We start from the raw sequence: 123577 nt of genomic DNA on the forward strand, positions 1-123577 counted from the left end.
CCATTACCTGCCTTGGGTTTAGCCAGAAAAGGGATTTTCGGTGGCAATCCATAGCTAGCAAGCCACGCCTCACGTGACACAAAGCCCATCCAAATGAGCATCCTTGAGGGAAGTCAGACCAGAGGCCCAAGAAGCTGAACACGTGCTAGTACTGCCCATGCACGTGCAGTAGGTATTTGGGTGTGCAAGCCTATACAATAAGCGACGTTCACTACCAAGCGTAAAATATATATTTTCTAACAACGCAGATGGGAGAATTGTGGACGCTAAAACCTAGACGGGATTCAGTCTGAAGGTGGAGGCAGGGATAGGGATTTGTCCAAGTCAATGGGTAGCAAAATTCAGACTATATTCTAGAGCCACAAACTGCATTGCAGGCTCCCTAACAAAAGCAGCTTTGCCGTTTTACAATAGACTGTTCAACACAGAGCAAATTCCGCCTCAGCAAATTGGCCTGGAGACAGAGAACCAGCCTCTCTTTTTTCCTAATATTTATTGTACGGAGATAATACGTAACGATTGCTAACGTTAGTACTTGCATTAGAACAGCACCCCAAGCCCTCTCAGGACTGCCCCCCAAGACGCTAGGAGCTACCAGCAAAATCCCGGGGGCTACGAAGTGGGCATCAGCTCCGCTTTGGAAAAAAATCACATCTTACAATCCAATCTGAACCTGCAGACCTATAATGTTCTCCAGGCAGAAACTGGATTGGAGCCTCTTTCACAAGATGTCCTCTGCCAAGTGCCACAAAATCCTGAAGCAATTTCTGAGCGTTGCATTTAGGGCCGGACTTTTCTCGACAACAGGCAAGCACTGCCGTTGCTTTTTTCTGGAGCAGCAAAAGATTTCAGAGATCTCCGGCTTCCCAATCCTTCCCCCGTCGTCCGTGTGCCCTGACACCGCACACGGAGACTCGTCCTCCAGCAGAGAACGGCGGGGCGTGCTCCGGGAATGTCACCTGAAGCAGCCCACAGGGGAAGGGGAGAAAGCACATTCCCCTGGTCACTGAGCTGGCCTGGACCGAAGGGAGAGGCCTTCACATTTTACCAGGCACCGCGGTGGGCTTTAAACGTTGCTAGGAGGAAACAGTGACCTGAGCCCTCTTCACAAAGAAACATCTGACATCCGACTGAAGACCAAGGTCCAGGCTGAGCCGGGGAGGTGATTCTCCCTCAGCAGACCGCGTTACGGTCTCCACGTGAAGGAGGCCTCGTGCTCTGTGCCGGCCCTGTGACAGGATGTAACATCCACGGCGGGCAGAGGGATATTCTTTTCTCATCTCTTAAAATGACGCACTAGGAAAAACAGGATCGTGGAAGTTCTCTCGTTGACTCCCCAACTCTTTTGGTCCGCACAATCCTGATTTCGTTCTCCCCCACAAACCAGGCCAGAGGCTACCTCATTAAAGGAAGCCTTGCTTTTTTGACTGAATGCCCTCGAGTCTCTCAAAGCCAGAGCAGGCGTGAGGCTTCAGTCTGGTGGCTCCTGTAGGCAGACAATGAGTATCTGCTCTCAGCGACTGTCTGCGGCGTCGCACTTTTGGAGCCTTCTCCAAAGAGCACCTTGGCTCGCTGTGAAGCGGGGCGCGAAAGGGGCCGTGGAAAACAGATTGGCCAGTGCCCCCACACACCAGCACAAAGGAGACGCTCCTTTTACCAAATGTTTGAGACAGCTGAAGCTGATTTCAGAGTGAAGCCCTACCTCATTTTAGTATTCTTCAATGAGGCCCTGCCATTTTATTAACTAGCGAGATACCTTGTGAGATCCTTACAGTCTTACGTGGAGAATAAAGGTCTTCTGGCAACCCTAACACCTCTGAATGTTTCCTTTTTATCAGCCTCATGGTCTAGCCTCGTGACTCTGCTCCTTCCAGCCAAAGAGAACCAGGCAAGGCTTTTCTGAAACGTGCTAAAACTCCTCCTTCGTTGACCCGAGGCCGCATCGAGAGCCTCTTCTCCTCCCCACTCTCCAAGCGGTCTGCGATAGCAAGGCCAGGTCCGCAGTAGAAATACACAACTCTCGAGCTCTTGGTTCAGAGATGAGACCTTTTATGAGACCAGCAGAGAAACTGCAAAAAATATATAATTTTTTATTGCAGTTTTTCACTTGGTCTAATAAAAGGTCTCATCTCTGAGCCAAGAGTTCTAGGTTTTTGCATTTCTTTTTGTCTCGGACCAACACGGCTACCACATACATCCCTGGAACATGGAAGGCCCTAGGTAGTTTAGTTCACTTAGTAAGATGCCACAGGATGAAAGTCTCACTCGGGTCTCTCACATGGCAATGAAGGCCACTGCCGCTAGGTTGGCTCCTGCTGAGTGGAATCTCCTTCATGAAGGTGGCCCTGCCATTTAACCTGGCACCACGGCAGATTAGGAAACCTGGGATAGATTAGACTACTGAAAACAGGAGTAGAGTCTCCCTCCTCAAAGAGGCTCTTGCCAACTGTGTGATGGCAAATATGGACTGAATTGTTGGCATGGAAACGGGACTAAAGTCTCTCTCTCTCCCTCTCTCTCACACACACACTCACACACTCGCACACACACGCACGCACAGCAGAGTTCTTATCATTATCCCCGGCCCCCTTAACCAGGCTACAAACATGGACTGGATTCATACTGTAGGAACTGGAGAGAGTTTCTGTAATAAAGCACGAACTACTGCTTGCAAACAGGAATAAAAATGCTGAGCAGAAAGGTTCAGACTTGGGAATAAGGATGCTCTTCCATTTTACTGAGCTGCACAAGCTACTGCGAGAGTAGATTGGACCCAAGAAGAGACCAATCTATTATAATTCATAGAGCACATTGCAAAATATGGACTGGAGCCATGGAGGCTTAGCTGCAGTACATGACAGTATCTATGGAGTTGCTGAGCACTTTCTACCTCCCCCTCCCAAAAAAAGTTTTCTGTAAATCTGATGTGCGTTGGCGCCTAACGCTCCACTATTTTCAATACTCTCACGCTTAGGAGAAGCAGTTCATATTGCTCCTTTGTAGAAGCTAAACATTAAGATTATTTCTGAATTATTTATTTGCTGAGTGTATTTCATCTACCGCTCACTGTACAAGGCAATGCTTATTTGAAAGTAATATCGAGGTCTGGTGTTACTCCCTCCCAAGCACTGCCACAATGGCAAAGGGGCACACAGTAAGAGATCTCCACAGTGAAAACTGAAGTGGAGTTTGAGCTAAGGTAACTCTGTCAGTTTACTGAACATACATAGCTGCAAAGTTCAAAGGCTGGAGTGGATTTTAAACTGGATTTGCTATTTCTTCAAAACCAAGCGAGAATATAGGTACCGTACTAAACTAAGGTTTCCAACACACTTGGAAAATCTAACATTAACGTTTAAGTAACATTTGACAGTGAGCTGAAAAACTTTGGGATGCATATTGAGAGAGGAAAGTGGACTCAACTCTGACTCAAGGAAATCCATTATTTTAGCAGCCCTCACCAGGAGCTGTAAAATCTGGACTGGAGCTTTTGGCGTGGAGTGGAACCGAGCCTTGCAACACACTCAGCAGATCTTTTCCGTGCCATGTACCTCTCAACCTGCTGGGTCTCGAAAACGGAAGGAAAGTACAAAGTGGAACAGATCATAGCTTTAAGCAACATGGGATTCATTTATTTAATGAAAACAACCCCTTCCGTGCCCTCTCTTTCAGTACGACTCTCTTTTGAATGGCCCAAGCGAGATAATGGCAACTTTTTGTACGCCTGGACGTTGGAGAGAGACTCATTTCAGTCTAAAACAAGGGTTAATCGAGAGGGGTGGCTGTGTCTGAATTCAACGTTAAGAGTAAAATCGAGCCGAATTGCGAATGTGTCCTTCTAGCCCAGAGAAGCTGGAGCAAAATCTAGAAAGCAAGGAATAATGAGAGGCGAGCAAGGGACAAGTGCAGCTATTTAATGCACACTTATGTGCATGCAAACAAACTGAGACCACAGATACCAGTCTTGCTGATGCTGAGTATTCTTTTAGAGAAGGAAGAGAGAATCTATTAAAAACAAAAAAAAACATGGACTGGAGTTGTCGAAAACCACCGCACTGGATCAGGAACAGAAATGTCTCATCCGTGCTGAGCTCCACTGGAGGGTTGGAGCCCCCCTAGTTGACATGCACAGAAAATGTAATGCACTAAAAACCCACTCTCGGAGCAAAAAATTCCTTTTGAAACAGCAACAGGGAGAAACATGCTCTGGGCCTGGGTTTTCCTATTTAAGCAAAACTCTTGCTGGATTGCAAGTACTTAGAACTGGGATTTCTGCCTCCCCAACAACGAGGAGATCACAAATGAGTTAGCCTTGGTACAGAAAGCTACTGACTATGCACAAGTCTGCTCTGTGTTTCTTCCACCCTGGCTGATGTCCTCCTTTTTCAGTGGGGTGGAAAAAACATTAACCCCAGTGACATTTGCTACTTCCAAAGTGTGTTTTAAGGTAAGTTCGAGTTTGAGACTCATGATGGGAGCAGGGGATTTGCCAGAAGGAGAGGCAGGCACTCAGAAAGAGGGTTTTTCACCCTTTCATACAGCTCTAGCACTGCCATTTTACTGAGATAGGGAGGGAGAGAAGAGGGAGAGAGCGACAGACAGCGCTTGCTATGAAGTTTCTCACGGCAATTCTGGAATGGATCTGGAATGGAGCCTTTTGTTTAAAGGCAAGTTTGTTAAGACACAGAAAGCAAAAAGAGTTGAGAAAGGAAAAGGAGGGAAGAAAGCTGATAGCTGATAGCAGCTGCAGATTATATTGGACTGAAATGACTAAAACTCAAGAGTTTTGCCCAATCCCCTGCACTTCCTAGACCATTTATAGAAAAAAGTTAGTGTGTGTAGCCTCAGGCACAAATCCCTTATTAAGCACATGAGCATGAGAGACTCAAGGAAAAACATTAGCATACAGGAAGTGGAATTTTCCCAGGGGTTCACATCCTTTCGTGTGCTACTTGCCAAGCCTCTACCCACTTGCCCAGAGAAGAGTGCCTCCTGCAGACACCTGAAAAAGTGGCCTCAAAAAGAAAAGCGAGAACAAGCTGTAGCAGATTGATCCTCCCCAGCCTCACGAGCTCAGCCTCACGAGGCAACATGTCACCCACAAAACACTACAGCAAGATCTAGCACGTCCCCAAACGATCACTTCATTTCCTGAAATGTAATATGAAGATTCAGATTCAGATGCGCAGGGGGTTGGGCTGCCCTGATTCCCTTCTCCCGAGGTAGTTGGAAGCACTGTGCACAGAATAAGTGGTCATGGCTCCACCCTTTGCATGTGATAAAGAAAAGGAGACAATGGGGGGAGAGGAAATCACACACACACACTTAATGGTCATGCACAGGACATACCCATACCATTTACTGTGATCACATAAACATTTACTACTGCATCCCAATAAATAGCCAATTCTTCAGGCAGGCACACTTTTTGCAGGCACATTTAGACACTACGACAGTAAAACTTATCTTAATAAACCCTCAAAAGGCTGAAAAATATCACTGGGGGGGGGGGCGGGGGATCCATTAAAAGTAGAGCACAACTGTACTCAGTTTATGATGGAAGCCTTAGGGGCCAAGCAGGAAATTGCCTAGTAAGGGTGGTCTTTCACCGACTTTTCACTCTATAAATTGATCATTTCAGTGCTATGTCACTTGAACCAAAGAGAAATAAGAGATTTTCTAGGCTTTCGGCTAATACCGGTGGAAACAATTGGCCTGGTTTGAGACAAAAGTAATAAGACTAATGTATGAAATGATCTGGATTGCCACACTGACAGTAAGCGCAACAAGAAACCACGTGGGGCATCCGAGTTAAGGATTTAAACCTGCTTTTCCATTCTGGCCATCAGAAGCTGAAAGCCCTGGGAGGGAGGGAATGCTTTGTAGTGCTCAGAAGCGACCTCTCTGGCAGTTTCAGGAGTGAAGCCCAAAGTCCTGAACTGAAGGGGCAGGGCAGATGCTGCACTACAAAGGCTTCTAGGTCGGGTAATACAAAGCAGAAGTGCCAGGAGAAAAATCATGAAAGAAATGCGATTGGCCATTGAGAATTATTCTGAGCTGTGTAATTAGGAGTCACACCTACACGGTTTGGAACTTGTGATAAAATGGCTATTTTAACGTGTGCATAATCATAAGGAGACTCTGCAGGGTGTACAATTACAGTGTCATATGCAGGGTTTTCAGATGCTGGAGACATCTAGCGCCAGATTTTCAAAAGACCACACTGCCCAACACGCTGAGTGAGTTCTTCGGAGAAAATCTGATTACTTCTTTTGGTGTGTAGATGGAAACAGCTCTCTTGGAAATCTGTCCCCAGACTTCAACCTTACAATCATATTGAGGCATGTATGCTGATGATGCCTCTGCTCACAAATTGTGAACTGTACTGATACAACCATACAATCCTTTTCAAATATATGTTATAATCTACTTCAGTTTATCTAAAAACTACAAATGAGCATTAAGCATTACTAAAATGACTGGAGTTAAGGGGTGTAGGTTGTAGCCATGTTGGTCTAAGGACATAGGCAGACAAAGTACTTTGGGTAAATCTGATTTGTTTTATTAGACCAACTCAAATAGATGGAAAAATTCTTCTTAGCAAGCTTTTTGAGCAAGGGGAGCATTCAATAACTACAATTAAGTCCCATCCTTTCATTTAGGCTATTTAATAGAATTGTGTTACTGTTGGGGACCTTTAGCAAGGCCTCTTTCAAGTTTGACAGGAAGATGTCTCAGGGTGTCATTTAGGGATTTTCATTCTCTGTCACTGTTTTATGTTTGCAAGACTGTTGTTATTGTGAGATTACTATCTTGACTGCTCATACCCCCCTCCCCACCCCTGCCAGAAAAAAGCCTCTTTTTCCTCACATTTAGTTCTTCTGCTTTAAAACAGTAAGTTATGTTCCATTTCTGACATCACGCATGTCAGGACAAGGACAGATGTGATGTCAAAAGACAAAACTTATGAGTTGTTGACATGCCCAGGAAAAGAGCCTTAGAGCTTGCACACATTAACTAACATGTCAGTTCAAATGAAAGGATTATTGCATTTTATTGTTGCTCCTGTTGTTTAAAAATCGTTTCCACTTTAGGGATAAACACACATACAGAAGCCTGTCTGCAGGAGAGGCTTTTTCTTCTTCTTCTTCTTCTTCTTTTTTTTTTTTAAACAGAGCCCAGATGCTGGTCAGGATTAAGGTTACACCAAACACATTCTACATTGCCATTTTCCAAACAGAATAAAGCAGATGGAAAATATGGACATGGAGCATCAGGACTGGAGTATTATTGAGACCTGCAAACCCTGCATCAGCGCTCCAGGAAGGAGAGCTTGGATTGAAGGAGACACAGAAATAAACCAGGCACATCAACTTTACATATCAAATTCCCTGTATTTATGGTATTATATTTTTTTAAATCCTACTTTCAAAAGGTATGAGATTGCTGAATTGTTGGGGCTGATTGTCATAGGGTTCAATCCTGAAAGGTCCCTAAACCAACAAAACATTGAAGTACAAGCTTAATTTTAAACATGAGAATTCTCGGGGATTGTATCTGCACTCTGAATGCTTAAATTAGGCACTGGCTTTGTTGGTCTGGGGTCAACACACTCAGCACTTTGCATAATACATGTAAATTCCCAGTTTGGAGAATTAAAATCTATGCATTCATTCACAGACAGAAATATAGTGTGATCGAGCGAGCCAGAGGGAGAGAAAAAGTCACTAAATGGAGGTTAATTATATCCACAGTTAGAATTTGTACACTGCAAAAAAACAACTTGGCACTTTCATTCCAGTATCCTATACATGATTCCACTATATTCATGTCCATTTAGAGCAGAATGCTCAGTAACAACAAATTCATTGCAGCCTCTGCACTATGAAAAGTGCTTAAAATATGGCTTTAGAAAGCAGGGTGTTTGTTTGCTTTTTTAAAAGGTAATTCCAAAATACTTCCTAAAAAAAGAAGAACACACTAAAGTAAACCTAAATACCTATAATTGAGTCACCTGTCAGACATCTCTGTAGATAATGTTTCTTGCTTCCAAGAGAAAATGGAAGGAACAAACATTGTTCAACAGTTTAATACAAAAAAGTTGAGATTTGATGTATGCCAAAACAGTACAACCAAAGGCATAGATCAGCCTTGGACAACAGTCAACAAAAAGGAACCTGATAGGGAGCCTGCTTTCCCCACAGTAATGTTTACAATTTAAACATTTTTTTATGCATCCATACAGAAGTATTTACAAATCTTGATCCTATCGTTTAATCCACATGGGTGGACTCTTATATCTCACTGAAGTTATAGGGACTCTGCATGGGAACAAGGGTCCATATGCAGGGATCTCATGGTAGCACACGGTGCTTAAAAATAAGGCCAGCTTCAAAGTTAGGCCCTTAACTTCATAGTTAGGTACCTAAAAAATGCTTGATTCTCAAAAAAATGCCAAACACCTTGAGCTCCAGCTGACTTTGCTGGGACTCCTGGAGGTCAGCATGGTTGAAGATGAGCCCTTTCTTGACAAGGTATCTAAACACAAATTTTAGAAGCATAACTACAAACACTTGGCAGAATTGCTTCCCTGAAGGTACTGACAATATTGCAGACACTTGCAGCAAAACAATGATAGGAGTCAGAAATGTTAGTTTTTCAGGAAAAGCAGAACCCCGTGCTTTGAATGTATTAAATAAATAGATTAAAGAATTGACTAAAATATGAAATGTTTCTATCATTGTTGTGCCTGCTCCTAGAATACTTCTATATGATCCCTAAAATTCAAGGTTGTCACATCGGCCTTATTATAGTCAGCAGAAATCCTCCTCATACCTAGTATTATCCTGAGCTGTACAAATGATAAAGAATGCTTTGGCCATTTGGTTTTGTTTTTTTAATTCCAGGGGGCTGAGCCATTGCAAATGGAATGATTATGCCAAATCAAAATATGATGTATTCTGTGTTGAAAAGCAAGAGTGTGATATTTATATTCATGTTCTGGGGATTTCAGAGTTAGAGGCCTACAAAGGATCCAGAAACTACACCTACTTTCTTCCCATACTCCTTTTCTTTCTCTTAATATGCAATCACATTGTTCTTGAGACATAGGCAGACTTCATTTTTCCTTTCTGAGGCGTGTGATCACCCTTTCCTTCCAAGGCCACAACATCTCTCTCTTTTTTGAAAGAAAGGTGAGAGTAATTAGTAAGTCAATCCTATAATGGTTTTGGCACAAACAATTCAGAATCCTTTCCCAAATATCCTCAAACACAGAAAGCATTTATTTGCCCCCCAGATTTCTCCAAGGCAATTCACTGCTACAATCCCTGTAAGCCATTTTTATATATGGGGTCAGTGTTAAAGACACCACACAGCAGCATGTTTTCCACTGGAGTCTTGCAACAGCTGTGTCTGAGATGACCCCATTCAGACACCAGCAACTCAGAAAGCATGAGTCAGTACATTTACTTAAGATAAACTCAAGCATTTACACGCGCACACTGTACATGCATAACCCATTTATACATATATACAGTTTTAACATTTAAATGGTGTATATTTTGATAAAATTACAATCACATAGATTTCAACCCCCCTAATATTTTTAAATCAGTTCTGTTTTTGTTTCTTACTTGCTAAGACCAATATTAATGATTCTTGCTTTCCACCAGCATAGTTAACGCCATCACTGAGAGTATCAATTAATATCAATCTGGTCTTCCCTATTCCCTCCCTTCTTATTGACTATATTTGCTTGTTATACTCTGTTTATTCTTAGGCTGAATTCTTCAGGACAGAGACATACCATACCATACCATATCTGATATATTCTGGAAAGTATCTTGCATACTTTAGATGCTGTATAGACAAACAAGTAATAGCAGCAAATAATGAGGAAAACATCTCCTTAGATGTCAGTGAGCACCTGTTGCACAGTGTCGTAGTGATGAACAGTTAGCTATCAACAGTCACAGAAAATAACAAAACCCTGAATTCATCTGTTGTCACGTAAAAGGCTTTCCAGTAAATCCTTGCAAAAGAGGACTTCATAGCGGATCAAAATTGAACAACGCCGTTTGCTTTTTGTAGAAATCTTTTTCGCAGATAGCTTTGATAATTAACTAATAGGGTCCAAACATGTTTGTAAAACGTGCAGAGTTAAGAGATCTGAGTTATGATAAACAGAGAGAGTTCCTCCTTCTCTAATAACTACAACAGGGCAAAAACCATTCTGGAGCCAGAGGCAGGAATAATCTCATGGTTACAGCACAGGTGCTAGTCACACACATACATGTCAGACACCAGAGACCTGACTTGCAGAAGTACTGAAGTCTCAAAACTGCAATGGAAATCAACAGGAATTGTATTATGTCACATACAATTGCATTAATTTGCTCCATGGTCTGAAAAAATTAGTCTTTACACTTTTCAAATTAGGCACCACAAGGGGAAAAAAATAGACATTTGTTAATTTTCCACTTAACTGTTTCAGTTCCCACCTTTAAAATGGGAATATAAAGCCTCACAGACATGTTGTGCAGTCAAATCATTGATATTAGAAAAGTAGTCAGATGCTGGAGTAATGAGCACCAAAGAACAGTTCAGGGGGAAATCAATAATTCTGTAGTCACTGCAGATTTTGAATGACACACAATTCATAGCATCTGACAAAATAGGCTGTTGCTTGCAGAAGTCTATGAGTTTTAACACAAGTTAGTGTCTAATAAGGTGTCACCCTGCCTTACCTGCTTCCTAACAAATACAATGTGACCCAACACTGAATAAGGCAGATAATATTAGCTGTTTAATAACTATCCATTGTTTGAATGAGGAAGGGTCCTACGAAGAAATGACATAGCTTTTAATTATGTATTGCATATCCAAAAAAGGGACTGAATGAAGATTGTTAGGGCCAAGACTGAAAATTCCTCATTCAAGTAAGCAGAGTGCCCTGCTCAATTCCCTGCTAACTTCATCCAGGTCACAAGAGTGTAAGGAAGCATGAAATATGGAGAGTGAATAGGTTGTAGGCTGACCTGGCTCTAGAATACCGGCAAGCTCAGCAAATTCTGTGTCATACAGTACTTGGAGAATTGAGCAGCAATTCTTGGTCCAAACCCCTGCACGCATGCAGTGTCATGGCAGCAGCCTGCACTGCCATAGAGAACTGCTGGAAGAAGAAGCTGGTTCTTGGGTCAGGTTTTCCAAACCATCTCATAGCAAGCAAAATATTAGGACTCCTCAAGATGATCATATAGATACGTGATAGTGAAGATTGTTGATAATAAAGATTCATGCCATCATATGTTGAACTTGGGTCCAACAGGATACACAGGGTTGGGAGGGAGGAAGAAGATCAATCTAGTTTAAAGAGCAAACTTTTCATCAGGACAACCTTCTCAGTAGGTCTTTTTCACTTAATGTTCAGAACTGTTTCTTAAATATTTAAAGTGACCATTTTTGATTTAGAGACAATCAAGTAAGAAAAAAAGTATATCGTTGTTGTGTTACATACCCTTCTCCAGTGAAAAAGAGTCGAATGTCCTCAAGAACCCATTTCTCTCATGTTAAGAAACACTAGAGGAAACCATCACGTGCAGATGCAGGCTGCAGAATGAGATTTCCATAGAGATGAGACCAGGAGAAGAGTAAAGAACTGGTTGCTATCAAAATAAAGACATAAACCAGTGCATGAACAGGATAAAAAAGCAGGCAGCACCCCTGTTCTTAGCTCTCAGTGAAGGGATTTGAGCTGATGTGAACTGTCCGTGTTCATGCACCAAGGTCCCCATTCAGTTAGTTTGCAACCCAGAGCAAGCAGCCCACAGGCTCTTACCCTGCTAGCTATAGTAGGATCCCAAATCAAAATACAAGTTCACCCAGGGCGCCATGTTCCCTAAGGCCAGCTCTAATTTGGGAAGTAGCAATTACCTATTATACTAATTAATGACTTGGAGAAACAAAAAAAAGAGTTTACATTTGCATATTCTGTATTTAAACACTGTTCTTCCTGTAGACATTATCAGAATTCCTAGTTTTTCGGAATTTCACTTTTATCCACATCATCTACTCAAGAAAATCTGTCTGCTGTCACTTCACTGTCTTCAGACCTTTCCTTCTTGTTCTACCTGCTACTTCCAAATACCAACTGCCATCTCGATTCTTTCTCGTTTTTAAAGGGTATCAGCAAAATCATTCTGTTCAAAGTTTGAACAGCAATAGACAGGGAAAAATGATCACTTTTGTTGCTAAGCTCTTAAAACGCTTACACCATGTCTCCATTTTCTCCCAGCTGCAAGGAAAAACTTCACCCCTATTTAATATTAATACTTTTACAAAATGCAGAAATTCTTGAACTAGACATGAATCACTGCTTTTTACAAAGGTGGCCAAAATTCCTAATCCTCCGAGTCGCAAACCAAAATCTTGTCATGAGTAAGGGCTGCTGAACGCAACTTTGGAGATGCACATGCATCAATGATCTCTGTACAGAACTCGGCTCAAATCATAACTTGCAGACTGACTTGGAATAAATAAAAAATGAACAAAAATTAAAAAATAGAAAACAACAAACAAGCAAAGAGAAAGCAACAGAACATTTTAATTTAACTATTTCTCTTTCTTCACATTTCAATTGCCAGGGAGCCATGGTTTGGTCATCAAGGGCATACTGCAACCTCCATCTCTTACTAAAAATCACTGTTAGTTGCCAGTTTCTCCCCTGCATCCTCTTCCAAAGGTTCTTACACCCATTTGGAGGTTTTCCAAATGTAACGTATTTGTGATCTCCACAGAGCCACTTCTTCTTTTCCAAACATGGCATTTTCAGTAGAGCTCCTAGAAGCCAAGAGTCCAAACACCAGTTCTATTTAAAATCCCTCTTTTGGTTTGCTTTGTGCTTGAGAGTCCAAATGACAACTCTAGTTCTGCTGTTTCTCCCAATATTCCAGCAAACCTTTTCAACAAGTTCTTGTGCAGCCTTCATTCAGTGCTCTAACGCATCCTGTGTTTTAGAGTTTGATTGCTTGATTTCCATATGAAAACTGTTTCCCATTTGCTTGCCAATTCTCATGCATCCTTACTGCTAATACTAGCCTGGAAGGATGAAATGGAGTCAGACTAGGCTTTCATTTCCCAATATTGAGTTCCCTTTGCCTTTCCTACATGTTCTTCAAGTGCTAAATGAGATCAGCAACCTTTATCCCAGTTTGTTTAAATCCTGTGAAACTTTTTAACTATAGCATGATTCTGCAAGACAGTGAGAATCATGTTTCTCAATCCCTGTCATTTTTTCTGTTTACGAGTTCTTAGTATTCTCAAATTAATCTTAATCATATTAATCTTGTTTTTCTTCAGTAGTATGTACATAACTCAATGGCTGCAGTTCGTTCATGTTGTTCTACATTTTTCCCAGTCTAACTTTACATTTATTTTACAGATTTTCTCAATGGACAGCTAAGCAGTTACTTCTGCTTGGCCCTACATTTGTTTCTGAAAATTTCTTGCGGTTCTTTATGCCCTCCTTTAAGTCCCTTTCCGTATCTTTTTGAAGTTGCAATTGTTACTCCTTACGTATTTTTATCTTCTCCTCAGCATTACTGAACACTTATTCTCTCAACATTAAACTATACCTACAAGAGATCTGCCTCCATATAATTTCTCTGGTAAACTAGACTAGTGTTCTTAACAGGAAACAATTATATCTTTTTGCCAGCTTCAATCATCTACTGCTCAGACATGTAACGTTTCTTTCCATCTGTTTCAATTCATCCCTAAATTATCCTATCTGCTTGTACCAGATTACCTTGCATTTTCACTGTGATGATAATCTATCTGTACATTTGTCTAGCCCATATTAACTAGTTGAGGACTAAGACCTATATGCTATTATCCCATCCTGCCAAATATACCAAGGCATAACTAAACAACGATGACATGGAAACCTTTATTGCAGCTATAGCGCAGGCCCAAATCTATTCTTGCTCCAAACCATTGTCATGAAAGTCAGATTTTTTTCAGGGGAAAAAAATTAATTGTTATATTTAAACAAAAGATCGGGAAGCAATTAATGTAGCAATAAATCATTCACTTTTTAAAATGGATTTCACAATTCTTTTTCTTTTTCTGCTCTTTCTTTCTCTTTGATTTCTTTGGTTGGTTTCTTCTTCTTTCCCAGCTTTATCCCAAATCCTTTTAAGTTGCCTTTATTGCCTGCTCCCTGCCCCTCTCCTGAGAGAAAGTCTGCTATTGCTTCTATTGTTTCCACAATAGCAACCTCCCAGCCACCACAGTACTTTCTAGTCCCAACCATTCTGTCCCTCTACCCATTAAAAAGATAATACCCAAAACTTTCCCAGTTGTGTGAGTAGAAACAGTGGGACACATCATATCCTTACATATATCTTCAAGTATATTGCATATATACACAACTTTCTTTTAATATGAATTGCTGGAAGTCTTAGGTCACAATAAGTAATCCTCCTGGAAGCAGGAGCAATTCCCTTTTGTAGCAAGTTTGTTTGCTTTAAGGCTTGTGTGGATACCTGCCTTACTATTCATCTGTCTGCCCATTACAAACTGCATTGCTTCATATCAGAATCAACCAGTCTCCATACTGTGAGCCTACAACAGATATGCTATAGCAGCCCCCACCCCCGTACTTCTATGTGGACATCTAAACAGCCTAAATAGAGTTGATGATCCTCCTTACAGAGCTGTATGTTCACTCCTACATGAAGAACAGTCACTAAGGTGCAGTCATCTACAATAGGGGTGCCCAACCCTCAGCTCAAGTGCCACAAGTGAAACCATGGGTGTGCGACACATGGCAAATTGGGGAGGGGACAGACATCATGGCAGGAAATAGGGCAGGAAGCAGCAAGAGGAGCAGGCGGGGGATGGAGCTGCAGAGCACATTTGTAGTGTTCCTAACAAATAGGTTGCCCCCACTGATCTACAAGATACTGTCAGGAAAAAAAACATAAGGCAAGGGGGCACTTCTACTACAGAGCCAAGCAAAAGAGCTTCAGAGGAAATACATGAAGAGAAGGGACCAGGACAGAACCACCAGCCATACTCTGAGGAGCCATACTGCAGTTTTGCACATAAAGCCCACCACTGAACCATAGAATGAGATGCTGGACAACTGCCCACCAAGCGTTTCAGACAGCGAGGGCCCAGGACCCATCCAAAGCTACCTTGAACCATGCATATACCATGTAAATTCACAATCAACATCAGGAGAGCCAAAACCCATATTACACAAGAACCCAATATAGAAAGTCATACTGAAACCACTGTAGAGAAGAGCTCCACCAGCAGCCAACCTGACAATGCTGTGGGAGGGTGCTCTACCAGTTTTCTTCTCTTTATTACAATCAAAGTGCACAGGAGGATTTAAACTACTTCTTCCAGGTATTGACTATCTGCCTCCCTGTTGGGTAGACTTAAAAACCTCTTTCCAACTGACTAGCATTTAACCCCTACACTTCCTAAGCACAGTCAAAGTAATATCTCCACTGGAAAAATGCAAAGCTTTGAAGTAATATTTTTCTGTTGTATAAAATCTTACACCCAGGTCATATTTGCCACTTCGGTACCTCCATGTTAAGATCCTGCATACTCTCCCTTGCCATCCACTCATTAGAGCCCCACTCATCCTCCTGCTCAAAACGTTACCCCGTGCAAGCTCAAGAATCAATTGTTTGGCAAGCATATATAAAATGGGAGTGACTGGCTAGATAGTATTACTGCAGAAAACAAGATCTGGGGATTATATTGGACCACTACTTGGATACAAGTCAACAATGTGATGCTACTGGAAAAAAGGTAAATCTCATTCTAGGCTATATTAACAGCAGGTAATTATTCCACTCCACTTGGTGATCGTGAGGTCTCAGCTGGAGAAGTGTGTCCAGTTCTGGGCATTTAAAAAAGATATAGGCAAACCAAAGAGCATGCAGAGGTAAGCAAAAGGAAGCCTAGAAAACACGATCTGTAGGAAAAGGCTGAAGGAATGGGGTTGTTTAGTTCAGAAAAGGGAAGAGTAAGGGGGTACAAAATGTTTCACAAGGTTGTTATAAGACAACGGCAGGTTATTTTGCATGTCCACCGAGGATAGCACAAGTAGTAATTGAGTTAATTTGGAGCAAAAAAAAAGATTGACGTTAGATATCAGGAAAGTTTTCTAATTATACTGTTGGGCTTTGGACCAGGCTACTTAGGAAGGTATGTGGCATTCTCTTCATAGGCCATTTTTAAGAACAGGTTAGATAAACACCTATCAGGGACAAGCCAGTTGTAGTTATTCTGCCTCAGATTAAATGACTTCTTGGGGTCCTGTCCAGCCCTATATTTCTATGGTTTATGTTGTTATTGTTACAGCAGATTTAAAAAAAGAGAGATCACTGCAAAGATACATGGACTTGCAGTTTAATTTATGCACACAGCTTCTAGTAAAGTTGAGATTTAATTCGATAAATGATTCAAGTCAGGTTACAAAACACATTTCATACTGCACAGAGATTTTAAAGGATGATAAGGCATTCAACTTTAGAACAATTATCGTGGGATCCTAACAGTTGCACAGTGTATTTATGCTGATCTCAAGGTGTCCTGAAAAAATGACTTAAGGCCAGGACAGTGGTCGACTTGGGTGCACACATTCAAATCAAAGCAGTTCCCCTAGTTCTGTTCATATTGCTAACATTTCCCCTCCACTCCAGGGCTCGGTGGGGAAACACCATTCTAATACTATCCTAGTTTGCCCATTGTCTTATTGAAGAAGGGTTTTTTTCATATCTCATGAGGACTCACCACAGGTTACATCTTGAAACATAAAGGACAGCCTGCAAGGGCACACATGCAATTACTAGCCTGGTGACACCTGCCTTCCACCCACCTAAAACCAGTCCAATTACCCAGAGTGTAGTATAGGCTGCAGAGGGGCTATACTAGAGGGAAGTAATCTGGAAAACACTGTATTCTCTTGAAAGGAATGGGCAGAGAAAATGGGACTGCCATTCTGCAAGTGTGAGCAAGGGAGAAATCCGCGCTTGCATCAGACTGTTTACATCAACTGACATGACCATGGTGCTCAGCAGTTTGTCTTCCACGATGCCAGACAGCAGTCTGAACAGGGCGTTGGCAAAATTAAAGTGTGCCAGGAGAGAAATCACAGATGTCTGTTACTTCGACCCACAGTCTCAAAATTCCAGCAATGCACCATGAAAATCATAGAGCATAAAGCCGAGCAGCATAACATTGCTCCATGAAATATCTACTGAAAGCTTAAAAGAGAACACAGAAAGAAAGAAGAGAGAACAGCTGAGGGAGGTTAGGCTAGTGGAGAGAGAAAGACCTCAAGTGTTCGGGATAGCTGACAGACTGAGAACAGTGTGCAACATAAAGTGGATACAGAATGAATGGAGAAAGCCAGAAAATAGAGTCAAGGATAAAGGAATATCAGAGAGTACAAACTGCAAGACTAAAAGTGCTCATATTGATGCAAGTAGTAATCAGGTAGGTGCATGTGTTAGTGAGGCGACTATAGCCTAAACCCAATTCAGCTAAGAAACTGAACCTAGACAAAGACAAAAAAAAAAAAGACGTTTTAACACTAAGGCAAGCAACTTGGGCAGCAAAAATGGAGGAACTAGAACCACTGTTGCAGGATATGAAACTAGATATTATAAGGATTAGAGAGACATGGTAAACAGCAATCATGACTAGAACACAGGTATTAAAGGGTATGAGCTATTCAGGCTAGGTAGAAATGAAGTAAAGGAGCAGTATTGTATGTTAATGATGCAGCGGACCATAAAGAAATCAAATGTGATAAAACAGATAAAGTAGAATCAGTTTGGGTCAAAATTATTTTGGAGAAGTGTTGTAATAGAAGTTCTAGCAGAGCAGTGCCAAGAGTGTGCTATTGACCCTTACACTTGCATATGAATATAGGGATCTCTTTAATATTAGAGAAAGAAATATTGCTGGGAACCCTGTAAAAATCATGCAAAATATTATCTTTCCAGATAGTGATTAGGGAAAATATTTTGAAAATAATAATCATAGGCCCCAAATATTCCTAAATATGAGAACCAACAAATTCCATCATCAGTCACTGAACCAACAAGAGGTGATGGTAATTCAGACTTCATCATGGTAAGCAGTGAGGACATTATAGAAGAGTAGTTGTAAAAAAAAAAAAACAACCTTAGACTGATTTGTTTAAATTAAATAGAAGGATAAACCAAAACAGGTAGTTAACTAGGACGTTCAGTTCTGAAAAGGTAAATATTTAGAAACTAAGGGAACTAGTTAATGAAGTCAACTTAACTGAAGAGTTTGAGAACTTAAATATGCAGGAGCTTTGATTTTTTTTCAGTAAAAGGTACAAAAAATATCTGGAATTTGTATCCCAAGCAAGGAGATAGAAACTGTACAAAACTGCACCAGACTGAGTGGTATGAACTCAAAAAGGATGTTAGCCATAAGCAAAGAAACACTGGAGTATGGAAACAGGTATTGTTCAAAAAAACCTAAATCCTGGAAATCCGAAAAGACAGGGATAAATTGAGACTTGCTAAAAATCAAACTGAGTCACACCTTGCAAAAGAAATGATCACACTCAGTAAAAGGCTCTTAAGCCATATATGTAGGAGTACAAGAAGAGAAGTGGAGTTGCTGCACAGTAAGGATGGGGTTGTGACAAAAGCCAGCCTAGTCCCAAAACCTAAGTGAATACTTCTCCTTCATTTTCAATAAGAATGGTAGCGTACAACACTCAGGCAAAGGCAGGATAGCTAATAGGTTTGAGTGCATGGAATGGGAGTCTGAAGAGCCTAAGGTGTACTGCTTAAATGGAGGAGACCAACTATACAGACACAGCCCTGCTTTATAGCTTCAAAACTCTTTCAGCAAAAGCTAATGCCTTAAATTAGGGGTGGGTAGCGTATGGCCCTTGGGCCAGATCTGTACTGCCCATCCCTTCTGCAGCCTTCCCTGTTGCTTTCTTGTGCCTGAACTTACCCTCACTGCAGAATCTGCCCCTCTCCATTGTCACTGGGGACCAGATTCAGCAGCAAGAGTTAGCAAAGAGCCCCGGTGTTCTCGGGGCGGGGGTGGGAGCGGGGGTGGCCACAGCAGGTGCTGGATTGGAACCAGGGGCCTGCAGCAGCAAAAGGTTACCAAGCCCTGCCCTAAACAAAAGAATAGGGGAGAGAAGGATGAGGAAAAGGAATTGCCAGAGATGTTCCCCTTCCTCATTTTTATCCAGGTGCCGTCCCTTTGTTGGCAAATTTGAGTTTCTGTACTAAGATATTCAAATTGTGGACCTTCAGAATACTTGAACTACACTAACAGAACAATTAACTTATTATAAAATTATGTTGAATATAAAATAATTAACTTACATAACATTATATGCAAATAAATAACTTACATTTCCCTCCCTTTCATTCTTGCTTCTCCTTTCATTTCCATAGCTTCACTTTTTTGTTCCATCATACATCAAAGGCAGATATCACCTTCCGTTGGCTTTTTCGTGACCTGGATTTGTTCTATCTAAATTCTCTGTATGGTCCTTAATAATGATTCCCATTCCAACTAGTGGGTGTTCCATCTCCTTCCCTTGTTCCCTTTCATTCTCCTCTCCCCCTTTCCTCACTTCCACATGGTCATTTACATTTTTCCTTTCCACTGTGTTCTCAAATTCACCTTTTTCTCTGTTTACACTTTTTCAGTTATTTGTCTCACCCTCTTCAGTCTGTTCATTATTTGCACAATCCCAATGAAGGGTCAATTGGAAAAAGTAGTTGTACCCTCTATAATTCCCTCATAAACCACAACCTATCCCATTGAAAAGAGAGAGGGACTCCATTCACTGTAGATCTTCAAAACATGATTGCCATTCTTATGTCTAGCAAGTTTTGTTAACTCTTTCACTGTTGATCAATATTGACATTTAATTTGTTGTTTGACTTCAGAGATAACTTCTTGAGATTAATAGTAGTTCATAACTCTCTCAAAACCTACTGTTTCAGGCTCTGTGCCAACATCACTTATTCCCCTAGGCCAGTGGTCTCCAAACTTTTTTGATCGCGCACCCCTATCACAGTAAAAAAATTTTGAGCATGCACTCCCAATATATGTATATATATTTATTTATAAATTATATACATGTACTACTCGCATACCGTATGTGACACGTGACCGTCTGACATACAGATCAAGTGAGGGCACCAGTGTCAATCCGTATATTAAGTATTAGTAAAGCTTAATTTTTTTCTTATTTTTTTAGATTAAAAATAAATATAAATAGAAGTTCTAATATTTTCTTCCCACACCCCAATGGATCATCTTGCGCACCCCCTAGGGTGTGTGCACCCCACTTTGGAGACCACTGCCCTAGGACACACCTTTAAGATGATTTGACCATTATAAGGGTTAGAGGCTCAATTTTAAATTTTAAACCAAAGGTGAGATTCTGGAGTGCAAAACCCCTAAACCTGGTTTGTTAAATTGCAGTGAATTGGCTCAGCTACATTCCTGGGTCCCAACCATTCACTTCCACTCCACATGAACATAAATTCATCTGATCTGCCCCAACTAGATCTTCCCAGCCAAAGCTTTGTCTAGCCAGGTCTTAAAGACTTCCGAAGATGGAGATTGCATCAGCTTTCTAGTTAACCTGTTCCAGTGTTTTACTACCCTTCTAGTGAGAAAATTTCAGCTCATATTCAGCTTATTGTCTACTGTCTCCTCCAGGTCCTTTTCTGCAGAGCTGCTTCCCAGCCAGTCAGCCCCAGCCTGTCCCAGCCCATGGGATTGTTCTGTCCTAAGTGCAGGACTTTCCACTTGTCCTTGTTCAACCTCATGAGATTCCTTTTGGCCCAATCCTCCAATTTGTCTAGGTCACTCTGAATCCTAGCCCTGTCCTCCAGTACATCTACTACTCCTCTCAGCTTCGTGTCATCTGCAAACTTGCTGAGGGTGCACTCTATGCCAGTTTCCAGTTCATTACTGAAGACATTGAACAAAACCGGTCTCAGGACTGACCCCTGGGGCTCTCCACTTGATACTGGCTGCCAACTAGACGTCAACCCATTGATTACTACCCTCTGAGCCTGATGCTCCTGCCAGTTTTCTATCCACCTTACAGTCCTTTCATCCAGCCCATACTTCCTTAGCTTGCCTGGGATAATGTTGTGGGAGACCGTATCAAAACCCTTACTAAAATCAAGGTACACAACACCCACTGGTCTCCCCACATCCACAGAGCCAGTCGCCTTGTCATAGAAGGCAATCAGGTTGGTCAGGCATGACTTGCCCCTGGTGAATCCATGCTGACTGTTCCCAATCACCTTCTTCTCCTCCAAGTGCTTAGAAATGGATTCCTTGAGGCTCTGCTCCATGATTTCTCCAGGGACTAATGCGAGGCTGGATGGTCTGTAGTTCCCTGGATCCTCCTTCTTCCCTTTCTTAAATATGGGCACTATGTTTTCCCTTTTCCAATCATCTGGGACCTCTCCTGATCGCCATGAGTTTTCAAAGATGATAGCCACATCAGCCAGCTCCCTCTCCCAGCACCCATGGGTGCATCCCATCCGGCCCCATGGACTTAAACATGTCCAGTTCCCTCCCTTATACAATTCCCAGTTTTCCTCTCATATCAACATACATTTGGTATCTGATGACTTCTTCCATTTATCTGATATCAAATCTATTTTCATGATGGAGAAACACTAAGGTTTCTAGAGTCTAAAGGGCAATCACTTTAACTTTAATCCTCAGCCTGTACCCCACTGGATTTGTGCAGGCCTCATGAGTGCTTTATAGAGTACTAACTCTGGCGGCACTAGAGTCTTTGGTTCAATGTCTCTCTCTCCTCATAAAGGATGGAATAGGTCAGATAAGAGAGAATCTCCTCTCTGAACAAAAGGAAATTAAGTCTAGGACTTGACAGCTGAATTTACAATGGTATTTTTGATACAACCAGGTCAGGCCAAGCTGATTACCCCATTCATTGTACAGAATCAGGTAGGATTGATAGGTAAAGTGGAACAAAAAGTGGTTTAGTAACCTAAACTAAGCTAATAAGAGATAATATGCATTTTCCTAGAAGGCAAGTGATAGAAGTAGCAACTAATGCCCATATCAGCAAGAAGGTTCAAAATAGTTGTTGGGCCTAGGACTCTGTTCATAACCTTGGGGTGAGAGACTGTAAGACAATGCTTCCGACAAAGTTCAGAGTTCACCCAAAGGCAAACTTTTGCAATAATGGAGATCCATGCAGGTAATGCATAAGAACCTTAACTTCTGTGCTATTGTTTTTTGTTATTTTAATAAAATACTTAGGCAACCTTTATGATGAAAGGCACTGTATATCATTTTTATTATAGAAAAAAGTGTCACAGCGTAGGGACCTGATCCACCAGAGTTGTGTACCCTTGATGTCTCTTCAACCTGGTGAATTCTAGTCCAAGCCTTACTTGCAAAAATTACTCTTCATGAGATTTCTAAATTGGAGGAAGGGCCATAAACAGAGCTCTTCAAATGCTGTCACTGTAGCATTTTAAGAACTCTGTTTATGGTCCTTCCCCCTCTCTTGAAGAGTTAAGACTTGTTAAGTATTAAAATCATTAAGTCACCCAAGTCCATTCACAATTAATAATGGTAAATCCATCTAACTCCAGATGAAAAAAGGTTTTTCTTTTCTTTTTCCAGGACCTGTCATTTGAATGATTAAATCTCAAAGCAGGTATGAAAGTAGAAAGGCTAGTAAAGATGGGAGAGGAACCACACACACACACACACACACTCTCTCTCTCTCTCTCTCTCTCTCTCTCTCTCCTTAGCTTTGATTCTGAAATCACAGTATCATTTGCCCTAAACAGCTTTCACAACATATATATAGTCCTAGTTTATACAGCGGGAGAGAGAGAAAAAACCAAAACAGAAAGAGATTTCAAATTGACAAATCTTTTTAAGAAATGGAAATAAAGGAAATTGAAAAAAAAAAGGTTTTTACTTTCGCGCTCCCTTTCTCCCTCCCATCATGGATGACCTAAATTTCTAGCTGAAGTATTCATCAGCCCCCATGCTTAGAAAAAGAACATTAGACTGCAGAAAGGCAATCAAAAGAAAGGGAAATAAATACAAAGAGAAAGAAATCCACAAACATTGCCAAATGTAGAAGACATTGAAGAAATACTTTCTATGGATAGTCAAAGAGGCTGTATTTCTAGAAAAAGAACTAAAGGCGGCAGGTAGGTGAGATGTAAGCATAAGCAACTGACCATATTGCTGGGAAATGTCCCGTTGCATTAATTATTTATATAAAAATAAGTCATGGAAAGAACAAGCCCCCCCCCCAACAAAACAAAACAACATTCCCATTACACATTAAAACCTGAAAATTTACCCCCCACAAAATTCTGATCGGAGTTAAACAGAAGCAAAGGGGTAGGAATCCATGGTCCACTTTCAAGTCTGTAGGAGCTCCACTTAAGAACTAGGAAGTAAGTTTTTCTGTCGCTTGAAAATACATTAAAGCTCATTATCTAAAAAAATGAGTAATTACTTACGAATACACTTAATTCATTTCTTTGCCTTGACCAATTCCAGCTCAAACCATATCAACATAACTGAACTTAAAGTCATAGCCTTTTTAATTCTATTCAGCAGATGTTCATAGGCAGACTACATGACATCAAATTTCAGTTCCCTGAAAGAATATTGAACCAAAATATTTTTACAAATGGTGGAACAATTCCTATTTTTTTCCTCTTTTAATTTAAAAAAGTCTCAAACAGATCCTCTTACCCAAAACACCCTCTTATTACAAAGCTTTTCTTTAACATAAAACTTGTTTATCACTTCCATTTCCTATAGTATACCTTTCCAATAATGAACACAAAGAATATGGAGTCTATAAGAAAACTTCCCTTTACCTCTTAAATTATATTTCCCCAACATCCGGACACCATCTTAGTAAACAAACTCCATCCTCTCTATAAAGATGAACAAATCTTAGAGATACTAATAAATACTTGATCAATATACTGAAAGAGGATTCAACATTTGAATAAGAAACTTACAGAAAAGTAGGTGTTGGGAGAAGCGGAGGCATAAAACCTTCGGTCCTCTTGATTAGAATGATCATTAGAGTATTTCCTGTTGGGGACTAGACAGTTTCTTCAATAAGTAAGTTATAAAGTCATTTATACTATTTAGGCATTCCTAAGTCAATTTTTGCTTTGATACTCAGCACTACACAAAATAAAGAAATCTGAAGAGGCATAACAAAAATGGTTCACTTCTATGGAAGTGGGGTGTATACAGTGAAGGAGTTTTATTTTTGTTTAATTATTAGCATCCAGTTCCTGGGGTTTTCTTAAAAAGGCGGGTCTTACATGTAGGCCTAAATACAGTCAGGCTGGGCTTTGATCTTATCTCTTCTGGCAACAGGATCCCCAGGCAGAAAGTTCCTAAACTAGGATGTTTCCACAAATACTCTGCCCCCAGCACAGGCAAATCTGCAAAATAAAACAGATGAGGGTGGTGGTGGGGGAGATCAAAACTGTTGAAAATAAAGCTTAACAAATATGAAGTCTCGCAACACGCTTCCAGTGGGGAGGGGGAAAAAAAATCCTTGATAAACTTGCAGGTACTCTGAATACGATAACACATGAAATGAGTAAGCATCCACCTGCGATGCAATTACACGAGTCTCCTGCTGCAGCATTCAACACTCACATCTCCGCTTTCCAAGTTTGTGGTATGTGGAAGGAACAGCAGAGCTGGTTAAAGATTCTCTCTTGCTTCACATACCCTGCGAGTCTCGTATTAACTCCTACATGACTTTAATCAGCTCCAAAGCGCTCTTCTTCCTCAACGTGCGTGATTGTCTGGTTTAATGACCACACTGACCAAAAAACCACTCCATCAAACAGCGGCACAGCCATGACTTAAAAAATGCAGCTTCCTCCTAAAACGAGGAATGGTTTCAAAATAGAAGGGGTTAAACTGACCTTCACTGATCCAGGGGAAAAAGTGAGGGGAGAACTTTAAGGCCAAAACGGGCGCGTGTCTAGGACTTCTTAAGGGCTGGATAGTATTTTATACAGCCAAATATTGTTTTGAAACCTTTAAAGCACAACCCTACATATATATAGATATAGCTATAGCTATAGCTATAGATATAGATATAGATATGAAAACAACCTAGCAAGCTTTTGTTGTGAATAAGAAAATGTGGGGAATTGTCAGTTTTCCTTTCAGGGCTTAGGAGGGGGCATGAAGGCAAGGCCGTGAGTGGGGCTGGCACTTCGGCAGGGCTCTGGAGCTGGGGAGCGGCTGGTGGAGGGGAAGAAACAGTCAGCCTGAGAAAAACCCATCAGAGCTCCTGTCCTCCCCTTTCAGTGTTCATGGGAGGGATGCTCGTGCATGGGAGCTGCAGTGGGGGATGGGGCCGGGAGAGGGGGTGGGGAGAAGCACAGCAAGGCCCACAAGCACCAGCGGCTCTCGTCCTCCTCTCTCCCAGCCTTCGCGGGAGGATGCGAGGCTTGTGTCGCTGGCAATGGGCTGGAGGAAGCTAGAGCCAGAGCAGAGTTTAGCTTTTGTCCTCTCTCCACAGGGTTAATGGGAGGACATACAGCCGGACTGGGGGCAGGGGAGCGATGGAAAGCCTGAGCAGGAACAGGGCTCGGGGTCACTTGCCTTGTTGCCCTCCTCTCCCTGCAGGGGCAAGGGGAGGGTGGGAAACCCATCCAGAGGGGTGGCTGGGGTGAAAGCAGGCGCAGGCCCGCTGGCAAACTTCCACCAGACCCGCGGCTGGGGGGCCAGGCGTGCACACGCCAGTGCGGTGGGCTTGGGGGGGTGTTCTCACTTCGGGGGGCAGGTTGGGGGGGTGTTAGTCCCTTCACGGGGTGGCACAGGGCAGGCCTGCACTGAAGGCTTCCCTCACAACGGACACGAGTTCGGGGGTGCATTTAATTCCCCCCACAGGGTGACAAGGGAGGTTTTGGGGTGCTTTCCATCCCCTCCATGGGGTGACCCGGGGCTCCCCTCCCAGCTGGGCGGGCTTGGAGGTGTTTTCCATTCCCTTCACGGGGTGGCGCGGAGGGAGGTTTCGGGGTGCTTCCTCTTCCCTCCGCGGGCCGAGCGCTGCCCCGGGCCGGGCTCCCCCTGGCGGCGAGCGCCGCTCCCGGCTCCGCGCCGCGTTTTGCCGCTCGCCCCGCGCCGTGCGTCCCCGGCGGAGCGCTCCCACCGCCTCGCCCCGCGGACCCGTCCGCCGCCGCCGGGACTCCTTCGCGCGCGGCCTCGCCTCCCCTCCCCTCCCCCACCTGCGGGCCGCCCGGCGGAGGCGCTGTCCGCGCCGCGGCGCCCGGGCCCGTCCCCGCAGCGGGCGCACGGGGGGGAAGGACACGAGCTGGGGGAGGGCGGGCGGAGGCGCGGACTATTTGTCGAGGCCCGGCGGAGGGGGAGGCGCGCGGTGCAGTGAAACCGTTCAGCGCTTCCTGGAAACTCCCGCTCAGGAGGGGGCGGGGCGGCCCCGTCGTGCGGGGGCAGCACTCCAGTGGGCAGCGCCCCCCAGCCTGATCTTGGGGCAGCCTGACGTGAAGTTCCCCCCCAGGACCCTTCTGGTCGGGGGGGGGGGCAGGCTGAAGTGAAGCCCCCCGTGACCTTTACGATTGGGGGACCCCTCATGACCCTTGGCCGTGGGGGGCAGGCTGAGGTGAAACTCCCTGCCCTATGACCTTTGTGATTGGGGGGCCCCTGTCATTGGGGCAACCCCCCCTTGGCCACGGGGGGGGGGGGGGGCAGGCTGTGGTGGAGCTCCCTCATGATGATTGACATGGGAGGGGGGCAGCTACCAAGAGAGGGTCTCGGTGACCCCCCAAACTGCCGTGCTGCATGAGGGTGCAGCGTGGGGAAGCCAAGCCGGAGGGTGCCCCGGCCCCTTCCTTCCCTGCCTTGCTGGGGAGCCCCACGCGCCTCCTGGCAGAGCCGCCTCCACCCCCGTGCGGTATGGGAGGTGGAAGGAGCTTCATACCAGGCTGCAGCAGCCGCGGCAGAGAGTTAATGTTAGAGCGGGGGGAGGGGAGGCAGAGTTTGTAAATGGAAACACTGGTACATGAGCGTTTCGCACAATCCGGCTGAAAGCTCGACTGCTGCGGGCTGAAAACAAAATCTCTCCCTTTGCTGCCCCCTGGCCGCCAATGTTGGCCATTATTCTCCAGGAGAAAAAGAAAGGATGAGGGGCATAAACTCTTCGCAAACTGCATCTTTCCCGTGACTTACAGTTTTGTGTCGATTGCAGGCCAGGGTTGGCACCCGGTTGTGGGAAGACTGGACTGGAAAGGCCACCTGCGTCATTTTAAGTCCAGTCCCTGTTGTCTGCAGGCAACCATTGACTCAAGGACGCCGCTTCAAGATTGCCACTTCAAACCCTCGCGTACAACTGCAAGGCGCACAATCAGAAGTGCGAGGAAGATCCTCAACATGCCATAGGTAAAAGCCAGGGAGACAATGCCGTTGCCAGAATGAGCATTGATGCTAGGCCTAGATACCTAGAAATGTAATATTATTCTCTTGAACTTCAGCAAGTCTCCCGTGTGCTCCTGGATCTCCCCGATACAGATGTTAAAAAATAACCCCCGATGCTCATATCTTTCCTTCAGTGAAGGATGGTAAATAATAGTGCTACGCCTGACACGCGCATGTTTCTTTGCTCGCTTTAAATACAGTGGGTTCCTCATCCACACGCACGTCAATTCCTCCTTACACCTGCAGCTCCCAAACAATAAACACGTTCTTCTCACCGGGCTAAAACACATTAGGATACGATTTTGTGGAAGGCTTTCTGCAGACTGCAGGTACTCTGTGAACAGACACAGAGGTTTTATTCACAGCCAAAGGAAGGCACAGAAACTTGAATCACTATTAGGAACAGGACTCTGTCCCCGTTATTAGGCTTGTACTGCAAGTTTCACTAAACTCAACGTAGTATGCGCCATCCTGGAAGACAAGCAGAACTTACAGCGTGAATATTAAATGAGAATTCAGAAGTGCCAGGACTTTTTAGGTTAATTCTATTTTGGATAGCTTCCATTACCTTGGTATCCAAGCACTTTATAATTTTTAGCATGTTTAAGCCTACCATCTCTTTGTGCTGGAAAGAAATGGAGTAATTTTATAGGTGGGGACTGAGACACAGACTTTACAAAGGTCTCACAGGGAATGCCATCAATGCATAAACCCAAAAGTGGAGCTCCTGAGCCCTTGGCTGGCACACTAAGCACTGGACCAGACTTCCTCTCAAGTATTAATTGTGAATGATGCATCATTTCATTTCCTTTCTTTAAATTGCTTTTATTTTTTTTTTAAAAGCACATTTCCAGAGGAGAAGACGACTGAAAAGTCAGAGCTAACAACACTGGAAAAATAAAGCATAAAATAGGAAGGGAGGGAAAGCCTACTGATAGAGATACAGAGATGCACGCTCCAGGTAATCTCACTGACAGTAATTCTCAATTTTGTATTGCAGTGCTGTGCATTGAATATGAAGATTAGTTATTCTGCTCAACAGTCCAAAAATAAAGACCTTATATTCTCAGTCCCCAGCTTGTTGCCTTTTATAAGCCACTCTCTCCAGACACGTCAATTCCCATAGTCCACTACACCACTCCTGTAAGAGTAAAGCTGTTGGTTTTTTCTACTGTTGCAATGCTATTTTCTTAGCGATCAAATAAACCTTTTCTCTGCTAAATGCAAGAGTTTCAGTGATTTGGGGCTTGCACCCAATAAAAATAGGCAACATATAATGGAATTACCTGGAAAAGTAAGATTAATTCTAGCAAGCAGATCCTTCCAAATCCTATTAGGGAACAAGCATTTCCACGGAAATTGTTGTATGACGGAGTTCTCCTAGACGCTCAACATCTTCAGCAAGCATCCATTGCCTTTGGGCCAAAGGGTGTGTATTCTAATAGAGACCCACTATAATCTACATGTAAATGTTGTTGTCCAAGCTGATGATGAAGGCTAGACAAGATCCTGGGCTATGTCCAGTAGACAATTTAGGTAACTATATGTTAGGCACTAAAACAGTAGCTTTTAGGTGCCTGGTCCCCAGAGTGGAATTGAAAACAGAGTTGGGTGGTAGGTACATTGAATGCAGAAAGAGGCTTCCCAGAAGAGTGATCCAAAAAACATATAGAAGGAGTAAGGAGCCATCTCAAGTTAGTAGGAAATACTAGGCACAAGAGTGTGCCTGAGCTCCTACTCCTCTCCAGAGCTTAGGTACCAGAGCCAGGGGCACAAGTTTAAACCCATGTGTGCTCACCCTCCAGAGCCCCTCTGGAGGTTAGATGCCTAAATCTGCTGTTGGTAAGTATTGAGCAGGTCTCACTCTTCTCTTTTAAAATACAGGCAGAGAAGCTATGACCCACCTTTCGTAGTAGCTTAGTGGTTACAGCATTCATAAGGAGGTGGAAGACGTGGGTTTTAGGCCTTCCTCACCCTGTGGGAGGTCAGACCCCAATGGCCTGGCTATCTGCTAAGTTGGGTGGGGGAGCATTCTCCATCCCTGCTCTTCAATCTGTGCTGCTGAAAAGAAAAGAGTGCAAGGTTAAGCCCAGCTGAATATCCTAACAATTAGTCATAAATTAATAACTTCTGTCAACAATGTTCTACCTACTATGCCATAAACAAATCGGCCAAACAAAGGATGATGATGTGTACCAGTGTGTTTTAGGAAATGTTTAACGTGCGGATTGTTTAGTCTGTCGACTGGGAGCTCCCATCCATTCAATCGATGGCAGCAGTGGCATCAAATAGCTTAAATGAATGCACATAGATTCAGAAAAGCACAGAATTTCAGGTACTTCCCAATTCTGCATGATTAAAAACCTTTGTGAGCTTTAATGACTAGAGTTCATTGCTATTTCCAGTATCTGTTTTTCTGTCAGAGAAATATTTCATGTCTTTAGAACAATATTATTAGTTATACTACAGTAGCACTCAAAGACAACTGTATAATTCCAAAATACTTAAGAAGGACAGGAAGTGCACAGAAGACAAGCTTGGCTAAACAGCGAGATCTTCAATGAGCTGAATCTCAAAAAGGAATCTTAACGAGAAGTGAAAATTTGGCTGTATTACTCAGGAGGAGTATAAAAGTATTGCACAGGGAAACTGGGAGAAAACCAGGAAGGCCCAGGGTTACTTTTAGAGTACTGAAAGAATTAGCTGAGATCATTTCAGAGTGATTAGCTATTTTCTGTGAGAACACCTTGACAGCATTTGGTGAAATCTGACCTGCTGTGGCCTTGCTCTTCTTGCTTCTGGGATGAAGTAAACACAACGTTCATTTTTAAGAAAGAGAAGAAAGACGATAGAGGGAATTACAGGCAGTCCATCTGTCCTTGATGTCTGTCAAGATCATGGAGCAAGTCATCAAGGAATCTGATTTGAAGTACCTGTGGGAGAACAAGATGATTGGGAATAGCCAACATGGATCCAAGAGCCAGCCACGGCTGACCAACCTGGTTTCCTTCTATGACAGACTGACAGTCTCTGGCTGGAGGGAGAGCAGTGGATGTGATGAACCTTGATTTTACTGAGCCTTTTGACCCTGTCTTCCATTACATTTATATTAATGAGATAAAGAAATGCAGTCTGAAGTGCTATAAGGTGGATATGTAACTGGTTAAGAAAAGAAATAGCTTTTTAAATAAAACAGTGTTTGAAATGTTTCAGTGTTTCCTGTGTAACTGATATCACATGCCACTTTTCAGTTCAGTGAGCATTTTTACAGCCAAGTTACATTATCCAGAAAATAAAGGGAATGATAACTGAATTGCTGAAAGAACCTCATTGGTAGGCACAAAAAGCATCATTATAATCACACATCATTAGAATCATCACAGCCTTATTTGGATCTATCCTGGTGTTTCCTAGCCCCCTTGACATGCAAATTCTTGCTGAAGTTCTTAGCTAATTTCTCTCCTTCTTTGTTGCACTTAAATAACTTTAGTTTCCAGTCCGTTATTAATGCAAAACATCTTGTATCTCAATTTTTTTTACTTGACAAGCCTTTTGCTGCTTTCTTTCTGCCATGAAAGTATTAAAAGCTAAAAGTTTATCAGCTACATGTCAATATTTTACCCATAAATGTCTTTCTTTGGTGCAAGTATAACCAGCCTGTCCAAAAAAATTGAGATTAAGAAACCTAATTTGATTATGTCAGGTCTTGTCTTCACAGTCCTATAAGCCAATTCAGGAGGAAGAAAGTTACCAAGCTGCCAAGAATTCATCACATCCTGGCACTGGTTCTTTTGTAATAAATGTAATTTTGTTGTTTAAATAATAAGAGAAGGGAAAATAATATCATTTTATCTGCATGCTCCATGACAACCATTCTTCTTGAATGATCTCAGGATTAAATTCTTCAAGGGGATAAGATGTCTACCAGTGAGGAATTTATAGCACATCCTTATCCTGGGTGGAATCCTTTCCACTGCCAGCTGAACAGTTTACACTAACAGCAAGATGTCCCATTGCATGAGGGGGTTTACAAGGTTAAAAGATAAAGTACAGCCAAATAAAGAATGTAAATCCAAAAACACTGAAAGTGTAAGCAGAAGAGAAGAGAGATAAGGCAGTGGCTCCCTGATGTCATTGATTAAAATTTGGTTAGATATTGTGATTTGAAATGAATGGCAGGAAACTCAAGGGTACAGTTCTTAGAATAAACCATTTTAAACTTTTTTTAGTTACTTAAGTCAGAACAGGTCACTGTGCTTCCAAACATTAGATGTGCAAGCTAAGAATGAGTTATTTTTACATAGGTGTGTTTTTGCTATAACTGTACATGAGGGAAGAAAATTAAACAAAGCTAAGGTCATCAGCCTAGAGTATCTGAAAGTTAGTATTTCATAGATGTGCATGATTTAGGTGCTAGCTCTGTACAGGTATCCACTCAAAACTCTCACACTACAAAAGAAGCTGCTGTTTATCTTCCAGACCTAATACTAGACTGTGAGAGTTTCCACAACAAGGAAGACATGGAAATGAAATGGACCTGTTTGCAAGTCTGCAGGTGAAGAAGATTCATCCTCAGAGGGAATTGCCATTATCAATGAAAAAGAAACTTCTATGTCTTGACTCTGTGATAGCTCTGGAATGGTGTGTCCCTATGATCTAAGTGTAGTGCTCAGACTGCAAAAACTGATGACACAGAAATTGTTCTTTGCTGTGAGTTAGTGCTAACAACTATGTCCAAGGAGCTTTACTTTAATGTGCCAGAAGGACTTTTAAAATGTCAGGAAATCCTGCTTGTGCAAACAGACATACAGTGGATCCACAGTTGCAGCACATGAAAGGGCAAATATCGTGGCGTGTACATGTACTCAATATTAGCAATATGGAGCCTGGAAGTCACAACTTCTTTAAATATATCAGATGGGTGGATCCAATGGAAGGTGTCTTGGTCAATTTCACTTGCCTTGAACCTAGTCTGCCTTATCTAGATGGTGTCAGTTTCTTCAGCAAAAGAGAATTCAAAATGCTTACAACCTTGTTCTTGATGGAAGAAAGTTCATCTGTATAATGGGGAGAGATGCTAAAGTAACTGGGGGCAGGAGTGGTTAATCTTGACCAGTAGTATCTTTTCAAGGGACATCAGGTTGCCCCCTTTTATAGGTTTCTCTGACTCCCTGCAATCAGCAGCTTCAGGATAACGTTTAAGATGACTGTTAATCAGGAAGTTCAGTTGTTGGAAGGTGAAAGCAATGGTGAACAGAATGAAAAAAGAAACCAAGCCAGGGTTTGCCTGGTGAAAAAGATAGTGCATGGATGTGTTACTGTGCGATTTAGTATACAAGCGTGGGAGAGTGCACGAGACTTGGGTCTAGACTGCTCCTATGTGTAGGGAGAAAGCATGCGGAAGAAGTCAAAGGCACGCTTGTTTTTCCACACGCATACCAGGCAGCTTATGATAATGCATTTATATTTGCTGAGAGCATAATTATTAGGGACAGCATGTATACGTTATAAAACAAGTATGGTTGCAAGCCTGACACCGAGAAGGAGAAAAATGTCTGCTCAGGGGCACGTGGGTGTGTCGGTTTAGGTCACCGATTGCTTCATAGGTGCAAAATAGCAAATGCAGCGCAGGGAAAGACAGAGAGAACCTGCTAAGTTTTATGCTGCAAACGTGGGGTTTTATAGCCTGCCCGCATGTCAGATCCCCCAACAGGCTAGGCTGTAGGAGATAAAAGTTCTGGCCTTACACAGCTCTCAGGGTATAGGAGTTAAAGAGAAATGTAAATGCCCTTGCAGCAAATGCAAGGTAAATTTTCATTCACACACTCTCTTTCTGGTTCCATTTTTCTTTTCATGCTTTAATCGTTTTGACACCAAGCCGTACAAAAGTAATTTAAAATTAACATGACTGACACTTGGTAGATAGCACAACCCAAGACAGAGCTCCACCTCCTCGTCGAGAGTGCCGAAAGGGCTCTTTGGATTGGCTGCAGGACCTGAGGCAGCTGAGAAGGGCCTAAGAAAAACATGGCAAACAATTAATTTGCTAATTTAGTTTTCAGTTTAATTTGAAACCAGAAAATTGTCAGCCACCCATCAGCCCACCAGCCTAGCTGCCCAGCCTGGTGGCAGCGGTCGCAGCGCTCGCTAGCCAAGAGGGGACATTCATTGTAATGCTGGGCACTTTCCCGCTGAAGCATCGATGGCAGTGGAGAGGTCTGGGATGGGGTTTTACCACTTGAGATCCATAGCACTGAGTTTTGTCACCTCTGTTCCATACACCTGTGTCAGCACCTCATCGCCTGTCTTCCTGGAAATGTCACACACACAAATGCACTGTCCTTGGACAACTGCTCCGGAAGTTTCCCAGTCTAGGCTAAAACGTGCTTGCTCGGCCTTAGCATGAAAAAAAGCATGATTTAGTCATAACCGATTTGCCTCGGCCAATCGGCATTTGCACAAGGCCGCCCTGCACGCAGTAGTTAGAAGGTCTGCAAGGCGTAATAGCTCTCGCAGTCCTGTAGTATGTCAGGGCTAATGCCCTTTGATGGAATAAGAAATGCTGTAATTTGATTTCCCCTTTTTCAGCTGTGAAGGAGAGCATGTAATTTTGAATCTAGTTGGGGGAGGCCTTCTCAAATTTGTAAACACTCTGTGCAGAAACCTGTACATACTTTGGAGGTAATAAACTAAATTGTAACAATATTTACACTTGTGTCTAATTTGTGGTTTATGGGTTGTTTTTTTTTATCTTGATGCACCTGCACACAGAAAGAAAAACTGCATTTGTATTCCAACTGTGAAGCCGCCACTACCCTAATATAAATTCATTTAATCTCAGATTGTAGCTTTGGTGCAGCACATTCATGAGGATCTGATTTCCAGGATCTGATTTTGCTTAGGGAAAAAAACAAAAAAACCAAACACATTTAGTGCCTGGCTGCCAGGATGATTTAAGAGCAGGTTTGGGGTTTGTTGTTGGGGTGGCAGAAACACGAAAGGATTAGCTTCTCGAGCTATTTCGTATCACCAGAGTCTAAAACGAAGGGAGGGTTGCAGCTGAGGAACAGTATCTTATTGCACAGATAGATTTGCAAGCAATTGCTCGGGAAACCCACGCAGAGCAGCTCATGGGCAGATCTCATCTTCCCTTCAAGAACAAATGACTTTCCAGTTCTTACACGGGGCCTCCTTTTATAGAGCTAAGCCTAGTAGATGAGAGTGTAATTCTTAATATTGGTGCCTTTGTATGGGATCATGACACCAATCAGCCATTCACTTTCCTTGTGCCTAAGGTCAGCCTTGCCTGGAGGCAAATCAGCAATTAAGGGCCTAATCCTGTACCCCTGAAATCAACAGGCATTTTGCTGTTGTCTTCAAGAGCCCCAAAACTGGGCCTAGTAGCGGGATAACAATTGTACTGCCGATAAGGAGTCTCTAACTACACAGCAGGGGAGGAGCTCATCTGATTTAAAACCAGAGTCAGTCCAAGGTGCATGAAAAGCACTCTAAATTCTTGAATCATTCATGCATCCCCAAGCTTTCAGATGACATTATCGAGAGGGTGTCATCACCCACATAGTCACTGACCTTTCCACTCGGATTCAGAGAGGTTATTGTGCCTTGCTCTATAACAGGTTACAACCATCCCAAACGCAGAGCTATTAGGCCTGTCATTCGCTTTGCCATTGTTTCTCTGTCTTAGCGACTTGGAAGCTCTTTTCCTGGTCGGCCGGCCTGCCGAGAGCTGTCTGGGTGCCCTGTCTCCAGTTGGGATTCTATTAGAGGGGAAAGTCAAGCCAATTAAATCAAGCAGCATTGAATCTCTAATTGACACAAATGAAACAGAAAGACAGCTGGAAGGGTGGGGGAGGGAGAGGGAGCAGGTGTCCTGGGTGAGGAAGAGATGGAAAGCCATCCGAACAGTGCTGCCGCTCCCTTTATTCTCTATAGTGATACTGGTTAGAAACATTAAAAAAGATATTTTAAAATATCCTTGCTACCACTGGTAATATCACTAATGAGTGTAACTAATGTATGGATGAGCGTTCTACAGATTATTGGGATATTACCAAAAAAAGAAGAAAAAAGTTCCATCTCAGCATATTTATGGTCTCTCTAACCTTTTTATACACACTCATGAATAAAAATGATCAGACAAATCTCCCCCTGCCCCCAATAATTATTTTGAAGAGGATAGGGAACTGCTGTTCAACAGTTACAACTGAAACATAAATGTGTGTCCTTCATGGTACTCAGTTTCCATAAGTTTTTCCCCCCCCCCCCCCATATACAATTAGAAAATATTCTTTTAAACATATATGCTTTTAAAGATCAATTTGTATTAAAAAACAATACTTTTTCAAAAGTCAGAGCTCTTCAAGCACTGGGCACAGGGAAAAATGACTTCACCAAGGTTACAAAAAAAATCAAGGCAGGTCTTAAAACAGGTATAAGCACCAAGTCCAATTCTGGTATCTGGAAAACCCCGGCTCAGTGGCTGCATGAATCTTGCATTCCTGTTTGCCTGGCAACACAGCTTCAGCGGGACAGTGACTCCGCTCAGCGTAGCCAGTAGTCTGGTGAATATGGTCCTTTCTCGGGAAGTAGGAAACGTGGGTGAAGAAAGGTAGAGCCCAGGCGTCCCTCTATCTTTCAAGTGCTCTAACCACTAGGCATGTATACAAAGGTGGTCATCTTTTCTTTTCATTGCATTTTAGAAGAGACCAGAGAGCCCACTCAGTTCCTTCTATCGATGGATGTAATACCTGTCCTTGGAGGATTTCCAGACCAGGATCCCAAGTGGATGGAGGGTCCCTTGCACTGAAGGAGCAGCCAAGGTCTCTAATTCTGGGATCTGGATTCGATTTCCAGACTAACCACATGAAAGTTGTGCATTGCAGTTCCTGACCACAACGTCCACACTAAGCCCTTTACTCGACACAGCTCGTAGTCAGCAACAGAGCCAGTACCGGTACCTGACTTGCCAGACTCCCCGCTGTGGTTCTTGCCCAGTAGAGGTTTCTGCCTTACACCTGATGTCGCTTTAATGGAAAGAAATGATATCTCTAGTTTTCTGGGAAAGAGAAATGCTTTTCTTTCTGCAAGTCTCAGCTGAAGGAGCTTCAGAGAGGGTCCATAAATGCCAGGACAAAGTTCTTCAGGTAACAGCTCCATACAACAGCAGACAGTGACAGAGTCAGATTCTGCTTTGGAGCACAAGTGGATCTGATGTTACACCAGTTGAGTCAACGCCATGACTGGAGCTGTGCTGTTGTGCTTGTGCTGAGAACCTGCATCTCCATCTGGAAACACTGTGACTAGTGATGCAGTCACACCTACATATTTCTCTTACACCTCTGACCTCTAGAATCTCTCTTCCAACATTTTTTGACAATTTTCCCTCAACATTTTCCCATCCGAGAGATGGATCTTTGGGAATTACTTTAGTAATTAGAAATACATCCAGCACAAACACCACTGAGTGTTTCAAACCTGCTGCCTGGAGCTAGGAAGCAGGTTTGTTTAAATCTGCGTGCTGCCACAAGGCTCTGTTTGAACCTCAGAAGAGCTCCTGGCCCCTTCCTGGGACAGCATTGGATATTTTTTACTTGACTTTGGCAGTGTCTGTTCACTATACAGTCCAAACTTTGACTGGACAGAAGGTGGGGGGCATGGATGGCAAACGGCTTGGACCTAGTAATAAGTAGTGAATCCAATTCAGAACATCAAATATCTAGTGGTGGCACCTATGAACATTTAAGCAAAGTAACATTCAAATGCTCCCTCAAACCTGCAGGCTGGGATGTCTAAACAGAAGGACTACAAGTGACGCCCCAGTTGCACCTCTGCCCATCTGGATTCACTTTGCTCAGTTCTGCAGGGTTACGTTGGTGGAAAACCACTGTGCGGACAGATCTAGACTTGATGATTGCGCACATCCCTTGTAGGAAAACTGCTTCTGATGTGGGGTTGCTACAGACATGCAGGAGGAATTATGTACAACCATCCAGGCATCACCATGAGAATATAACCACTTTAGAGTCCACCGCGAGGCAACTTTCTTTAAGTTGTTATTGTTACTGAAAAGGAAAAAAAAAAGGTAAAATCTGAACATAATTCTCCCAAATGGAAGAAAATACATGCATGTTCCTGGAACAGTGTTAGGAAATGTTTATATGACCGCTGCATCCAAAGGTCCCAGTCAGATGTGGGGTCCTATTTTGCTGGACGCTGCACAAACATAGAGAAATGAGCATTGCCATGAAAGGCTTTATAATCGAATCATTACATTTGCAGGAAGACAATGTGCATGTGACCTATAAAGCCTTTCCCCCACCCTCTTCCTGCTCTGAAACCATAAAACCATTTTGTTTCCAAGCTTAATGTCTTCCTTTAAGAAGCCCTTTTACAGAACAAACGCCATCGTTACGTACTGTCCAGCTGCATTAACTCTCACTGAAGCACGAAGCCATCCAGCATGGATTAATTCACTGTGCAGATACTTGACAAACAAAACATTTGGCTCAAATCTTTCCACTGTTGATGGTGAAGAGTCTGTTTCTGGGAGGCTGGATGGCTCAGGCGACTGGTAATTTGATACAGAGGCTTTCACCTTTAGGTTGCCACTTTCAATCCACATTGCAAAATCCATCATTACAACAGGCCTCCCTACGGGCTCAGAGAAGCCAAACATTGAACAGGCCGAAGAGGTTGCAGTAGGCAGAAGTGGTTTTTGCAAGTCTGATTTGAGGTACATTAATGGGAAAGCAGGAGAAAGCTTGCCTGTGCCAGACCTGATCTCTAAACAAGCAGAGACTTTGCTCTCCAGGCCTGTCAAGCCAGCACCTTTCATCAGTTGCTTGTGGAAAAAGTATCAGTTATTTATCCACCTCTTCCCTTTGGGTTGTGTTTGCAAGCTTCTCTGAATGGACTGGAGTTAATCAATAATCTGACTTTTCCTACTACATAAGACAGTAGGAGTCATGGTTGTCACTGGGTATCAAACGTGGCTCAGGTCTTAACGTAGACGTGGCCAGAGGTTGTGTCTATGCTACAAATGCAACAACCCTAGGTCATGAAGAGAGCTCCTGGGCCAGAGCATCTTCTGCGTTTACAGGCAACCATTTATCCAAAAGTCCTAGAAATGTGAGCCTTCCCACCTCTGGTAAAAGCACCTTATGAAAACAAAAATCACTGCACAAATGACATTGGTAAAAAGCAAGGGAGACAAGCACAACACGGTTGTCCTCTGCCCGACGCATTGAAAATACCAGTTCTCTATCGTGGGACGGAGATAGCCTCTCAACTTGGAGAGCAGACTAAAATGGTTTTGGGTGGGCAGTGGTGAAATTTCACTTTGCACGTGTTGGCTTTAAACATCTGCAATATTGATAAAGCCCTGCTAACTGAGGTTTCTCTAAGGGAAACCCTCACAAAGCCCTACCTGTAATTACATCATCCGAACTGGTTCAAGAAATTTTGAGTCACAAAGATGAGTGGAGGAATTTTGGCTTGAATCTAAATGATGAAGTAATTAAATATGTAGAACGTACTTTGAGGATGTAAAGCGCTATCATCGAGTTCAGAAAAACATGAGATGACTGACTGAAGGGTGCCAGAGAATTTCGAAGCGTGCGAGGAAACACCGCGATCGATTTCTCCCGTCCTATCGCTTTTCCAGAGAACTAGAATAGAAAGCAGCTGCCAAGGGAATGGGAGCAAACCTGCCCAAAAGTGCTTTCTTGCATCTTAACGGATGTGGCTTAAACTTGTTTTCTGCCCCCTTCCTCCTGTTGCAAATATCCAAGAAGATGACCAGCTTGCTGTTCACCTGGAGGAAAAAAAACACCCCTGGGGAAAAGAGGAATTTCTGTTACTTCTGGTCTCTTGTATTAAGCTGAAGAGGTTGCACCTGTTGTAGGTTTGCTGCACCATCTGCTGTTTAAACAACAAGATGGCATTTGAGCAACCCAGCACACAGAGTTTAGGCTTGTTGATAAGTTATCAGTGACATCAGCTGATGTAGAAAGGCACATGTATAATTAGCACTCCCCCTCACTTTTGTTCTTTTCAGTGCTTAAACTATATTTAAACTTGGCCTTGCTAGTGGGAAGGGCTGTGTAGTTGCTTTCACTGAGTTGCCTAGAAAATCTGATGGCCAGGTATGAAAAATGGAAGATACGATAGGAGCTCTTAAGAATATTCTGATGGCCCAAGCTGTATCCCAAGACGAGGATTTTGGCTTGTATTCTCAAGTAATCCTTCAAGGTGAGAAAACCTACTCCGTTTGGCTTTTTCCCCTTCACCAGCTACTTTCTTGGTACCGTAGCAAAGTCCAAGCAAACTTGATGCAAAAGGGTGTTCTTGGAGGAGAGCAATATATTCCTTGGAGTATGACTGACTTATAAATGAATACCGCCGCTCTAAACACTGACTTGGAATGAATATGTTAATTGAGCTATTTCCCTTCCCATCCCTGCTGTGCAAATTTATTATTTACATCATCCAAATGCTGACAGGATTAGGAGGGTTAGCATGCGAGGCACCATGCAAAAACGCAGGATGAAGTTTCTGCTCCGAAAAGCCGACAGGATACGTGTCCTGGGGTTTCCAGTAGAAGCCGCACAAGTGCTTCCACGACAGTCTAATTGGAGGAGGTAAGTCAGCAAGGAGGTTGCATAACCTGATTTCGGGGGAACTGCACATCGGGCCCCAAGACACACACACTGCAGTTCATCTTTTATGGTGGCAGCATAAGTGTGTGCAAGAGCTGGGCAGGTCCCCTTTTGATAGAGGGAAGGACCGAGAAAGTGGATGGCCTATAAGTAGGGGTAGTGACAGGTTGACTTGTTTGTCAGACCTGAGCTTGGGGTTCTCCCTCAAGGTACGTCACCTGCTCCCAAGCTAGTCACATCTCTCAGGGAACTGCCACACACCAAATTTTTAGCTGTGTAGGCCAGTCAGACAGCAAACAGCCAGACTCATCACACCCTCTGGCGGACACAACTGCAAATTACTGTAGGTTGCAGTGAGATGAACTCATCAAACCTAGCCCTCACAGGCTAGCTGCTTGTTGTGGCCTCACTCTTCTGCTGAAGGGGTGGGTAGCTCCCTGGAAATTCAAATCTGTACATATGGCATCTATTCCTGCTCTGGGTTGCTGTAGGAGATGGACAGGCAGCACCAGGACTGGAGCCACAGTATTTATAGCACACCTGTGGCCGGAGCTGATTTCCAGTGAGAAGACTGGTGGGGCAGGAGTAGTTCAAGAGAAAGTTCAAAAAAGCAAACTTGTCTTCCTGAAACTCTGCATGCCGTGAGCTGCCGAGAGCTGTTCTGGGAAGTCTCACAGAACTGCAGGGAGCTCCACACTGTGTGTCTGGAAAATTAGCCAGAGTTCATACTTGTAAGAGTTATTCCTTCTCTGCCATCCCATCTCATCACCTTTCTCAGCTGGCTGACCTTGCAACTCCAGCTTTCAAGTCACAGAAAAGTTGGAAGGGAAGGGACCTCCAGAAGCCATCTAGTCTATCCCCTCACATGAAGCAAGATCATCCCTTGTCAAACCATCCCATGCAAATCCACCGTCTAATCTCTTAGCAAAAATACACAGCCAACCCTGACACAACCACAAGGCATAACACCCCTGGCACAGGTGAAGCGGGGGGATCTCAGTGGCTGATGTCCTGCTGTGGTAAGGTTTGTAGATTCATGGGTCCATAGATGTTAGGGGCTGGAAATGATCTCTCGAGATTATCAGGTCTAGCCCCCCTACACTTGGGTAGGAAAGACCGCTGGGGTCAGATGACCCCAGCAAGGGGAGCGTCCAGATGTTTTTTGAAGATATCCCGAGTAGGTGACTGGACCACCCCTGGGGAGAGTCTATTCCACACCCTGGACATTCGAGGTGTTAAAACACGCTTGAGCGATCTTGGTTAGCTAAAGAGAAGAGGTATGATAGTGTAGGGAGGAGAGGTCTATGGTAGCTAAAAGGATTGATTCCTTTCTAAAGTCCACATAAAACAATATTTTGAGTATAAAAGCATTGGCATGATAGACGCATAGAAAAGTAAGGCTGGAAGGGACCTCAAGAACACAGCCTGAGGCCAGAAACAACTCTACATTGTTAGGCCTAAGATGGGGATATTGGCCTTCTCTCCTGCCCTGACCCAGATGATAAAAAGCATGAAAATAAAACTTTACAAGAAAAATTGAAGTCTGGTTTCCAGGGACTCCAGCTACATGCTCTCCCCCCTCCCTCCCTGCCAAGGACCTGCCCCTTCTGCCCCTCACCCCCCCACACAGTGTTCAAGTCTGAAAACAAGCAGTGAAAGGGAGACAGCTCATCTGTCCCTAGCACACAACCCTCTCTGCCCAGAATTACTTCTCCCACTTCCCACTGCAAAATTTATAATGACAAAAAAGTCAGCATCTCTTCAGTTATACATGATCAGCTGCTGACACCAGCGCTGCACCTGCTCTATGAAACTGAGCTTCTTCCATGTCTGTGTATTTTCCCCAGGTCTCTAGACCAGCCTGTTAGTCAAAGGAAGGCTCTTCACAGAATGAAGTTGGTGCAAGCGTGGCTATTTTCCAGAAGAACAACGCAACAAGTTAGCTAAGCTCTAGGACCACAACATCATAATATTTTAATAACCAGAGCAGGAAATGGTCTTGGCAACAGGCTTCCAGCTTCTGAAGGGTGAAGGGAGGTTTTTGTTGAGAATTTACTGAAACAAAAAAATTAAGAGGAAGAGAGAAAAATCTGAAAAGTAAGGTGCTTTTATAAAAGGAAAGGATCAAGCTGCTGAATCTCACAGGTCAGCAGTAGTGTCAAACAAAGCCTCTTCTCCTCGAACTTGAAGCAGGTTCATCCAGTGATTCTCAACTAGGGCACACGGCAGAGTTATGGAGGGGTGCCGCGAGTCCAAAAAAGGCTGAGAACTACCGTCATCCTCTAAAAGGATGGTAAAGGCTGGCTGTTTCGGCCGCTAGAGGGTGATGATACACACAAAAGACAGGAACTTACCATTCCCCAAAAAGTGCGTGCAGGTACCAGGGTGGAGAGAGGAAACAGAGAAACGAACGCATCCATCTTTAAAAGCATCTCGGAGGACAGAGAACTAGAGGGTCAGCTGTGCAAACACAAAACAGGCAAGAGCTTCAACTGCACAAGCCCTCCTGCAGCCGAGATGACTCAGTGAGGGTGTGCATACCCCTCACATTTAGGAAACTTACTGTTCGCCTGGGACCAGCATCAGATCCTGAAGAAGCTGGCATGAGCAACATGCTGTAGAGCAGTTTCAAAATAATCCACAGAATATAAATAACAATTTCTCCCCAACCGTGGACAGCTTGCCAACCAGGCGTGCCCTGAAGCACAGGTCTTCCTCTCTCCCTTGCTGGCTGAGCAAAGCAAAGTCTTGTGCTCAGCGTGACAGAGCGTATATAAACAGTTTAATTGCAGAGGGTCGTAGATATAAAGAAGCAGCCAGAAGAAAGTTAACAAGGCAGCTAGAGAGTCAAAATTAGTATTGAGGATTTCAATGCCCAGCATGGCAGACAATGGCTAGCAACACTGCCGGGGCACGCTATGGCAGGCTCCTTGCATCTCTCTCCATGCTTTAGGCTCTTACCCCAACATTTGGTTTCTAGAGTGACGCGAACCTCCCATATTGTTCTGGGCTCACGGCCTGGTGAATAAGAGCAGCACTTCACAACACAGCCAGCCTGGTTAGCACCTAATAGTTCAACTCCAAATCAGAAGGAAGCATCGCTGCATTCCAAAATAATTGTGATTGGCTCCCTGAGGGCAAAAATATCGTACAGGCCGCAGATAATTTGAGAGAGACATCAAGAGCGCAGGGGGGACAGTCCCTGGCTTCAGGACATTTGAATTGACACCAAAGTTTCTGCAAGTTGTTGTAAACATAAGGCAGCCTCCTTAGCTTGGAGCCTGGCAGATAGTGTGCACCAGAGCTGGAGCAAAAGACAGTTTAAAGCATCCATTACATACAAGGGAGTAGGTCAAGGCCAAAGAGAGACCTGTAAGTGGTCATAACTCCAGGGACTTCAGGACCTCAGTTTCTGCTGTCCCAAGAGAGTCACCAAACTCTGTCCCCAGGAGGAAACCGATGAGTATTATAATTATCCCGTCACAACCTGGCGTGGACGCTATTCTGGAAAAAAAATCATTTCTTCCAGATTAAAACTCCTTGCTTCCAGATTTTGATACAGGGCCCAGTTAAACAATAGTGAATCATTGCTCTGCTATAACTGCTAGTCGGTTTTCTGGAGGGAGGCAGGTCTTCACCGACACATTTGCTGACAACCATAAGGAGAAATCTGCTCAGCAGCTAAGCTTCATACCAGGCTGTGGTGGGGCCATGGACACCAAGAGGAACTGCACAACTTAAGGCAAATCCGTCACTGTGGAAAGTGCACTCCATGTTTCCTCAAAGCAGACATATTCAACCTTTTTAGACCCCAGGCCCCCTTGGAAAATGCCAGCTCCTGTCACTTGTTTTGTGACTATGAAAAAATAATAGAGCGACTCTTCTGTTGCAAAAACCTCAGAAAGGCATCCAAAGGGCTGAGGTCTATTTGAAATCTCTGGGTTTACCTTCTGAATCCTGTGGAGGTGTTTGCATAATTAACAGTGCTGACATTTTGCAAGCCCCCTAAAAGGATCTCATGGCACCCCACTGCCATGGCTTCCTGGTTGAGAATCATTGCTATAAAGGGAAGAGAGACTGGGGATCAGGGAAATGCAGCTGTTTTCACCATTTAATTCAAGTATCTCAGGTTTTAACTAGCTGAAAACAATAGTAAGTGATGGAGGAATCAAGAAGGGAGAAGAAAATTGCCGTGGTGTACTTCTCCAAGGGAATTTAAAAATCTGGAGGGATCTGTTAAAGTCTACTGGGACAAACTGAAGTAAGACGTTTCCTTCTTTTCATGGGAGCCGCCAGGATACCCGATAATCGCTCACTAGGAGAGACTTGCTCCCTTTTTGATAGTGGCCACATCCTTGGACATCTGCTGTTTCAAGACTTCCCTTCTACCCTCATTGGAGAGGAGCTGGCTGCTGGGATCCCAGACACATTTCTTATTTGTATTGGAACGTCTCAGAGGTTCAAATGAACAAAGCTAGGAATCCTTGCCGAGGGCTCATTTCAATCAGGCTTGTGATCTGATTTGTAAATAAGGCCATATTCCATCACCTTTTGTGTGGCTCAGTCCTAATTTTTTTGGTTGCAGAGGAAGGTGGCAGAAGCAGTGTTGTGAGCAGAAATGTATTGTTATCTCGTCACAGAGAGATCGATGGAGAGGAGATGCACTTCCAGAGATGAAAAGCTTTGTCTAAGTTTCACAAGGCAGGGGAAGACCCCTCTTACATGGGGATACTGGGGAAGGGGCTAGTCTTGTTCATTCCTTTAGTGACAGAATAAGTTAATGTTTAATCAGCAAAATAAACTTCAACTGAATTACAAGTTTATTGTACAGTTCAGAAAGAAACCCTGAGTTAAGCCACAGAACAAAGTTAAATAAGAAAAATATTATGTTTTCTTTTTCCTCTTTGCAAGAATCAGTGATGCAAACCAAAACATTTGGGGGAGAAACCAACACCAACCCAGAACCTCGAGACTGCTACAGAGAAGAGTTCTGCCACATCCACATCTGCTCAGCAGACAAAATCCTGAACGAATGCTGGAGGTGATGGTGGAATAGACATGTGGATGGAGGAATGACCCAGACCCTACAGATATCCTCGATGCCTTAACATCCAGATAGGTGTTGATCGCGAGTCAGGCTCTTACACACTTGTACAGCAGTCACGTAGCTTGGTGAGGAGAAGGGAAGAAAGTCGAAACAAACCAAGACAAGGCTGGAATTCAAGAACTGGCTTTACGCTCTCTACACAAAGGGGGAGGAGGGTGAAGATGGGGAGTGGTTTATGACAACAGGTCGTGCTGGAAAGAACTATGGGTACAAGAAGCTGAGAACAGACAGACAGACTTGCAGCTGTGCCAGCCCTGGCGATGCATCTAGGAACAAGGTCTGGCTCTTCATCAGGAGGCAAGAACCAGGGCTCCTCGTTAGTGCCAACGTTACATGGATCGTACATTCTACTTCTCATATACACAAAAGAATCCTTTTAAAAACAGCATCAATTTACACTTGTTTCCCCACTTAAACAAAAGGCTTTACAGTGAACTCCTATAGGTAAAGACATGCTCACAAGAGGAGCTGGTCTTTCAGAAGTAGAAAGGCACTTGGCCTTGACATAGGTTGGGTAAAGAGTCCACAGATGGGCTTCTTTCCAGGCCTTATTTGACTCCTGCCTTTCCACTCCCAGTCTTCAGTAGCTTGTGCAAAAATCAGGAACAAGGGCATCGTGAAACATGGCCCTGGACTGCCCCAGGCTCTTATTACAGTGTGGTGGAGGGAAGCTTCTTCACCCGCCTCTGTGCCAGAATGGATGACTCAATGGGCTTCAGCTGGGGGCTTGGCTTGGCGCTGTTCAATGCAGAATATGTTGCAGCCATTGCTCCCTTGGAGAGAAGGATGAAGAGAGGTCACCGGTGTGTCATGGGACCCCACACAGCCACAGAGAGGCATGCAGGTATTTCAGCCTACTGAAAATGACTGCAGGACAGGCTCTCCCATGGACAAGGAGTTCAGCCCTTTTGAGAATAGTTATCAGAAGTCTCCTAACAGCTTTCGTTCAAAGTCCGGGTTTTTGCCTTGCATGTTTCCCCTGCATCTGCCTCATGCCCTTCCGGCAGGTAAAACTTGATCACCACCCCCAAGCCTGAGCTCTACTCTGACCAGAAAAGGCTGCTGAAAGCACCAGAGTAGCAGCAACACGCCACAGTCGGTACCTTTACGAGCTGCACATCCTGGTGAGTCAGTTGGCTCCGGGGTAAGCTGTCCTTCTGTGTTATCCACGGGTGCTGCAGGACTTGCTTGGCAGTCAGGCGCTGGTGAGGATCAACATGGAGCATCTTGGATACCAGATCCTGGAGAAAACATTCATGTAATAAGACTTCAAAAAAAGAGGAGAGAGATCCACCGGGGGTGGGGTTCAGCTCTTTCAGAGGCCAGATTGAAAGATACTGGTCATCTGAGGGAAATGACAACAGCGTGCCCAAGTAGATGTGCCCAGGAGATACTTGGGGGACATAGCTGAGCCTCAGTGACTAATGGTGGGGAAACTACGGCTGCCCATTCTTGACCGGAGCTGGTCATCTCTATTCAGGCATTAAACCCTACCTTGGCTGCATCAGATATTGTATCCCAGTTTCCCCCTTTGAGAGAGAACTTCCCGCCTCCTATTCGCACCAGGATCTCTTCGGGAGTGTCATTGGGCCCGTTGGCAAATGGTGTGTACCTGAAAGAGAAAAGAAGTTTGCAGGTTGCTCACAGCCAAGTAACCAAAAGTTCAGCCTGAATTGTCAATGAGTGACAAACAAGGACACACATCACTCACTGCAGCAATATACCAAGAGACCGCAATCACACTGCTTACTGTACCTGTATGACAAGAGATGGGGGTACTTACCCTGCCAGCATCGTGTAGAGGAGTATCCCTAAACTCCAGATATCACAGCCCTCATCGTAGCCTTGACGCTTTAGTACCTGAACAGAGGAAGGACAGGGAAAGATTTCAGGTGCTGCAGTTGACCAGAGCTCCTAGCGCGTCAACTGAGCAGTGCTTTGATCTCTGCACACAACTGAGCACAAGGCTCCTCCTGGGGCTCTGCCATGTCATGACACCATAGGCGCAGTCAAGGATTCAAATCAGATTTTTGATGCCAAAGGAGCCTCCTAGATGCATCAGAACAAAACTCAGAGCTCGTCTCCATAATCATGACTAAGTGAATGACACACAGCATACAGCAGATGTACTTGCCCTTTAACACAAGTGTTTTAGAACAGAGGCACCAATTCTATAGCCCCACCAGTAACCCAGAAGTGGGGTCGTATTGTGCGTGTGGGTGTGGGTGTGGGTGTGGGTAGGAGAGGGGAGGGAGGGTGGAAAGAAAAATCAGTGAATCCTGCAGCATCTTCATTCTGGTTTTAAATCCAGCCCTCACTTCAGACAATAGCTGCATAATGCCTTCAATAAAATATATATGCGAACAAAGACAATAGATGAGTCTCTCTCTTAGGGACACCATGGATCAGATGAGAGGGTTAAAATGCGTCACAGAACATCCATTAGTGAAACTCCTCAGTGCCGAGTTACTACCCCCTCCTTCAAAAGCAGCCACGCTAGCAGAACATGAGAGCCAGGCTTGCTCTATATTTAACAGGTTAGCTGATGTAGGCAGGGAGGCTTACAGCCTGAGGGAAGACAGCAAGAGATAGAGAAGAGTTTTGGGCTACAAGGCACTCACTTCAGGGGCCACAAAATTTGCAGTGTAGCAAGGGGTCATGAGAAGGCCATTTTCTGCTCTCAGCTGCTTGGCGAAGCCGAAGTCGCAGATGCGAATGTTTTCCGGATTCCCAGACTCATCCACATAGAGGATGTTGCTGGGTTTCAAGTCCCTGTGAACTACCTGCAGAGGGAAAAGCAGAAGGTGCCGTTGCAACATCTTTCTCCCATAGCAACTGCATTCCTCATTCCAGCGAAGCAAACGCACAGACTGGCTCCACGACTGAAATCAATCCTAACACGATGCACTGCTACTTTCATGGAAACAGCAGCTCTGGGCCAGCCTGCTTCTGACCGAGCTGAACGGGAACGGGGCAGGCTCTCAGCCTCTCCTACTCACCCCTTGAGAGTGCAGATACTCCACCGTTTTACAGATCGTATGGAGGACAGAACTGGCCTCCCGCTCAGAGAAGCACTTCTGCCGGAGGATTTTGTCCAGCAGCTCCCCTCCTCTCATTAGCTCAGTCACCAGATAAACATACTTGCCATCGTCATACACCTGCCAAGGCAGATAGACAGGCAATAGTCACTACAAACAGAAGTGATCACAAATGCTTTCCAAAGTCCTGCGGACAGCACTGCTTATAGCCACACAAGGAGCGAGCGATATTATGCGCGTCCTACTACGGCCTGCTCAGCCTCAGGTAGTTGGAATGAACTTTCACGAGCTCTTAAAAAACCCTGAAGTCAATCCAAGTTTTGACGAGCTCAAGCTGAGAGCTTCCTTTGCCCCAGCCTCGGTTACCAAGCAACGCCGAGACATTGACTGGTTTAATGGTGCATGTGCTCGCTTGGAGCAGAGCGGGGAATCAAAGCAGCGCAGCGCAGCACTGGAAGACCTGGTGGCAACAAAAAAAAAAAAATGGGCATCCCCGTCCTGTAAACCTGGTAGGACGGCTTCTTGTACTAGGACACAGGGGAGCCCGGCTGCGTTATGGTCAGCCAGGTCCTCGCTGGAGGGAGGTCTGTAACTCCGAGCCAGCCTTTGCAGCAGGCAGGTGATAACCGACCTTTACGCTCGGGTGCCTCTGAAGCTGCCCTTTTGGAGCTTCACCACCATCTACACACAACACAGGACGAATCCTCTCCCTCCCCTTCAGCACGTGCTGAGCAGCCCTGGGGTCTCCACGGACCAGGCTGCTGGGGGACAGGGAGGAGGGGTGCTTAGAAGAGGCAACTGGAAGTAGCCTTTGTTCTGGCGTTTCCTGAACCCATCCGCGCAGGTTCTACTTACATCTTTCAGCGTGATGATGTTGGGGTGCTGCCCATACCGCAGCAGGATCTCCATCTCCTCTGAAGGGTCTCGTTTGCTCTTATCGATGACCTGCAAGAGTGAGCATAAAAAGGTTATCCAGAGCTGGGGGTCCTGTGAGGCAGGAGACAGGACAGAGCACCGTGTGGAGAAAGAGGAGAGGAGCGCGCTGCAGAATCTACCTGGTGAGGGATTTATTCAACTTCCACTCCCCACTGCCTGCTGTACGTTTGCTTTTGAACTTTTCTTTGCTAAGTATCAGGTTTAGAGCCCCTGGTTCCAAGCAGCCCATCTTCAGGTTGGGACAAGTTGGAAGTGTTCCCCAAGACCCGAGACAGGGAGTCTGAGTAATACAAAGTGAGGCGCAGTATTGAACTCCCCTCCTAGAGCGCTATCTCCCCAACCCTCCCAGGGCAGACATCCAGCACGCTGCCACGTAAGAAGCCAATGACATCGCACTCAAGAGGGCAAGGCTTTGTTTTTAGACCTTCTTCAGGTCACTATTAGCAAGAAGGAAACCCAGATGTGGGAGTGCAGATGTGAGATGGGAGGTCTCAGACCTTGACCGCGTATTCCGTGTTGGTGGCTTTGTGAATGCAACGTTTGCACACAGAGTAGGAGCCCACGCCGATGGCCTCCTTCACTATGTAGCCGTCGGTGAACTGGAGACTCTTGCCATGCAGCTGCTACAAGACAATGAAACAAGGGGAGAGATTGAACTTTCAAGGACCTCATTACACCATAATGACTGGGCACAAACAACATGGAGGATGGACTGACTGGCTGCTTTCAGCTTCTCTACCACGACTTTTTATACCCCCTGTCAGGTAGGAGAAAGGCAAAGCCAGGGCAAACAAGTCGCTGTGCTAGCATCGTCACATCTTGTGCATCTGCAGCATCTTTCAGCTCCAAACTGTGCCCATGGCCATACGTCAGCAGGTGGTGGGCAGGTGACACGCATCAGAGACGAAGGGGCTTTGGCTATATAATACATCAGCCAAGGGAAGTTACAGAAGACTCACTGGGTCTTCAGCACGTAGGGTGCTTTGCTTACTCTTTCAGACTGGACGTTCAGCAGGATTTAAAGTACTGAACTCCCTTGGGCACCTTTGAATTTCCAGTGGGATCTGGGTCTCTAACTCCGTTAAAGCGCTCTTCAAAAATCCCAGGGTATGCAAGAGAGGCAGGAGCCCTGACAACCCGCCTCTCTGCAGGATATAGGGTTGATCTGGGTCTAGCATGACTCAAAACTGCTGGCTCCATACATATGACACGCATGATTTAGCTGAGTCCCATGGGTATTTTTGGAACCTCGTAGCATGTTGAAGTTCGGTTCTGAACCTCTCTGCAGGTGGTTGGGGAGAGATCTCGTCCCTGCCAACTATGGGCCGTGCCTCTTGGCCTGTAGTAGGTGATCGGAGCCGTCTTTTCTTTGGCTCTCACTCACAGCCTTGCTCAGCCACTGACAAAATAATTCTGACACTTTCTGGAATCTGCAGAAGAACCGACCGTTTCACTTGCAAGAGCAAATTCCTCTCTCTCCCAGACTCCAAACTCCCCCTCAGGCTTTACCGAAGACCTCATGCAGAGCTCCTGGGCCAGCTGCAATTCCCGCGGTTTAAGACAGAACTGTCCTTGGTCTGGGCCTCTTACCTGGACCACAGAGTTCAAAGGTGCTGGGGCAGATTTGACTTTGCCATCCTCCATCATGCCAGTTGCCACAAAACTGAACCCACGGAAGAGCTGATGGGCCCCGGCACTGGGTGGGATTCCAGGGGAGTCTGCAACGGGCCAGGGAGAGGATTCACCTCGCTGTGACCGCATCCTGCCAAGAGCCAGTGTGCTCCCCCCACCCCCTCCTTACTAAAAGGCTCCCAAAGCTCCTCTAGGCCACATGCACACTTCAGGCTAGTCCCTAAGTGACGAGGACATTTATTGAGGGAGCACCCTGCAGATTTGCCTCTGCCCCCTCACCCTCCACCGTGTGGAGTCTGTGCCACTTGCTCTGCAGTGCTGCTAGAACAGAAGAGCGAATATTATGTGCCCCCCAGTACCACAGGCCGCAAAGCCAGAGCATCCCGCGTCAGGCTCCTGCGCAGCAGCCTCCCACTCACCTTTCGGCGTTCGAGACGTGAACTCCGTGTCAAAATAAAAGGTGTCATCTGGCCGGCCCACTGCAGGTTTGAAGGGGGGTTTGATTTCCCTGCGGTACAGCTTCTGGAAAATAAAGGCCACAGATGCAGTTTGAGACTTTCTCTGTAGATACGGCCACATGCTCACAAGAGGATGAATTTTCCAGGACCTACGTGGCGGTTCAGTGTTTGACTAGAGCTCGGCAATCAAAGGGGAAACTCACTGGAAAGGATTTTTTGTTTCGCTGTAGTCACTTCTGGGACAGGAGCTTGCCTTCCCTTCTCCCCCACTCCTACTCAGGAGACAGTTGCTGACAAGGTAAAGAGCAGCAGTCCACATAGTGGTTTACACTACCAGACTGCAGCTCCCAGCTTTAAAGCAGCTCTAGAGGAAGGCAGCAGCTGCACTCAGATCAGACGTTTGGGGGATGCGCCTCTTCGAAGTTGTGCATCCTGTGGCTCTCACCCACATCGAGATGCTGGTTTGACGCTACACAGGTCAGGAAGCTCGATGGTCCCTGCTCTATCACCTCCTCCCACCTCATGTTAGCATCAGATACGATACCTGATTGATCCACCCCTGAAGGAATCACAGGAAATGAGAGCTGGAAGGGACCTGAGGAGGTCACATCTAGTCCAACCCCTGCTCCAAGCAGGACCAGCCCCAACTGCATCATCCCAGCCACGGCTTTGTCTAATCACGTCTTAAACACCTCCAAGGATGGAGACTCCACACCTGCTCTAGGTAACCCGTTCCAGTGCTTCACCACACTCCTATAGTGATAATTTGTTTCCTCGTATCCAACCTAAACTTCCCTTGCTGCAACTGGAGCCCATTGCTCCTCGTTCTCTCACCTGCCCCCACTGAGACCAGTCCAGCGCCATCCTCTTTGCAGCCCCCCGGCAGGGAGTTGACGGCTGCTGTCAAATCCCTCCTCGGTCTTCTCTTCTGCAGACTCAGTCAACCCATTTCCCTCAGCCTCTCCTCATCAGTCATGTGTCCCAGCCCCCAAGTAATTTTCACTGCACTCTGCTGGACTCTCTCCAACTTGTCCACTTCTTTTCTGGTGTGGGGGCCTAAAACTACACAGCCTTTGAGTTGCTTTTTGAAGATAACTTTGAGAGAAACCCTGCTATCATCAGTGCTGGTTTGTTCTAATGCTTTGATGCCTTCCCTTACTAAAGACCTGAACAAAAGAGCCCTTCTAGGGAGGGGAGTACAGTTGGGGAAGTGAGGCACCAAGAAACTGGATTTGCTCCTGGAAAGAAGGTAATTGAATCCTTATTTCCCATATCCCAGTGGGAGCCACCAACACTTTCAGCCAGAGAGCTGTGAAGTACAACACTGCCGTTCCACCGGTAGATCCAGTCCTTTCCAGATATCTGTCTCCACAGGTCTTCAAAAATACCCCTGCCATGCCAAGCCCCGGATCAACTTCCACAACCTCCTCTTGCAAGAGGTGGTTCATAGCCTCGAGCCTGTGTGATATGTAGGCTTGGCAGGATTCAATTTTTATTGGTAAATGTTGATAAAAGTCGATTTTGCCTCACACTCACAGGCTGATGAAAAAATATTCTCATCTTTAATAATCAAAATTTATAGAAAGGGGACATAAGAAAAATGATGGCTGAAGGAGTGTGTGATGACAGGGGGAGCAGCCCTACAGAGCCGTGCTGACTGTAGTGTGGACTGAAACTCCCAGAAACACCACGGGACTGGGAACAAAAGAAGAGGACGTGACAAAGCGGACGAGGGACCGACGGGCGAGTGGAGCTGGGGCTGATGGAAGCTCTGCTGGCTGCAGTCCTACACCAGTTACCTTTGCTGCGGCAGGCAGCTAAACTGCACTATAATAATAGTATACTGTCATTAATAAATTGTCTGCCCCCCACACCTCTAATTTCATGCAACCCTGAACATTTAAATCAATAAAAAAATCAAAATAAATGCTTAGAAATAGACGAGATTATCTCTATATATCCGTAGCCAAGCCAAGCTATACGACTGGAGGGGTAAGAGTCGGTTGCACGCCACCCCTGGTTGCTGGGAAGGACACTGGAGAACACGCAGGATCCCAGAGCCAGGAAAAAGGGTTCTGCACTCACGTTCCAGTCGATGGTGGAGTAGAAAGGATGGCGCTTGATCTCTTCTGCCCCATCGGGACCCGAACCTGAAAGACAAGCCATTCTGGATTTACAGCTAGATAGGCTATAGTCAGCCAGCACAACACAGCTGTCACCCCTGAGCAACGTGAGCAGGGGTTAGCTCAGGGGCGGGCAAAATATGGCCTGTGGGCCAGATGTGGCCCATGGCAGGACTTTGTTTGGCCCGTGGTGGTCCCTCGGTCCCGCCTGCCCAGGCACTGTCCAGCTGTGGCACGTCCCGCCACCCCAAGGGCACGCAGCAGAGCTGGGGCAGCTGCAAAGCAGGACTGCCTTTCTAGGCAGTCCAGGTGGCGGTGGCTCCATCCGGCTGCCACCGGCACTGGCCCCAGCGCTGCGGTACCAGTGGGGACCCGGGCGTGCAGTCCCGACCCGGGAGCCGCCACCACCTGGCACAGCTGCAGAGCTGCCCCAGCCCCACTGCACGCCCAGTCAATGTTTGATTTTTAGTATACAATTTGCTTTTTTTCCGGTTGCAAGATGGCAAACCCCCTTCCCAAAAGGAGTAGTTCTGGGGGCAAGGGGAGAGACTTCTAGTGGCAAAGGTCAGGGGTTAGGGGGTGGGGCTTCTGGTCCCAAGATGGCAACCAGGGGCGGGGCACCTGTCAAGGGGCGGGGCTACCCTTGCAGCTCTCGACAGCTCATTAAAACTCGTTAGGCGGACCTCCAGTGGAAATAATTGCCCGCCCCTGGATTAGCTCACGTCTAAGCTGTACCAGGATGGGCAGAAGAACAGAAGCCAGAACAAGTCTAGATGTGCCTTGGACCTGCTGGGGCACCCGGAGCGAAGATGCAGCACCAGGCATGCCTGGAAACAGAGACTAGGAATGCCTTACCTAATCGGTTGGCTGGATTCCTTTTGAACAGGGCTCGCAGGAGACTCTGCGCTTCAGGGCTCAGAAACTGAGGCATGCCCAGCTTTGCTCTAGACAGGAAAAAAAAAAAAACCAGCGATGCAATCGGTTGTTAGAAAAATAAGTAGACAGGAGCCAACTACAGCACCCCAACCCTTTCCCTCAGCACGGGGGAATGGGGTAGCACCAGTCTGTTCTGGGGCATTAATGTGGTACTCCCCACATACAGTGGTTTAATACAAGCACTTCACATCTGTGTTGAACCCGCAGCATGCAACTTCCTAGGGTTGGCAGGATTCGATTTTTAATTGGTCAGCGTTGATAAACCTTGATTTTGCCGCAGACTGAAGAACAAATATTTCCATTGATAATAACTGAACTTTATAGAAAGGAGATGAAAGAAAAACGATGGCTGATGGAGCATGAGACAACAGACAGAGCAGTCCTACAGAACCGTGCTGGCTGGAGTTTGGCTGGCAACTCCCAGACACGCCAGGGGACTGGGAACAAAGGAAAAGGAAGTGCCAAAAGGGATGAGGGAGCTATGGGCAAGCAGAGCTGGGACTGATGGCAGCTCTGCCGCTCAGCTGGCCACAGTCCTACAGCAGTTACATTAGTTACACTCCAATCCTGAAAATGGAAATGTATCAAGTCAAAATAAATGCTTAAAAAAAATCAACATTGAGATTATCCATTGAAATCATTAAAAAAACCAAACTAAAAATCAAATTCTGCCAAGCCTAAACATTCCTACAGGCAGAGCAACAAGGAGCAAGCCCCCCACTCAGACACACAGTGAGGCACATCACCTTCCCTTACTTGAGAATGAGTGTCATGGTCTCCTTACGGTCTTTGCCTTGGAATGGCAGGGAACCCGTGAGCATCTCGAACTGGAAAGACAAGCAAGAGAAGGTCAAATGCTTGAGTGAGAGCTACAGGCTCCAAACTCCAACAGACTTTATGCAGACAACCCTGGGATACTAAGCCTCAATACGGTTAATGGAGGTTTGTGCAACGTGTTTCAGAAATCCTCGCGGCTGAAAATGTTTTAGGAAACGCTGTTCCAACCACCTTCTAGTGGAGCTGACCGGAGCCCAACATCTACCTCTTTAGGGGTATGTCCACACAGCATGGGGATATATTCCTAAAGATACCTGAGCTCACTCAGATGCCAAAAGCAGCAGAGTGCTCTAGCTAGTCCGATTCACAAAGCCGTGAGGGCAGTCAGTTCGCACTGGTGGAGCTGGCTGGGATCTCCTTCTACAGACCTACATTGCACAGAGCAGACGAGCTGGAGAATAACAGCTCTTGGCCCCTGCAGTTGGGCGAGCGGTTGCAGGATCACAGAGTTGCCCCCTGATCTCTGGAACCAGCTGCAGCACAGTACAACTGTGCTGTGGGGAACCACAGCAGTGCTGAGCTGTGTTGCTCAAGCCAGCTCTGGAAGCTGCACAGCTTCACTGGCTTGAGGCTGCATAAGAGTGACTGTGCTCTGCCTCTCAGCAGGACTAGTTAGAAGAACTAGTTAGGAGCTTTAAGGCAGATTTACTGCTTTCTGTGTGGGAAGTGAAGTGCCGTGTCAGCTCAGCACTGCCTGGCGCTGCAGAAACACAGGGGAAGGGTTTTCCCTTCCCAACCTTCCCCCACATCCACCTTTGCAACCGCCTGCAGCACCGGCCCTGGACCGAATGCCCGCCAGGTGGCAGCACCGGATGCGAGCATCGCTCGCAGTCCAGCATGCAAGGCCCGTGCCTTGATGTGGGGGTGAAAGCCAGTTTTATACAGATGTGAATGCACCTGGAGTCCTGCAGCATTCCCTGCACTTGGCCACCAACTGGCTTGGCAGAAGGGGCTTGAAAACAACTATGCGCTCATGAGACCGGAGCTGGGAAAGCGCTGTTTGAGGCAAAGCATCCAGCCCAGACACGCTGTTTAACCTCTCGGGATCCAGGAAACGTGGGTTCCAAGGCCAGGGTGAGTTCCCGTACCATTAACACACCATACGACCACCAGTCAGCACTGTGGGAGTGACCCTGACGGTTGACCACTTCTGGTGCCATGTATTCTACGGTGCCGCAGAAGGAATAGGCCTTTTTCTCGTGGTCTATGGCTTCTTTACTCAGGCCAAAATCTGCAGAAGATAAAAATCCATGAGCTTGTACCTGCTCGCTGCCAACATGCAGAGCACAGGCCCACAGGAATCTCAGTTCCAAGTTTGCTGTAGCACAGACTGCGTCTCCTTACCTGGCAAACAAAACTCTGGGGTTAGAGGTGATATTTTTTATTAGACCAACTTAGTAAGATTTTTCTTACTAAGACGACCTGCATGCAGAGGAGGGAGACATCAACCAGTGGTGAAATTCCAGCTAGTTGGTCTAATAAAAGATATCGCCTCTAACCCAAGAGTTTTGTTCATCTATAATTCCTAAACCAACAGGGCTACAACATATATCTCCTTACCTGTGAGTTTGATGTGCCCTTCTTCATCCAAGAGAATGCTACAGGAGGGAGAAGAGAAACCAACATTGACGTGAGCAGCACGGATGCGGTACATCAGCAACACGGCTTGTCCCCGTCTCCTAACCGGTCTCCCAGGGGGAAGCTTTAAGGACTTGGAAGCAGAATCGTCGCTCGGTCACTTTTAGCCTTCAGCATTTCAGTCCTTGTGATGGACAGCGAGACCCTGCTTCCCTTCCCTCAAGCCCCTGGGGACAGGGCTCCCCGTGAACCTCGTTCCAACCACTTCCCACACAAGGGTTATTCAGCTGTGCAGCTGATGTGCGCCTCTGCACAGAGGCCCTGCATGACATATCCCACTGTGCTCTGAACGCTGTGTTATTGCCGAATCTGGAGACTGTTACCGCCAGAGACTGGCTTTGTGTCGTCTCCAGGGTGCTCCCGGGCCCCGACTGCTTAGAACGCAGGGAGGCAGCTGGAGTCTCCTCCCCCCCGTTTGCTTCCACACAAAATATTTGTGTTACTACTACCCGGCAGCCTGGCCCACGTGCATTACACAGCTTAGCCTTAACGGGAGAAGCCTTGACTGTTCTCCTACTCCAGGCTGGAGGCTGTGGCAGGGAAGCTGGCCCAGTGCTCCGTCATGACGGAGGCCGTTACACGTACTTTTCTGGCTTGAGGTCTCTGTAGATGATCCCCAGGCTGTGCAAGTGATCCAGCCCTAGTGCCAGCTCCGCTAGGTAGAACTTCACATCCTCCTCGGTGAACATGACCTGAAGGGTAAGATGCCACCCTGGTTACAACGCTGGGCCATGCTGGAGGAAGCAGTCAGCCTCCAACACACCCAGCCAGCTTGCTCCCCCCACCCCTTTCGGGCTTGCCGCTACCTGGAGTTCCCCACCATCCTGAGGTAGTAATTAAATAGCAAAATTAAAGGTTGCTAAGCAGCGAGGCTGTGCTCGTTAAAACCTTCATTTACATGAGCTATTGTTCCCCCTCATCTTTACCTGCTGCAGTTTCTTATTAACCTGTTGTGATCCAGCTCCCTATTTGAAGCCCCCTTCTTTGCCCTCACCCCCTCCCCGACTCCTGTAGGGAGTCAAGTAGTCTAAGCAGCTAGGGCATAAGGCAGCAGAGGAACCCAAGTGCCAGTCTTGCCACTCTGCTCAGCAGGGGCTCACCTCATCCAGGTGGCCACTGTTCCCTGCTCTGATGCATCAGGAGACACTGCTCCTCTACAGAAGACCCTCACTGCTGCAAACTCGAGCAAAACTCAACAAGCATTAGCCAGAGAGGTTCCTTTTTTTTGGCAGAAGTGTCTCCTTGACTTAGACAGGTTCTCCCCTCCACCAGACTCAGGCCATGGGCACAGAGGGCGCAAGCAGTGCATCCCGATGCCCAGGCACACTCACCTCTTTGGAAAGCCGAGTGAAGAGGTCTCCACCGCGGAGGAAGTCCAGGATGAGATAGAGCTTCCCTTCCGTCTGGAATGCTAAAACGCAGGCCACAGCGGGGGTCAGTTAAGCCCACCCCCCGCAGAGGGGCCCAGCTCAAAGCGGTTCTCTAGAGCAGCGTTTCTCAACCCATGTGTCGCAACCCAAAAGTGGATCGCAAAAATATATGAAAGGATCGCAAACAAACTTTAAAAAGGGATTCTCCTTTAAAAGGAGAAAAACACAGGAAACCGTGGCATTTTCCTTGCAGGCTAGCAAGAGTGCCAGCTGGGAAAGGGTTGCTTGGAGCCCCCCATGTCCCCACACTGGGGGGCTGGGGCAGCGGGTCAGGAATGAGGGGCACTGGGTCAGGATTGGTCACTGGTGTTTACAAATGGATCCTAGTACAACAGTTTGTAACCACTGCTCTAGAGAGTGTCCTGCCTTCCCACTAGATTAGGCACCATGGCAGATAGATCCAAGCATCCCCTGCACACTCAGCACTCGGACAGGATGCTGCCAAGAGCCCCTTGGGTGTTGTCCAGATGGCACAGGGCAGCACTGCAGAGAGATCTCCGAGCCTGCTTGAGCATCGTGCCACCCTCGTGCAGCTACACTGCTTCCAGCTCCAGAACCAAGGCAGGCTTGGGGACTAGCATAGTGCTGCCAGGCCCCTTCCCAACAGGACTTTCATGAACATCGAAGGGGCATGGGCAAGTCAGAAGAGGATGCTTAGGCTTTGAAATCAATTCCAGGTTAGTGCATCAGTGCCCAGCTCTTTTGCAAGGGGATACCAAAGTGCTGGCAGCTTTGCATCGGATGAAGTCCCTATGATCCCTTGCTTTAAAAGAGGAGTTAAATTCTGGCCTGGTTAGTTATTCCCACCCCTGGAATGGGATATTCTAGCAAAAGCTACAGCAGGAGCAGCAAACTGGGGAGCCCAATTCCACATGGAAAAGGAAGGGGTGGGAGATCAGGCTTGAGAAGTTGCAGAAAGACAAAGGGTCCAGAGAGTGGAGTCGGCAGCAGCTGCCCAACCAACTCAGCCACGCTTGAATGAAACCATGCTTCACGCACATAGTACTAGGATTTGAAACTCAGCTTCCTCTCCTGCATTATTCCATCTTCCCATCCTGGGCAGAGGAGCGCGGCCCCAGAGGAAGATGCGTTTAGACAGAGTATGTGTAGGGAGGTCGGAGCAGCAGTTCAGGTGTTAGGAGGCATGTGGGCTGCTCACCAGAGAAGAGCACCTTCCACATTGCTCCTGCTAGTGACATGCCCCTGCCAGAAGGTATGAGGATGCACGAGTGCATTTGATGAGAACCTGCTGCTGGGCCATCTCGTGAACATCTGCTACTTCAGCTGTGGCTGCCAGCTGCCCCTGGAGGAATCGGCTTGGGAGAAGGCTCATGAAAGCAGTTCATTTCTCTTTTGGATGAATTCAAGGCATCTTAGTTGTTGCCTGTGCCATTGCTCCTGCCCCCACCTAGCCCCACACTCACCATAGTGCAGTTTCACTACAAAGGGATGGTTCACATCAGCCAGGATGTCCCTTTCCATTTTTGTCCTCACTCGATCGCGCACTGTGGAGAGAGGCACGCAGGTCAGACAGATGGTGTCCCCCAAATCAGCCATGGGGCCCGGCACACTCCAGTTCTTGTTAAATGTGCCCAAGATGGAAGGGCCGGAGGTAGCTCTCTCCAGACCTCCAGGAAAGATGGGGAACTGGTGCAGACCTCCCATTTCATTTCTGGCATGCAAAAAAGGACCAGGCTAGGGAAAGTCCTTCTCACCTTTCAAGGTTGCTTTCTTCAGGACCTTCATGGCGTAGAGGTGGTTGTTGTCTGGGGGTGTGATTTTTCTTACTAAGAAGACCTGTGTGCAGAAGAGGGAAACATCAACCAGTGGTAAAAATTCACATGGATGGAGTTGTAGTGCCTGCTAGAGCAGAAGCATCAGAGCGGCCGCCGGAAGGCAGCTAAGCATGGGGCCCATGAGTCCCATACCAAGCTCTGCAAGCCAAACCCCTCAGGGCTCCCAGGAAGGGCTGGGGAGAGGACTGCGATTCCCCCAGCCCTCACCTAGCCTGTCTGCATCACTTCCTAGACTGCTCATCCCCAACCCTGCCTGCTCAGTGCTTCGCCCAGTGGGCACGACAGCAGGGGACAGGACTTGAGGTCCTTTCTACTCCTAGTGGGGGAAGTGACAGCTATTTAAAAACAAACTACCTACCTCTCACATGAAGTGGCAGCCAGTGCCTGTATCACCAGGCCAAGGTAAGTCTGTGCAGCACAGGGGCGTGCACCGACACAATGTCTGCTAATGCTCTGCTGTGCTAGGAAGCTTCCTGCTGTGCGTGGGTTGGATGGCGAGTCACGATTACTGCCATCACTACAGCTTCCTCCCTTTCCCTGTCCCCAGCACAGCGCTGCCTGGCTCTGGACAACAGCAGCACATCTGGCAGAGCCATGGGCTTCACTATGAAGGGACGGCTTGCGCTGCCAGTCACATCCACACAGACCTGGGGAATCGTGATGGCTACTGCCCCTGGCCAATACCACCCAGTCTCCAGGTTATAGGCAGTAGACCATCTTCGATAGATCTGGACTATGGGAGAGCAGAGGGCTTAGCTGCTGCTTCCTTTCCCTCCAAAGTAGACAAAGGAGGACTATGCATACCGCAAGGTCAAGGCTGTCAATAATCACTAAAGCACCCCCAGTTTTTCTTTATCCATCTGAGTGGCCACTCAGTTGCAGGGCACTGGATGTCACTGTCCTGCGCAACACAGGCTCTTGCAAGCAAAGATCCTTTCCCCTCCAACCCCATCCATCAGAATTCACACTGGAGTTCACGGGAGCTCTGCATGTACCGGGACTGCAAGAAGGGGCCCTCTGAGCAGACTGCACCTGAACAGTTCAGGTGCGGCGGGCTGGTGGAAATCATGAAGGCAGGGCCTTCCCCAATACACCCTTGCCTCTGCAGCCCTGAAAGAAAAATGACTGAGGGACCGAAACGTAGCAAGCAGTGCACTCACCTTGCCGAAGGAGCCTTGCCCCAGGACCTTGAGAAGTTCGAACTGCGAAGGATCAGCCTTCTCGGAGCCTTCCTTCACATGGTGCGTGATGTTGATCTCCTTCACGATGCCTTCGCCCTGGAAGAAAGACGCATGCGTGAGCAGGAACCACTCCAGAGCAGAGGAGAAGGCTGACTGGCCCAGAGCCGAGAGTGCCATCGAGTTATTTGTGTTGTGTCAAGCAGCCTCTCCTCCGATCAGTACCCAGGATAAGAAACATTGGAAGGCTTTCAGCAACCAGGCCTGGCGTCTTACAAGTATGACAGCCTCTTCCACAAATGCCTGCTCTTTGGATTTTGCCCATCGACAGAGGTCAATCTTTGTTCTACATTTCCTGAGAGCACTTTACTTTTTAAGCATTAGTAGCAAAACGAGGAATATTTATGCCATTAAAAAATTCCCACTATACAGAAAACAAGGCACTGTTGTCAAAACAAGGACGTGGCTGGCAGCGATCATCCTCCCTGAACCCCATCTGCTCAGAAATCTGAGCAGCTCTGCCACCGCGCATCTTTTGCACAGAAGGAGGCTTTTACGCAGCCACAACCCTTCATCACTTCAAGGCTGAAGAGAAGCCAAAGCCTGTCGCTGGCGCACGATTTGTTTAAGCACCTTCTTGTACTGAACTGGAAACTCCGAGGAGACAGTTGTATAGAAGGAAAAGGATGGAGCGAAGATAAGTCAGAAGTTTCCATTTACCTTTTAAACACAAAACTAGGAAAAAAAGGCAGCTGCAGACACCAGAGAGCAACCTTTCAATACTCCTTTCTCCCATTTGTCCTCCCATCCACAGCCCTGCAGAACTCCCTCCTGCAAGATGGTGAACCTGAACCTTGGGCTCACCTGGACCAGACGCTTCATACACATACAAAAACCCCCAAATCTCTAAAAAGGGGACATCACCCTTCATATTTTAGTTTTCTAGATAATATATCTGACTTTCTCCGGTGGGGGGGTGGAGAAGAAAGTCCCCCCACATGGAAAGCCATGCTCAGAAACTGAACTCTGGCCCATGAGAAAGCCGCGAGCAGGTCACCGTGTTTTACTACTGCGGTGTTTACAGAAAGCTCAACACCCCGTTCTGCAACGTGGGTTGGATTCGAGCTCGCAGGCCGACGAGAACAAGGACTTACCACGGAAGTGGCTGCCGACCTGCTGTGCTGCACTGTGCATCCTTTCCTTCCCTTGCTGCCTTGCTTTGTTTTCTCTCACTTTAGGAAGTGCCTTTGTTTTCATGTTCTTGGCAGCCCGGTTTTTGCAAGAGCCCACATTGTTTAGACCAGTGATTCTCAACCAGGGCAGGTCATGGCCCCCTGGGGGGCCTTGAGATCCTTTCAAGGATGCTGCGGGGTACCATGCAAAGTTAGCACTGAGAGGTGTGCAAACAGGAGTCACAGATAAACCCACAGATTTCATTTAGGAATCTGTAGGATTAAAAGTGTGCTGACCTGCTGTGGTCTTCCTAAGTTCTTTGCAACAGGAGAGTTGCCCTATTTTTGTGGGCAAAAAACAAGCTGGGTGCCTTGAGAGGTGCTTTGAGTCCATCAAGGTTGAGAACCACTGGTTCAGACACTCACTTCTAGCGGAAGCTGAAGTCCTTCACTGTGCCACCGGTACAACAGAGAGTGCCAGCCAGTAAGACAAGCTTCCCCAGCCTGTTTCCCTAAACATGTACCCCAAGCCTTGCTCTGGAGGGAACACAGAGGTGAGAAAGGGGTGAGAGAGTCTCCCTAGTCCACTCTGTCTGTAGTTTTCATGACGACTCAATAACACGGTCAATTAAGCGCGTGGCTTTTGTACTGCTGGCACCGGTCCACCAGGCCCTGAACCACCAGCTCCTTTCTTCATACCACTGGACAGCCATCGGTGAATAGCAGCTCTCCTTCACTAGCAACCTAATTTGCTTTACAGCTGTAGCCTACAGCTCCCCCGCATGCAGGTTTCAGCATCTAGATGGCCTGAGAAAGGAGCCCAAAAACCAAGCTCTTTGAAAGATCTAGAAAGAGAGACTCCAGTTGGAAATGTCAGAGATCTCCACGTTCTTCGTGGCTAGAGTCACTTTTCTGGACTGAACTTGTTCTGCGATTTGCTACCCATGATTAAGGAAACAGTTTGAGCCGTACGCGACCAAAACACAGCAAGCATCCCCTTTCCTGGACAGATTACTAGCCCAGCTCTGCGCTGTTGGAATAGTTTAAGTCTGGTTCAGCTGAAGATAACAGGAAAGCAGGATTGTAACGAACATGCTCCAGAGAAAAACCTAACCAACATTGTGCCAATATTTAACTACCGATTTACGCTAGATCTCTTGTTAAAATAGCCATTCCTTTAAACCTCGCAACATGTGAACCCCAAAAACTCACTCTGCTTGTAATCCAGGAATCCACTATGGAGGTGTGACACTAGCTGCCAGTCCATACTGACCCTCCAGCAGAAGCGCACGCTTGTTAGGACCTGCTTTAAAAAACTATTTATCTGACAATGAGCCCCAATTTGTTCAGCTGGATGAGAGCACAGCTAGCGCAGAGAGCCACAAGGCAGTCAAGCAGTTCAAGATTTGCATACGCACAGTCTGGAAACTAAAACACATCGATGTATGTTAGATAAATATGTTAGATAAATGTAGATTTGTATCCGAAGTGATGCTTTAGCTCAACAGCTAGAAGCTCCCCTATTGCAAGGGGGCTCCTCTCCTGTCTGGTCCGTTAGCCTCCCACTGAGGATGTTGGAGCCCAGACTTCTTAACTTGCTTAGTGGCAAACCACGAAACGAGCAGCTGGTCGGCTAGCTCTGCAACAACTGCTGCAGCCATCTGAGAACTAGATCTTTAAATCCCCACACCAGCATTCACTAGGCTTCCAGCTGCCCAGAGGAAGCTTCCTATCGCCATGCAGTTAAACCAAAGCCTGCAGGAAAGGATGGAGAGAAAACCCAAAACGCTGCCTCCCTCTCTTGCTGCAACTGTTCCCCCAACCAACATCATCTCAGCGGAGCTGCAGGGTAACAGACAGCTCATCCCCCCGCCGAGGGCTGCAGTACTAACCGAGTTGGAGAGCTGGGCAGGGGCAGGCAGCTGCAGGCTGCAGGGTTTTGCTCGGTGTTTTCTGGGCAGCCACAAGGTGAGCAAGGCGCAGATGCGAGGAAACTTGGGGTCCTGCTCCATGGTCCCATCCCCTTCCACATAGCACCTCGCCCAGCGGCAGGGCACCTCCTAGAGCAGCATGGCGGGCCGCCGGGACAGGCGCAGCTTCATGGAGGAGCAGAGGCAGCTTCAGGCGCTCCTGCCGGAGAGCACGGAGGCGGCCGGAGGTGGCAGGACAGCCTGCAGCCGCGCAGTGACAGCGCATGCACGGTGCGGGAGCTCAGAGTGAGGCGAGATCATACTCCCACTCCCCGGCACGGCAAGGTTGTGGTTAGTTTCACACCTCACAGCTTCTGGTGCCGAGGGCCTCCTCCGGTGCAGGGAGCCCCCCGCCCCCTGGTCGCCCTGCCAGGAGCCGTCTCGTGCAGTCTGGGCTGCAGACTGGGGCCTCTTTTTGCCTCCACGCAGGGAATTTGGGGTCCCCCCCTTCAAATGTCATTTCGCCTTTGACCAGGGGATAAAAACCACAGGTCCAGAGAGAGCCCATCTAGCAGCACGTTCTGGCTCAGAAAGTTTGGGTCTTTGTCCTCGTATCCTGCTGAGGGACGTGGTCTCCTACTGGAGGTCCCAGTGAAGCCAGACGAGATCGAGTCCGTCCCTGGGGTTGCACGCGTGGCCGAGATGGAGGTGGCTTTGCTCATCGTCTCCCAGTGCTTTCCTCGGGGGGCTAAGGCACCGATCGGTCGATCACCAGGCCCGCAGCTACGTGCCTGGGAGTTGCAGGCGAGGGCAGACACGTCAGAAGTCGAGAGTGCTGTGTGGGGGGTCACTCAGTGCGGCTCAAGGAAGGCTGGTCCCTGTGCAATAACACGATGCCTCCGGCATCATTCCCAGCTGTGCTCCCGTTAGCCTTCCCACACACCGGCTAAGCAGATGTTCACAGCTTACCTGCTCTGTTGGGTGGTTGCTCCTATTGTTCCTCCCCCACACACACATGCACGCAAATTTAAGCTCAGGTTGCAATTAGAAACAAGCCAACAGCTGCATTCACTGCTGGAAATTCCCCACTGGGTTTGGAGCTGGGTTGCTCATTTGGGACCACTCACCACCTTCCTTCTCCCTACACCCACGATGATACATTTTAACTATTAACGAAAAAAGCTAAATGACTTTGTTTTTTCTGATATGATACCAGTCTGGAATAATGGCACCTTTATGCTCCACGTTGTACAAGCAATTCAAATCCACATGCCCCCTTCCCCAAAAGGCACAACAGAGAGGGAAGAGGTCCAGGAGGTTTCGTAGGTACCAGAGAAGATTGGGAGGGATCAAATCTGAGCTGCAGTGCAGAGGTAGACAACCCTCACCGGGAAAGGGAGACAAGAGACCTGGTGTACTTTGCTAAAACCTCAGTAGAAAGCTGGTTATGAACCAGCTCAGAAAAAATGATGTCACAGGACTAAAGGTTTCATATTTGGTTAATTACTTCTAGTAAAAAGTCATCAGTATCTAGATGCAGAACCACGTATGAGCAGATACCAGTGAAGGAACAATCCAGTCCTCCCCTCTGCCAGGCCAGTTGGCTTGCTGTATTCTTAGACACAGCGATAAAAGTCAGCTCAGTACTTCAGAAAAACCTCAAAAAATAGATGACATTCACAACACGGGAAGAGGGTTAGGGTGGGGAAGGAGGGGGAGGGCGAAGACATGATCGGGAGGTCACGTGAGTGCCTGACTCATATCTGCTTTCCATATTAGCAACTCTACCTAGTCGACTGGGCCAGGAGGCACGTCGTAAAGAAAAACCCTGCACTGAGCACCTTGCAAAACACTGTTCACGCTCTCCCACCAGCCTGCCAGCCTTCCTGGAGTTTGCACACCTAGTCCAAAGAGGGCGACTGCCCGCGCTGGCTGTGCACAGCGTCAGAGGAGAGGATGACTCACAACTGACGTGAACCGAGAGCCCGTCCAGAAATAAACTGCTGGAGTTTGCTCATGGGATAAGGTGCAAACTAGCGCACAGGCCTCCGAGGTGCGGCGCCGTAGCAGGCTCTAACCTTGTCTGCCAAGTCCACGAGGTCTCTCTCCACCCAAGTGATGTCCGACTTTGCCTGTGGAACAAAGAACGAGAGTCAGGACAAAGGGTCTGGGATCTTCAATTAAACAAGTCCATTAGGAAAAAGTTAAGAGAAGGGGTCAGGCTATTTATGGACTCACACAGTGGGGCCCCAAGTCAGAGCTCTGCAGGATGGCCAGGGGAGATGATGGGGCTGCTAGGTTTAAGAGGCCTTTATGGACTTCTCTGCACAGCAGGGGTGGCAGGGAGAGGGGCACAAGCCTGTCACAAGTTAATTATTCACAACTCTGCCCGTCTCAGCATCACGGCTGCTGTTGGGGGATAGAAGAGAGTCCCAGGTTCTTCCACTGGCCTTAGGGGCCAAATTCTGCTTGCAGCCACACTCCAGAGCCATTCCTGGTTTCTGTAGCATCGGCCTGCACTTCCACCCGCCCAGCGGTGGGATCTGGATTGTGGATACTGAGGAATGGCTTCTCTTTGGGGAAAGACCAGAGCACCTCAGCCCCTCCGGGCCAGCGCATCCTCTGCGGCAACGCCAGCAGGGGACAGGTTGCTCCGTCGGGCGGGCTTCCAGCCCACATCTGGGCAGCAGAAGTCCCAATCCAGGCGGCCTTTTAAAACAGACGTGGCCCCGTTCTAGGAGCCCTTACGCAGAGAGCCACAGCAACTATTTGAAAAGGCATGAGCCACACCTCCACTCCAGAGCAGGCCATTTCCCTCTGCCCCTACAACACTGCTTTTCTATCTTTCCAGACTCAGGGCACCACTCGGAAAATGCCAGCTCTTAGTCTACTAATAGTCTACTCTTAGTCTACTAATTAAACAGCTACTAATAACATTCAGTCCCCCCATTGTTAACTTCAGAAAAAGACTAGAGCAATTCTTCTGCTGCAAAACCCGCAGCAGCAGGTCAGAATTGTTTTAACACCGCGGATTCCTGAAATCTCCGGGTTTAACCTTGTGAATTGTGTTTTTGCACCCAACGGTGCTAAGGTTGCGTGGCGTACCGCAGCACCCTTGAGTGGTGCCACCCTGGGGTGCCACGGACTGCCCTGCCTGAGCATCACTGCCCTACAGGACCGCACCCAGACAGACTCAAGGCAAGAAGGTTAAAATCTGAAGAACCCAATTTTTGGCAGGTTAGAAATTCTTTGCAAAAGGGTACTGCACATCTGTGAGTCCCTGCACAGCTGTTTCAGCCCATCTAGAGAGGATGAGCTGAAGTTTAAATAATCATAATTTTAAAAATCTCAGATTGGAGGCATTTCCGCTCTCGGGCTCAAGTCACAAATTGTAGATTAGCAGCAGCGCTGCCACGGGGTCTTTTTTTGTTTGTTTGTTTGTTTTCTTTCTTAAGAGAGATGCACAAGCTGCAACTTCTGTTTTCTCCCCTCCCTGAGGCTGCTCTACGGTGCCCCAGAGCACCAGGGAGTGCGTGGCCTGCCATTTGGCCTAACTACTTAGTTTCAAGGTCCTTCGAGCAGCTGATGAAAGGAGAAGCTCCCCTGGCCTGCAAATACCAACAGGAAGTCTGCAGTTTATCATCACTGAGCTTCAAAGTAGGGCACTCGCTGGGAAGGGTGAGAGACGAGAAACTCGGGGTGGGAGGCAGGGAGGTTTGCAGAGACGGGAAATTAAAAATAGGTAAATTAAGCTTGAAAAAAGGCAGAATAAAAAACAGCAGAGGCCTCACTTCAAATCTCCCCAGCCTTCCCCACTGCAGTTGCTTTCTCGCTGGAATACCAAGCAAAGCTCCAGGAGCAGATCCGGAGCAGAGACCCACTGCGCCCTTCCCTCGCCAGGTTTCAAGCCCCTGCTGTCGGTTCCCATCACATCTGGACAGTCATAACCAGCGCCTCTAAAAGAGTTTCCTTCAGGTGTATCCAGAACAGATACCCACACAGAGGGAAATGTGATCCCCCATTTAGAGAGGTTATTATGCAGTCGTGCCCATGGCGAGACGGGTTCTTGCGTCGGCTTGGCTGGCTCCCTAACTCCTTGGCTCTCGAGCCGGTGGGTAAAACAGACGTACCCGAACGAACGTGGTAAACCAGAGCCCCTGACACCTCTGCCTCATCACAGGCTCGCATAGCTTAACAGGCTGCTACTTAACAGCCACATCTTTTGCAGCCATTTACATCGACTCCCTGGAGGCTTGGGGCACTATCTGCTGCTCCCCAAAGCTTAGCAGCACCCTCTTGCAGCCAGGTTTGAAACCAGGAAGTTCCCGCATGTCTGAGAGGAGGAGACTTCTGAGCTGCTTTTGCACAGCCTAAGATCGACTCAGAGCCTGGCTTAGTCATCCTCTACCAAGCCCCTGCTACCGAGGGCTGTGGACGCAGATTGTGCCTTCCCAAGCAGAGTTTGAATCTCTCAAGCTCTCCTCTTCCCTTTTTCTTAGTGTTTTAAAGACATAACAGGCAAGAGACGGGGATTAATTCGTGCATTTTTATAAACGTTGGCCGTGGGTATCTTTGAATCCGAGCATAGGAAAACAAACAGCCAAGACCTAGGAGCTAGCTCAGCCTCTCTGCAGGCAGCTAGAAAGAGGCCTCTGCTTTCTAGTTTCTTCTTGAACGCTTGGGTCCCAACCCACTCGGCGCTCTGGCAGCTCATGGAAGAGAGTCCTCGAGAGAGCCGCTTTCACGGGGAGCATCTGCCACGTCCAGCTGCCCCATTAGGTCCTACCGAACAGAGAACGCGACCTGCAAGCAAAGCAGCTCTCTTAAGCTGATAAACAGACCCTTGCACTTGCCTCTTGGATCCTTGGCTTGGTGCGAAAGAGAAGCCTCAGCATTTCCAGCGCTCTCAGCGGTTACTCTTCCATAGCTCACAAACAGGCTTCTGACCTAGAGCTCTCCCCAGCCCGAAGCCCGACCCGAGAACCCGAGCGTGTCACTTGGATGTATTTTGGGAGTTTCAGCACAAAGGAAACTGTGGTTTGTCGATGGGGAAACTACACCGAGCGTTCTCTGCACAAGCCAGTGGCCAAATGAAGACGCTTATGACAACACCGACCTCTCGTATGTCTCTCTGCGTCTTAAAATCCTCCATGATTCCTCCCCCTGCCTTATCTATAAAAGTGGCGATACTGCAATATGGAGAAGGAAGCAAGTTGCCCAAGGCTGAAACCGGATGGGGCAGAGCCGGGACTAGAACCCAGGTCTTCCATCCGCTGGGTCGCCGGCCCCTGCCAGAGAAGCAGGAGGGCGGTAGCTCGAGCAGTCCTGCTCTGAGAACGCAGAGGAAGTGCTTTCCCTGGGCACGTGGGCATTTACGCCTTGCACTGAGCCTGCTGGGAAAGGGTTGGAGGAAAGAAGGCGGCTTCCCAAAACAGCTGGTGTTCCCCGTGTCCAGGGTCCCCGTGGGGTCTTTTTTAAAAAGCACTGAGAGTTGCAGGGGCCCTTCAGAAATCAAGCTGTCAAAGCCATTCAGTGGCAGGGGGGCTGACTGGTCGCAAGTGTGTGAGAGTATCAGAAGATCTGTTTTCACAGCCCTGCGCAGGGTTTTATCTTGGGCCCACACCCGCCCACGCCCACACGCCCTTCCTCCCCGGTCGCTCACACGGATTGCCAAGAGGAAGCTTGTGCCCAACTCATCGGGCACTCGCTTCTAGTTCCCACCTGTGGGAGCCATCTGAACTTCAGATATGCAAAAGAGCAATCCCCTCCGGGGTCAGCAGCTAGGCAGCTGTTTCATCAACATTTGCACAATGCAAGGTCACAAATGCCACTGGCAGTACTGCCTGCAAGGCAAGAGACTTTCCTTCATGGGGGACCGGCTTCTTTTAATAATCCTCCCCAAAAGCAAAAAGTTCCAGCTCCACTTTCTAGTATGGCGACCCGGCTTCAGGCTGTGCGATGACCTTGCAGGGTCACAATTCAACTGGTCCCAAACTAAAGTGGCAGGCCATAACCAGCATCAGCATGTCTTCAGTGCTGTATGCTGCGGAAGCAGCCTCACCACAGCAGCACAGAGCTCCAAGCTGGCTACTCTTCCTAGCTCCTTATATGATCCCTCTGTCCGCTACTTGAACTAGTCCAAGTTTAACCCTTCAGCTTTGAGCTCCCAAGCCTTATACTTGTGGTAAAAGTAGCTCTAGGAGAAGTGTGCGCTAGTGGCAATCACATGAGTTGGGATGCAGTAGCTCCGAAATGGTTGTTCGATCACACCTGCACGTTGGATACACCAGTCCCCTTCCCATACAAGAAATAGTAAAATAGCCAAGATATATCCAGCAAAGGGCTCCTTGTCCTTAAGGTAAACGGTCCATCTCATCTTGCTCAGGGACAGAAACAAAAACCAGAATCCAAAACACACACACGGGCTCTGCTTTGAGTAGGCAGCAACTATGAACATGTCAAGCATTAGTGCTGCATGAATGATTGTACTTCTGCACCCAAAGAAGGCGTTACTTTGGTAGTCTGGACTAAGAATATCTCAACTCTTTTTTTTGCGCCGGGACAGACGGAGTATGGCCACAGCTATGCACGGAGCAGGTTCAGAGAAGGAGCGGGGGGGCAGGGGGAGGCAGGGCCAGAGGCGGCTGGGTTTCGTGGCACCTGTATCACTACCGGCTGCTGCGTGCAACAGTGACAGCGTAACAGCGGCTGCGGGTCTGGGGGGGCGGTCAAAGGCAGAGCCGCCACCTGTGAATTTGTTGGGACACGGACAACAGCAAGAGGGCAAGCACAGCAGGCATCCCTTGCCCCTCTCTCTCTGATGCTGGTGCCCTTGAGACAAGTAGGATGAATTGCTTAAAATATCGGAAACAGACAACACCAAAAATTCTTCCAGGACCATTTAAGCAGCCAACTGTGTAGATTCACTGATATCAGGGAGTTCAGCCAGACCTGCTGCCATCATCCCAGCCCAAACTCCGTACTCCAGCTGGTGAGGGGTTCGGGCTAAAGGACAGCAATGCAATATCAGGTCATTAAAAAGGGAGACACCTTGCTAAGCCCCAATTAAAAAAAAAAAAAAAATGACCCCCCGCAATGGGAACTACCTTTGTCTCCTGCTGGGATCCAGTTTCCGCTGGGCTCACAGTATCAGTTCCAGGCAGAGAACAGGGAAGGATCAGCATGTCATAAACAGGAAACGGGGGGTGTGAAAACCTGCTCTCCGAGAGGAGACATCTGCTGCCGTTGCAGCCGGCTCCGGGAGCGGGATTCTTGCCCCCATGCCAGAGGGAGATGTTCCAGGCAGACAGGCTGGCGGCAAGCCACGCAGCACTACTCCATCCAGCTCCGCCGTGGCGGCTGGAGAAGAGACTCCCATCGCACGTGCGGTCTGGACACGGCGTCGCTTACCGAGGTGCACAGCTCCCAGGTGAGCGACAGCAACCCCGGGGACTTCCACAGCAGCTCCGGCGTCGGGAAGATGCCGGGCCCTGCTAGGCCTTTTCAGGCCACCACGCTCCTGCGAGCCGTTTCCAGATCAATACATCGCAAGAGGAAACAACCGGCAGATGAGGCTGCAATACACGGAGGTTAGAGGGTCCCAAGAATCGTCTCTGCGATTCACATGCAAGGAAAGGATGCTACAGGCGTGAAGCAGAGGAGCAGGAGCGCGTGTCGGCTTCACGCCCGACCACGGAGGGTCCGGAGCACCCGTCATTCGGCAAGCGGATACGATTTGGAGCCCGTGCATAATTTTGTGCAACCAGTAAAAAATTTACTATTCGGGGCTTTGAACAGCTTGAGCGGAAGCTGCCCACACCCAGATCCATAGATCCTGCCTGGAGGAAAGGGGCTGGGCGAATTACTTCAAACCAGAAGAGAACAGGGCCTCAGGGAGAGACTTCTGCACGGAGGGGGTTTTAGACCCAAGAGAGAAGTGAGCTTGAGGAAGCAGCGAGGTGGCCTCAAGTAACAGGTTTTACTTCTCTGAAACAGAAGGGAAGGAGGGAAGGAGGCGAGAGGAAGCAAGGACACGCTTTCAAACAAAGCAACAAATAGGAAGTAAAGCCACAGAAAGTACAGGCAGCTGCTGGATTAACAGCTGTGGGACACTACCCACGTGCCCCTGCTACTCCAGCCCAAGCCGCCTCGGGAGAGGCGCATTCGACAACAGGACTGAACAGCGCCTGTTCCTGTTTCGATGCACCCCCCCACCCCGCGGGAGTGCAGGCTTGAGCCTTCAGCCACTACACACCCAAAAAAAAAATTAAAAAAATTGAACTCTTCTCTCCCCAGAGAGTCTTTACATACGAACAACTTAAAAGTAATAGCAATTTGCTTTATTTAGGCAGCTAATTGCTCCCTCCTCAGCCAACAGGAGGGGAGATTTCCCCGGAGCTTTCAAGCACTTATTTTGCCAGGAAGAGTTTCATGTTGCCTTCAGTGCTAGGAAACCCTCGTTGCCTGAAGACAGTCGATTGTGGTCCTTGAGGAGTTCTGCCTGCGGTGTGCTGCGTGCATGGACGAGCAATCCTGTTTACTGAACCTTTGAGAATTTGTCTTCACTAGATTTTAAAAAAAGAGGGTGCGGTTTTTCGCTCAAGCCACATACGCTGAACACATGGTAGCTACAGAGGTTGAGATTCTCAAGTTGACAAGGCAGTTTCCACTAGAACTAGGTGAAGTTCCCTTCCCCCAAAAGAAACTATGTCCAAAGAAAAAAAAAATCAGGTTAGGTAGGATGCTGTGGCAAAAGTACATCCGTTTCACATTGTTTGGGAGGGTTTTCCCTCCCCAAAAGTATAAACCAATTAAAAAAAAAAAAAAAAGTGTTTTTTTCATTTTGAAACAGATTGAAAGGGGCTGGAAAGCCTAGAATGAAAAAAAGAAAAAGGAAACTTAGGTACTGGACCTAACTTTCAATGTATGGTGTGTTTTAAAGCCAGAAGGGAGAGAAGAAAAATACCACATCCCACAGGCTTTTCCTAACTGTGGTTTCACACATTTACAGGTCAAGGTAAGCCCTGGGCTCCCATCTAGCAGAGCAAGATGAATGTTAACAGGGTCATTGCCACATAAACCCCTCATCTACATTCGTGTTAAATTTATAACCCCCCTTATCTCTCTGCTAGCAAACATGTGCTTCAAGTGTGGGTGAGTCTTCCTGCCTCCCACAGAGTTGAGACAGCTGCTTTTCCAAATTTTAGTTCAGATACCAAACTCTTAAAAGAAAGTAGTTGCAATGAAAAGAGGGGGAAGGGAGAAATGTGTAGACTCCTGCCTTTTTTCTGGATGGGCAAAAAAGGAAGCTTGCTTGTGTGCACTCTTTAAAAGGAAAACCCCAGCATGTGAACGCACAGACAGATTTACAGCTTCTTACCACGCAGGAAAAAAGGGAGGTACCCTTCCTGCCACACAAGCGGCTTGATCTGCGGTAGCTCTACACCTGTGCAGCAGCTGCCTCCAGTATTGCTCCCAAGTTGGGATTTATTCCCTGGTGAGTAGTTACATGCCTGCAGTGTCTGGATTTGCTACTCGTCATCCTGAACAACACCGCGGCAAGACTGTTCACTCCAGTTAGAGAGCTTACTATAACCCTCTCCCCTTTTCCCTCGCCAGGGTTACAGCCCTAGGCCCCATCCCCACCAGTATGAGCAATAGCATACCACCACAAGGCAGGAAGAGCATGCAGGGCAAGGAGAGGTGGTTGTGGAGACAGAAGTCTCATTGTTAGTCGACACACAAGTTAAAGAGCACTGGAGCCTTCAGGGGGGGATTTCTGCCTACGAACTCAGATTAAGCATTAATAGTCTGAAAGAATGGGGAAGAAGGACTGAGAATAGCACTGCTATAGGAAGAGGCACCTTTCACTTGGCATGGCCTCCGTAATCCGGTTGCATTATGGCACCCAAAGGAAAACACACATAGGTTTCATAGCAAAGCTTTGTCAGATGTCAGCAAAGGCGCCCCATTTCCGTAGGAGTGCAGGGCACGCTCCAGTGTCACGCACAGCACCCGAACCAAGACGGGAGACGTCGGTTGTTCCAGGTTTCGACTGGATCAGAAGCCTGGCTCAAGGTTTTGTTTCCCTACAAATCTTGGGAATAAAGTACTGCTCAGGTCCCTGCACTACAGCAGTTCAGGAGTTTCATAGTTTCTAGGGTCATAGTTTCATAGTAGCTAGAGTCGGAAGGGACCTAGGTAGATCATCTAGTCCGACCCCCTGCCTTGGCAGGAAAGAGCACCGGGGTCAGATGACCCCGGCAAGGTGCTCATCTAACTTCCTTTTAAAAATCCCCAGGCTGGGAGCCTGCACCACTTCCCCTGGAAGCTGGTTCCAGGCCCTAGCCGCCCTGACTGTGAAGTAGCGCCTCCTAATATCTAATCTAAACTTACCCTCCGCCAGCTTGTGACCGTTATTCCTGGTCACTCCTGGCAGCGCACGGGGGAACAGGGACTCCCCCAATACCTGCTGATCCCCCCTGACCAGTTTGTAGCAGGCCACAAGGTCCCCCCTTAACCTTCTCTTGTGGAGGCTAAACAGGTTCAGGTCCCGTAGCCTCTCCTCATAAGGCTTGCCCTGCTGACCCCTGACCCCATACGAGTGGCCTCCTCTGGACTTTTTCCATATCGTCCACGTCCCTCTTGAAGTGCGGCGCCCAGAACTGGACGCAGTACTCCAGCTGCGGCCTGACCAGTGCCGCATAGAGGGGGAGGATCACCTCCCTGGACCTGCTCGAGATGCATCTGTGGGTGCATGACAGGGTACGGTTGGCCTTCTTGACTGCCTCCCCACACTGCCGGCCCATGTTCATCGTGGAGTCAATGACGACTCCAAGATCCTTTTCCGTCTCCGTGCTGGCAAGAGGGGAGTTCCCCAACCTGTAAGTGTGGTGCCGGTTCTTCCTCCCCATGTGCAACACCTTGCACTTATCAGTGTTAAACCCCATCCTATTCTCATCCGCCCACCGTTGCAACCTGTCAAGGTCAGCTTGTAGCCTATTGCACCCTTCTAGTGCACCCACATCCCCCCACATCTTAGTGTCATCAGCAAACTTGAACAGGGTGCTTTCTACCCCCTCATCCAAGTCACTGATGAAGATGTTGAACAGTGCGGGCCCGAGGACCGAGCCCTGGGGAACCCCACTGCCCACGTCCTTCCAGGTCGAGAAGAGCCCATCCACTACCACCCTCTGGGTGCGGCCCTCCAACCAGTTGGCGACCCATTTGACCGTGTGGGCATCGACACCACAGTCTCCCAGCTTTTTGATGAGGACAGGGTGAGAGACAGTGTCGAAAGCCTTCCGGAAGTCCAGAAAGACTACATCCACAGCAACCCCTGCGTCTAATGATTTGGTGACCTGATCGTAAAAGGCCACCAGGCTGGTCTGACAAGACCTGCCACTGATGAACCCATGTTGGTTGCCCCTGAGCATGCATTCCCCCGCAAGGCCCTCCTGGATGTGTGCCAGGATAATTTTTTCAAAGAGCTTACCCAGGATTGAGGTAAGACTAACTGGCCTGTAATTTCCCGGTTCCTCTTTTTTTCCCTTTTTGAAGATAGGGACCACATTGGCCCTCTTCCAGTCCTCCGGCACCTCGCCAGAGCACCACGAGTGCTCATAGAGCCGCGCCAGGGGTCCCGCAATGACCTCGGCCTCGGCCAGTTCCTGTAGAACCCTAGGGTGAAGATCGTCCGGACCAGCGGGCTTGAACACGTCCAGCCTCTCCAGAAGTACCCTAACTAACTCCTCGCTAACCCCTGGCCCAGGCGTGTCTCTCCCGGGCCCGAGGGGGGCCCAGCAGGGAGGTGGCTGAACTGGTCCCTACTTAGGAAGACAGAGGCAAAGAAATCGTTAAATATGTTAGCTTTGTCATCTGGCGTGATGACTAAGTTGCCCATCGTGTCCTGCAGGGGCCCCACATTACCCGGGACCCTCTTTTTACCCCCTATGTATTTGAAGAAGGACTTATTGTCCTTAATCCGGGAAGCTAGTCCTATCTCCATCTCTGCCTTGGCCTTCCCGACTGCCCCCCTACATCCTCGGGCGACTGTAACATAGTCCTTCTTGGTGATGACCCCATCTCTCCATTGGTTGTATGCCTCCCTTTTAGCAAGGAGACATTCCCGGATGCTCTTAGTGAGCCATGGGGGTTTATGTGCCCTCCTGCTCAGGTCGGAAGGGAGCTGAGCAGATCATCAAGTCCGACCCCTGCCATGGCAGGAAGGAGTACTGGGGTCAAACGACCCCAGCAAGGTGTTCATCTAACCTCCTCTTAGACACCCCCAGGGCAGGGGCCAGCACCCCTTCTCTTGGAAGTTGGTCCCAGATCCTAGCCGCCCTGACCGTGAAGTCGCCTCCTGATGTCCAGCCTGAATCTCCCCTCTGCCGGCTTGTGACCGCTATTCCTGGTCACTCCTGGCGGTGCTCGGGGGAACAGGGACTCCCCCAGTGCCTGCTGATCCCTCCGACTAGTCTATAACAGGCCACAAGATCCCCCCTCAGCCTTCTCTTGTGGAGGCTGAACAGGTTCAGGTCCCATCGCCTCTCCTCATAGGGCCTGCCCTGCTGCCCCTGACCATGCGAGTGGCCCCCTCTGGCCCCTCTCCATGCTGTCCACATCCCTCCTGAAGTGCGGCGCCCAGAACTGGACGCAGGACTCCAGCTGCGGCCTGACACATGCCGCACAGAGAGGGAGGATCACCTCCCTGGACCTGCTCGAGATGCATCTGTGGATGCAGGACAAGGTGCGGTTGGCCTTCCTGATCGCGTCCCCACACTGCCGGCCCATGTTCATCTTGGAGTCAATGATGACCCCCAGATCCCTTTCCACCTCCGTGCTGACGAGGGGAGTTCCCTAACCTGTAGGTATGGTGCCGGTTGTTCCTCCCCAGGTGCATCACCTTGCACTTGTCTGTGTTGAATCCCATCCTATTCTCATCCGCCCACCCCTGTAAACCTGTCTAGGTCTGATTGTAGCCTGTTGCATCCTTCCAGCGTGCCCACGTCCCCCCACATCTTCATATCATCAGCAAATTTGAACAGGTGCTTTTTACCCCCTCGTCCAAATCACTGATGAAGATGTTGAACAGTGCGGGCCCGAGGACCGAGCCCTGGGGGACCCCGCTGCCCACACCCCTCCAGGTTGAGAAGGACCCATCCACTACCCCCCTCTGGGTGCGGCCCTCCAGCCAGTTGGCGACCCATTTGACTGTGTGGGTGTCTACACCACAGCCCCCCAGTTTCTTAATGAGAACGGGGTGAGACAGTGTCGAAGGCCTTCCGGAAGTCCAGGAAGACGATGTCCACTGCTCCCCCTGTGTCTAATGACCTGGTGATCTGATCGTAGAAGGCCGCCAGGTTGGTCTGACAGGACCTGCCCCTGATGAACCCCTGCTGGTTGCCCCTAAGCATGCAGTCCCCCACTGGCCCCTCCTGGGTGTGTGCCAGCATAATTTTCTCGAACAGCTTGCCTAGGATCGAGGTGAGACTGGCCTATAGTTTCCCAGGTCCTCCTTCCTGCCTTTTTGGAAGATGGGGACCACACTGGCCCTCTTCCAGTCCTCTGGCACCACACCAGAGCACCACGAGTGCTCGTACAGCCGTGCCAGGGGACTTGCAATGACCTCGGCCAGTTCCTTTAGTACTCTAGGGTGGAGATCGTCCGGGCCGGCTGACTTGAATACGTCCAACCCCTCCAGAAGCTCCCTAACTAAATCCTCGCTAACCCGTGGCCCAGGTGTGCCTCCCCCGGGGCCCGAGGGGGGCCCAGCAGGGAGGTGGCTGTTCTGGTCCCTACTTAGGAAGACGGAGGCAAAGAAATCGTTAAACATGTTAGCTTTGCCGTCTGGTGTGACGACCAAGTTTCCCAACGCGTCCTGCAAGGGCCCCACATTACCCGGGACCTTCTTTTTACCCCCTACGTATTTAAAAAAGGACTTCTTATTCTCCTTAATCTGGGAAGCTAGCCCCAGTCCCATCTCTGCCTTGGCCTTCCTAACTACCCCCCTACTTCCCCAAGCAACTACAGAATAGTCCTCCCTGGCGATGTCCCCTTCTTTCCATTGGGTGTAAGCCTCCTTTTTAGCAAGGACACATTCCCGGATGCTTTTGGTGAGCCACGGAGGCTTGTGTGCTCTCCTGCTCCCTTTGATCCCCGTTGGGATCACCTTCCTTTGGGCTTGGAGGATCGTCTCCTTAAGGAGCAACCACTCTCCTTGGACACCTGGCTCCCCTCCCCTCCAGGACCTCAGCGCTTCTCCAACTATCCTCCTTCGCTCGTTGAAGTCTGGCCTCCTAAAATCTAGGGCCGCTGCCTTACTGCCTGCCTTTGCCACCTTGCGCTGGATGGTGAATCCCAGCAGGCGACGATCGCTGTCGCCCAGGGGGTCGAGCACCCACAGCCCCGGCACCAGGTCATCGCCCGTGGCCAGCACCAGGTCCAACAAGGCGTCCCCGCCCGGTGGGGCTGTGCACCCCCCCCCGGGTTAGATGGAGGTCCTGCACTCCGGCCAAGACCCTGCGTGAGCAGTCAGACCTGGCCGACTGCTCCCCCCAGCAGATGTCCGGGAAGTTCAGGTCCCCCATGACCACCACATCCTTTGACTTCACTACCTCTGTGAGCTGGCCCAGGAATTCCTGGTCAAGCTCCTCTCCCTGGTTGGGAGGTCTGTAGTAGCCCCCCACTGTTAAGTCCCTTTCCCCTCGACTGCCTTGTACCCTAACCCAAAGCACTTCAGAGTGCCCCTCCCCTGGCTCCTTGCTAATTGACGAGGATGTGTATTCCTCCTTAATATAGAGTGCCATGCCCCCACCCCTCTTTCCTCTCCTGTCCCTCCTGTACAGCCCATAGCCCTGGACATTCACCGCCCAGTCATGCGTTGCGTCCCACCACGTTTCCGTGATCCCCACTATGTCCGGGCTGGTGTCAGCCGGCAGGAGGGTGAGCTCCTCCTGCTTGTTGCCCATGCTACGAGCGTTTGTGTAGAGGCGTTTGAGGCCTCCCGTGGGTGTGTGCACTGACCCCCTAGTCCCAGCGTTACCCTGGCCCCTCTCTCTTACCTGCTTGTTCGCTTCGCTCGGTGGGCTGGGCTGGGCTGTAGTTGTGGGTGCTGTTTGGTCTGGCAGTCTGAGTTCTTGATATCAAGGAGATAAAACTCACGACAAGGCACATTTTGTGGAGAAGGCCTATGTTTTCAGTCTGATGCACTTCATCTATACGAAAACCCATCGCTTTGGGCCCAGGGCACTTGGAGTATATAATACTGGAAACATAATTGAGTTTTCAGAGAGGAATATGATATGCTCCAAGTCAAACTCACTCCCTTGAATGACTTTCCTGCCAGTCCAGTTAAAATGATGTAGGCATCACTTTAACTGGGTGTGCATGTGAAACAGCCAAACTGAGACACCTGGTTGTAGCCCCTTTTTCACGGCGTTTGGACAGACACTCCCTCCTTTCTCCCTCCCCCAAGCCCTCCAGTGAAGAAGTTGGCTATTTTTATCATCAAGAAAAAGCCAAATATCTTATTACACAGAGGACTTATCGAGTTGTCACAGGAAGGAAATGTGCACAGCTGTAAAGTCCTGGAGGCTACAAATAGATGCTTGTATTCACTCTTGAGCAAGGAGCGGAAAGCAGCATGACAGCAAGCATGGACCAGCACGACTGCCAAGCAAGGAGCCTTGGGATGGACTGACATATGCCAAGTGCTGGCTGGCAGTCAGGGGACAAACACATGTCCTCGATGAAGTCCCTGCCACTGATGTTACCCCCCAAGATTTGGCCCCAGGATATTACAGGCCAATAATTGTTCATGCCAGCAGGTGGCAGTCTTAAATCGATTTAAAAGCAGCGGCAACTTTTGCAGCAAATGCTAAAGCAAGGCCAGAGGACCCATTTTACAGCAGCCTCGTGGCAACATTCAGCATCTCTGGAAATAGATTTGTTAAATCCCCTCATCAGCAGATCAATACTGCCTAGGTAACAGCTGCAGCCCAGGGCTGGAGGGAGGAGGCCACAACCCCCTGCAGCGTTGAAGGCCACAATCCCATGCGAGGTCTCAAGGCAGAGGCTTCATATTCAAGCCAAATCCCCTGTCGTGCGTAACGCTCCCTCCAGCCGGGCCACGTGAGCCGTGGAGCTATGCCGGCAGGAATGCTACAGTGTCCCCCCAGGTAGCTTCTGTTTTCTAGAAGAGAAGCTGCAGCTTGTCATGGATAATGGGAAATGGGTATCTTAGAAACCTGAAAGACGATACAGAAGGTTCTTGAGACTTGTTTGAGACTCAGTAACACCAGGACGAGAGAAAACAGCTTCCCATCCTGCCCCTTTCCTCCAGCTTGCAAGTTTGGAGCGATCCTTTAAAGGTGCTGCCAGCCACCCCTGGCTGGGAGCAGCCGGCAATAAAGTCAGCCCTGAACATACAACTGCAGGCAGTGTTTATTCAAGCACCCACGTTAACAGCTTGCTTGTGCCAAAGCAGTGCTAGGTGCAAAGTCCTGCAACAAAAGTGAGGAATTGCAGTGGAAAGTACTCTCAAATGCCTGCAGATAAGGAAAGGCCTGAGCGACTGATTACACACCTTTGGAAGGGAAGTTGCCCTCCATTTTCAGAAAGCCTGAACGATAGACTTTGAATTGTGTGAACTGGCACTACCTGAAGAAGCAAGGTGGTAAGGCCGGTCTCAAATTAAGGATATGGAAGACCGCAGCCTGACTCTTCTTGAACACTGGGGAATTATTCTTTGAAACCCGTACAGCAAAGCTAGGCTCAGTCTGGACACGATTTAGTTTGTCAACTTTCCAGCCCTCACTGGAGAAACAGCACCTCTGAAGGCAATGGGGAAAAAGAGTCTAACACTAGCTGCACGACTAGAACCAACTCGTTTGGGAAATTAGCCAAGTGCCTCCGTGGGACGTGGAATTTATTTCATCGCAAGAATGTAAGAATTCCATAATCCTCCCACAACAGGCAGAGAAGAGAGCGCTCCTCGCCGGACGCTTAAAGAATGTGCTTTGGCCCTGCCAGATCTTGCCTAGGTTATCTAGCTGGTTTAGCCGTGTGCATGTCTGCACACACACACTCGCCACCATCCTCCTGCAGCTCGGAGAGCGACTGCAGTGGGTAGCTGAATAAGTCATACAGGACATTAAGGAAGCTCAGGGTCCCCGCTGTTCCCGTCGGCTCAGGCGGCGAGATCTCCCAGGAACAGCGTAGAGTGGGGCTGAGCAATACGAAGCATTGATAAGAGCAGATGAGCTGGCAGACTCTTGCCAGGCTGCGACATGATGGCAGACTCCTTGTTGGTAATACTCGCAGAAGCCATGCTGTGAAATTCAACCCACGGCCAGAACATTATTCCCTTCGCTGCTGAAGGAAGAGGATGCTACTATGCAGGACTTTGGATAGGGAGGGCTAAGACCTGGTAAGGGCCCAGCCCGTGCTGGGAAGATAGCGAGGCTAGAAAACAGCAACAGCAAATGGCATTTCGCCCGGTTCCTCTTGACTGGGAACTTCCATTTCAGAGAAGTTTTGCAGTCTCCAATTCCCCTCCTGGCAAACAAGAGCTGGAACCTCTCTCAGCTTTTGCAGAGCAAACTGTACCATGGCACACGCTGACCCCCTCCCTGCAAAGGAAGGCAAATTCTGATAGGTTCAGTGCTGGCTGGGAAGTTTAGGAGGAGACAACACCCTCACTTGGATCTTGCACTGTTCAGTATACAGGCCAGCAAGAAAGCTCTGATGGCAGCAACATTGAACATGACTTGCCCCTTTCATTTTTTGTAATCAGATACTTCACATCTCTGCTTTGCAACTAGGCCAGCCTGTACTCAAGCTTTTCAGTTAAATGCCTTGCTTCTCTTAGCCCAGTGAATCAATACTCGGATCACAATGCCTGTTTAACAGGGCCCTTTTATCTTCCTCTTATCAGCCAATTTGATATTCCTGAAGCCGAGTTACAAGCTACAGCAACATCTTATTTCCAGAGTCCTGCAGAATGCATTACTCGACTGGGCTCCATTGCAATATGGCTCCATCAGCAGAATAGAAATCCTTTGACATTAAGCCGAGTTGTGGTGAACGGGACTTGTGGGGAGATCAATTAAATAGAAGTTTGATTGTCTCCTGAAACTGATTCTGCGACCGTCATTCCTCCAGGGAGGTCATGGGTCTTACGACACCGGCCATTAGCATCCAAGTCTAACGAAGCATGGTTAGAAGAGGGACACTGAATGCTCCTGCTTCAGTTGCAAGCCTGTAGTGCAATTTGAGCTAGAACTGGGAAGGTAAAAGATGTCATGCTGCTGATCAAGATGGTATTTTTGCCTCCAAGCATCATCACAGCAAGAAATGCAGGGGCAGGCAGGGTACTGGTTTGCTTGTTTTTGCGCACAGCGGTCCCCAGTCCCTTTGCTCTTGAGAGAGTCCATGGAAGGCAAAGGTATGAGCAGTTTTTACTAAAGAGAAGTGATCCATGATGAAGAGCTTCACGGCTATAACATACAAGCACTGTACAGAAGAGGAGCTAATGCAAAGTCTAAGCTTATTGTTTGCACAAGACCCTATTCACCTGGCACAAGCCCTTCTGCCCAGTGTTTCTTTCTGTGCTGTTTCGCTGCCATGAGCTGGCATATGACTTCTTGGCATCGCCTTTGACAGCTGGCAGAACACAGCGAGGGGACAAGCCATTTTGATTTCACCTGCGGCGACTGTCAGGGGAGAGGGCAGGGAGATATTTGCCACTTGTAAAAAAAATAAAAAATGATGCTTTGCATCCATAAAAACATCTCTAACGCTGTGAAAGCTTCACTGAGTTTGGTATCTTGATAGCCAGCATTAAAGCCAAGTGACCCTCTGGTATCTTTAGTGTAAAGGGCACAAAACCACACGTTTGTAGCATACACCTGTTCAGTGCCACATGCTTTAACCTTCAGCAAAGACATTTCAGAGATCTAGATCTGGCTCCACCAGGGTCTCTGGAAAGTTTCAGGACTTGAATGGCTATTAGTGCTTCAAAAAGTCGTTAGCGGTGTTAGTCTGAAGTCAGGCACAAGGCAGGGTAGATTTGTTTTGGGCAGCATTGGCTAATAGGCCCAGGCCAAGGACCTTTGTCTGAACAAACATTACCCCTGGAGTTATCCAGTTTCTTCCCTAGACACCGGACTTTTGCTCGGACCCTTCCCCAGCCTTGCCTCCCCACCACGGCCACAGCGACAGGCCGTGTGCCCCCAGGGAAGGGCCAGCAATAGCATCTCTAGCCCTACTGGGGCGAAGCGCAGAGTTTGTGCCAGCTTGGTCACGTTTCCTTCCTACTCCACAGGCTGCTGAGTCCCTCCCCAAGATCAAACGGCGCGTGCAAGCAGCTCCCTCTGCGAAAGTGCCAGCCTGTCCTCAAAGCAGCAAAGCGGAACAGGCTCGGGGAATGCAGAGGACGAAGGGCTGGAAGGAGAGACCCTGCTGCCTTGATATGCTCAAGCCTCTCTCTCCTCTGCCTCCCTGGGAGAAGGATGGCGTCAGAGCGGGAGCACGCCACTGACGTTTCTTCGGCGGCTAGAAAGCAGAGTAAATGGAATCGCTCAGAGACGGGCGGAGGCCGCTACGGTGAATTCAGGTTCAGAAGAAAGGAGGGAGGTGGGGGGCGGAAAATGCTCCCAATTTCGGACCGATCTACGTCAAGCTAGTCGTGCGCAGCCCGAGGAGGGCAAGCGTTGCCAGCCGTGCCGCTAACGCTGCTGCATTCCTCGTGTGCGACTCCTGTAAACTGACCCCTGTTCAATTATTCATGGAAGCCCGCAGCTCGGAGGCCAGGCTCCTCGCACAGTCGGTTATGTTTCTAATAGCGCGGAGAACCTGGTCGTTACCCAAGGCCCAAGCTTGCCGAGGACGCCAGCAAGCACCCTGGCAGGGATACAGCCAGGCGCCGGTCAGGCATAACAGGCCCATTAAGAACATGATCACTTGATTACTTTAGCTGATGAGTAAGGAACAGCCAGTTTAAACAAAGGGCCTTAACTGCGGCAGGATGAACATGCAGAGACTAAATAAGGACTGAAGCACCCAGTGGTGCTGGGTCTGACGGGAGGAAAGCCTCGTGCCACCCAGCAGGAGTTTAAATAGCAGGTCCCATCCAGCTCTTTCGGAGGCCCTCACGCATGCAGCTTGCAGCAACCTTTGCCGGGCCGCTGGCGGGTGACAGGGGACAGAGGACGGAGCTGCCGAAAGGCACAGATCGGACACCCTGACTCGCTCCTGGAGAAAGCCGCAGCAGCTGCACAAGCAGGCTGGGCCTCTGCCCCAACACAGGGGAGGGGAAGGGACTTCAGGTCTGCGTGGTTTTGAAGCCTTAGCTTTAAGAGGCCAAGATTAGAGCAGCCATCCAGTATTGGCAAGGACCGTGGGGCTGAGCATCCCCGCCGTCTCAGCACAAATCCTGCTGACACCGCAATGATAAGCAGCGACAGCACATACAGAGCTGGCCTCCACCATCTCCAGGTCAGCAGGGACCTCGCACGTCTTGGCCCAGCGTAGCAAATTGCATGCCGGTCGGCCTGGCAAACATCCTCCCTCTGCCGATGGGCAGCAGGAGCCCCTGCGTCCCTTTCCTCTTAGCCGCAGCAGCCAGCTTTCAGGGGCAGCCCCTGCTACGAAACAGAAAGAAGCACTTCCATCTGGGAGGAAACAAGCAGGGCCTCAAATTCAAGGAGGCAAAGGGTTCAGTGAAGCAGACTGGGAGGTGTCCCGAGCAGAGCTTGGACTGGGGCGGAGGATGATCATTTATGTAGGGCAGCTCCTCGACCCATGGTCCTGCTCCTCAAAGGGATAAGCCATGAGACTCTGCCCAAGCCATTAGGATGTGCCTGTGCATCCCCAGGGCCCTCTTCTGCCACAGAGGCAGCCGAGAGCGAGCAGCAGCATCTCGCCTGTTCTCCCTCCCGCTTGTGAGTCCCTGCTGTGCCGAGTCCAGGAGACAAGCCAGGGCGGCACTCCCTGGCTGCTGCGGTTTCTTCTCCTCTCCAGGCAGCTCCTTGTCCGTGGCCTCGACACGCCTTCTCATGCTCCTGGCCCCTCGTGTCCCGCGCCACCACAACAGGGACCGAGCCCCAGCCTTTACTGGCCGTTGAGTGGATTGTGATGAGACTTTAGAGGAAACAGGGTCATCTCAGGGAGGCTGGATAGTGCCAGTCAAAGGGCTGATTGGCCTGATCGCAACAGGTGAAGCTACCACAGAAGTGCAGGGACACAACCACTGAGGGCTCAAGAGTCTTACAGGGATTGTGGCCATGCAAGTGAGTGGCGCTCCCATCCCACTCCAAACACACGTTTGCTCTTAAAGCAACGAAGCTGGTTGGTCCTACACTTTCTTTTGGATCTGCTCTGCAATTAGCCCCCTCTGCCCAAGACACTCATTTCAGCCTAGGGGCATCAAAAGAAGCAAGTTCCACCTGGCTGGGCTGCCAGGGCAAGACAAGAAACAGCTCTGCATCTCACTGCGGTTCTGACTTCTGGCGCCCCACTACATGCCAGTTAGGGCTCCTTGAGTGTGCGACGGCTCAGGCAATTGGTGCGAGCGCCAGTTCAGCCATGGAGACCAGGTGTGGCACCGATGTACCTGCCGTGCTCAGGTGCTGCCTCTCCCCCGAGACTCCAAAGGTCTCTTGCAGGGTTGAGCTGAGGACCGCGAGGGTTGTTTAATTGCTTTCCCCGTTTTCCATGAGGCATGATCATTATCGCCTGGAAAATACTGTGATAGTTCCTGCAGTCTGCCTTAGCATTGCTTTCAGAGAGCAATGAGTGGGCATAGCCTCCGCACTGTAAGTCAACTCCTCTACTGCTCATTATGAAGTGATTTCGCTAATTGGGTATTGTTGTTCAGTGCGTAATTCCTTGCACTTAGTGCCTCTCAAGTGTGCTACCTGCCCTCGGCTGAGCACGTTAATCAGGGTTTTAATGCAGGCTCCTGAAAAGAGCTGAATTCAAGTTCTTTGCGACTCCTGTTAACCGGCTGTGGAATCACCAGCCCCCTGAGGAAGAAGCCATCCAAGCCAAGCTGACAATTAGACAAGCTGAAGAGCAGGTAAGTGAGCGGGATTTACCACTCAGCCAACCCCGACACTGCCAATTAGTCTCTCTGAAAGGCCCCTCGGGCCCAGCCCCCCGGGCATCTCCATCTCCCAGAGCAAGCTGTGAAGCTGGTCCGTAGCAGCAGAAGCTGGTTCTGTGCCAGGCAGGGGGAAAGCCCTTGCAGGCACAAACTCCGCAGTGGAGGGAGCTTCCTGCAGTCTGAGCATCTGCGCTGAGCTCATGCCGATAAGCGAACCAGTTCAGGAAGACAACAGGATTAATCCCGAGACTGCTGAGGAAAAGATTTCCCCTGATCCAGGGTGTAGCTTGCGGCAAGTCAAAGGAACCGGAGATAAAAGGGAAATGGTGGCCTCTTAACCTTGCTTCTTCAAAGCAGTTTAGCTGGCTGGCGGGAGGTGCCCTGGACATGGTGGGGTTAGCCGGTACTATTCCACAAGCCATCAAAGAAAGCCCTGCGCCACCGATACAAAACACTGCCAAGTGACCCAGAATCCCATAGGAGCATATTAACTCCTTTGCACTGGCGGCGTGTGCTGTGGTCTGTGCTAAAGCCCTATTGCATTTTTAATACTGGCCTTTATGGGAATAGCAGCACTGGCAGTTACAGCCTTCCTTAAAGGCAACATATATCCATACAACCCTCTTTTTCTAAAGCTTCCTGCTCTGCTCAGCATCTCCCAGTGCTGTGGATGTGAACTGGATCATCCAACAGACTGCAAGCTTCTTGGGGCAGGGACTGAGACTGTACAGCACAGGGCAAGCACAACTCTGGTTGGGTTCAGGCTCATTTATGCAGCACAGGACTTGTCGTCTTAGCCCGTGGGGGCCTCACAAGGAGGATTTGAAGGCTGAGACCGTGCAGATTTCTTTGCTTCTTCTTAGCATTTCCCTAGCTACAAGAGGGGGAAGGAGGTCTGAAGTCAGAAGCGGAGGCGTGGACCCCCTCCCAGCACCACAGCCCCAGGTCAGGGATTTCCAGTGTACTCACAGAACGGGCCCGAGACACGGTGCTCACACAGACATACGATCGCAAGCTTTTATGGATTCCTGCCACTGAGAAAGGAAGAAGAGCCCTGGCACGCTGTGAAACGAAGCGTGCGTCCTTGGGAGGGTGCCCGGGGAGCTGAGGCTACAATCTCAAGAGGCATCTGCCCGAGACCAGTGGAAAAGGAGGCTGCCTCTCACCCCAAGCAGGCAGCCTCTCAGGGGGACAGGAGAGAAGCACACACTTGCCACGCAGTGTCCCACAGCGACACGTTTAGTAGTTCTTAGCACGACGCCAAGACTTACAAGGATCACAAGACGCGTCTCAGAGCAGTAAGAGGGCTGATGCTTGCTCAGATGGGGGGGTGCAGAAGCGAAGCAGTTCAGTCAGGGTCACACTGCAAGGCTGTGGCAGAGCTAAAGATATACATGGACTCCTCGTCATGTCCATCGAACACTTCACCGGGCTCCGAGCAAAGCAGCATCGGCATCAACCTTGTCTCAGAGCCAGAGGGAAGGAAAGCTACATATGAGCAATACGAGATGTGCCCCTAAATCCACTGAGGTTCCTACTTGCAAGGGTAGAAGGCTTCACCCCTTGTTTCTGTACCACGAATAGAGATTGCGTCTCTGTGGGAGAGGCCACACCTATCTGTGGGTTTTGACTAATCCCCGTTGTCTGCTGATGAAAGCTGTTTTTAGCTGTCATCCTCACAGAATTAGCAGCAAGAGGGTAGCAAATAAAGGCCCAGAGTTAGGCGCCTGCTACTGCTGCACCTCTTCCCCTTCAGTAGATCCAGATTGGCAGGCATGCAGACGAAAGGGAAATTCTCTCCCTTAACTCTTCTGGGGACCAGCATCAGCTGAAACTCGGGACACAAGAGGAAGTGTCTGTGGAGATGCCCACTTGCAAGCTTTCCCTGAAGGTTTTAAGCTGGTTAAGGCATTTCAGAGTTCGCTCTGCAGTTCAGTAGCAGGTACTTCATGGTTCGTGTTTAGCAGAAGAGCGTTTGCACAAGGTTTACAAAGTTGTTCTGGCAGGACCGTGTGAAGACAGGTTTCAAACAAACATGTAAACTGCTGAGCACGGACTGGGCTGTTCTTAGCCATGCCTCGGGCATGCAGACCAGGGCAACTCCAGAAAGACTCAGGGCAAGGCACTAGACTACAGGACCCTTGGGCTCCCTTCCCAACTGCAAGTTAGGGGCCCTTAGGCAACCATTTCCCTTCTCTGCCTCAGCTCCCCCCCTGGAGAGTGGCATCTGCTTCAGAACCTCCCAAATAATGGGGAGGTGTATGGCTCAGCTGGGAAAAAGCCTTATTAAGCTTTGGTCACCCTGGGACACAAGCCTTATAGCCTCATTTTCTCTAAAGCTGAGTTCAGAACTGAATCCAATAGGTTTTTGTGCAATGCGCCACCTTCAAAGAGGCATCCCTGTCATTTAAAAAACCATTTGGGTAGCGAGAGCTGCTGTCCTTCGGATGCACTTAGAGAAGGACAGCTCAGCCACGTGTTTGAAGATGAAAGAAGCAAGGAGGAACAATTGTAAGGCTTATCTTACAATAAGCCTTCAAAAGCCAGGAGGAACTGAGCCAACAGGAAAGGAATTTAGCTCTGCAAACCACTGACAACACTACCCTTAGCACAGATGGACAGGTTACGGTAGAGCTTGCCATGCCTGACCACATATTACGGCCACACCAGACTGGCAAGTTGAAGAGAAACCCGAGTGGTCTGGTCAAGGCACTAAAACCATATGAAAAAGCCAAGACACAGTGAAGAAGTTTCTCCTGATATCGAATCTAAGCCAACCTTGCCGCAAGCTGACTTCCTGCCCCTCGGGCAGGGGGCTGGACTCGATGATCTCCCGAGGTCCCTTCCAGCCCTGATGTCTATGAAATCTGTGAAACTTCAAGCCATTGGTCCGTGTCCTGCTCTTTGCAGCAAAAGGGAAAAGGTGTTCTCCTGCTGTTTTATGGCAGCAATTCAGGTATCTGAAGACTGCTATCATGTCCCCTCTTAAAGCACCTTTTCCACAAGCTAAGCATGCCTATTTCCTTCAACCTCTCCTCATATGACTTGCCTTCCAAGCCCCTTTATCATTTTTAGACATTAGCCTCTGGAACCTCTCTTGCTTCTCCATAGCCTTTTTAAAACACAGACCCCAAAACTGCACACAATACTCAAGATGAGGCCTAACCAGTGCCAAGTAAAGAGGCTCTATCGCCTCCAGCGTCTCACCACTAAGCCCCTCTCCAGGGCATTTTGAAGCAGCTCTTTAGAGTGAGCATCTGAGATGCTGAACTTGAGAAAAGTCTGAAAGAGAGAGCAGGGAAGGAAGGAGGCACGAACATGCATTTGACCCTACCCAGACCCCTCTACCACACACTTTCTTTAAGCCACCCCCTTCCCTCCCTATGGAAAAGGCAGTCTGGTTGGCTCTGGAATACAACTCACACACAGCAGATATTTAAGACTGGGATATATTGCGATAGTTACCTTTGATGGATGATTCCCTCCTTCTGGCGCAGCCTGTCCATTCTGCAAAGTAAAGGGATCCTGAGTTAAGGGGGGGTCAGGAACGAGCTCTACCTGAGCATCAGAAGCTGTTTGATAACCGATACGGTGATACAGCACTTGCCACATCTACCTGGCATGAGAGATGGAGGGGATCAAACAGTCAGCGTTTCAAACCAAATGAAGTTGCTCATGGGTTCCTGACTGCATTTTGGTGGCAGGTTTCCCTTCAAGCTGGTTCTAGGAGCAAGATGGCACAAGCGAGCGCCATTTCGAGATTCAGCATGCCTTCAAAGCAAGGGCTAGCATGGGGTCAGGTTGAACTAGAAGGGGACCTGTTACTGCTTTATCCCCTGTGGCCCGCAGGCAGATCTCAGTGACTACAGAGCCTGGTTACAACCATGCACTGCATGAATCCCAAGCCAGGAGGGACACCATTACTACGTAAATGCATTTTAAGAAGGGCTGAAAAAGTAATAGTAGTTACACTGCTGCTGACTTTGCTTCATGGAGCTTCCACCCCAGCTGCTTGACTTCAGCTACTTTTGGCCTTTTTTAACTCATGAAGCATTATCCTGCTAACCAGGCTTCTGCACTGAGGGCACAATGGCTGAACGCTATGACCGTGCCCACACATACAGGCACATGTGCTTGCAGCAGCTCAAATAGCAGAGACACAAATTTGCGCCGGAGATTTGCGCCTCAGCACACATGCCTGAACATGCACTTTGGTGCGGGGCAAATTGTGCCACTTGAGGCAAACTGACCCTGCCCATTTCCTCCCGGATCTGCAGTCAGAGGGAGCTGAAGACTGGGGCTAGCATCTGTGCTGGATCCAGCAGTATAAGAAGCTGCCCTGGTGAGCAGCTCAGGGCTCCTTGCCCTCAGGAGTTTGAGGCCTGGCCAGTTGATATATAGGGACACTAGCCCCCTGTGCCAGCTGTACTGCTGAAGCAGCCTTAACCTAGAGTGGCCCCTGCACCCTCTACCCACTGCAGCAGTCTGGCAGCAGGGGCTGCTGCCTGGCTGTGGCCTGCTGCCACCTGCAACAGCCCTTGGATCTGCAGCCCCATGTCTGCATGCCTGCCAGACCTGGATAGGGGCTGCCTGGGCTGTGGTACGGGCACTGCAGCAGAGCCTCCTCCACCTCTGGGCCAGCTGCCAGTGGCTGCACAGTTGACTTTTGTATGGCACTGCTGCCATGTGTGCCCCCGCCCTGCCATCTGTGCAGCTATCACCTGGAAGATGTGCTCATTGTGGTGGCCCGCTTCAAACTGTTGAAGCATGTCCTCCTGCCCCCAAATGGCCAGGAGACCAGCCACCTCATTTACCCTCCAGCTGGGCCCCTGGTGCCAGTCCTGGGCAGGCTCCTTTGCCTGGGTCCCAGCACTTGCCTTACTAGAAGGAATCCTGGTATTCCAAGTTTAAAAATTGCAAATTCTCTCATTAAAACCCCCAAATTCACTCTTCCATGATTAAAATGAAACATCACTATCTCTCTCTCAATAGAGAGATCAGTTGGGCAATGCTTTATTGATATATGTACAATTTTAAAGCAATTTGGAGGCCTACCAGTGCCTGTATTATCGTAATAAAATAAATTCTAAATAGCTATATGCTTTGGTGTTTGCTTTTGTTTTTTTTAAAATCGCAGAAAAATAAGCTCCCCTGACCCTTGTGCTAACCAAGATGTAGGGACAGTTGCCCCTGCAGCCACAGCTGCCATCAGCAGGTCCCATCATGTCTGATGGCTGGGCATGCAGGGTGTGAGATGCTGGGGGGGATGTGGGGTTTGCAGGAGGAGGGTGGGAAGGGCTGTGTGTAGGGTGTGGGGTGGTTGTGTGTGGGCGTGTGGGGATGTGGGGTTTGTGGGTGGGGATGTGGGGTAGGTTTCAGTGGGGGCTGCCACATGCCCGCCCCCCTACCCCCCTGTGGCACATAGCCCCTGGTGCTGGCAGCTAACCGGGCCATTGGGTTGCTTAGAGCCTGCTGCAGGCACAGCCCCATGGTGGCACGGCACTGCCCGAGACCTGGGGGCTGCACACGGCAAACAGAGTTGGTCCGGCCCACTGATGCCCGCCTTTGAAGAACGCGGGATGGCTCCTGCCGAAACCAGGGATCCCAGCACTGCACCTGGGAGCTGTGGGTGGTGGCAGAAGCCTTCCTGGTCCCATCTAAAGGTGCATGCCAGTGGGCTGGGCTGGCTCTGTTGGCCATGTGCAGCCTCTGGGTCTCAGGCAGTGCCCCCCCACTGTGGGGCTGTCCTTGGAGCAGGTCATCAGCGCCCCAATGGCCTGGCTGACTGCCGCTGCCAATGCCAGGGGCTGTGTGCTGCGGGGGGGAGGAAGAGCGTGTCATTGGCCCACCCACACCCACAAACCCCCTCAGAAACCCCACAGTCCCCGCACCCTCACATCTCTGCTTACCGGGAACAGAGCTTGGGTCTGAGACACTGGTTCCAGCCTCGACCCACCTTTATTACCCCCAGCACGCTGAGGCAGCATGGGGGAGCAGCAGGAGCACGCGGCAACCACAGAGATGTCCTGGCAGGTGCTACAGCATCTCTTTGGAGGACCTAGCCTCCAGCTACTTCAGGACATGCTCACAGAGTGAGCCCTGTGTGTTTTTTTTCCAGGATGTTGTTTTGGTACCGGGATTTCCCAATATCAAATTGAGAGTCCGTGCTGCAAATATGCAGCGTGGGGAACACTTTTTTGTTCATGGCATGCCTCCTATGGCATCTCAAACTGCACTGAGGTGCCACAACAGGCGTGTGCTTGCTCGTCCAGACATGGACTAGCAGTCTATAGTCACCAAAGGCTTCTCACAACAGCTGGCTGCTCTGGGAATGGAAGTGGAGTCAAATTCAGCAAGATGCCAAACCTGTACGGATGAGCAGAAACAGGGAGAAGTTGGGTGGGAAACGTCTGCTTAACCAGGGATGCCTTGTATTTAGAAGCTCAATGTGGGTGCTCTTCCAACATATTTTTTGCATCTCAGTTTGGACTACAAAGCAATGATATTCATTTCACATTCAGGGCCTTCATGGCCCAGTCAAAAGTATTTAGATGCCCAACATACTATAGAAAATCAGTAGGGAATTAGGCACCTGCATGCCTCTGGGAATCTCGGCTTCAGCACTTGAATGGCTGGGTAGTAAACATTGCAGGGGAAGTTTCAATCAATTAGAGCAAAAATCACTTTTCCAAGATTGGGACCAGGTGTTTAGAACGCCTACATTTTTTTAAAGCTAATCTCACACACAAAAGGGGTGGGGGGAAGAAAACAAAAAGCTTGCATCTGTTTCATCTTCGTATATGATTTTGAGAATCTGACACTATAAAAGCCTCCCTTTAATGTCCCAGAGGTTTTACTTCCACCACATCTAACAGGTATTTTGGGTTTCAGTTCTTCTACCTTCCACAGTAATTTTATTACATAGATGCACCAGCTTGTAGGCAAGTCCTGACAAAGGGCTTTGCACTGGAGTAGAGCTGTCCAAGTTTTGTCTACTGCATTAAAGGCTCTGAAGACAATTGCTGCAAGCCTTCAAATTTGTAGGTGCCCCCCCCAACTAAGCATGTGCTGACAACCCATCCAATTCAATACGCACAGACTTTGAGGTCTGTTGGAACTGCCCATCACATGAGCTGGCCCGGTGTGTGTGGGTCAGGGAAGCCAAAGCAGAACTTGTTTAAGTCAGCTATTTAGAAAGGACTTGCTGATGTTTCGTTTCTTTTTGCACACGTCTAAAGGTTTGACTTGCAAGAGGATTTTCAACCACAGAGTCAGAAGAAAGCAATGAGCAAACCACAGCTAAAGAGTGAGCCAGGTGCTCACGAGGCATTGCAAAAGCTGCTATTTATAAGGAAGGACTGTGGCCTTTGACTCACCAAAAAAATATTTAAGAAATGCAGCAAGATCTCATGTTTATGTATGTTCCTGGCACAGAAGATGGCGCCTCTGTCTGTGTTAGGGATAGCAAGACTTGGAAGTGCATTACTGTTTATTGGCTCGGCTATCACACTACTAATAATAAATCAGTGTTCAAAACATAGCTGTGTCTGGGATGTTTCTGCACAAAGAATCCCACAAGAGGTGGAAGCTCCCTTCTAAGCTGAAGAAAGTACTGCTGATTTAGTGGTCATTTGAGACTGGCTGAGCACATCAGGCAGACAACCGGACTGAAATACGGGCTACCTATCGCTTTTGTCGATACAGACAACGCCAGGGTAATGGAGACTGAGGTTTGTTTAACCTGGAACTCAGCTCTCAAAGAGCAGTTCTGCCTCCACAGTCCATAGGAGGTAGAGCCAAGCTGGCCTTTGGGTTAAAGACAGTTCTTCGGGCGGGAGGCATTAGCCAAGCACAGCATCTCTGGCTTTCTACTGAACTTTGCCTGGAGCAGCAATTGAGACGGAAGATGGTCTATCCCAGTGGCTTCTCTCCCTTTCACAGTTTTTAGGGGCTGGAAGGGACCTTACAGATCATCGGGTCCAGCCCCCCTGCACTTGGGCAGGAAAGACTGCTGGGATCAAATAACCTCAGCAAAATGGGCATCAAGATGTTTTTTTGAAGATTATCAGGGTGGGTGCCACATCTGGGGGGACCCCCTTATAAACCTTCAGCACTTGGCTTGTAAAGAAGTTTTTCCTTATGTCTAGCCTGAAGCAATCCTCAATCAGTTTGTGCCCATTACCTGTAGTCCTCCCCTGGGAAGCTTGGTGAACAGAAGTTTCCCCAAGCCCTGATCTGTATCCCTGATATACTTCTAGGCTGCAGCCGAGTCCCACCTGAGTCTTCTCTTCTCCAGGCTGAACAATCCCAAGTCCCTTAGCCCCTCCTCATATGTCTTGGTCTCCAGGCCTCTGATCATACATGTGGCCCTCCTCTGGACTCTCTCGAGTTTCCCCACACCCTTCTTGAAGTGCGGCACCCAGAACTGGACGCCACACCCCAGCTGCGGTCTCACCGAGGCCGAGTAGAGCGGGAGGATGACATCCTCCGCCTGGCTCGAGATGCCTCGGTGGATGCATGCCAGCGTTTGTTTAGCTTTACCAGTTATGGCATCACGTTAGCAGCTCGTGTTCATTTTCTCGTCAGTCACGACACGCAGGTCTCGTTCAGCTGTGGTGCTGGCAAGCAGAGCACTGCCAAGCCTGTAAGTGTGCTGTGGGTTATTTCTCCCCAGATGGAGCCCTTTGTATTTCTCCGTGTTAAATGACATCAGGTTGAGGTCTGCCCACTTCAGAAACCTGCCCAGGTCGGCCTGTGTCGCCGGCCTGCCTTTGAGCGTGACCACACTCCCCCACAGCTTGGTGTCATTGGTGAACTTTCACTCTGGGTCTACCTGTTTCCTAAAGATTTGACAGGTACACAAGTGTGCTACATTTCCACACGCTTCCTCCCTCTCAGGGCACACACGTTCTGCCGTACATGACTTGTGATGGAACATAATCCTGCCCAGAAGCGGAAGAAATGAGGCCAACACACATTCCAGGGGTTGTTTCACGCAGGCTCATACCAGGAGCCCAACCTAGCCGACAAGGCCATTGTTCAAAGCGCTGGCTAACTTAGATTCGCTCAAGTGGCTTGCGTCTTCCAGCCAAGTTTTTTCCTCTCCCACCCCAAGCCAAAACACCCCTTCACTTCCTCATTCTGTTGCATGTACTGCAAGCTCCACTAGACAGGCACCTAACAGAACAGCCGCCTCACCACATAACACATAAGCTCACCACCGCATAGATACAGCTCAAACGGTTTGTGGGATTTTCTGGTTTAATGGCTTTGTCTTTAAAACGCCCCATTTCAAAGCTGTATCCTTCACACCATATTACACATAAGCTATGCTGGACACCGCTCAAGCAACAAACTGTTCTCTTAGGTTTAGGAACAAAGAGTTACCAAAAGATCTCATGCTGAGGCAGCACGGAAAAAGAGCAGGGCCGGTGATAGCATCGTAGATAAGGACTTGGTAATTTCTTTAAAAAACATATCTATCAGTTTCTGACCTCAAATCTGGGGAATTTGGAAAGGGCTGCCACCGACTGGTCAAATCGGAGTTCACACTACCAGAAGCGCAGCTCACCAGCATCTTGCTGGGAGTCAGTGACTTGTCTGTACAACTTTTCCAGCGGCTGTTGCTGTGAGCAAATTGCAGATCAAGAAAGGATCCTGATGTGCCACCTGTTGTGTTAGCTGTGGACGGCACTTGCTCCAGAGATGCCCGACTTGCAAAGCTCATTTCTGAAAGGCGAGGCACCAAAGAGCCCCTGTTAGGCATACAGAACTCTAACCCCCACCCCCCAAGATGTTTTTCCAGAATGGTTTTCTATTAAGAAGGCAGATGTATATAGTTATGTAACTCTCACCCTAGGCTGAACTTGGAGATTTTTGTCTTAGGTCATCTTGCTTTTTAAATCTCTGTAATGCAACATAAGCCTTAGCAGAGTCAAAAGGCAATATGCAGAACTAGACAGAGCAGCCAGGACGATTCTGAACCAAGATTTCTACCCTAGACCATATCAGGAGAGACACAAAGCCTGCTCTCTAATTGCCATTAAGACATCTACTCTCTTGTTAGTGCGGTCAGCAAAAGTGGAGCCTTGAACTAATGGCAGATTTGCTGTAAGGGGCGGGGGAAGCGGGGAAAGACATCCTTTGCTATTTCTGGAGCCCTGTTTCAACTAGTCACTCTTCAGAGGATTAAGACGTCTAAATAGGGTATCACATCCAAAAGAAAGGAACCTCCTCACTAAAATGTTTCACTGTTCACTAAAATTAAGCCTGGGTGTACAAAGTCTTGGCTTCCTCTAATGAGGATCAAGCCCTTAAGTCCTTAAGTCAGAAGTCTTTGCTAATTTGACACAACAAAAAAATGTTTTGCTGCCATTGCCTTTGAAATCAAACTCAAGGACCTTGCTGTGGGTGGCTTTGAGACAAGAAACAGCCCTACTAAAAAATCAAGCAGACACAGCATGTGGGCTTTGCAGGACTAATAAGTTGGCTGTGCTGAGCTGGAGAAATGTATCAGAGATTGAGAGGGCATAGCCTCTTCCTTTATCTTTCCATCGTTATTTTATGTATTATTCAGCAAAGATGCTTGAAAGAGACAGTCAGGCACAAATAGCTTGTGCTCGGCAAAGACGTGTATAATGGGCAAAATAATGAGGCTGAAGTTACCGGGGTTGGTTGCAACTTCACGTCGGTTCCGCGGCTGTGTGTTTGTCTAACGAAACAAGAGTTTCAAGAAAAGCACTGCTGCTTTCCATTACTATGGTAATGAAGCCATTCAACTTTGCTTTCAAGTGCTGGCATGCTGTCCGAGCCGGAGCGCAGAACAGCGCTGCGAATCACGGGGTAGAGGGTGGTGCGGGGGGGATCGATCTGCCAGGGAGCTCCCCAGCGCTGAAGCGTGCTCCACGTTGGCTCCCGGGGTGCAGTCCTCCCCACTTCCCGGGAGGCAGCTCAGGGCCCTGTGCGGGAGCCCCCGAGCTTGCTGTACCAAACAGGCCTGACCGCGACCACCAGAGAACCAGATTACTAACGTGACAGAACAATGGGGCTGATTTCCCCAGCGGCACCGTACTAACACCTCGGTGCCGTGACTCAGAGAGCAAAGGTTTGAGGAGGCCCATTTGTGGCAAGGATCCCAGGGGATTTACGTAACTCACATTCCAGAAAAGTCTCTTCCATTTCTTAACTACCTTCCTGCCGTAGCAGGGACCACTTGCTTCCACTGCCCTGGAGTAACCTCAGCCCATCCAGGGCACGGCTCAGACTCAGGTTTTCAATCATGGCCAGACAGATACTCGGCTGCCGTGGAGGGAATATGCTGACATCTGGCGCAGAAGATGGCAGTCCATCTTGGAGGCAAAACAAAAAGCTATCGACGCCACCCATTCTGCAACGTGAAATCCAGCACGTGGGTATGCCTACCACCTCTCGAGCTAGTTGGGATATTAGCAGATGAACTCAGGCCTACAGAACAAAATGATCCCGGAAGCTACAGGACTGAGTTTTAGAGATGCCGAGCGCAAGGGAGACCTTGCATTTTTGGGCAGGCGACCCGAGAGGTAACAGGCAAGAATGAGCCGTGGCATTGCTTCCCTCTCCGCCCTGTTTCTCTCAAACTTCAGAGACCTCCAGCTGCAGCAGACAAAAGAACCCAAGCACTGCAGATCAGACACACAGCACTGCCCGTGTTGGCACCGCAGCTAGACTAGACACAAAAACGCAGCCTGTCTATAGGATCGAGCAGAAGTCTCACTCCTGCCAACAGCACTGGGCGCGGATGTTCGCTTCTCCCCTCCCATTATTTTTATTTCGTCGCCTGGCTTCACATGAAGCCTCCCAACTTAAAACAAAAAACAAAAAACAAACAGCTTAAAGCGCCGTCGTGTTTTACCGTCAGGCTGTTATCTTGCGGATCTACGCTGCCTCACCACAATGGGCAGGCCTGAAAGCACTCTGTGATATCAGGCAGGGAGACTGAATCATTGCAGAATGAGTTCCCACTCTCTTCTCCCACCCTGGTGCACAAATGCAGCCTAATGGCTCCAAAAGCTGGTAGCCCACTGCAGCTGCCCTTTCAGCCCGCAGCAGGTAAAGTACCCCGTCCAAGTCTTGTGACGTGGCTGGCGAAAAAGCAGCTCTGACCACCCATTCCCCCTGCCAGACCTGCAAGACAGAGGAGGAGTCTCTCTCAGAGAGTTGGGACCAGTCAGTCTTAGCGAGAAAGCCTGTGTGCCCAGAGCACGAGACTGCAGCGTCCAGCCGCAGCGCGCAAGATGGAAGAAAGAGCGTCTGGGCTTAAGAAAAGCCCCGCGCACGGCGGCCGTACCACGAAAAGGCCGACTCGTGTCCGCAGGAACTCGGTAACGGCCGCCCCGTGCGACAGCGCGGCGGTTGCCCGTGCCTGCGCTTTGCCTTGGCCAGGTCTGTCGTCCAGGGCACACTTAGGAGGGCGGATGGCATACAAGTCCCTGAAGATCTCAAGCTGAGGCCTGAATGAAGCGGGAGGGAAGAGCATGCACCGGAGAGAGCCTCGCTGGAGCCTCCAGCCCCCCTGGAAATTTGAAACGCGCGCCCCGTGCTGAAGCGGCCACAGCCGGGCGGGGGTAGCTGGCGGGGGGCACCCGCGAGCACGCGAAGAGGCGATCGCCCCGGGGCCACGACGGACCCACGCAGCGGGAGCCGCGGGGCGAGCGCGGACTTCGCCCGGCGCCCCCGGGAGCCGGCCGGCCTTCCCTCGCCGGAGGAAGCGGCCGCCGCGGGAGAGCGGACGGGGAGGGGGCGGCGGGACGCAGCGGCGTCTCCCCGGGCGGGCGGGAGGCAGCGGCTGCTGGCCGGGAAACCCCCCGCCGGCCCCTTTGTCCGCTCAAACTTTCGGGGCGGGCTCACCTCGGCGTCCAGCTGCACCAGCTCGGCGGCGGCGGCGGGCCACGGGTCGGCCAGCTGCGCCAGCGGCATCGCGGCGGCGGCGAGCTGCTCGGAGCCGCCGCTCGCTGCCCCCATTGGGCACCGGCCTCCCCCGGCGGGGAGGAGCCCGGCGCCGGCCCCCGCGGCTCCATTGGCTGCCGCCCGCGCCGCCCCCGGGGCCTGCCGCCGGCCGCCGGCCTCCCGCCCCGCCCCGCCCCGCCCCGGCCGGCCGCGCGGCTCGGACCCGGGACACGCGCGCCGGGGCTCGTGTAGCACCCCGGCTTTCCCCGGGGAGTCCCGGCAGGGCTCGCGGCGCTCCCCGGGCGGGGCGGGGCGGGGCGGCCGGGAATCGTGCCCCCCCCCGGCCTCGCAGGGCAAGCAGCGCCCCCCCCCCCCCCCACCGCGTTGGACCCCCCTCCCGTCTCAATTGTTTTAGACCCCTCTCCCATCTGAACCGCTTTAGACCCCCCCCATCTGCATTGTTTTACACACTTCTCCCACCTGAACCGCGTTGGACCCCCCCCGCATCTGAATTGTTTTAGACCCCCCCCATCTGAATTGTTTGAGACACTTCTCCCACGTGAACCGTGTTGGACCCCCCCTCCCGTCTGAATTGTTTTAGACACTTCTCCCACCTGAACCGCGTTGGACCCCCCCCATCTGAATTGTTTTAGACCCCCCCCATCTGAATTGTTTGAGACACTTCTCCCACGTGAACCGTGTTGGACCCCCCCTCCCGTCTGAATTGTTTTAGACACTTCTCCCACCTGAACCGCGTTGGACCCCCCCCATCTGAATTGTTTTAGACCCCCCTCCCATCTGAACCGCGTTGGACCCCCCCCCATCTGAATTGTTTTACACACTTCTCCCACCTGAACCGCGTTGGACCCCCCCCCCATCTGAATTGTTTTAGACCCCCCCCATCTGAATTGTTTGAGACACTTCTCCCACGTGAACCGCGTTGGACCCCCCCCATCTGAATTGTTTTAGACCCCCCTCCCATCTGAACCGCGTTGGACCCCCCCCATCTGAATTGTTTGAGACCCTGCTCCCATCTGAACCGCGCTGGACACCAGCCCGTTCTACTGGCCTCACAGCGGGCTGGTTGAGGCCCAGAGCAGGGCAGCGGGGATGATGAGCGGCGTGGAGGGGCTTCCCGACGAGGCCGGAGCTGCTCGGTGTAGAAAGGGGAGGCTGGAGGGGAGATGCGACGAGGGCTTACAAAATACTAAATGGCGAAGAGGCAGTCACCGGGGACTTGGTACTGGCTCTCCCTCACAAGACGAGAACAAGGGGTCGCGCGGTAAAACGAGCAGGTCGCCGGTTTAAAATGAACGTGAGGAAGTTCGTTTTCCCCCAGTGCATCGTTAAAAGCTGGGGCTGGTTGCCACCGGAGGTGGTGGAGGTTGGGAGTTCAACCAGCTTCACAAGGGGACGGGACACGTGCTTGGAGGTCACCACTGAGCGTGACAGCGAGGGGCACGACCTCCGAAACAAACCCGAAGTGCTGGAGGCTGCGAGGGAGAGAGGCACAGGAGGCAAAGCCCTGGTCAGACCCAGGTCACTCTCCCTTCCAGCCCCCGCTCTGCCACAGGAGACTGAGCAAAGAGGGACCTATGGTTTGTCCCAGTAAACAGCAGTTCTTATGCTTTTAGGGCATGTGATTTCCGCTGGCATCGTGCCCTTTCCACTGAGCTTCTCACCTTGCCCCTAGCATACGATCCCCCACCCAGCACAGCACCACACAGCCTTATGCGGTGTAAGGGTCTTCCACCCAGACTGGTCTGCAGAACTGGGAAGACAATGGCATACAAAATATCCCGACAACAGGCAGAGGTGTGGTGGGACAGAGTTGTTAAACACCAGCTGCTGAGGAGGTGGGAAGGCTGTGCTACAGCAGAGGCGGCTTTCGCGTGCTACCACTGGTACGGTGGTGAGAAGGGACAGGGAAGAAGCCGGGGCAAAAGTGATGCGGGGAAGATTTGGAGAGAGAACGTCTGTCTGGTAGATCCATGAAACCTTTCATACAAGGGTGATGTTGCAGAACTGGCCGTAACCAGGCTCAGCTGAAGGTGCAGCTGGATAGGGTAGGGATGAGGATCAAATGTTGAATCGTAAAAGTGATTACGTCATTCCAAGTGGTGTCAAGGGAAGTGGTGGATTCCACCTCTTAAAGTTTTGAAATTATGGCCGGGTGCTTCCCCAAAAAGCAACCCAAAACAGAGCCCCATACTAGAGAACGAGACAAAGGCTTCATACATTACAGGTAAAAGTCATGCTCTGGCTTATAGAAGAGGTCAGATAAGATGATCACAACTGTTTTATTTAGCCCTAGGATCTGTGAATGTGTAGACACCTGGCAAGGATAAGCAAGTTCAAGGGAGACGGTTCTGGAGGGAAGCTGGGACGAAGCCTCATGTTTGCTCATCCAAGACAGGCAGAGGAAGGAAGACAGATCAAATCAAACTGTCAGCAGATGTATACAGCTGAGGACATTAAACAGACCAGTCTCTCAGCACGTGGCAACACTTCATCCCAAGACGAAGCTGGTGGTAATGCACAGGCATTTACATGCACCATTTGACCGATAGCTCCTCAGTGACAGGATCTTTCCTAATATAGATGAAAACGCCTGAACACACAGAGCCCTGGAGTTTTACATTCAAAACCCCCTTGTCGCTTTGGATGGTTTTAAACATTTTCTTCTTGACACAAAAGTTATTGCTTATAGAGGATATTTCCAGAAGCACACAGGGCAGCTAGACACCCGGCGCCTACTGAGAGCCTGGTGCTTCCCCCGTGCATTTAAAGAGCTGTTTGCTGCCGTCGCTGCATATACAAACGCTGGAGAAGGCCACCAGAAAGCAGGGGTCTGGAGGATTATTGAATGGTACGCAGGACAGGTTGGAACTCTGCTTTCCAGTCTCTGTTTTTCGTGCCTTCTCTGTTTTCCAGTCTTTCCATAAAATGGAGAAGGACTTATCTAAAGTTTGTGGGGCTCTAGAGATCTTTAGATGAAACGTGTTTTAGAAATGCAGTGTTAAATACAATGCGTACTGAGCGGAGCACAGTACTACACTGCTTCAACACTCATTTTCTGCAACCCCCCTGTTGCATTTCATTATAAAGCTGCTTGTTAAATAAGTACGTTTTAAAAGACAAGCTGCAGATTAGATGCATATTCATCAACATGGCAGCTAAGGGTATTCTCTTGTTATTTAACGAGCCCAAGCAATGCACTCAGTTCTGTGCAATGCACAAAAATACAGTTCCTGTCCCAAAGAGTTAACAACCTAAGGCCCCAGACCCACAATCTATTCAGCCCAAACTCTAGGAGAGCTAAATAAGCTCAGTGCCAAGTGCTTTTTGAAAATCCCACTGTAAATCTTCAAAACATAGATGAATGGCATTTCCAAGTAGCCTTCACAACGTCCTATGTGGTCAGTTAGCATCATCTGTTTCACACATGAGGTCATCTGAAGAAGATAATTCCTCAAAGCCACCCCTTGGGCGATAAACCTGGGAGGCTGAATGAACCAGAATGATACGGGTAAGGGCTTGTTATAGACATCCAGGCTTCGTGGCAGTTACTGTGAGAGCAAGCTGTGCTGAGTCTCGGAGAGGGTTATTTCATCTAATTCCAGAGCTTTCACACATGGCCAGACGTGCAGATAGTGGCCTCCCTACGATAACCCTTCAGCTGGGACAGAATCAAACCTGCTTTGAATAGCACCTGTTAAGAGAGAGCCTCAGTGCTGGACAATCCCTCTGGGTATTGTCCATTAACCTCCCACTGTGAGCTTGAAAACTGGTCTTATTTTTCTACTACACCATGCTGAAGTGCTAGAAAAAGAGTTGTGCTGTAAGCAGAGCACCCCATCCATAGCCATGTGCTTACCAATGTTTCCACACACAACCCTACTCCCCCCCACCACACACACTTATTTTTTAACATCTTTCCACTATTTATTAACAGCAAGAGCAACCTCTGGGTTACAGACTTCACCGCAGTTAATGACCAGCTGGATTATGGTTATATCCTCAGCTGTTCCAGTTGATTGTGAGGAACCTGATCTCACAGGACCTCTGTGCAGAAGTCAACAAGCGCCGTGCTCCCAAACTGGTGGGAAGCTGGCAAAGCTAATGTCCGATTTTTGTGCTTTCATTTGTTTGCAGGGTCCATGCCGTTTTTTGTATTTCTTTTATGTTTCTTTAATTGACCTGTAATACATGGGGCCATACAGAATGATGCCTGGTGTGGCGCGCTCAGGACCCTGAGTGGAAGAGAACAGCCATCTCCCAGTTTCACTGTTTCAAACCTACCAGTGTTCAGATTTAGGTCCCTTTGAAGTGAACTTTGAGAACCCCACCGAGGAGGCACGGCACACTTCACGGCTCATCCAACTCTGCTGTCAAACCAAAGTGTTAGATTTAATCATAAGGACAGGCTGAGAGGGCATTTCCCACCAGTTGGTGCGCACAGCTCCTACTGACTTCAAAGAGGAGGTCCTGGAAGATCAGGTCCTTCACAATCCACTGGAGCAGCTGAGGCTATAACCTTAAGCCAGCTGGTCATTAACTGCTGGGAAGTCTTTGACCCAGAGGTCACTTTTGCTGTTGTAAACAATGGAAAGATGTGAAAAAATAAGCAAGTTTTCTTTTTGTGTGTGGAAACGTTGGTGAGCATGTGGCTATGGATGGGGTGCTCCACTTACAGCAGTCTTTTTCTAGCACTTCAGTGGCACAGCACCCAGTAGGAAAATAAGACAATTTTTCAAGCTCACACTGGGAGGTTAATGGACAATACCCAGAGGGATTGTATTTGAAACACAGAGCAAAGCATATTGTATTTCAACTACAGAGAGGAGAAAGGAGCCTGCTCCTGCCTCCATTGCCTATTGGCTTCATTGAGATGCTGAAAGTCTTTCATGTTCTGCGGCAGAAAGATTGGCAAGCTGACCATGGGCTTGATAAAAGGCAGAAATTACAGAGCTTTACAGGAATGATGGTTTCTTTAAAGTAAAGGGAACAGAAAGTGCTGCACCCAGGGGTGCCATAGAGCCTGAACAGAAATATTAAAGCACGCAGGTCCCAACCCACAATAATGGTACATTCACAATTTTCTTTTCCTTTTTTTTGGATTCAAGAAAGGCTGCCTACATGATAGCGCTCTGTATTTAGGGAGGTCCTTTGCCCTACACACTCGAAGAGCTTTGAAAAGGCAGCTATATATTATCCCCAAAGTTACAGATGAGGCACAAAAAGGCTACATAACTCTGTGGGAGAGCTGGTAATGGAAACCCAGTCTTTGAGTCCCCGTCTACAGCTATAACCAGTAGGCAAAACTGAGGTTGATATTATGTACCACGATGCTATTTGGTTGCCTGGCAAGCCCAGGCAACATTAATTGAAAGTTTTCTTTGTAGATCAAATGGGGAAGTAGCCCCTTGCATATTTCCTGCCTACGAAGATACCTCAACAAGTAGCTCTTTTCCCAGCACTAACGCGGGAAAAGGTTAAACAATTACTCAGCAATCTTTTCCTTCCCCAAACATTTTCTGCAGGTAAATGCCGAGACCTGTTGTTCTCGGTTGTGTTATTACTTGTATGGCTAAAGGAAGGTCCTCAGGGTGAAGTAGCTCCTTCTATCAGTGTTACATTCATAGAAAAATTAAAATGCTGCACTGCTGTTTGTTTTCTCCAGTTTAAATATTCAAATCTGCCTTATTTACAACATTTGCAAGTGGCTGGCTGGCTGATTTCTGGTTTACAATGTTTTCTCTTTCAGGAAGTTGGAACACGTGAGATAATCACACCAACTAAAACCACTGCCACTAAAAAACAACCGTCAAAGAGAAAGATGTGAGGCTGGTCCCTGTTCCAATTGCTGACCCCACCGAAGCACTGGACCTTCATATTCACTGCTTGTGCAGTTACAAAGCTCACTACAAGCTGCCCCTTCCCCTGTGATCCTCAGGAAGACGCACGTTTCCATGCAGTTCTCAACATGCAACACAATCGTACAGTGCTACAGGCAGATAAAAACCATACTGCCTGGTGTAGAAAGAAGAAGACAGGGAATGTGACTCAGTGCGTGCTGTGTTCATGTGAGGACAGACGGGAGATGGCATCGTCTATGCATTCTTCTGCACTGAGGGCCAGATCCTGAAAGCATTTATTCATGCCAGTGTAATGGGATTACATGTAAATCTGGAGGATGAGTCTTCATACTTAGGCTGTTGCTAACACAGCAGTCAGGATTATTCATACATTTGGACCTTCGTTTAATTATAGCTTCTGGAATTCCTTATGAATTGTAATTATTAAAATGCACTAATCAATTAGTCTCCCAATGCACTACTATCCTCTTGATTGTAGATGGGGAAATTGAAGCATACGTTATGCATTAAATCAGAGGTCCTGGGTAAGACCTGACTTGAGGGCCTGGTGACAACATGGTGGGGCTACTCGTGGTGGGGTAGCTCCTATAAAATACCATAAGGTATTTGAACTGAAGGTTTTGGTGATTAGGTGTCTTATGCATACACCATGATCCAGACGGTTGCCTACAAATCAGCAGCAGAGCTGGGGTCCTGCCCTCAGACCCTTATCCTAACCTGAAACCACAGTTTCTGAAGTGCTCTGCTTTTTGTTTTTCCACCATGGTGAGACGATCTGTCACCTCATTTTGATCCGAGAGATGTTTTTCCTTTGTGTGGTGGTGCAGGCGTCACATCTGAGACATAAAACGGGAGCTCTGTAAATGAGAAACTTTGGCTGCGTGTTTAACGGCCGATTGCTTTTTCCTTTTGTGACCAACTTCTTTCCGTCATTCTTCCTGCTGCGTGCAGTTGCAGCTGCCTGAGATGCCAGTGCCTTCAGAGGCAGGTCCAGGCAGCCCCTGGAATGCAGAAAATACATCACGGCAGATGAAGAGATGCAGAGCATCGTGGGGAACACAAGCCAGGCTGCTGTGCTCTCATTCCCTTAGAAGAGGACATTTGGTTTGTAGAGGGCCAATCAACTGAGCAGATCCCTGCACCTTCTGCCAGTTCGTTCTGCATGTGCAAACAAAGCACTGAGCACACTCAATCCCTTGCTCGTACGTCATTGTTATTACTGGTATCACCATAGCATCTAGGCATCCTGCTCACAGACCAGGGGCTTTGTTTGTTTGCTTGGACACATGCAGCCCGAGGAGGAGGAGGGTTTTGCTGACAGAACATGTTAATTAAACTGTTCCCACTCAGAGACTCTTGTTATATGGGAATTTTCCATCTGTGTGAGCAGAACCCCAGGCTGGAGGCAGTAGGTGCCCCATGGAAAGGGACTGACAAGGAAACCAATCAGGCATGAGCTGTCTGGACACCAAGGCCGTATCTGCTGGTTGTCATGGAGACAATCTCTCCATCAGGTTCCCCCGATATCGGTTACCTTCCATTTCCTGGATGCAAAGAAATGAGGAGTGGTTGGTCTTATTTCCATTCAGAGCAGAATCCTGACTATCCAAACACAAAGAGAAACAAATCTTTCCAGAGCCTGGACATCTCTCTGGAGTACTGCCTGAGCAAAGAGTGGAAGATGACTTGCTGCTTTGGTATTTCAGCTATGTGAGCCTGACAATGCTCTGACCAATTGCGTTTCAGTGCTACCATTACCCTTGGATGCTTCAGAGGATTTCAGAGACAGTTTTCATAGTTTAATCAGCTTTTTTGCCTCTCATTCAGCCTTTTGGATCCATGATAAATCACTGTGGATTCACCTGGATGCCTGCTGACTGCACACACTTGTAGTTCTGTGTACTTCACTGCTCACTGGGAAGTTCAGGCTAGCCCTATCAACTAATAAAAGTTGTCCAAAGCTTTTTTCAGGTCCTAGCTGATTTCAGCGCCTCTGCTTCAAAGGGAAAAAGCGGGATCAAGTGTGGCGTCGTTATGTGGACAAGGGCCCAGAGTTTTACAGAGGCGAAGCTTTTATAGAGCTGGAGGCCAATGCCCATGGAAATGGCCCGGGTTTTGTTGTTTTACAGTCAGCAGTCTCCTATGGTATTTACAGCACAGATCTTATATCTGGGTCAGTTATTCAGGGCATAGAATTTATTCAATGAGCCTGGCAAATTTTGTTGAATTATTAACACAGAGATGTGTTCATCATACATTTCCCTGCAAGATGATGCCAGCGAGCGAGGACAGGGAAGGAAACATTATGGGTAGCAATGAAGAAAAGTGAAACTGAATGGCCTGCTTTCACTGTCCCCAGACTGGGCAGAAAATAAACTGTTCAAATCATGAAAAGTAGGTTCCATGTGCAGCTTTAATAACTTGGTACTGGGTGAGAGATGTTATTTGCTTTAAGTGTAAACAGCCAGATTCACACAGCCGTACAGCATAAACACATGGGTCTCAGCAGGGCACTTCTGCCAGAAAGGGCAGGGGGATCTGGTGATAGGAAACAAAAACGCACATCAGCAGAAACACAGCCTGAGCTAAAGAAAATCTCAAACCAGCCATTAGCAGCACAGGGCCTGTAACACACAGCTGAGCAGTCCTCATCCCGCTGGGTAGAGGGCACAGGTGTGTACACACACAGACATCCATTCCAAATAACCTCATTTTGCACATAGGAAAACAGGCACAGAAAAGTTACACCTTTTTTTTCAGAATCATTAGTGAAACCGTTTCAGAGCTGAGCATTAAACTTAGAAATCCTGATAGTAAGATCTTTGCTCTGACTTATAAACAATTCAAACCAAATAAACTAGCACAACTTGTAGGAAATCCTCACCCTTAGCACATCTTCCACCTGACACTCAGCCTTTTCCCTGCGCTGGCACATTCACATGATTTATACTTTCTTTTTCTTTTTGCCTCCTTGCTTTTAGTATTGCAGTAGAATAAAAACTGGCTCAACTCAACCCGCAGTGGAAAGCCCATGACAAAGTAAACGGAGTGGATGCTGCTCACTTATCCTGGGCAGCAAATGAGATCACAGAGCAAATAACCTTATTCCCTGATTGACAGAGCTGTGATTCTACCCTCAGTTATTACTAGTCACTTTGTAAGTGATTACACTCTCAGAGTCCCAGTAGTGATCCTGACTGAGAATATTTTTGGCAGCCTCTTGTCCTTCCCCTCTGCTCATATTCCCTCCCTGGCCTAAAAGAGAGACATAGGAACAGAGTAGTGCCACTTAAATAGTTCTGAGACCTCCAGAGACACGCACTGTGTTCAATGTTTTAGACGCTGCACAAAAAGATTCAGAGACAGCATATGTGGATCTCTGCTTGAACTGCTCAAGTGAAGGCAGTATCAGTAAATACTGTATCTAGGACCAAACTGTGCACTGTGGCACTTCACAGTGGGTTTTTTTTTCTTGCGTAAAGAGCAAGGTAAAAAAACAGGTATAAAGATGTTGGAAATATTCTGACCTGGCGAAAGAATCACAGGCAGTCCCTCACTACTTCCAAAACAAGACAGCTGAGCTTGTAAGACTCCTGTCTGGCACTGCTGAGGTTCAAAGGCATGTCTGTCACCAGACTGGGAAAGTAGCTGCAAAAAATACAACACTTGTATTTTGCTGCTGCTTTTCCCAAAGGGATTGGATCAACAAGTTTGCTGAAATTAAAACAGGATTTGCTTTTTAATTTGTCTTTTGCCATCTTCTTTCTGATGGATAAAGCAAGGGATGTGTGGACAGTCTCCAACAGTTCCCTTTCTCATCCCAAAATAGCTTGGATTCATGCCCCCCCCCTTCTTTATATTAGATCTGCTGGCTGCATTTCACAGAAGTATTTACCCTGAGCTTTTATACATCCACCAAATAAGTGAAACTGTTGAATCTTTAGTGAAAAAGTCCTAGCTCAAAAACATCTGGTAGAAAGCAAAGTTTAAGAAGTGTCAACAAAACCAGCCCAAAGTTTGACTAAAACTACTATCTCTGTTTCACCTTCTCTCTTGCTCATTGTAATATCATTCTACTATTTTTACAGGCACTATATAATATCCCAGGATAGAGAAGACTTGAATTTCAAAAATCGGAAGCAAATGCATATGGGTGTGTGTGTGTATAAAAATGTCTAGGCTTCTTTTCTCTATCTTAAGTTCAAAAGGGCACACGCTCATTTCCCCTCCTCTGCTAGCTTGCCTTTACATTTGGGCCTCCATTCCTTATCCCGTACTACCAGAAGGGAAGTACAACATAGATCAGTTGGTGGGGTTTTACTGATAGTGTATTTGTCCAACAGGTAATTTCTACTATATATTTTTCACCTTATAAAAATCTGCTCAGCAGCTCATATTCAGAAGTTCGTAAAGTAAACACAACACCTCTCAAAAAAAGAGATACATACAACAAAACAATTGGGGGTGTGCATGTGTGTTTTTTAACTAATAATATATTGCATTTCTCTAGCACCTTTCATCTAAAGATCTTAAAGTGCTTCATAAGGGTGATATCACTGTCTCTGCTTTATAAATGGCACAAACCTGAAAGGATTTGGCCAAAGGAAAGAGCTTGCAGGCAGTCAGTGGCAAATTGCAGAGTAAAACCAGTACCTTCCAAATTCCCAATCTTGTCCTCAACCTATAGTGTGCATTTACCATTTGTCTTAGGGCAATCTACAAAACTTGAATTTGGGGACACATGTTTTGGCACCTGGTGGATTAGATAAAAGCTTCATTGGACTTATTTTATATTGCCACATAATATACACTCCTTTATATAAAGAAAAGCTTAGCTGGAGGCAGCAAACGTTCGATAAAACCTACATTCGTGAAAGTCAACATGGGTTTTATCATTGACTTCAATGAAAAAAAAGGAATGAGCCTTAAGCACTGCTCACAAGGTAGGAAAATGAAGACTCTCTTCTATGGCAGCTTAGTGAAACATTTGCCCACGCACTGGTTCTCAAAGGTCTTGGGCCAGAGCCACAGTATTATTTACTCACTTATTTCGAAGTCCGCATGGAATCATTTTCCCCCTTTCATCTCGACAATCCACAAACATAACAGTCAAGATAAATGTCCTGCAGCAGCACCCTAGCGTAAGACAGTGGAAATGAGGCCTGTTGTGTTGGAAACATAATAAATAATGTTGGGTATCAGATATTATTTAACTCAAGAGTCTTTACTCAATCAGTTAGGATTCTGCGGCATGGTAAAAGTCCTTCAGACAGCTACAAGAACCATTGACAATGACCCCTGTGAAATGAAGGGGTGTGTCTCAGTTTGTATAGGCTAAGTATTCCCTTTACAAAGCCACCATTACCACTGCTACCAGTTATAACACTAACCAATCTCTCAGTAGCAGTCTCAGCAAAGATATGAATGGGTAATGAAAAGGACAGGCTTGGACACTGCCATCTACATGAGACTGGAAAAATACTAGGTCCTTAAATGTTCACTTGGAAAATACCTGCATAAAAGAGGGAAAAAGCAGGTGAACCCTGGTCACTGTAGTAATCCAGCTTGAGATGCTTTGGAAGCTAGAGTATCTGCCCCATTCTGGTCCCAGGCCTGTAGTTCTTACTGCTGAGCATTTGCAGCCTCTGACTGGCCTCTCTGTGTAGGGTGTGAATTCTATCTCCAGTACAGGAGAGCTGCAACAGAGCCAGAGTGTTGTAGTAACTGCATTGTAAAGCATACCCTTGGGTATGATGAATAGAGAGAGACCTTCAAGGCAAACTTCTTTAGGCTAGAGGTTCTCAAACTGTGGTCTGCAGACCACCACTGGTCCATGAGCTCCATTCAGGTGGTCCCCAGAAAGGTTGCGGAACAATCAAGAATACCTGTACTTGTAAGGTAAAGCTACTGATATTAAAATATGAGTTGTGTGCTTTGATTTGCAGAACAAAAAAAAGTGTATTAAGTTGCCCGCCAAGACTCTCAGCAATTTTCAAGTGGTCTGCAGAAAAAAAAAGTTTGAGAACCACTGCTCTAGGCCAAACTATGTGAAGGTTGCTGAAGGGTGAAAAGCACATAGCAGTTGGGTGCAGTTGCACAGAAGTCAAGGGCAAAGAAGCCAAGTCTCTGAACTATCTGTTCCATGCCCAGGCTGCAGTTGCTCCATACCTGGGCAGGAATCCAGTGCCTTAGAAAATAAATCATTCTATTCTTCCTGCTCTGGTGCACACAGGCTGTGGGTGCATAAACCTTGTGCTGAATAACATCATGTGATAAGGACCTGGATGGCACTGGGGCATTTCACCTTTATGATCCAATTATACCCAAATTGGGCACTGTATAAATTATAATCCGGGGGGGCGGGAGGAGGGGAGCAGGTTATATACTTCCACCCATCTAGAACGATCAGCCAGGCTGACTCTAGGATCCTGTCGATATCACACGCAGTTACAGAGTGCAGTGATATTTTGCGGATCTATACAGACAGGTATTTTTGACCCAGCCTGCACAACTATTCTGCATGCATTAAAAATACAGAATGTCCACCAGCATAACATTTGCTCCTTTTGGGGCTATTTCTATTCCTGGAACATTCATGAATTTAACTGACACTTAAACTCACAAAGCTTTCCCATACAAAAGAACCTGATGCCAGCCTGTTAACAGTGAATATTCACAGGATAGCTATTTGTGATATAGCAGCAAATGGCAAGGCACCCACTTCAGGGATCGACATTTTTTTTGAGTATTTTTCAGTAAGAGGCATGTATGTGGTCCACATCTGGGGATGTTTTTGGTCTGACACGCCTCTGTGTCACGGGTTCAATAGCAAAGTACCTGGGACTCTGTGAGCTTACTTTTTGCTAGCCTGCACACATTTTTAGTTTTCCTTTTTTCCTCTACAAAATAATTTTCCTCCTGCCTAGAAACCAGTTATGTCTGCACCAATCAAGTGCTGAGAACTAGAAAGGGAGTGGCAAGCTGGGTTTACGCGGAGCCCATATCATTGTTGTGTATTTCTTTTGAGGAAGTTTGATTAAGTCACAATTGTCTCATTAAAATCTCTCTGATTCTTGAAAGCAGTCACTTCCTTTTGTACCTTATTAAGTTGTGTACACTGCTGCTTAGAAACAGTAAACAACAAAGGAAGTTATGTATCACAGTGAGATAACCCCATGAGTCAGGTACTTCAGGAAGCAGGGTTTGAAGGGCAAATTGGTTAGGTTAATTCATAGTTTCATAGTTTCCAGGGTCGGAAGGGACCTGAGCAGATCATCTAGTCCGACCCCCTGCCATGGCAGGAAAGAGTACTGGGGTCAAACGACCCCAGCAAGATGTGCATCTAACCTCCTCTTAAACACCCCCAGGGTAGGGGCCTGCACCACTTCTCTTGGAAGTTGGTTCCAGATCCTAGCCGTCCTGACCGTGAAGTCGCCTCCTGATGTCTAGCCTGAATCTCCCCTCTGCCAGCTTGTGACCGTTATTCCTGGTCACTCCTGGCGGTGCTCGGGGAAACAGTGACTCTCCCAATCCCTGCTGATCCCCCTGACTAGTTTATAACAGGCCACAAGATCCCCCCTCAGCCTTCTCTTGTGGAGGCTGAACAGGTTCAGGTCCTGTCGCCTTTCCTCATGGGGCCTGCCCTGCTGCCCCTGATCATGCGAGTGGCCTCCTCCGGACCCTCTCCATGCTGTCCACACCCCTCCTGAAGTGCGACGCCCAGAACTGGACGCAGGACTCCAGCTGCGGCCTGACCAGTGCCGCATAGAGGGGAGGATCACCTCCCTGGACCTGCTCGAGATGCATCTGTGGATGCAGGACAAGGTACGGTTGGCCTTCCTGACCGCGTCCCCACACTGCCGGCCCATGTTCATCTTGGCATCAATGATGACCCCCAGATCCCTTTCCGCCTCCGTGCTGACAAGAGGGGAGTTCCCCAGCCTGTAGGTATGGTGCCGGTTGTTCCTCCCCAGGTGCAGCACCTTGCACTTGTCTGTGTTGAAACCCATCCTGTTCTTGTCCACCCACCCCTGTAACCGGTCTAGGTCTGATTGTAGCCTGTTGCATCCTTCCGATGTGCCCACGTCCCCCCACATCTTAGTGTCATCAGCAAATTTGAACAGGTGCTTTTTACCCCCTCGTCCAAATCACTGATGAAGATGTTGAACAGTGCGGGCCCGAGGACCGAGCCCTGCGGGACCCCACTGCCCACGTCCTTCCAGGTTGAGAAGGACCCATCCGCTACCCCCCTCTGGGTGCGGCCCTCCTGCCAGCTGGCAACCCATTTGACTGTGTGGGTGTCTGCACCACAGCCCCCAGTTTCTTAATGAGAACGGGGTGAGAGACAGCGTCGAAAGCCTTCCGGAAGTCCAGGAAGACGATGTCCACTGCTACCCCTGCGTCTAATGATCTGGTGATCTGATCGTAGAAGGCCGCCAGGTTGGTCTGACAGGACCTGCCCCTGATGAACCCGTGCTGGTTGCCCCTAAGCATGCAGTCCCCTGCTGGCCCCTCCTGGGTGTGTGCCAGAATAATTTTCTTGAACAGCTTGCCTAGGATCAAGGTGAGACTAACCCGCCTATAGTTTCCCGGGTCCTCCTTCCTGCCTTTTTTGAAGATGGGGACCACGCTGGCCCTCTTCCAGTCCTCTGGCACCACACCAGAGCACCACGAGTGCTTGTACAGCCGTGCCAGGGGACTTGCAGTGACCTCGGCCAGTTCCTTTAGTACTCTAGGGTGGAGATCGTCCGGGCCAGCTGACTTGAATACGTCCAACCCCTCCAGAAGCTCCCTAACTAAATCCTCGCTAACCCGTGGCCCAGGTGTGCCTCCTCCAGGGCCCGAGGGGGACCCAGCAGGGAGGAGGCTGTTCTGGTCCCTACTTAGGAAGACGGAGGCAAAGAACTCGTTAAACATGTTCGCTTTGCCATCTGGTGTGATGACCAAGTTTCCCATTATGTCCTGCAAGGGCCCCGCATTACCCGGGACCTTCTTTTTACCCCCTACGTATTTAAAAAAGGACTTCTTATTCTCCTTAATCTGGGAAGCTAGCCCCAGTTCCATCTCTGCCTTGGCCTTCCTGACTGCCCCCCTACATCCCCGAGCAACTACAGAATAGTCCTCCCTGGTGATGACCCCTTCTTTCCATTGGGTGTAAGCCTCCTTTTTAGCAAGGACACATTCCCGGATGCTTTTGGTGAGCCAGGGAGGCTTGTGTGCTCTCCTGCTCCCTTTGATCCCCGTTGGGATTACCTTCCTTTGGGCCTGGAGGATCGTCTCCTTAAGGAGCAACCACTCTCCTTCAATGTAATACACATTTCCCCTGCATGTTGATTTGATAGACTTTACAAGAAAATACATGTGAATGTAGTGCTGGTAAAAGTTGTTGTTTCGACAGCTCTGGGGATTGACGCCATCCCTTTTATCAGTAGGTACAAGACAATAGTTTTGTCCTGGTTTGCCTCAGGGAGGTGCTGCTGATCACTGATCAGGCTCCACCCTGACCTGAAGACAATCCTACCTACCTCTGAGTTAATGTTCCATTACCCTTTCAATCCTCATCCTTTTCGCAAAACCATCAAGGGGGCACAGTTAATGCTAACAGCCAGAGAGGTCTGAAACGGGTAGGCATTCTTCTACTGGAACTTGGGCTGAAGTTTATCAAATTCATCCCAAGCCCTCCATCAGATGGCAACAACTACCATCCCTGTTCAAGACTGGACTTAAACTCGTGCTTGAGAGGCAAAAGTCCCTCTGTTCCATTACCAGTTCCCTAAGTTTGCCAGGTGTCCTTTGCAGGTCTCCTTTCAAACTGTACAATATTTAAAATAAATTAAGGTTTTATTTGTTGTAGTACAGTCCTCAAGAAACATCAGTTATGCACAAGCACTTTATAAATTAAGCCAAACATGAGATTTAAGTAAAACTGAGAGGAAAATAAAGAGAAGCTTCTTTCTCAACACTCATCCTGGCTGTCTGCATTTGTTAGTGGTAGTGCTAGAGAGATATAGCCATGGTAGTCCAGAAATGAAGCGAGAGGTAAGAATTTCTTATGGTGATATCTTTTATTGGAGCAATTGCATCGCTGGAATAGAGTTAGGTCTAAGCAAAATTTGCTTTGGTTAGATATCAGTAAGCCTTATGAACTCAAAATCCTACCTGCTGTAATACATTTATTTTGTAATGAAAGCTGGCATGAAAGCGATACAGATATCTCCAAAAGAGATATTTGGAATGGCCTGGATGTGAAGTAAAAGATCCCTTACTAATTGAAGACAGATGATTAGGACAGCAGGCGTTCCAAGTTTGAACTCTGAGGGTGCATCCAAATGAGCAGATGTGTGGTGCCACACACTGCACATGCAGGTGTCCCCTGCCCTGATATCTTGCAGTGCAGGGGTTTTTTTTTCACCCTGGGAGATCCTGGGGCCCATAAAAACCAAACCAAAAAAAAAACAGGGACGCGCACACAGCAGCAGTGTGTACCACCTCAAACTGGAGCCTGGCCGGCTGAAGCCATGGTCTAGCTGTCAGCCAGGCTTCCTGCTGCAGGAGTGCTATGGCTGCAGCTCTCTGAGGCCCCAGAGCAGGCTGCTGGGGCCAGCACAGTTGCTGGCCTCAGCCTCCCCTACTCCACTGGGGAACCTGCTGCACACCATAGCTGTAGCATGGGTGCTTCCCAAGGTGTGCTGTTGCTACTTGTCCCTGGGGAAACACACGTTCCTGCCCGTCTGGATGTGCCCATAGAGTAGCTGTAGTAAATCCTGGAGAAGAAGGCTGGTCGGGATGCTATGCTAACTCCCTTAAGGAAAGCTGGGTTCAAATACTTGCTCTATCTTAGACTTCCAGTATGATGTTAGGAGAGTCTACAAAACACACATAACACCACGTCCCATCTTATTTGTATGTTGCAAAGTAAACATATTAACCATGGTGTGATGCTCAGATAATATGGCAATCTAAGTACCTTAGGTCGACAGATGTTATGATGTTATGTTTCATAATGGAGATTGACATCATCGCATGATTGTCCTTTATCTGGTTTTGCTCTTCTCAGACTCAGCCCAGTGAAGAGTATGGCAATAGTCAAGGGAACTCCATTTTCTTCCTCCTAAAAAAAATAAAGAGCAAAAACCAGCACACATTAGCTGGTCATAAAAACGGTTTGGATTCTGCACAAGTGCAGGTTGGGATCTATAATGGTTCCAAGCAGTGATTCTACGTTTGCTGGCACCATCGTGTGGTGAAATGGGGAATAGGCTTGGAATAAAAACAGCTCCCAATGAACAGAGCAGTACTACTACCCAGTATAACCCTGAATACACAAAACTGCGTCAATAAAATGAGATTGCCAGATATAACATTTCCCTGAAAACACCTCTCAGATCTGACCTCCAGGGATTCCTGCACTTCCAAAGCAAGGAAGGTTCATTCAGTCCCAAAGACCCATTCAACAATTGGCTTCTTTTGTGGAGATTACAGATGACAGAGCTAATTACGTTGGTGTAATATTTGGAGTGGGACAAGTTGTCATGGGGTTTGAAGCCATTTCAAATTGCCGTGCCTTCAGATGTGGACAGATGTATGGCTGTTGAGCATTGCTGGATGGTCAGAAAGAGCACATGTTGCAGCATGCTTCACAGTGGCCTAGTCTCCAGAGATTCCCATGGCCAGGGCCATGGCAAGGTGCCTCGACAACCTTCCCCATCTTCTTCTCCCAAAGAACCTCCATGTCTGAGAAGCCTGAGGCCATATAGCACATCACAGGCTGACCTGCTGTGGGAGCAACTCCAAACTGTGTATTGGCCCTTCCAAACCAGAAATGAGTGGCAACTGGTGGGTGCACACTGTCCTGGCCACCTGGGATGACAAGCAGTGGCAGATGAACTTCCACATGTCCTGGGCAACCACAGGGATCTGCACTGAACTGGCCCCCAGCCCTCAGCAGCAGTGAGTCACTGCACACGCCTTGCTCGTCCTATTTCCAGAAAGCTAAGGTAGTAACCCCTGTCTTGCCTTCCTTGTGACTATTGTGCTATAGCCTCCCTAGACAAGCTAATATTTGCCCAATGAAAACAATGAGAAGAATCCCGATCTTAGGACTTCTGTGGCACCAGAGAAAATCTTGATTAGAAATCTGAAAGTAAACAATGGCAGACACTGCCATTATAGTGTATAAACTATTTAGAAAGGTAAGCACATTTTAAAATGTAATTTTGAAAAACTAGTCCAGACAGCAAAAGGTAAAGCAGCTTCAGGTACCCTAGGTCAGTAGAAGTTAGGATAAGAAAATACTTATTACAATACCTCAAAGGTCATTGCCCAGCTACTCTGCAGTTGCTCCTTATGGCAGTTTTTCCTAGATCTTTCTTCATCGTAGTCTTAAGCATTTAAAGCAACGGTTTATTTATGTATTATGCAGTTCTCTTTCAGGGACCTATTTAAATGGCACTGTATCCACCACCAGTGATTTTTTTTATTTTACTCTTCTTAATTTCATTATGTGATTGCTCATTATACCCTACCCCTTTTTAGCATCTTAAACATTTCCTTGTACAAGAAAATCCCTCAGAATTAAAAGACCCAAACTATCTTCCCACCCTCTTTCTTGGTTTAAGAGATATTCTAAACTTCTTGCTATACAAAGCTCTTCATATCCTATTTCATTTTCTAAGTAGCCCCAGCTGAATGTTTCAACTCTCACCTTCCTTACAATCCCTGCACTGAAAATAGACACCACTCATAGATTTTCTACTTAAGAAGAGAGCTTTAATTCTCAATTTGCTAATCTTTGTCACCGTATCTATACTCTGCAACTGTGTCTGGAGATATTAGCATCTAAGTATGATACCACTATCTGGAATGATACAGGGATAATGAAATCCCTCTGTCATAGTTTGAAACTCTTTCCAGTACAAAAGGTCCTACCTTTCAATATTCACCATGCATCCGCACTGAATTTTAAAGTTCATTTCTCCCTTATTCTTTTTTTAACATCTGCCCTTAGAACTTGTTTGGTGCACCCCACCATTTTATTAGTAAGTTGCAGGTCAACCCAGTGAAAGATGGGAAAGATGTAAAGCAGCACTGTGTAATTCAATTGCCTTGAGATCCAACACTTTGAATCGAAGGACCTTTCCTGCTTTAAACACCTTACGAATTTTGATGACACAGAGGTCCCTTGGAAGAATGATTCACACTAGGTTTAATTATTCAGGTTTTAGGTACTTCCTGATAGATTGCTCAGAGAACTAAGAAATGGTGCTGCTGTAGCCTCAGTGGCTCAACTGCTCTTGGGACTTGAGCACAAACCAAATTATTACAGAGGCTAGAACAATTCAGGGTCTGTTGTGGGAGGACTGTGAGAGCTCAGCCATTTTTAGCTGCCCTCCACACAAAATCATGTATTGGGAAACCAGGCTCAGACTCAAAGCACTGTGGATGAGCATGATGGTGAATAAGGGGACCACAGATCTACTTTGAACCGCACTCTGGAGATTGGAAGAGGAGACAGTCAGATTAAAGGCTGAAAATGAATATAGCAATATAGTTCCATAACTTCATGACGACTCAGATACAAGCCCCCTCTCAAGGCCCAGCCTGAGAAGTGTGGCCTACTCTTGCCTCTTTTTTCATTCCTGGCTTATTGACTCTCAGATGTGGCTGCCTTGGCCTGTGTAAGACAGCTGAAGACCCTAGTGGTACTGATAGGTGGCAAGTGGAAGCAGCGTTTTTAAGTTCAAAGGACACTATCATATTTTTCTTATGGAAAGGATGTTTTTTCTTAATGAAAGATACTGATGAAATTAAGATGGAGAACGTTAGCAAGAAATAATTATGTTGCAAAGTCTCTCATATCCCCTCAGAAAAAACTCTATCATGGCGGGGGGGAAAGACCTGACCTGTACAGTTCACTTTCAAAACATGTAAATGGTAATTAATAAGAAAATCCTCAAGAACCAAGTACAAAGAGCCTTGATTTTGAAGTCAAAATGAGAGTATACTAGAAGCTCGTGGCCTGGCTCCAATTCTACAAACATCCATGCATGCGCAATACCTACAGGGAAAACAGAGAAGCACGATTTAAAGCTCTGGAATCAAATACATCTGCAAAGCTCAAAAGCAGCACATGATCAGAGATTCCTGGGAACTTAGTAAAGCCTTGTGTTCAGGAAGAGCTTCAGAAAGCCTCTGATAGCCTCAGAAAGTAGATGCTACTAGTAAGAGAACTTGAATATAGCATGACTTGCTATATTACCAGTCTTAATCACTTAAAGGGAGGAAGGAGGACCCGGGAAACTATAGGCCAGTTAGTCTTACCTCAATCCTAGGCAAGCTGTTTGAGAAAATTATGCTGGCACACATCCAGGAGGGGCCAGTGGGGGACTGCATGCTTGGGGGGCAACCCACACGGGTTCATCAGTGGCAGGTCCTGTCAGACCAACCTGGCGGCCTTTTACGATCAGATCACCAGATCATTAGACGCAGGGGTAGCAGTGGACATCGTCTTCCTGGACTTCCGGAAGGCTTTCGACGCTGTCTCTCACCCCGTTCTCATTAAGAAACTGGGGGCTGTGGTGCAGACACCCACACAGTCAGATGGGTCGCCAGCTGGCTGGAGGGCCGCACCCAGAGGGTGGTGGTGGTGGATGGGTCCTTCTCAACCCAGAAGGACGTGGGCAGTGGGGTCCCGCAGGGCTCGGTCCTCGGGCCCGCACTGTTCAACATCTTCATCAGCGACTTGGACGAGGGGGTAAAAAGTACCTGTTCAAATTTGCTGATGACATGAAGATGTGGGGGGACGTGGGCACACTGGAAGGATGCAACAGGCTACAATCAGACCTAGACAGGTTACAGGGGTGGGCGGACGAGAACAGGATGGGATTCAACACAGACAAGTGCAAGGTGATGCACCTGGGGAGGAACAACCGGCACCAGACCTACAGGTTAGGGAACTCCCCTCTTGTCAGCACGGAGGCGGAAAGGGATCTGGGGGTCATCATTGACTCCAAGATGAACATGGGCCGGCAGTGTGGGGACGCGGTCAGGAAGGCCAACTGCACCTTGTCATGCATCCACAGATGCATCTCGAGCAGATCCAGGGAGGTGATCCTCCCCCCCTATGCGGCACTGGTCAGGCTGCAGATGGAGTATTGCGTCCAGTTCTGGGCGCCGCACTTCAAGAGGGATGTGGACAGCATGGAGAGGGTGCAGAGGAGGCCACTCGCATGGTCAGGGGACAACAGGGCAGGCCCTACGAGGAGAGGCTACGGGACCTGAACCTGTTCGGCCTCTGCAAGAGAAGGCTGAGGGGGATCTCGTGGCCTGTTATAGACTAGTCGGGGGGACCAGCAGGCACTGGGGGAGTCCCTGTTCCCCCGAGCACCGCCAGGAGTGACCAGGAATAACGGTCACAAGCTGGCAGAGGGCAGGTTTAGGTTAGACATCAGGAGGCGCGACTTCACAGTCAGGACGGCTAGGGCCTGGAACCAGCTTCCAAGAGAAGTGGTGCTGGGGGGCTTTAAGAGGAGGCTGGATGAACACCTTGCTGGGGTCGTTTGACCCCAGTACTCTTTCCTGCCATAGCAGGGGGTTGGACTAGATGATCTGTTCAGGTCCCTTCTGACCCTAGAAACTATGAAATACATAAAACAACATTGCACTGTTTCCATAATTATTTGCTTTTGGGAGCAACACAGGTAAATGGAAAAGACCAAGGTCCTCTGCACATAAAATACAAGTAACAATAATGCAACCTAACACTGGCAACAGGTTACCCAGAGAGGTGGTAGAAGCTCCATCCTTGGTTTTCAAAACCCGGCAGGACAAAGCTTTGGTTGGGATGATCTTGTTGGGACTGGTCCTGCTTTGAGCAGGGGGTTGGACTAGATGTGACCTCCTAAGGTCCCTTCCAGCCCTGACTTTCTACGATTCTAAGATTTAGACCAAAGTGTAATTATATCTTTAGTCCTTGACCTTTTTGCCAACTCTGTGGTCACTGCAGGTAGGAAAACTACCTGTGGCATATTTTGAGGGAAGCAACTCTGTTGCCTGAATCCTGCATTCCGAAGCAGTCTAGAGTACTCCTTGCCTTGCATGGTTAAAGGTTTGTGTTGGGACACAAACTGATTGAAACATTGTGGAATGCTGTCCCTTTAAAAATGTCATTCCATGTTTTGCACACAGCAGCTTTGAAATGTAGGTGGTCCCTGCAGTAATGTAATTATTTTTTAAGAGGGATTGTGACGAGTATTGCCTGTCTTTTCCTTCTTCAATGTAAGATGTAGAGCTGCTGATTAAACAGCCTGTGGAATATTGTAAGATCAACCTCATCCAGGGCAGAGCTGGACAAAATTCAGAGTAGAGCTGGTGCATTCTGCTTAAATGTCCCCCACGTTCTCCATTCAGAGGTCTTCCACAGTGCCTGCCGTAAAGGGTCACGTTCTACCCTGAGCTGGCTGCATGTCAAAGGTAGTTAAAGGATTTCTCCATGTATTAAGCGCTTCAGGATTCTTGAGTAAGCAAGGGGTATTTTAAAAGTTACTTCCTAATATAGTTTTGGAAAATAGTTAATAATTTATAAAATATACCACTTTAGTAAAAGCATGGAGGCTAAAAAGAAATAGAAGACAATTTCTCATTAACTAAAAAGCACCTAAAAAAATTAGACCCTAAATTACAAGATAGGTCAAAATAAAATCTAAAAAGACCCCCAATGAAACAGTGAGCAACTTAGAAGTGTCTGTGTCGGGGGGGGGAGGGGGGCGGACCCGCAAAACAAGACCTCAGATGTTTTTGAAACGTAGGAAGAGAGATTAAATGCTGGATTCCAGATGGGAACCAATTCCATATGTTCTGGACTACCACAGCAAAAGCCCAACTGCCTACTGAATTCAGGTGCAATGGTGGAAATCCTAAATACCAGGTGCTACGTAAGTGCAAAATCCACCTGACAGATGCACAAGGCAGAAGTAGATTTATCACCGTCTAAAGATGTGATGTGTGGGCAGCTTACTGATTTTTCCCTAGACTTCCTTCTACCTCTTAAATTTAAGATTTTTATCTATATAACACATCCCTATACAGAGCACTGAAAGGATGCACTGGTGTTTTTAAGGAGACAGAGCCAATACAAAGTGCGGTGGGGGGCAGGGAATTAGGATTTTTTCTTCATATTTTGTAGGGACTTTGATCAGCAGTTTTGTAACAGACAAGGAGAGGCCACTCACATTTTAGCTCAGTTAAAAAGTTAAGAATCACGTAGTTGTAATGCTATTATTTTTTAAAAAGACCTAAGTAGGCACTGTTAAGCAGAAGTCAGCTCCACCTTTAGAGATCATTCTTAATATCATTCATTAAAGAGAAAGCTCCTGCCTTAGTAAGATGAAGATACATGGATTTTAAAGCTCCTATTGTAAGATGCCCTCTACAATTTTAACCCACACCATGAAACTTCCATTACTTGATAACTGAGCCATTCATTTTCCAGAGATGGAATCAGGGAAACTTCCAAAAGGAACTTAAAGATTCAAACTACACATTTTTCTGTAAATATTTGGATAGATTGGCTTTAACCTGACAAACTTGGAAGAAAAAAAATGTCTGAGCAACACAATATGAAAGACTTGCCCCCTAAATCATGTTAGCGTCCCATACATGCTTCAATTCCTACCATGCAAAAGCTTGTCAAGAGCTAGATCTTGCCTCAATAATCAACTCCAGGGAGGTGAACTCCCATGTAGTCTACCATTAGCCCCCTGTGCCACGCTATTTTGTCACATCTGTGGCACCTCCTTATGGCCAGGTCTGCCATAGCAGCAGTCTTATCACCAGTCATGTGCGTAGCTTGCGGTTTAAAAACATTCAAGGTAACAGGCAGACAAGGTTCTTTGGGCAAATGTGGTATCTGTTATTAGACTAAGTAAACCAATGGCAAGCAATTATTTTGGGCAGAGGGCTGCTGAGTTTCAGCAAGCCATCAAGGGCCACATGACAGGCAGCCCAGGGCAGATTAATATTAATTTTCTAAATTTTTTAAGGGCCCCGTGGACTGGATAGAATGGCCTGGCAGGCCACATCTGGCCCTTGGGCCACATTTTGCCCACCCCTGAACTAAACAGTTGGAAAAATTTCTCTCTGCAAGCTTTCCTTCGGGGCACAAACACCCTTCTTCAGGCATACGGCGAGCCTGCTGGTGTGCGCGCACTGTCCTGGGTGGAATAGAATCCAACATGCAAAATGCATAGGACA

General features: G+C 48.0%; 1 protein-coding gene and 1 long non-coding RNA gene across 5 annotated transcripts; one reads left to right on the top strand and one right to left on the bottom strand.

Moving 5' to 3' along the window:
- Positions 1–26162: 26162 nt before the first annotated feature.
- On the top strand, positions 26163–32019 carry LOC149859289 (uncharacterized). Its single transcript, XR_016443633.1, has 3 exons — positions 26163–26740; positions 27326–27516; positions 28396–32019. It is a non-coding gene; the product is annotated as an uncharacterized LOC149859289 (long non-coding RNA).
- Positions 32020–45026: 13007 nt separating this feature from the next.
- On the bottom strand, positions 45027–99559 carry RPS6KA1 (ribosomal protein S6 kinase A1). 4 transcript variants are annotated; one of them, XM_090058396.1, is made up of 23 exons: positions 99411–99559; positions 89991–90032; positions 66499–66552; positions 61321–61437; positions 60080–60161; positions 59789–59869; positions 58266–58345; positions 57520–57626; positions 56857–56894; positions 56385–56527; positions 55216–55286; positions 54379–54467; positions 53486–53550; positions 51362–51464; positions 50901–51028; positions 49808–49933; positions 49230–49319; positions 48336–48494; positions 47958–48119; positions 47120–47196; positions 46831–46948; positions 46440–46577; positions 45027–46109 (listed from the first exon to the last, which is right to left on the bottom strand). In XM_090058396.1, the coding sequence occupies exons 1-23, from the start codon at positions 99522–99524 to the stop codon at positions 45987–45989; spliced, it is 2307 nt and encodes a 768-aa protein (XP_089914522.1). In that variant the 5' UTR covers positions 99525–99559; the 3' UTR covers positions 45027–45986. The 4 variants fall into 4 exon arrangements, with proteins under 4 accessions (XP_089914522.1, XP_089914523.1, XP_089914526.1 ...); XM_090058397.1 differs by lacking the exon at positions 89991–90032 and having other exon boundaries at positions 99411–99556; XM_090058400.1 differs by lacking the exons at positions 89991–90032; positions 99411–99559 and adding an exon at positions 69274–69297.
- Between the last annotated feature and the right edge of the window lie 24018 nt (positions 99560–123577).

The sequence above is a fragment of the Crocodylus siamensis genome, chromosome 7 (genome assembly GCF_052110815.1).
Source record: "Crocodylus siamensis isolate JL-2025a chromosome 7, ASM5211081v1, whole genome shotgun sequence".
Lineage (NCBI taxonomy): Eukaryota > Metazoa > Chordata > Crocodylia > Crocodylidae > Crocodylus > Crocodylus siamensis.

What these genes read in the sequence shown, in the direction of transcription:
- RPS6KA1 (XM_090058396.1), bottom strand. Translation starts at nt 99,524, where the DNA reads ATGGGGGCAGCGAGCGGCGGCTCCGAGCAGCTCGCCGCCGCCGCGATG. An exon ending in CAATATCTGATGCAGCCAAG is followed by an intron (nt 46,578 to 46,830) that starts GTAGGGTTTAAT and finishes TGTTTTCTCCAG; the next exon opens with GATCTGGTATCCAAGATGCT. An exon ending in AGGATGTGCAGCTCGTAAAG is followed by an intron (nt 46,110 to 46,439) that starts GTACCGACTGTG and finishes CTTCTCTCCAAG; the next exon opens with GGAGCAATGGCTGCAACATA.